The 142297-nt window shown below is 40.9% G+C and overlaps 7 protein-coding genes across 13 annotated transcripts in view; 4 read left to right on the forward strand and 3 right to left on the reverse strand.

Moving 5' to 3' along the window:
- Window positions 1-3948: 3948 nt before the first annotated feature.
- On the forward strand, window positions 3949-4953 carry XCR1 (X-C motif chemokine receptor 1). The gene has a single exon (XM_036379112.1). It carries the CDS (start codon window positions 3949-3951, stop codon window positions 4951-4953), a length of 1005 nt encoding a protein of 334 aa, XP_036235005.1.
- Window positions 4954-11402: 6449 nt separating this feature from the next.
- FYCO1 (FYVE and coiled-coil domain autophagy adaptor 1) lies at window positions 11403-57359 on the forward strand. Of its 3 annotated transcripts, none has more exons than XM_054515755.1 (19): window positions 11403-11442; window positions 20608-20784; window positions 22721-22827; window positions 23940-24065; window positions 27263-27369; window positions 28221-28364; window positions 29093-29186; window positions 29606-32236; window positions 33045-33137; window positions 34165-34283; window positions 35172-35339; window positions 35773-35922; window positions 37347-37552; window positions 37896-38040; window positions 46803-46886; window positions 49732-49827; window positions 51476-51686; window positions 53003-53112; window positions 53541-57359. In XM_054515755.1, the coding sequence occupies exons 2-19, from the start codon at window positions 20730-20732 to the stop codon at window positions 53614-53616; spliced, it is 4722 nt and encodes a 1573-aa protein (XP_054371730.1). In that variant the 5' UTR covers window positions 11403-11442; window positions 20608-20729; the 3' UTR covers window positions 53617-57359. The 3 variants fall into 3 exon arrangements, with proteins under 3 accessions (XP_054371730.1, XP_036262153.1, XP_054371736.1); XM_036406260.2 differs by lacking the exon at window positions 11403-11442 and adding an exon at window positions 20373-20496; XM_054515761.1 differs by lacking the exons at window positions 11403-11442; window positions 46803-46886 and having other exon boundaries at window positions 20512-20784.
- Window positions 57360-60934: 3575 nt separating this feature from the next.
- On the reverse strand, window positions 60935-68610 carry LOC118695166 (C-C chemokine receptor type 9-like). Its single transcript, XM_036396589.1, has 2 exons — window positions 68140-68610; window positions 60935-62098 (listed from the first exon to the last, which is right to left on the reverse strand). The coding sequence occupies exons 1-2, from the start codon at window positions 68608-68610 to the stop codon at window positions 60935-60937; spliced, it is 1635 nt and encodes a 544-aa protein (XP_036252482.1).
- Window positions 68539-110200, forward strand: GLB1 (galactosidase beta 1). Its single transcript, XM_036406253.2, has 16 exons — window positions 68539-68662; window positions 78402-78583; window positions 84238-84388; window positions 84679-84739; window positions 85545-85639; window positions 86857-87037; window positions 88601-88659; window positions 89542-89663; window positions 89745-89785; window positions 90248-90360; window positions 93550-93624; window positions 99116-99205; window positions 100316-100429; window positions 101429-101560; window positions 104850-105089; window positions 108553-110200. Exons 1-16 carry the CDS (start codon window positions 68609-68611, stop codon window positions 108811-108813), a joined length of 1971 nt encoding a protein of 656 aa, XP_036262146.1. The 5' UTR covers window positions 68539-68608; the 3' UTR covers window positions 108814-110200.
- On the forward strand, window positions 68574-75795 carry TMPPE (transmembrane protein with metallophosphoesterase domain). 3 transcript variants are annotated; one of them, XM_054515253.1, is made up of 3 exons: window positions 68605-68662; window positions 70740-70878; window positions 71347-75795. In XM_054515253.1, the coding sequence occupies exon 3, from the start codon at window positions 71436-71438 to the stop codon at window positions 72750-72752; it is 1317 nt and encodes a 438-aa protein (XP_054371228.1). In that variant the 5' UTR covers window positions 68605-68662; window positions 70740-70878; window positions 71347-71435; the 3' UTR covers window positions 72753-75795. The 3 variants fall into 3 exon arrangements, with proteins under 3 accessions (XP_036262147.1, XP_054371228.1, XP_054371227.1); XM_054515252.1 differs by having other exon boundaries at window positions 68611-68662; window positions 70740-70855; XM_036406254.2 differs by lacking the exon at window positions 70740-70878 and having other exon boundaries at window positions 68574-68662.
- Window positions 110201-123681: 13481 nt separating the features above from the next.
- Window positions 123682-130531, reverse strand: LOC118684375 (C-C chemokine receptor type 4). 2 transcript variants are annotated; one of them, XM_036379198.2, is made up of 3 exons: window positions 130052-130531; window positions 126813-127034; window positions 123682-125524 (listed from the first exon to the last, which is right to left on the reverse strand). In XM_036379198.2, the coding sequence occupies exon 3, from the start codon at window positions 125506-125508 to the stop codon at window positions 124432-124434; it is 1077 nt and encodes a 358-aa protein (XP_036235091.1). In that variant the 5' UTR covers window positions 125509-125524; window positions 126813-127034; window positions 130052-130531; the 3' UTR covers window positions 123682-124431. The 2 variants fall into 2 exon arrangements, with proteins under 2 accessions (XP_036235091.1, XP_036235090.1); XM_036379197.2 differs by lacking the exon at window positions 130052-130531 and having other exon boundaries at window positions 126813-127186.
- An 8281-nt stretch (window positions 130532-138812) lies between these two features.
- LOC118701847 (CX3C chemokine receptor 1-like) overlaps window positions 138813-142297 on the reverse strand; it is an 11735-nt gene continuing 8250 nt past the window's right edge. For both annotated transcript variants that reach the window (XM_054516009.1, XM_036406777.2), the window contains one exon: window positions 138813-140431. In XM_054516009.1, the coding sequence (XP_054371984.1) occupies window positions 139356-140417 (1062 nt within the window). In that variant the 5' untranslated portion in view covers window positions 140418-140431 and the 3' untranslated portion in view covers window positions 138813-139355. The remainder of the gene's footprint in view (window positions 140432-142297) is intronic.

Consider the following 142297-nt stretch of genomic DNA (forward strand, 5'->3'; position numbering starts at 1 on the left):
ATCCACCAGCACAGACCATACTGTCCAGAGTACACTTGTGCTTTGGACCAAGTCTACCTGCCAGTTATGACTTCCTGTCCATCTCCCACATGTGACTCTGAGGCTGTGCTCCAAGACAGATACCAGTCATAGTTAGTGAAGGAGAAATGTTATTTATTGTATTTTAATTTCCTTAAATTAAATGGCTGCTCCACAAACATGCTTGAAAAACTAAAGCCTTTTCTTGCCAGAAAAGGTCACATCTGGAACAAGAGATTGGCTAAGGAAGCAGCTACCAGATAAATTTAGTTTAGGGGAACAGAAATTTATTTTATGTGTCAATGCTTGTTGCCTGTGTAAACCAGTCTGCAAAAACATCTAATTTTTTTTTTTCCTAAGAAACATGGAGAACAAGTTGTGAAGTCCAGAGGCTTCTTAAATAAAGTGAATAAAAAAATGCCGTCAGTGCATGCCTTATGGCAGGGGGCTTCTCTCTACTGTACTCCCTTTGTCTTTTCCAATTAAGATGAGATTAACCTCAGCTTGTCTGTGTAAATGCCAGGAGTCTTCTTAAAGGGGGCTGTCTCAGCTGCCTCTGCCTGGCAAGGAGACTGGTAGAGCACAGAGTGGGGATGATGTGGCTTCTGCCAGTGCCTCTCTCTCCCTCCACTGACTGCAAAGTGAGCAGACAACTCCTCCCAGCCACTCTTTCAAATGTTCAGTTTGAAAATGAAATAAACTGATGAATAATATGTACCTTCAGCTGACAGAAGTCAAACTGAATTTTCAGAGAAAAAGAAAATTGAACTGGAGGTCACTCATAGTATCGTTTCCCAATTTCTGTATTAGAATCTTTTTTTAATATGATGCTCCAAGACAAAGCACAGCCCTGCTAGAAAATGAAGGCTTCTGGAGAAGCAGTTTTTCTGGATAAAAGTGAAATGAATGTTGAATGCCTTGCTGAGTGCTCTTCAGAAGGGCAGGAATGACTTTAAACTGTATGATGTGTTTCCCTAGTACTATTTGTCCTGACGACTGAAATTAAGGTAATTTCCTCCTTTCAACCAACTTCTGCTCTCACTTGTACTGTTATATATACATTGAAAACAGTTGCATGATTTGTATTTCTTGTGTGACACTGACATATTTTTCACCTGTTGATCCAATCACTTAATTTTTTATCTCCTTTGATATTTCTTAATTGAAAATCCATACACAGCTTTTCTTACTTGTAGAGTTGAAATGGAGAAGATAAAATACAGTAGAACAAAAACACAGGTTTTGATTTAAGGGGTTTTGAGGTAAAAAGAAAAATATCTAAGTGCCTTAGGTTCCTGCAAGGTTCTCCTTACCATCACTGACCTGATGGAGGGCTCCTCAGCTGATATAAACATAATATCAGAGCATATAATCCTGATCAACCATCCACAAGGTCTGATACTTTGTAGGCTGGAGCCTCCATCTGTAATTCCATAGTCTGTACCAGGTAAGATGTCATAAGATGAAGGAACTTCTTTTGTGAAATGTGGCATTATCCAAGGGCTAACTTTGCAGCATTAAAAATCAACCAGGAACAAGCTACCTCACAGAACTATTTTCCTACATTCTCTGGAAATGCTGGACACAAAATTAAAGAGAGGACGCCTGTCCCCCTGTAACCAAGCATTCCTCTGGCTCCTCCCAAAGTGCAAGACAGAACCTTTTGGGTCAGGTGGGTAAGATTCCGTGGCATGTGGAAATTTGGAGATAGAAACAGCAAGAGTAACAAACAGGGTTTCCAATCACAGCTGTCTGCCAGCATGAATCAAGTGCTGCACAATCAGCATGTGTCCTTGGGGAAGATGGAGAAAAATAGAGACTTTTTGGACTGCTGAAACTATTTACCATCTCCTGTCATCTGAACTGTGAAGAAAATAGATGTGTTGGTACACTTCTTTATTTTGGCAGTTAACTGTTATCCGACATAATCTCAAAACACCTTTGTAAAATGGTGCTTTCTGCCTTGCAAGCATTGCTTAGCTCCTGACAGCAAGCAGAAGGGTGAGCAAAGCTCCCCAGCAGATACCTGCTCTCTAACCACTGCCTACCCTGCAGCAAGGATGTGAAGAGCTGAGTGGCGTGATGTGATGAGGGACAGGACATGTGCAGGTCAGAATACTTCCCAGGCAGAGGCAGTGATCAGGGCTGAGGTCTTTGTGAGAAGGTTCGTGTGTCAGGGGCCAGCAGCAATTGTGGCAGAGATCAGGAGCAGCCCAGGAGCAGCCCTGCTGTCTGTGAAGCCCCTGGCCTGTGGGCAGACCTGCTCTGGGGCTTGCTGTCACTGAGTGGTCAGCATGAAAGGAGAGAGTTAGTGGTGAAGACACAGATTAGTACTGTCCTCTCATCCCTGGAGATCCTTGGTTATTCACAAAGAGGCTTCTCTGCTCCCTTAGGACAGCTGCTAAGGAGCAGCATACCCCAGCCTGAGCTAAAATAGGACACAGTGATGGCCAGGACCTCAATCTAAACTATTCATTACTTAAATGTTGTCTGTGCTATCATGTAAAACCAGAGAGGATGACTGCCTTTGCAAGGACTTACCCTGCATGCCTGAAAACTGCAGCATTGTACAAACTGAGGCCCACAAATATCTTTCCAGATAGAACTGAGACTCTGGTGGTAAATGTTCCAGGGCCACTTGCTGTCACAGTACTGAATCCTACACATCTCTTGCCTCCAAAACTAGCTGATCACAACCCACAGGATAGATGGTCCCTGTCCTGTGCTGCCTGTGTCATGTTCTGGCTGACCTGAACCACCTACCCCCACAGATAGCATTAAATTCTGGCAGCCAGGAGTGCTCCCTGATATGCTTTCCTGGTGTAGACATAGCTCTCCTGTCCTCCAAAGGAGGACAGCATGTCTTTGTCTGGCTGTAGAAGGCAGATTCTTCCTTCACTAATTAAAAAAGGAAAATGTCACCAGCAAAATTTGGCCTGAGCTGTGGGGTTTCTTTGTACTTTGAAGGAACTCAGTGGCAGGTCTCTCACTGGCTTCAGTCAAAACAGGATCCAAACATGGTGATGCAGATAAGCCTTTTTCTAGGATAAAGTGTATTTAGACTTTAAACCACTGGTCAGAGGCATGACTGATTGTTCTGTGTCTACTTTTAAGCTTAATTTAATAAAGAAATTAGGCTACTGTAGCCTGATTGTATGCCATCTTCCTAATCCCACTAACTTTTGATTCTGTTGGCCAGTTTCAATTCACCATCGACCTGGGATTAAATTCCTGCCTGCATATAGACAAAGAGGCACCACTCCCAGAAAAGGACTGTGATGTGATCTCTGCTTCTGTTGCATCCCTGAGAATCACCAGGCCAAAGAGGAGCACCCAGCATGATGACACTTCTGCCACAGCTTCAAGATGTTTAGATATCAACAAACCTCAAGATCAAAATCTGTAAGAAACCTGACTTTTCCTGCTCATAGTGCTTACAGTGGCTGCTACCGGTTCTGCTCAACTTTTTAGGTTTACGCAGTGCAGAACTGCCGTGACCAAGGATCATCTATACAGTGAAGTGCTTAGGAGCTGGATACCACTCCAGAAAACTGAAAAAAACACTAGCGTATTTGAAAGTCTTGGCACCTGAGACATTTCTATCAAAAAAAAAAAATGCACATTCATACAGTAGAAACTTGGTAATTGAAAGTTGTCACCAAACATTTTGGTTCAGAAACGGAATTTCTGACTTATGTATTTGAGGGCTTTGCAATAAGTCTTTGGTATCTACCTGTTCATATTCTAGTCATAAGAAGAAATGAGTCCTTTGTCTCTGCAAATGAAGAGTTTCACTGCTGCTTTTTCTGCCTTAAAACAGAAACCTCCACAGCGGGATTTTAGTTATTGAGTTGATTTTCACCAAAGATTTGATTTGCTGCAGTCCTTTGAAGCAGCTGCTGGAGAACAGCACAAGATTTGCATGGGAAAATGGATGAAGGATTTTATTTAGATGATAATTCCTCATATGAATACCTTTATGAAACCAACGTCTGTGAAATGGGTGACTATTTCACATTTAACATCTATCTCACTGCTGTCCTCTACATTCTGGTATTTTTCCTCAGTCTGCTAGGAAACTCTTTGGTGTTATGGATCCTACTGAAATATGAAAAACTTACATCTTTAACAAACATCTTCATCATGAATCTCTGTATCTCTGATTTAGTCTTCTCCTGCATGCTGCCTTTTTGGGTAGTGGACCAGACCTTTGGATGGATTTTTGGTGAGTTCCTTTGCAAAGCATCAAATGCTATTTTCTCCATTGGCTACTACAGTGGTGTTTTCTTTTTGACTCTCATGACTATCCTGAGATACTTGTTTGTGGTGAACCCACTTTCAACTCTGAGATCCCAGACGCAGTGCTGTGGTGTTCTTGTGTCCTTGGCTGTTTGGACTGTTAGCATCTTAATTGTGGTTCCTGAGGTGATTCACACCACAGTGCAAGCAGACTTGGAAGAGCACAGGTTCTGTGATTATGCGAATGGGAATTGGAAAAAGGTGGACATTTATGTGAGAAATGTACTCTTCCTGTTTTCCTTTGGAGTCATCGTGTTCTGCTACTTCAAGATACTCATAATCCTGCTTAGAGCAAGATCTCGCAGAAAGCACAGAACTGTGAGACTCATCCTCATTATTGTGGTGGCTTTTTTCCTGTGCTGGGCACCCTACAACATCCTCAGCTTCCTGACTACTTTTCCACCACCTACCTGTCAGTATGTGAAAGACTCCAACCTTGCCTTTCACATCAGCCGTCAAATTGCGTTCTCCCACTGCTGCCTCAACCCTGTGCTCTATGTATTTGTTGGAGTCAAATTCAAGAGGCATTTGGCACAGTTATGCAGTCTGTGTTTACACTGCAGCAACGATCAAGCCTCCAGCCCCGGGACCTGCTATGAAGGCAAATACCAGCGTGAAGGGACATCCCTCTATTGAAGCAAGACCTAACTATTAGGACTAATCCTGAATGAACTTTCAGATTTTGCATGCTATGGATAGCGACTAATTCTTAGAGGCACTTCCCTGAAAAGACACACAAATTTATTCTTTGCAAACATGCTGTGTATGAAAAATAACAAAATGTATTTGCAGTGGGATGAAGAGATGAGAATGCCAAGAAATTACTTTACTGGCCTGAAAGTTTTAAGTTCACAATTTTTTGAACAGTGAGATGGATTTTCTCTCACTTATACTCTCTTTTGAAAAGAAAAAAATTGCTTTTTCCTTTGGGCATTAAAATATAGGTTTTAACATAAAAGTTGTTTCATATCTTTTTCTTACCTGACTTAAAATACTTGGATTGTATATAGCAATAGACACATAGGTATTTTTTGTAAATTTTAATGCCTTTCAATGTTCACCATTTCACTCACTGGTCTTTTTTTTGTGGGGAGTGATGTCTCTGGATTAACTGTTCTGACAAAAGCTGCAAGACCTTAGAGTTTCTGAAGTTCTCAGGGCAAATGTTATTTTATCTTTTGATAGATACATAAATATAAAACTAGCTTTGTGTAAAAGTAATCTTTTGGATCTGAAATTGATAACTTTAGGAGAGCCCTAGATGGAACACATATGCTAAACAGATACTTCACTAGGATATCAGTTTTCCTTCTGTTACTGCTCTTTGCCAAAGGATTCTTCCAGTCTTTGAATATGGTTTCAGATGAAAATCAACAGCTCATCTCCTGAGCAGAGAGGGAGCATATTTGCCTCTAATTGCTCTTTCCCTCCTTTTCTCTCTTTCCCATGGTGCTGAGAACACTTAAACTTATAAATAGGTTATAGTGCAAGAACAAATGGCTTTTTAAATAGCAGGATAGAAATGGTTTGCTTTATTTGTAAAATTGATTTTTGGGGTTTTCTTTAAGATAAACTGATACCCTTCTATCTAGCTCAATAGACATTTTTAACCCCAGGCAGTGTAACAAATAGTGCATACTCCAGTGTAGCTGAATGACAAAGTCCCTGCAAAGAAGAATATTTAATTTCCCAGCATTTATATAGAAAGCCAAAGTAGTTTTGCAGTGGCACCAAGCAATGGTTTAGCAGCGGTTCTAAGCCAAAATTTGGCTTTTCAGGCATCTGTCTTAAAATGTCTATGCTGTTTCTACCCAAATTCATTTGACCTCTAAAGATTATCTGGAGCAGACAACAGATTCTTCACAGCTGCTGTGCAGTTTACAAAAGGAAGAAATTCAGATAGGCCCATAATACAATATCCTATTTCTGATTATACCCAGAAGCAAGAATACCTAAGGAAAACCATAAGAATGAGGCGAAACATATATGACATAGACCTATACAGTCTTCCTAGGGCTTGTCCATAGTTTCTAGTTTGTTTAGTTGCCAGAACGAAGTGTTAGTATCATGTCCCTTATCATCAGATGCACCTTTCTGAACAGATCAGTCCTGGTATCTCACTTACTACAGTAACTGCCTATAACGTAAAAAATTGAAAAGGGGACTTATTAATTCTACAGAGTTCCAATTCACTTGTGTTCAGACAAACCATGGAAAGATAGAAGTTGTCATTTTTTCTGGCTGTGGTGGAGACCAGCGTTTGGCTATTGCTTCCTGACAAGAAATGAGTTTGAATTTCATTTGAAATTAATGTGGCTTCAAGAGACTTTGGGCTGGAGACTGAATACATCAATTATTGAAGAGATAAATTATTGAAGGACAAATTAGTCCAATTTCTTATATTCTTATATTCTATTATATTCTATATATTATAGTCCAAATTCTTATATTCTGATAAGCCAGGACTACTTCATAGCAGCACATCTCCACAAGAGGAAAATACTGTGACCATGAGTACAAGAAGGTCTCATGCATCTACATAATTTCACCAAGCTGTCATTCAACTCATTGTCCTGGAGCCACATGACTGTGAAATTTTTACTGTTCATATATTTTAGATCTATCTAAAACAAAGTTGAGAATTATAATAGAAGTACAAAGTCTGAAATAATCCTGCTCTGCCCAGTTTTTAGCAAATTATTTAAATCTGCTTGTAACTTCAGCATATTTTGTTATTTTGTTACAGTGTATCTGAGTATGTAAAAAGAATTCTTGATATTACCCAAATGTATTGCTGCCATAACCAAAGTAACTCCAGAACATAGATATGCTGCCTCCAGATATAATGAAGTAGTACTAATAAACATTCAGAAATCCAATGGAATTCTACCCTGTGACTATTGTTCTCAGCCTCTGATAACCACCTATTAAGGTATTTTCAATTGAAGAAATAATTGTAAATTGTCATAGGTTAACTTAGCATGGAAGAGACTTCTGGAGGTGATCCACTGCTCCGTGCTGCTCACAGAAGTTTTATCTGCCTGATCAGACAAGGTCACTCAGGGCTTTATCTGGTCAAACTGATAATCTGCAAGAACAGGGACTCCAAGTCCTCTGAGTCCTTGTTGCAATGCTTAATGACTCTTATGGTGGATGTTTTTGCTTCCACACAAACAAAATTTCTTTGCTGCAACCTGGTGATGTTGCTTTTTCCTTGCCATCTCTGTGTCTTCACATTAGGGAATGGAAAAGAGCTATCAGATCTCCCCTAAACCTTGTTTTTTTCCTGGGGCTAAACATATCCCAGCCAATTTAGTGTCCTCATACATCATGTGCTCCAACTCCCTGTCCATCTTGGTGATCCTTCATTGGGCTGGCTTCAATCAGTCAATGTCTCTTCCTTACATTGGTGGCCCCAAAACTAGATACTCCACTGCAGATCACGAGACCTGCAGTACTGAGACATTGTCAGTGACCACGAGAATGTCAGACAGAGCGGAATAAAGGTTTCCCTCAGCCTGATGGCAGCACAGGCCCATAAACAGTTAGTCCTCACTGCTACAGGGCCACACGCCTGTGCTGTGTTCAACTTTTTGTCCACTCGAAATCCAAGATCTTTCCTGGCAAAGCTGACCCCTAACCCCATGTTTAAGGAAACATCCTGTTTCCACTAAAATCAATGAAAATTTTGCTTCTGATCATAATCAGAGCAAGAATTAGATGCATAAATGTGTGCAATTTTGGCAAAGCACAGCCTTGTACTTCTTTACTGCCACAAGTGTTTTCACTGAGAGTCAGGAAACCTTCATATTCTCAATACCAAAACATATTTGAGTTTGTTTCATTCCTCCAAACAGCACTGCTTTCATCCAACAAAGAGAAGCAAAAAAAAAAAAAAGAAAAAAAAAAAGTTCTTTATCCCTGTGCCACCCATATAGATGTATATAAAAGACTCTGTTTCATTTAAACTGCACAGTCGAGTCTATGTCTTGGTTCTCCCACATTGTTGTTGGTGCAGTTGAACCAGCACCAAATCAGATAAAATACTTGGTACCTACTTTGTCCACCCAGAGTGAAATGCAGCCAGTTCTGATTACTTTAGGAACCTGATGTGCTCTGGTGGATGTCAGTCTCTGACCTGATATTTAGCGGAATATTCTTCCAAGCTCCTCAGCCGCTTTGTCTAAAATGCCATATTTGCTTCTAGATGTTTTCTAGAGCTTTGCTGGTTCTTTTTATGTTGCATGCTCCCAGCTTTATACCTAATGACAATTATTTGTCCACCTATTCAAAACAGCATGCAAACAAATGCAAAAAGTGCTTCCAAAGCTTTCTCCCCACAGTCACAGAAAGTTTCTGATGATGAACAGCAGCCTGTTGTTCAGTCTAGCTACAATGGTATGTTAATCCATTGAGGGTGACCAGGGGAACTGGAGTTAACTACTCTCATAAAATACCTCAAGTGCTAGTGGAAGCAAAGCCCTTCTGTCATTATAGAACATCAATTAACTCTTGCAAAAAAACTTAAAGAAAACATGTAGCACATATAACAATAATGTCAGACAGATGGAAGGAACACCTTCTATGGACACATACTCAGAGACCATCATAAAACACTCATCTGTAGTGCACAGAAGACCACTAAGCAGCAATTTAGTTGTTTTAGTTGATTGAGTTGGCTCTCTCTATCACCCAGTGAAAAAACTTTTCCCAGCAAAGGCTTTCCTTTTGGGGGCATGACTGACATTGCCTTTCCTAGGTAGTAAAACTGAAAATAATTCCCATCTAGGCCATCATGGTTTATGAAGAAGTTAATCAATAAATTTTATCAGAGTAAACATACAGGAAAGCAACACATGTTGAGCAGACAATGTGGGCTTTTTCTAGTGCAGCTTCCAAAAAAGAAAGATCTCTCACATCTTCTATTGCTATGAAATATGGAAAATTCTAAGGAAGTGTTGGTCAGCTATGGATCTAGTTGGAAACAGCATGGTTTTGTCTGAAGAACTTGATGAATACATAAACAGGCAATACTTCAATAATTAAACATTTCTGAAAGTAGCTTGTTACTACATAATTAAAAAGAGGAACAATCCATTCTAATTGATTATTTTCAAATGAAAAGTAGAATTCCACACAGACTTTTTGAAAATTTGTAAAATAAAATCCATTGCAGTGAAATTCTATGGGATTTGATTTACCATTATTTGTGTCTGATGACCCTGAGATTACTTTTGGAAGACACCCAGTTCCTAGAGATCAATGGAAAACACTCATTTTCAGCAGATGCTCCTGGGACTGCGGCATGATTCAGCAAAGTGTGTCAAGAAAAGTAAGTCTGAGGGTTGCTTCCAAACGGTGTAAGACATCCCACTGCATCCCATGCATCCCAAAGGTATATAACCTGCATTTCTGAGGGCACTAAAATGCTTTTGAGCTATTCAAAAAACATACATTAGATGAAGATTAATCATCAAAACCTAAGGTCACTTAGTCATTCTTATGTGTGAAGGATGATGATGACATGTCAGTGACCACATACTACACATATTTCCTCAAGACTCTTGAAAATTCGATGCTTTGATCTTCAGCTTAAGCTGATGTTTATGACGCTAAGAAAGTCACAAGCATGGCAGCAAGAACTGATGACAAACTGCTTGCTCACAAGTTTAATTTAAAATCTTTTGTTTACCAAAGCAATGTGGGAAAAAAAGCAAAGGAAGTTTTTCAAGTTCACACTTCAAGTGCAAAACAAGAGTAGCCTATTTCAGGCACTGGAAAGAAATGTCCTTTCAGAGAATCCTTTGCATTGTGGGAGGGATAAAATCTGAAAAGAGGAAACAGCCTGCTTGTAGGAGCCTGGAGCTGGGAGTGTTAGGAACCCTGTGCCCCTGTACTCCCCACACCCTGTCTCAGGAAGCAACCTCTTGTTCCAGTTTCACACCTGCTTTCAGCCAGTCTCTGATTTTATGTGGACATAGTAATCTCTCCCTACATCTTTCACAGAGTCACAGAATCAATTAGGTTGGGTAAGACCTCTGAGATCAAGTCCAACCCATGACAAACAAACACCACCCTGTCAACCAGACCATGGCACTGAGTGCCATGTTCAGTCTTTCCTTTAATACCTCCAGGGATGGTGACTCATCGACCTCCTTGAGCAGTCCACTCCAATGTCTAATCACCCTTTCTGTGAAGAAATTCCTCCTAATGTCCAACCTAAACCTCCCCTGGCACAGCTTGAGACTATGTCCTCTCATCCCTTCAGGGATGAGGATTTTTCTTTCATCAACTAGCAAGAGCAGAGAGGGGAAATGTGCTGTATACCAGATTTATCATGCCTGACTTTCGCATTTACCTCAAGTATTCCGTGCAAAGAGCTTGATGAACTGATGTGCAAATGAGGAAAAAAAAAACCATTAAAAAAACCCCAGATACTATTCTGTATCTGTATGTACCCCATACAGATACAGAATAGTTGTAAAAGCAAGTCAGTACTATACTAAAATGTATTAAAACAAACAACAAAAATTTATTAAGGTTTTTTTTTTTTCCTCCGTGGTGCCCAGCAACAGGCCAAGGAGCAATGGCCAATAAGTCTAAACACGGGGAAGTTTCACCTCAGCGTGAGGGAGAACTTCACATTGAGAGTGGCAGAGCACTGAATAGGCTGCCCAGGGAGGCCATGGAGTCTCCCTCTCTGGAGACATTCCAAACCCACCTGGACGCGTTCCCGTGTCACCTGCTGGAGGTGACTCTGCCTTGGCAGGGGGTTGGACCAGGAGTCTCCAGAGTCCAACCCAACCCTAAGGACTCTGTGATTCTTTAAAGAGCGACCTTGCGTGAGGCCACCAGAAACACCAGTCTCCCCGAAAGGAAACCACCCCAAAAGCTGCAGCTGTAGCCGAAAGCGACGATTTCTCCCCCAAAGCCGCTCCAAACCCCTCAGCTCGCCCCGCGGCGCTCTGTCTCCGCCACCTCCGGGCACCCCCGGCTCCGCAGCCAGACACCGCCCCGGCTGTGGGGCGGCCCCTCCGCGGCCTCACGGGAGTTGTAGTCGGGCGGGGAGCGCCGGAGTCTCACCCCGGGCCGCCTCTGCGCGACATGGCGGCGGCGGCCGCGCAGGTACCGAGCGACTCCTCCCGCACACCCCCGAGGGAGCGCGGCGGGGCCGGGGGCGGGGAGGCGGTGGCGGGCGGAGGGAGCTGGCGGGCTGAGGGGGAAGTGACTTCGGCGGCTTCCACTTGTTGCTTCGCCGAGCTCGGCTTCGAGGGGAGGAGCCCCGGCGGGGCGAGAGTTGCCGGACGCTTTAGGGGGGGCCCGGGTCGGCTCAGCGGCGGCGTGAGCGCGGGCATGGCGGGGGCACATCAGCCCGGGGTGGGCTGGATGCTGGCTGGCATCGCCTGGGAGCCCCCGGGAACGGGGGGTCCCCGTCCCTCAGGGCCACCACCTAGACCCAGTCCCCTGAAGTGTCATCATGTCCCGCGGTGAGCGCTGACTTTAGGCCGACATCAGCACTGCCCTCTGTTTTCTGCCCTCCTGCAGCTGCAGGGGGAGCGGAGTCACCCTGCTGGAAACCAAACACCCGCCCGCGTCCGTGCCCTCACCCCAGTGTAAAGTGCTGACAGGCAAATATTTGCTGCGGCCCTAATCCCACTTTGCCCTTGTGTCGGCAAATCTGCGGCGGATGGATAGGGAGAGGGTTTTGCTGGCACACGGGGCAGCTGGGGCTGTCTCCAGAGCAGATGCCGGGTTTGCAGCCGGCCCTCCTCCTCCGGCTTATGTTGATCCTGGTAATCCAGAGTGAGCAAGGAGAAGGAAAAAAACCCAAGGTTTTAGTGAAATGGTTGTCTGCTGCCTTTGGACACGGGATTCCACTCGGGCAGAGGTGCTGCGGTGGTGAGTCGGGCTGTGGAGGGGCTGTGCCGTGTTCTGGAAGCTGGTGAATTCCCTGATGCTGCAGCTGCCCCAGCACAGGGCCCCGTTTTCTGTCCGGGTCACTGCATCCAGCCTGCTGCTGACTTTTGCAAGGTTGGTTTGGCACACAAAGTTGGTCAGCTGTAGACTTCACTCTCCTGGTTTTGCCTGTCACTTGAAACCAAGCTTGAAGTTTTAAATTTGAACTTGAACAGAGAAGAAGTACCAGGCCTTTGTTTCTTTAATGATGAAGAGTGAAAGTGGATGATTTTATCCAGCTCTGACTTTGTATGCTCATGAAGGCAAGCCAGGGTGAAACTTACAGGGTAAAACATGTTCTCTATCTGGTCAGTAGCATAGCAACATGTCTCTCTTACGGCCATGCAGTAGTGTGTTTTATGTTTTCCAGATTTTATGGTGTGCAAGACAGTTTCTTGGAGTCTTCCAATGATCCTCGTGGGAGTGCTTGAATTTAAAAAATGTTCTAGACATTCCAAATATTGTTTCCCAACATTCACATTTAGGAGGCTGTGCTGCAGTTAAAAAGTTGTGTCTTAAGATACTCTGGTGCAAAACAACTGATAGTCAATTTCTCTCTGCTTGTTGTAGTGTACATATGTAATATCTGTAGTATATATATCTGACAGCATTTGTTATAAACCTGGTTTCACTACTACTTCACAAGAACCTGTTAGTTATGGAGCCTGATTTTCATGTATGAAGGAGTCTCTTATGTACACCATTTGATAACAGTGAAAGAGTGTATTATGTTTGCAGTCCCTCTCTCCACTGCTAGAGGGTTACGTAAAAGAATAGGAATTTGTCCTAATATCCTGGAGGCTAGGTTCCTCTTGTTTGGTGCATGATGGAGACCTAAAGAAACAACTAGGGAGACAAAACTAGTCAGGATGTAGTCTGTGAAATTGCAGAAATTATGCAGTAGACTCAAGGAAAAGTAATACTGATTTTTTTTTAACCCAGATTGTTATTTATTTTTCTTAGTTCATCACATTTAAAAATTAACAATTGTTTATTTGTCAGATAAATGTCAAACTCTTCAACTATTCTTTACATGTTTTTGAGATTATTAAGGGAACTGTAAGAACCCTAAGTGTTTTTATTGTTACACATTATCATTTTAATGTATTTATTTGTTTCATTATCATTTTAATGTATTTATTTGTTTGTATTACCGTGTGTTTATTTGTTTGGTTTTGCCAATGCAGGGACACTTACACAGCTTGTATCTAGTCTAGTTCATATTTTGATGTAGTAATTCCATTTTGTTCGTGGAGGGGTAGCTGTTTGTGTCCAAAAATTCTCTAGTAGTTATAATTTAAAATCCTTTGCCCAAATGTATTCTGAAGAAGCTTTTACAGTTTGTAACACTGATAGAAAGAGCAGAACTTTTTATGCAAAGTGCCTGGATCTCAGTGCAGGCACGGGACCTTGACTTGTATGCCCTTCCTTTGGCTTAGTACTTTTGCCCATGTTGGTATTCTGTGTTGATTGGTGGTATAGTGACCTCAGGAGATATTTACAAACAGTTAAACTCTGAATGAGTCCTGCTGGGAAGAAGGATGAGGACAGGAAAGGTCTTGCTACTGCTACAAGCCAGTTTAGGTTTCGAAAGTGAACTGGTTGGATCAGGATATCCCAAATAACTGGGCTCATGCCAAGCCTCTGTCATCTGTGAGCCTTTATCCTCCCAGCCACCCAGCATGACAGTCTCATACAGGCATCTCCTCCAAATGCTTCTAAATCTTTGAATTTTTAACTCTCAAATTTCCCCTTTCCCCCAAAAATGGTGACCTTCACTGGAAAACACAACAAAAGAGGGAGAGAGGAAATACTCCATTCTTCCTGCTACAGAGGAAGGAAAACAAGAATTCTTTCTGTTGACTCTGGGCAGCATGACTCACTCAGTGGCCTGTCAGTTTGGGTTGTCTCAGCATGGTTTTTGCTTGCCTCACCCTCTATTTGGTCCACATGTGTGGTCAAAACCTGTAATTTTCAGTGTTGCAAGTTGGTATTTCACTGGGAACTGCATATAGGCCAGGAGTTATTCTGGGGAGCTGCTGGCTGGAGGGAGGACACAGGAGGTGCTACAAGAGGGCAAGGCTCAACACCCGTCTGCCAGACTTCCCAAAACCATTAGCTGGAGGAAGCCTTTTCAAGTACTTCTGAAACCTCAGCTTGGAGGGACAGTGTGCAACAGTAGATACAGAGGTAAAAAGTGCTGCTGAGGAAGGGTCCCATTAAAATCCAGGATTTAATTGTTGTTGGTTTTAACTATCCCGAAGTCTCAGACGTGGCTGAGATACTTTAGTCAGGCCAAGCTTGCTGAGGAAGTGAACAAGGCTCAGTGACCAATTTTGGAGACTTGAAAGAGATTTTGACATCTCCAAGCTTGTACGATGAGCAAGTTGGGTTTCATGAATCACCAAATGCTCCTCTGCAGCTGGAAGTCCTCTGGTGTTTCTGTTTCTGTAGGTGTCTACGTGGTGCTCCTCAGAGTAGCTCCTCCTGAGTGTCATGTGCCTGGCTTGAAGGATGTGTAAGGCATTTAAATGGTTGTGTGAGTTGTAGAGAGAAAGAGCAGATTTTGTGGCAGGGAGGGACACAGGGAGAATTGTTTAGGAGAATGAGAGCATGAAGGGGGAAAAAAACCTTTGCACTTTTGAATGAATTCTGTCTTTTCAGCTCACCATACAGGCATTGAGACAGCAGGGGTACCTTCTCCAGGGGGAGTGAAATAGGATGGGAGCAGTGTGGAGAAGCAAGTCTCTGGGAAAGTTATTGTTGGGTTAATTGATAGATGTTAGTAAACAAGGTGTAGCTTTCCTCACATGGGACAAGGTGTGGCGTGTCCTAAGGGAAAAGGGCAGACAAGTTTGTTAAAAGCGATACTTGTAAAATTCCTGTTATCAGAAGAGAGCTCTTCTCTTTGTAAACTGACTGCTTCCTCAAACAGGGAAGTTCTGTCATCGTGAGATAGGGCTGAGACAAGGTTGTCTTTGTGAGATATGTACTAGGTCATCCCTGTGGTGTTGTTTGCAGAAAGTGGTCATTTGAGTTCGTGTTGTTCAACAGTTATTGATGTGAAGGAATATCAGAGGCAAAAAAAATATTCTCCAAGTCAGGAATTTGTGTCCCTAGTCTGATGCATCTGTCCTGTTTGGCAGAGTACAATGTAAGGTTTTAAAAGGTTTAAAGCCAGGTATTAGAGTGGAGATCCAATTTGATAGGTGCAGCATTAAAAAAATTTGTTAGGGTGCCAGCTTTGTCCACTCAAGGTTAAAAATTAACTCAGTCTCATGGAGTTCTTATCGTGCCACTGTATACTCTTGTGTGTTGCCTAGTTTTGATCTTTTTCTGAGAAGAGGTTGCAAATACAAGGAATAGGGATGGAATGTAGGTCAGTTGTCCATAGAATAGAGAAGATTGCACAAAAAAACCTTTAAAAACTTTAAAACTTTACTGATTCTTTTGTGTCAGTCTCTTCTGTCACGTATGGGGTACAAGCCATATTTTATTAATGTTATTAGTTAGTGTTCTTATGCTGTAAAATGCAAATATTCCTAGAGCACTAGAGCCTCCCCACAAAAAGGCTTTACTGTAAGGAGTCCTTAACTATAAAAATGCTCCTTTTCTGCCAAGCATTTGTTAAATGTGAATGTTTTTATGCTTTTCATCTAGTTACTCTCTTCTGCTATGTTATGATCCTCTGAGAATTTGTTTTTCTGGACATGTGTTTTCAGCAAGATGTCTTTTATTGCTAATTGTTTATATTCCCAAACCATGTTGTTGTCACTGAAATGTGAAGTTTTGTTGGTGTAGAAAATGAAGGGGAATGATTGATTTGAAAAGAAAATTTCACTTCTCGGAATGGAAACCCTAGCTGTCTTTCAGGCTGTGCCTGCCTTTTGCTTTTAATCCTCCTATTTAATATAGTCCAGTGTGTGTTTTTATCAGTCACATATCTTTGTATGCAGTGTTAAAGCACAAAGGGTTGAGTTGCCCTATAAAAAGCACGTGTGTGCATGACAGAAGAATCACGCTGTCTCTTTTATACCTCAGATCCTTACTTTCAGCAAATAGCTCTCCAGCTTTATGAATATGTGGCTCTATGTGCCTGCATGGTACAAAATAAGAAAAGCTGCAACACAGCTACTGTGAATTTCACTAAGGCTCAGTGAAATTTTTTCAGACAATTACTGGAATGAAATTATTTAACTAAATCAATGCTGTTGCAGTTTTGAGGGTTAGGGACTTTTTTTTCCCCAGTTCTTCCTTCATCTTTGCCACGAGTTTTGCATTCAATGTCTTTTGTCAGTGTGTCCTGTAGCCAGCTGGATGACCAGGTAGGCTGTTTGGAGTTCTTTTCTACTGTGTGCCTTGCAGTTATCAGTCAGTATCTGCTTTTATAGAACATATCATGTTCACCCTACACAAAGAAATAATGCAGGTAAAGTTATGACTTACAAACATAGGATTTTTCTCAGTATATTCCCTTGCCTGTTTTGTTTCATATAGAATGTTAGAAACAGTGTAGGATTGTGGGCACCAAATAATTAAAGGTCTTGTGATACCATCTGGGGCCATGTGATGAAGTGTCCTTGTTTGGAACAACTAGATCAGAGTAATCATATTAGGAAGAAATATTTCCATAAGAAGTAGAAAGTAGTGGATCTTGGTTTCCAATGAATATTTTTTGCAAATCTGATTTACTGTTTACCTGAATTACACCAAGTCTGCAGTGTGAGCTCTGCTCTTACTGCACATGAAAACACATTTGGGTGGGGAATGGATTCACTGGTATCAGGCTGTAATGGAGATCTCACTGTAGCATTTTTAACAATGCAGAGAGACTTTGCTCATGGACATTCTCCCTGCTTCCTGTTTTCATTGCACATGGAGAAGTAATATTTTGAAGATGTAATATTTTGAAGATGGCTACCTTCTGTCAAAGTTGCCTAAAACTGACCAATTGATAAAAAAATTAAAAGCTAGCTGCAGGAGATGCAGAAATGATGTAAAAAATGAAGATAGATAAATTTTATAGAATCAGATTAAATATAGGTCATTGTAGCTACTTCATTAACCAGTTTAATTATAGTCATTATACTTTGTTGCCTGTTTTATATGTGTCTCACTCCCCTTCAGGTAAATCTTTCCTTTTCTTCTATGTGGGCTATTTCCTTTCTGCTTCTTTCTTTAATCTCCAGGATATCCTCCTCTGTAAAGAAGATTGCCACCCCCACACTAGCACTTATGCCAGCAAGGAAGGCAGGAACCACCTTCAGAGATCAGCAGGCACGGCCCAGGAGTGTGAGGAGGGAGTGGTGGCATGCCCTGTCTTGCCTCCTCTGTGCCAGGTCCTTAGTGTTGCTGTGCTGGTGTCATTGCAGCTCAGCAGCTCTGGGCAAGTTAATGCCATCAGCCTTAGTCCAGTGCTGTTATATAAGAGGTAACAATGCATCATCTAAAAAGCTCTCGACCCACAGCAGGTCACTCATGCCTGAGGAATGTATCATGCTGTTTTCACAAAGCAAGTATTTACAGGTGTGCATAGTAGGATAGGAAATGCTGGAGGAACAGAGAATTCTGGAGGAACTAAAGAATTCTGGGCAAAATGTTCTGTGATCAGGAAGGACTAGATCAGGTGTCTACAGAAGCTCTTCCTATTTTGAAACCTTGAGAAACCAGTTAAGATACATTATCAACTTTCTTTGCCATGGGAATTGAGAGCTACGCACCTTTCTGTGGGATGAGCTGTGCTTTCTAGGAATACCTCTGGAAGGACCATGGAGGGGAGAAGAGCCTTTCTCCCCATTTTGTAGAGGAGAAGACAAGTAGAAGTTTCAGCACATTTGCCCTATGCCATAGTCCAGGTCAAAAGATCCTCTTCACCTCTGGGAAGAGAAGGGGATAAATGCATGTGTCATCTGTGGGAGCTGATGCAAGGAAGGGGGAAGCTGTGAGACCTTGCTCCAGGTATTGAGAGGCGACAGGGAGTAGGAAGAGGAGTGGGCTGTGCAGCTTCATGCCTCCAGCTGAGTTGTGGTTTCTTTTCAGGGTTCTCACATTCTAACTAGAGATCCAAACAGGAATAAAGATGTGTATCTTTGGCTGTTTTGGCTCAACAAGATCAATCCACTGGGAGCACAGAGCCTACTCTTGCCCTGTGCCACTGAGCTGTTGTGCACCCAGTAGTGACTTATTTGTGGCTTCTGGGCATACACACTGTTTTAAGCACTGCTAATGGGACTGGGGAAACTGAACAGCCTTAGTCGTCTTCCAGTGAATGTCTGCCTGTGCACCCTGCTGGGAATTAGCACTTGACAAGGTCCCATGCTGTGCCTGGCTGCCATAGGATGCCCCGGGTCCCACTCCCTGCTGGTTATTGCTAAATAAAGGCTCAATTTCCAACTTCCTACTCTCTCTGTAGATGCCTGCAGTTGATCTGCTCGCTGTTTTCCTGGCATGCCTCTTTCAAAGCCTTTGTGTCTCTGGAGCCTTGAATGGTAGCTTATTCTGTCCTTTGGGAAGCACAGGCAGGACCCCTTGTTGGTCCTTGTTCTTTTCCCTCTTTGTGTGAGGAAAAGGTTTGGACGCACTTTTTGTCTTTCATTGCCCACACGGCAGAGTCTTCCCACTTCAGCTCCTTTCTGTAACAGTTGCCAAGCTGAGCAGATAGGCTGATATTACTGTGAGTGCTTAGAAAAAGAAACATTGACTCACTGAGTTTGTTACTCTTGCTTTTTTTCAGTAGTACCCAAACTGGTCCCAAGAAGTGTGGTACTTTGTGTGGTCTCCGGGTAGCATCGAAATAGGAATCTTGGATATGTCACATTGTTGATTTAAGGTAAAAAACTGTGTTTGGCACCACAGGTCAGGTAGTCTATGCTGTTCTGGTCTCCTGTCCCCGAAGCAACTGGTTGTGGTGGGGATTTTGCAGGCAAAAGCCTTTCCCCAGACAGCACGTGGTCCACGTAACACTTGTGTCATAATATAACAACTAACATCAAAACATGGAAATGGAAACTAGTATGTAACAAAGTGCAGGCATACAGAGAAACTCAGGAGTAAGCCTAGTTTCAGCCTTCTCTTTATACTTGATGTTCTTCAGTCTCTATGACTTTGTTAATATTTGCTTTGTTTCAAACAGAAAAGAATACAGGATCACATTGGGATCACTTCCTAGCAGTACCTTAATACATAGGGTAGGAAGGATGATGTGTTTGATTAATTCAGACACTTACTTCAGCCATGCCAATGTAGCTCTTTTGGGAGTGAAAGAATGGAAAGGGAAAGGAGATGTAATAATGTGACCTAATCACATTAGATTCAAAAGTTTGCAAGATTTTAATTATAACTTAATTTCATTGTAGTTCAGCTTGAATCATAACAAAAGCACTGATATGTAACAGCAATTTTTCTAAAGATTCAGTACTTTGGGTGTTGTCTTTTCTTGAAACTTTGGCTGTACCTCTGCAGACAGAATTCTGAACAACCTTTGAATAGGATGCTTAGTATAGGTTCCCTATACAGTTTCTATGTGGCTTTTTTTTTTGAATGATTGTTCCCAGATTAGCATTGGAAAGATTACATCCCCAGGCATGGTTGTTTTATTAAAGTGTTTGAGGCTTTTAATTAATTTTACCTTAAGAAAGATTTTCTGTGAGTGCCAAGTATAACTCATCCTAAGCAAAGAAGGTGGTGCAAGGTATGTTGATCCAGCCAGGGATGTTGTAACAGAGCTTAAAATAAAGTGGTGTCATCTTACATGTGTAGGGAACAGTGGGTTCTGAGAAGGGGTTGTGAGGTGCTCCTTGTGCTAAAATCACACTCCAGTTCTAAATATTTAAGTAGTTCTTGCACATTAAAAATATGCTCCAGTGTCAGAGAGTCAAGCATGTATCATTTTTGACTCCTTGGCTTGTGCCTACTCTGTGTCTTGAAAGTCCTTCTGAAATGGAAAATTTGTCTTACCTTTTTACTCTACAGCCTGTAGGGAAGATCTGGCAGAGAGTTTGGGGAGGGAAAATCACATGTCATTGGAACCTTCCTCAGGGTCACAAGATAGATTGAGTGAAATGCCAGCCAGAGCTGAGCTGTACTACCAACTGTGTTGTAACTCCAGCCAGAGAAAATTGCTCTCTGAGGTTTGCTTGGTTGTTTTGAAAGATATAACTGAAGAAATAACTGAAATGGAAAGTGAAAACTAGAAGAAAACATTAAGGAGATTCCTGGAAAAGGGTTGGCCTTGGAATTCATTACTCAACAGGATCTAAAATGTCAAAGCATCTCTTTTCTACTTGTTTGAGCTGATAAAGACTTCCATTTTATTTTTGACTTTTACAATTGCAGGTGTCACAGAGAAAAATAATCATCATCAACCCAATGGTCTTCAAGGATATGAACTCTGCAGTTTTTATCTAGATGGATGAAAAGGTTACCAGCCCAGGAGGGGAGTTCCTTTTGTTTCCAAGATGGCAGCCACGAGTGGCGAAAGCCAGCTGCAGCGGATTATCAGAGACTTGCAAGGTACACTGAGAGCCATGTTGGCAGATACCGTCTGGAGGCTGGACTGCATCCAGCCTGGGTTTAGATAACAGAGAGTAGGAGTTGTGTTTTCTATTGTGTAACTTTTTCCTGCAGCATTGTAGCAACACAATTCAAGGTGTGCAGTGTGACTGATTTTTTTTTTTGTGAGACAAGTGTTGTACCTTCTGCAGGACCCTGAGTTCTTAAATTCTGTAAATTTAAACATGTAAGAGAAAAAATAAGTTTTACAATTTAAAGAAAGGAGTGTGTGAGGTGTGCATTGTGAACTAGTACTTCATCAGCATGCATAAAGCTGCGCTGCTGCTGCTACAAGACTTCATGTGAAGTAAAGAGAAAGGGCCTAAAACTCAGCCTTCCTTAGTGGGAAGCTGGTGTGGAGTTGATGCTAATATGGGAAGGGAAAAAACCAGGATGTAGTATTCACATTCTCTGAACAGAGAGACACATAATTTTCTCTCCCAGGATTTTTCCTGGGGAAGGCAGTGAGAAACTTAGAGAAGAAGAGAAAACAATTCTCATCTCTATTACTACTCTTGTTGTTTGCAAATGTAAAATGTGTTATAGAGATTGTTTACCTAAAGTGATTTGTTAATTAGACACCAGTGAAAGCTGTTTTGATTCTTTGGCCAGTTGGGTCAAAGCTGTGTCTTGACTGTCTCCAGACAGTCACAAGTAGTATCTTCGTAATATAGTATTTCTTTAGTATGTAATTTAGTATAGTATTAGTGTTATATAATATAACTTAATAAAACATTGTTCAACCATCTAAAATCATGGAGTCAGAGCACATTATTCCCTAGTTAGTCACCCTATATCGATTACATTGATACCAGGAGGCCAAACCTAGCTGGGAAAGGAGACCCAGAGGAAGGGTGCTGGAGAATTACACCTGCTGTTCTCGCTGCAGCGGAACCTGTCTTCCACTAGAAGTAGCCAACTTCATTTAAACAGTTCTGTTGCAGGCAGAATTGTTACCAGACTCATAACAGTGTTTCTGCTCCCTTTCTGTCCTAATCAGCTGCCTCTCCCAAGATTCTGATATTTTTCCTTTTAATTTTTATTAAAGAAAAGGTATATGCACCAAAGCTGAAAATCTGCATCTTCCTGTAACATAAAAAAGGAGATCTATGTGACTACTAACAAGAAGAAATTTTAATTTGCAAAGGGTTATTGAGTGGGACTGGGACCTAAAGCTCACTCAGTCAGCCTGAAATAAATATAAGACCAAGGGGAAAGCAAGCTCAAAATCAGTAATTTCTGATGCTGAGAAGTACATCCTTTTGGGGCTAGACTGTCCAGGGGGACAATAAAGTATTTGACTTGAGATTTCCTTACCCACTATGGGTGTACATTTCAGGGAAATGGAGCTGCGGTATGCTTATTTTTTATGTAAATTATTTTTTCATTTGTGTTTGTAACCAGCACAAGCTGAACCTTCCTGAATAAAGCATGGAGAAGATAAATGTGCTGACTGAATGACTGTTCTCGTGTTACTGATCCCCTTTAGCAGATTACATGCTTTGTCCTTTCTAATCAGAATTCTGTTTGTCCTGTGGCAATACCTTAATGTGCACATGAGACAGCAAAAAGTTATTTCTCTTCCCTCTGCTGAGGTAGCAATTAACAATTGTCTGTTAGCAGGTTTTGCTAAGTGTCAGAAGTGCTAGGTGTGTGTTTTAAGAAGAAATAATCCATACAACAGATTGTCACAGTTTGAACTCCTATTTTCTTATGGGTGGTCTCAAATTACAAGCTTATCAGTCATTTCTTCATATTGTCATTAAGACATTTCAGCTAAAAGAAAATGAGTCCACATGCACGAGTGTCCGTGAAGAAAGCATTTATTTAGTTGTTTATGGATTCAGTGCTATATGTCCTCTGCATTAGTTAACTATTTTGCTGTCTTGTTTTAAAGATGCAGTGACTGAATTAAGTAAAGAATTTAAAGAAGGAGGTGAACCAATCACAGACGACAGTGTCAACTTGCAAAAATTCTCCTACAAGCTTGAGTACCTCTTACAGGTAAAAAGTGATTTGTGTCATTTGTAATCCACCAGCAAAACTTGGCCTTATTTTCTCTTGCTGGCTCTTCACCCTGTGGATTTTAACTCAAATAACCATAAATATCCAGTTGAGTCTCTCTTTCTATTGTATTTTGGTGTGTGTAATAAGAGGACTGAAATATGTGCTGCCTATTATACTTATTTCAAGTGAAAATTAATGTAATCAAAAGGCAGTGCTGGAAGTTTGACTTGAGAAATGTAAGGCATTTCTTTATTGATATGAAAGATCTGAGCTTGATTTTAAAGATATATCTTGCTAAATTATCCTGAAAAAACTGTGGCAATGATATCTTGACATTTTAATGAAAAATAAATACTGGATGTGAGTAATTTATAGAATTTTCAACAATTTTGCTTTAGAAAGCTTTTTTGATTGAATGGACTGCTTAAAGCAAAAGGCTGATTTTTAATCTGGACTGCTGCTTTTTGTCCACCCTTAAGGTTTAAGTAAAAGAGGATGCTGCTGGGCAAACTGAAATTCAGTTTGCATAGTGTGGTGTCCACATATACCGTAATCATGCCACTGATTGCAACAAACGCTAATTTGCAACAAATTCTAATCTAGCCTTAGTCTAGGCAAGGGAGTTTTAATGGGGTTGTAGAGCAGAAACTGGAAAATCCTTTGGGATTTGGATGGTCCAGGGTTCAGTCCATACACTTGTTGCATTGCTGCTCTGAGCATGATTTAACTAGAGCAGATTTTTCTGGTACATACACTCATGCTACTGCCACACTTAATTGTAGGTCTCTGAGCAGCTGGTTGTTAGTGCCTTGCTCTTGAACAGATGCTGAATCTGCTGCCAGTCTTTGTCTCAGGAGTTTTGAATGGATGTCTGTATTTTAAAGAGACCCAGAACATTATTATCTCTTACTGTCAGTTAAGTAGCTTTTGTAACTGCTGGATTGCAGTGGTACAGTGCAGTGTCTCTTTCCTTTGTGAATGCACTGGCTAAAGCTAAGAAGAGTTACGAAAGCACATGCTGCTGGGAGAGGAACAGGATTCCAAGTAGCTATATATAAGTATATTTCTATTTGAATTTTGCTCATTGTATTTTGTTTTCCTGCTTTAAGTTTGACCAGAAAGAAAAAAGCACATTGCTGGGGAACAGAAAAGACTACTGGGATTATTTCTGTGACTGTCTGGCAAAAATCAAAGGAGCTAATGATGGAATCCGCTTTGTCAAGTCTATTACAGAAGTAAGTATATCAGTTGAGCATCAGAATATGTGGTTTATGTTTTGCCATGTTTTTTCAAAGAGCAGTAGCAACAAACAAAAAAAAAAGAAAGCTTTCAACATATAGCAAAAAAACGGGATTTTTTTTCTAATTTTCACATGAAGTATCAAAATGCAAGATTACTTTTTTTACTAGGGCACTAAATTATGTAGGATTCAAAAGCATGATTCCTGTTTCAAATATCACTTACGCAAGTGAATGGACTTGTTTGTCTCTGGTTGTGCCTTGTGTTTTCGTAAATTTATGTCGTTTTCTCTAAAAAGAAATGAAAAATCAAGTCGAGGGTAGAGCATGCCATCTTCAGCAAAGCTTAGAGCAGTATCTGGCTCTAAGTGTAAGATGAAAGGTTCACCATATTTGACTTTTGTTAAGACTTTTTAAACTGGTCCGTAGAGTTGAGGAGGACTGACTGAGAGCAGCAGTTTCATCTTCTGTCTGAACTCTGTTCCTCTGTGTGAAATAGCATGATGAAATGACTAGGGGTGATTGTTATTATTCCCTTGGGTAAGCTGTCCGGAACAGCACAAAAAGCCTTGTTCCTGTTAGATTTAGATTAGTAATAAAAGCTTAATCTTGTAAAAACCATGTTATGTCTTCAGCTCAATGCATGGGTGAAATAAAAGCTGTGAGAAGCTTTCTGTGTTGATCCTGTCTGAGTCTTTAGAATTGTTTGAAGAAGATTTTCCTTGTGGATAGAAGAGGCAGTGGTCTGACGATTGCAGATTTCTCTGCAAAGGTGGCTGTGCTGTAGTCAGCAGTTTGTTGCCTGTGGTATCACCTGCATATTGCCACATGTAAAGGCTGCTCTGCTTTTTCCTTCTTCAGTATCTCTGGCTGTTAAATTGTTAGTACAATGTCAGAAATTATAGTTTGGAAGCAGGATATTTTCTACTTCAATTTATGTGCAGCCATCGAAATTAGCATATAGAAGGCTTCCTTAATCTTTATTAACTTGTGGTTTAGAAATATAAACTCTTAAAAAAAGAATCAGTGATCTGTTTTGGGTAAGTGAGCTGGCAGACTTGGGCCCAGAAATTAGATGACACATGGCATAAATATATATTTGTTATTCCCCTTCATTACAGGTAGAAATCAGCAGCAAATTTTTGAACCTGGCTGGATAGAACATAGAGGTTTTCAAATGTCCTTTATTTGCTTACCGAACAATACTAGTTGACTTTCAAACCTGGAAATGAAAAAAAAGGAAAGAGTAATAGCAGTTAACTTAAAGAACAGTCAGACATTCAACAGCTTCTGCTCTGCTTGCAGTGCTTCTAATATTAGGGTGCATGATATGCTAGAGAGGTGGAGCAAGGAAGCAAATAAGAATACCCTGGAAGCTGTTATCTGTTAATTAAGTAGAGGGCCTTATTCTTGAGAGCAGTAGGTGGCAGTGAGTTCTGGTCATTCCCCTTTCCCTTTCCAAAGGTGATTACACTTAATACACATCTTTCCAAATGTTTACAGCCATACACTGCACCTTAGGTACAGTGTTTGCTGGCAACATGGAAATATTGTCAATTCCAGACACTCTGCCTCCCTGATTTCTAACAGGGCTCCAGCAGGAGGTGGCATGGTTTTGTTTCCTAGTCAAATAGTCTTTGGCTACTTTTAGCTGCATATATGTAAATATTTTCCTCTGGTTCTCATAATGTACCTTTTTTTCTGAGGTCTCCATATTGCTTATAGAAAGTATCAGAATTTAAATTGATAAACCAATGGGAGTAAGGATAGGATTAATTCTGTGGCTTCCAGGGTTTGGAGGTTTTTTTGACAGTTCTTAAGATATTCACTAAATATGCCTAGTTAGGAAAAAACACTTGTAAGCTCCTGTGCACAGAGTAGGGATAGCATCTCCCTGAAGAAATGTTCAGATACCTGCAGGGTGAATGAGGGTGAAAACCAGGGGGTAAATTAAATTTGCTGTTTCTGGGATACTTAGTGCTTAGGGACCATGGCATTTTGCACTTTCCATCCTGTAGAATTCAAAACAAAAATCAGTAATAAGTGTTGCTGTCTTTGCTTCACATTTCATTCAGGTTCCATTTATAAGGAACATTTTTGTATGTAGTGGGTTACTGAACTAAATGAAGAGCTTGTGTTATTTCAGAGCAGAAGCCCAGTAATAGCAAAAACAGGGAAGCTCTCACTTCAGCACAGTGGAATACTGATGGCTGGGAAAGAAAGCTTGTGTGGCCTTTGAGCCTTCTTTCACACTAACCTTTCAAGCAAAGTTTACAGTAACCTACTAACTTGTGCCTCAGCCTCTCTATTATTTGTCTTGGCTTCTATTTTAAAACATAAATGTGTTTGCTTTGTTAGTTAGATGAGCAGTTGGGTGAGAAATTCTTTCATCCTTTTCCATTTCTAAATTGATTACTGACTTTGATAGAAAGAAGAAACACCACTATTCAGTGTTTCACTATCTTGCAGGACAGAAAATGCTTCAGATGTAAAAACAAAGTATTGATTTTTCAAGTCAATAGCAATAAAAAAATTCAGTACTGAGCTTTGTGATCCCCCTTATGTTGATTTAACAGCTGTTTTCATTAAACGATCCATTAATTTTGGTCATGCAGCTGTTCTTGGTCTGAAAAAATAATTAGGTTTTAATCAACTTAGAAGCTACATATTAAGAAAGGCTTTTTGCATTTATGTGGGGTTACTGTGTCCATGGGGATGTGTATTTGTATATGTGTACATCTTTGTTCTATGACTTAATCTTTCCTAAAGATCCTCCAGCTGTGGCCATACACATCTTCAGTAACTTAAGCTGTCACTTCCATCTTGGCTGGGCACATTGAGATTTGCCTTTTATTTTGAAATGTTCTTAGCATAGTCTGTGCTCAGGTACTCAATATATTAGATGATTTGTTGGTCCTGTGGTGCCTTTTATATTATTATAAAGTGAACAATAGCCAGCTGTAGAAACAAATTCATCATTCTGAAAAGATTCCACCCAATGACAGACTTAGGAAAAGATGTTTCTCAGTGGCAGTTCTTACTGGCTTCCTTTACAACTTTTTCCTTTACAACTTTTTGCTTTACAGTGGCTTATTGTGAGTATTTTTGTGCTGCTTTGTAGGCTGTTCTGGCCATGTCTCTACATGATCACAAATGATATTTAACTTTCTTTTCTTGTGGTTTCTCCCTTCAAGCTACGAACCTCTCTTGGAAAAGGAAGAGCATTTATTCGTTATTCCCTGGTTCACCAAAGGCTAGCAGACACCTTGCAGCAATGTTTTATGAACACCAAAGTGACCAGGTGAATAGCAAAGGGCTTTTTTAACTAATGGGGTGTTTGCTCAATGTGATCAAGCAACATCACCTAGTAGTTATTGAAAGAAGTTGAAACACTTCCAATTGTTTGGCTTAGAGAGCTGGTAATAGGATATGAAGGATCATAGACCTTTTGGCCTGGGTCACTGGTTCATGCCTATCTTGGGCTTGTAAAGATTGAAAGTTATTACAGCTTAATATATGTGGAGTGGGTTGTGCTGATGCTTCTGTACGTCACTTTGAAAGGTCATATATTTGTAAGTATTGAAGATCCTGGGTTTGATGGACTATTCATCATGAGAGAAGAATAATTTGAATGTGTTGCACAAAGCCCAGAAAGCATTTACATATATCTGTGGGTGGTCACACAAAGGACCAAACTTGCCCTTGGCCAGGAAATTCCAAAGATAGTTTGCATTTGGTTGGAGGGGCACTGCTAGGGCTTTAAGAAAAAGCCAGCTATTTTCACGATGTATTTATCTCTGGATGCTGCTTTCTGTTCCTCATTTTTGATGTATTAAATGTATGCTTTAGTTACTGTGTGATTATCCAGTGTATTGCAAATATTTTTTATTGTCAGTGATTTGCCCAAGCACTTGAGGAAAAAACCTTTTGTGCAGGGATTCCTTTAAAGATGTGAAATTAATTAAATTTGTTTCATTTCATTGACATTGAAGGGATAGAATATTGTTTGGTGGGTCTAATTGTTTTCATTTGTGTTTAAAATACTGTATCATAGTTTTTCTGTGGTGGAGTGAATAATGATGTAGGGAGTTTTATGTAAGAGAAACTGCTGCTTCCCTTTTGCCTATTACTTCTCTTTTGTTTGTTTTCAAGTGACTGGTACTATGCAAGAAGTCCATTTCTGAATTCCAAATTGAGTTCTGACATTGTGGGTCAACTCTATGAGCTTACTGATGTTCAGTTTGACTTGGCATCAAGAGGCTATGATTTAGATGCTGCTTGGCCAGCATTTGCCAGGTAAGATGGAGCCACATTGTGATTTTTTATTTACAAGGCCATAAAACACCTGCTTGCTAAAGAATCTGTAAAAGCTTCTGCTTTTGTGGGTAGGAACACTTGTGTTTGAGCAGGTATATGCTTTTTCCATGACCAAATTGTCCTGTTTGTCCTTCAGTATACTGAGAACCAGGGATCAGAGATGGTGCTCTGTAATATGCCACTTCAGTAGCTGCAGTTTTGGCCCAAATCCCAAGCTATTCTCATCTATACACGCACAAGAAGAAATCTTCTTAGCTTCCTCTGTTTCAAGAGCTGAGACATGTAGTGACTGCACAGCCAAGCCGTGTGCTTCACTTGCAGCCGCGGTGATCCCACCTACAAGTGGGGGATAGCAAAACCTACCAGGTCTGGTCCAGAGACATTTGTATCCATGGGGGTTTCCAAGGGCCCTTTGCTGCCATCCTCTGGTTGAGCTGCCACCACACAGCGATGTAATTCCTTAGAGCAAGGCTGCGTAGTTCTTGTGGATGAGGGAAGTGACAGCTGCCAGCCTCATCACCTTTTATAGATGTCTCCGATATCCCTATCTTATTTTTCATCAACTTCAGTGGTTGCTGGCCGAGACTGCGGGTGCAGTTATATCCTTTTTTATGTGGTAGTTACCACTAGATCAATCTTACATATACAAGTAGAAAGATACATATATATGTGCTTAGACTTACCTTAGATATTATTTCTCTAAACAGGAGGACTCTGTCCTCACTTGGATCTTCAGCATATCTATGGAAGCCCCCAAGTCGCAGTTCCAGCATGAGCAGTTTAGTGAGCAATTATTTGCAGGTAAGCAAATTGCAAATAAATGTTTATATGTCATGGTAGGTCCTTCGTTGACAGTTTCTGAGAACTTTTATGATGGTTATGAGTCTTATAATCTAAACTGCAAAAAGCATTTTAATTAAAAGTAAAGGGAAGCATTTTAATTAAAAGTAAAGGGGATTGTCAGCTACTTCAACTTAACATGCAAATCTTGTAAAAGAAAGAAATATGATCATAAGACTACCTGCAGACAGGCATGTTTTCATTTATCTTTTGAGAAAACAAGCTTCATTTCCTACAAGTTGATATCTTGTAGTGCTATAAAGGCAACACATAATGTCACTGTACATTAAGAACCTGAACTTGCTTTCATTTGAACACACCATTTGAATGAATGTTTAATGCTGCTTAAACTTTCTGATTTTCTCCTTCTGTTCATTTAGGCACAAGAGTTTCCTTCCAGCCCTGATGTGAATAACTCACTAAATGTTGAACACCTTGAGGGCTACGAAGAGATGCGTTTAGAACTTGACCAGGCTGAGCTGAGGCAGAGGGAACTTCAAGATCGTATTCACCAGCTAGAAATGGAAAACCAGGAGCTCCAGGCAGCTGTCAGCCTTCAAAAGGAACAAGTACAGGTAGAAAAGGAGAAGAGCAATAATTACAGTGAGGAGAACTCCCGGCTGACAAAGATGATCACAGAGTTACAGAAGCAGTGTGAGGTCTCACACTTCACTCAGAGCACTGTGCATGACCTGCAGAAGTGCCTACAGTCACTGGAACTGAGTGCAAAGGAGCAGCTGAAGGAACACTCAACAAAGGTGGAGCAGCTGTTGACCAGCAAGGAAGATTGTGCCTCAAAATTGCAGGTTTCAAATCAGGAGCTGGAGACCTCTAGGGCTTTGATTGCTGTGAAGGATCTTTGCATTGATGAGCTTAAAGCCAAGCTGAGTTCCACAGAACAGAAGAACCTCAACCTCCTTGCAAAAGTTGATGCTGCCTTGGACGAAAAGGGACAGCAAGCCACAGCCCAGTATGACTCTGCCCTACAAATACGGGCACTGCTAGAGAAGCTTCAGGAGATGGAAAAGGAAAAGGCAGATATGCAAAGACTCAATGCTGAACATGCTTCTCAGCTGAAAGCAGCAAGGGAGGAGCTGATACTGAAAGAACAGGCACAGAAGGAACTGGAATCCAGATACAGTAGCCTCACTGCTAACTCCAAAGAAGAGAGTGAAAAGCTGACTGGGAGCCTGGAGACCATGGCAAAGGAAAAGGATGCACTTCAGGAGGCCCTGACTCTGAAAGGAAAGGAGATGGCTGAGCTTCAGACCCAGGTAATGGGGTCGCTGGCTCAGGTGGGTTCACTGGAAAAAAATCTTGAGGAAGCCAGGAAGGAAAAAGAGAAACTTGAGGAGGAGTATGGTAGGAGAGAAGGAGCACTGAAGCAGGAAGTCCAGTCACAAGCAGAGCAACTTGAACTACAGGAGGGTCGCTTAACAAAGGTGAGTCAGACTGTGTGTAGCCTTCAGGAACAAAACCAGAAACTCATGTCTGAGAAGGAGCATCTCAGGCAGAAAGTCAAGGAGCTGGAGGAGCAGATGGAGCAGCAAAACTCTGCAGTGAGTGAATTGGATGAGGAGAGCAGGAAACTGAAAGCAGAGAATGAGAATTTGCAGCAGTCTAAGAAGAAGATGGAAGAGAAGCTGAAAAATCTGGAAGCTTCTAAAGCTTCCCTAGAAGCCGATGTAGCCAAGTTGAGAGCCTCTGAGAAACAACTTCAGAGTGAGATAGATGATGCCCTGGTGTCAGTTGATGAAAAAGAGAAGAAGCTCCGGAGTGAGAACAAACAGCTGGATGAAGACTTGCAGAATGCCAGGAGGCAAAGCCAAATTCTTGAGGAGAGGCTGGAGGCTCTGCAGTCAGAATATGAAGAACTAAAGCAAAGAGAAGAGACCTCCAAGGAGTCTTATGCCTCACTTGAAGCACAACTGAAGAGTGCCAAACAGCATAGTTTACAAATGGAAAAAAGCATGGACACCTTGAAGGAAAGCAAAGAGTGTCTCCAGTCGCAGCTCACACAGAAGGAAGTAGAACTGCAGGGCATGGAGAGCCAATGTCAGCAGCTAAGAGCAGAAGCTGAAAGACACAAGAAGAAAGCAGAGACTCTTGAGATAGAAAAGCTCAGTGTTGAAAAGACATGCCTTCATCAGACAAAACTTATAGAATCTCTCACATCAGAAAAGGAATCAGTGGAAAAACAGCAACTACAGCAGGCAGCGTCCCTGGAGAAGGAGGCAAAAGAGTTGGCCTTCAGACTGACCATGAGTGAAGAGCAGCTGGAGGTCAACAGAGGTGAAGTGTCCAGGCTGCAGGCAGAAGTCCTGGATCTGCGAGTCAAGCTTCAGCAGGCCACTGATGAGAGAGAGAGGATGAGAGGTGAGCTGGCAGTCACTGAGACTGTCTTGAGTGAGCAGAAGACGCTTGTCCAGCAGCTGAAAGAGCAGAGTGAGTCTCTCAACAGAAATCATGTGCAAGAACTGGTGGAATGTAAAGAAAGGGAAGAAAAGCTGAAAAAAGAGCAGGAGAGAGCAGCCCATCAAAAAGCTGAGCTGGAAAATAATTTGATGAACCTAAAGGAAGAGCTGTCTAAGGTTAAGCTGTATTTGGAAAATGCTAGAGTGGAAAACGAAGAAAATAAAGATCTCCTCCACAGGACCAACACTGATATGGCTGAACTTGGCATTCAGATTTGTGCCTTGACCTCTGAAAAAGTGGATGCAGAAGAGCAATTGGCCCAGGCCACAGAAAGGTTCAAAGAACTGGAAGAACAGGCAGCAGAGCAACAGGAGAAGCTGAAGCTTGACGTCTCTAATCTCAGAGAGGAGAACAAGAGCCTGCAAGAGAAATTAGAGGAGGCTCAAATGTGTGCCGCAGCTGTCCCAAGTCTGCAATTGCAGCTGGAGACAATAAAGAAACAGGCACAGAGTTTCCAAGAGACCAGCCAAGAAGAGCTGTCTGCAATAAAATTTCAAATGAGCACAGAGATTCTAAATTATCAGACAAAATTCAAGGTAAATTAATGTAATTATTATAGCTGAGGGAGCTGCTTTACCATCTGCTACAGCAATTACTGCATGAAATCCTGAGGTTTGTGTGGGTCAGGCTCTGAGACTAACTGCAACCTGCCTTAGCCTGGGAATCTGAAAATATCTCTGTGCTCATGACCTAGGCCTATCTAAAGTAAAAGAGTGATGATTTCTTACACTGGCGGTGAAGGTGGCATCTTCTGTCCCTCTGGTCACAGCTGTGGTTGTTTCCTTTTTTCGTAGGAACGTTTCAAGACCTGTTCCTCACACCTATAACACTGCTTCTTCTAAGAACTCATTTTTATGAAAGGAAACTTAGACACTGAGACCAGTTGCTTTTGCATTTAATTTCCTCATGTATTTTTGCTCTCAGCTGCTCAAGGTAGCAGCTGGGAAGATCAAGTGTTGCTTCCAAAAAAGCATGAGTCAGCCCTGTGTATATGAAACCGCTCACCTAAAGGCTGAAGATTTCATTGTGTTTCCTTTGCTATTCTGATAAATTGTCTAAGATTGGTGGTTGATCAGAGGCTTATGCCACTGCATGGGTTTTACCTTCTTTTTGTTGAGATTTGCAACAGCCAATGCAAAGTAACAGTAAAACACAGTCAATGTGCCACCATAAAGTGAGTTTGCTTGATTCTGAGTGTGTCTTTTAGCTGTCTTTTATGAGCCAGTGGTGCTGCATTTTTCCCATGCATGGCAGTAAAGCACTCATAATTCACAGCTGGGAATTTTATAGGTGAAGGGGTGGCCGCTGGAGGATTATTAACTACTGGCTCAATCTCTCTGCCAGGCTGTCAGTGAGGAGTGTGGGAAAGTAAGAGAGCAACTTGAGGAGCAGAAGCGACAACAGCATGCAGCGGAGGAAGAGATTACAGAGTTACAAGTAGGTGCTTGATCTGAATTAAAACTAGAGGTATTTGTGTCAGCAGGCATTAGTGTTACAACTGGGAAGGTGAGCAGCATTTCTGATGACTGGCTGTGAGTCTGCAGACAAAATACTGGGCAGGTGCTGCAGACAAAATACTGGGCAGCTGACAGCCACTGAAGCAGAAATTATGAAAAGCATAATATCACTTAGGATTTGTCCTGCCTTGAAAGCTGGTCAGGTTTTATGTAAGACCTGGCTGTGTGTTCTCTTCCTAAATGGGGGTGTGGGTTTAAGATGTGTTTTTCTTAGGCCCTGCATTCCCATACAGCCACATGTATAGATCCATCTATTTGCAGGCTGCAAAAAGCACTGAATTAGAGAATTAATGTGGCTGAGAAATGACCCAGCCAGAAAAAAACAGAACTTTTGCAATAAGTTTGTCAAGTGGTTGGGTTAGAAGGGTCATACTGAGTTGTAAGGAATCCAGAAAGAAGAAATTTAAGATTACTGGATGTGGCCTTGCCTGCTTGGAGAAATACATACCTTTAGATGCAATTAGCTATGTGCCCTGAGGACTCCAAATTTGGCAGACTTCTCTGGAGAGTCTAGCTGTGAAAGAAGTTGGGTTGTTTTCGATTGTCCTTCCTATTCAATATGGGCTTTAATAAACAACAATTTCCTCTTATTTAATTTTTATCTTTTGAAGCTTTCAGGTGGTGAAAAAGCTTTCAGGGTGCATTCTTTTACCATTATTTTTGAGAGATTTTTCTTGATAAGGAGGCAAAACTTCAACTGACATAGACTAACAAGAATTACAGGCTTAACACTGTGTCACTTTAGCGTGTATCCCTTATTCAGTGTGACAGAAGTAATCAGTCACTAGTACACAACTAATTACTGCCTGCTTATACAATAATATCTTAATTGGTCATTTGGCTGTAACTGATTCTTTTAAAACATTGTTGGCTGTCTTGGTAATTGTCCTGTGCATGGTAAAATCTTGTTTTTATATGTAAGGAAATACTGTAATTCATTTTACTAGGCTGCAAACACGAGTTTGTGTAGAAAGTTGGATGAAGCTAGAGAACAACTGTCAGAATCAGAATCTGCTCGGCTGCAGAAGGAAGAGGAAGTGACTTCTCTTAGAGAACTCTTGGAAAGGTGAGAGTTTGGATTCTTTAAAGAAGCTATTAATTTGTAGGCCAAGCAAGAGGACAATAATCAAAACATATTGAAAATCACCATGGTTTATGAAGTACCATATCTCACAGAACAAAGAGCTCATGGGCACTGGCAGGGAATATCAGATTGACACTTCACATAAGAAACGTGGAAATTATACAGCACACGTGAATGCATGGCTTCATTTTTACTGTATAGTTAATTTAGCTGATATAAATTAATGAGAGACATTTTTATAACCTCTTTTTATCTTACAGGTTAAGCACAAAATTAATACTGGGGTTCTTTGTAAGAAATGGAAAATTTGTACTTTTGGACAGTTTCTTTTTTCTCTCCTCTTTGTGAAGTTTCAGGGAATCAGTAAGGATTATCTGAATGGGGCCACATCCTGCATGTCTTTGTCAGGGTTTCTTATCAGCTTTAATAATTTAACTCAGGATGTGTTTTCAAAGTCGGTAACTGTGTGAGGCCTGTGTGGTGTGGATAATCTGGCAGTCAGAAATAGATCTTCATGGGTGTGTGGGCTCACACAGAGTCTAAAGGTTAGCCAAAGCCTATGTATTTTTATACATTTGTGCTGATATCAAATGTATTATCTCTAGTTGATACCATCAGAAGCTTTACTGTAAGCAGGGCATCCAAGAAATTTCTGGTTGCTGGCTGTGTTCACTAGATAATGGATCTATGTGCATTTTCAGTGATGCAGAAAACTGGGGAGATTCTGCCTAGCTCTAAAAAATATGCACACTAAGAAAAATTTCACTGAAACTACCTGCTTATTGGGGTGGAAGAGCCCTTCCTTCCACAGGGAAGACTTGAATTTACATGAGCTAAAAATGATTAATAATTGCCTTTGTATTTGATCAGGATCCAAAAAGAAGCTGATGAAGCAAAAGAGAAGATCCTGGATTACACTGAGAAGCTCAGCAAGGTGGCAGCAGATAAAGATAGCAGTGACCAGAAGTTATTTGCTGAGCTGGATGACCTGACAAGAACAAAGCAGTTCCTTGAAGAACGTTTGATAGAACTTATAAGGTTGGCATCAAAATAAACAGCAAGCAGAAATTAAAATCCTTGCTTAGGTTGTTCAGGGATTCTGCTTAGGTCATCCAGGTTTATATTCCCAAATTGAAGATACAAGTGAAGGCCAAATTCATCAGCAGATGAAATTTTGCATTTCCATTATATAGTCAAAAAATGTAACACTCAATAATATCTCCTTAATTTCCTGTCTGTTTTGAAATAATATGTAGTTCTCTGCATGGCAAGTGTTCTTTTCCCTATCTTTGCAGAGGCTTCAGTAGGTTTTTTGGTCTATCTTTATGTCTGAAAGCTTCTCAGAATTTTAGGAGCAAAGGAATTTTTACTGTGAAGCTTTCACCAGCATTCCAGTTGAGGTTGGTTAGCAATAAACCAACACTGTGACAACTTCTATGTGTTTTTCTTTCTTTTAACTGTGTCACTGCAGAGATAAGGATGCTTTGTGGCAAAAGTCTGATGCTCTGGAGTTCCAGCAGAAGCTTAGTGCAGAGCAGAGGTGGCAGGGGGACACAGAAGTTAATCACTGTCTGGACTGCCAGAGAGAGTTCTCATGGATGGTGCGCCGACACCACTGCAGGTCAGTTGTTGAACTGTATTGCACTGTTCAAAAGCAAAACTCAGTATGGTTGTCTGTGTGGAGGAAATATTTCTTGATGTTCACAGTTCAGTGATCAAAATTGTTGATACGTGACATTGTAGAGGCTGAAAGAACACGTGAGCTTATGAGGGGATAAGACATTATTGGAAAGATCCCTTGACATATATTAAGACAAAGATCAGGATGCAACTCTGACTTGGAGGGTCTGTTAATTTCTCATTTCTGGAAACAAAGATAATCAAACCCTGTATAGTGTGTTGCTTTGAAGGACTGTGCACTGCTCTGTTCTTCTCTACACAATATTCACTAGGATGGCTTTGCTACTGTGGTGGAAGTATTCCAGAACATGTTTCAACATGCTGTGCAATTATAAATTTGTTTACTTACACTAGGTATGTTCAGAGATAATCAACTATTGCAGGGTAATTTTTTTTAAGTAGATATTAAATTATTTCCCCTACAGTTAGTGTTAGTTATCCAATCTAGATTTATTAAAAAGTACTTAAATGGATACATTTCAGGGTCCTAGTGATATGTTTGGTTTGGCTCTTTACTGTTCCTTAGCCTCATGACCTGATTTGTCATGTAAGGAAAGAAGGAAGCACTAGAACTGTTTCCTTTTCACGTGAATGTAAACAACATTCTATAGGGATTAGTGAATGGTGAAGTCATTTTGGGTAACAGCTTCCAAATTACTCATTTCTGCTAAGGTCTCTGAAAGCTGCTTGTGTCTTCACCCAGTAATGATTTAAATGATTAAGAAAAGCAAAACCATTAAAATTTCCTGAGTAGCAGTCATCCCTGTTGGGTGCTTTAATTCATGAAAATCTCAACATTAAAAAGTAGTTGACAAGTTTAATACTGCAAGACTTCAGACTGGAGAGGGCAGGAGGAATGAATGTACACATATGTGTCCAATACTGGATTTTTTTCCTTTCTGAAGGGAGGAGGGGTCATTATGAAGCAGAGACATACAGATGTGTTTTTAAAGTTCTTTTCATCAAATCAAGTTTTGTTCTGCCAATCTGTGAGATTTGGCCTGTGTAGTATTAAGTTAATTTTCTTCTTACATACTTAATATAAATATAATTTGTTTGCATTGTATATTTGTGAACATTTGATTGTTTTATATTTTTATATTTATTTTTTGTATTTTTAGTTTTTTCTGTTTTACCTGTTTATTAAGGTAGCAAAGCATGAATGTGAATTTCTATCCTGTGCTTGTCAAGAAGACTTGCTTCACTTCAGAAAGGAGTGTGGTTATGAATTCTTCCAATGGGTGTAGCTTTCATGCTTTTGCAGAAAATAAGACCATTATGAGAGAGCCCCAACCTCTGTCACAGAGATATGTTCTGGCTGTGTGTGGTATTTTTCTAACACCTCTGGTTTTGAATCATTTCTAGAATGTGTGGCCGCATTTTCTGCTACTACTGCTGCAACAACTACATGGTGACAAAGCTTGGTGGAAAAAAGGAGCGTTGCTGCAGAGCTTGCTTTAATAAGCCTAGAGTGATTGTGGACAGTACAGATGACTCTGGATCCAGTGCCAACCAGGAAGGATCACCAGCTTCATTGGAATCACCTGTGTCACCATCTGAGAGGGCTTTTGGTTAGTTTATTGTTTGCATGCTGTGGGGATATAAGTACTGTTCTTTGACAGTCTCCAAGAAACCACACGGTCACCTCCTGCTCCAATGACCTGCAGGAGGTCATGGAGAGTTTTCAGAGTGGGACTGACTCTGTCTTTGAACTTAATTGATATTGAGAGAAACATTAATGTATTAAATGAGTGTCAGTCAGACCAAGATTTTCCATTAATTCTAATAGTTATCTAAAGCTTCTGTAAATGAAGAGGAATGGCCCAGGCTTGCCCCTTAAGGGCTTTGCTCGTTTGTTTTCCAGACAGCCGGCTAAGAGTGTTCATGTTTCTTCTCATGTTTTTTTCTGCACAGTTGCAAGTGAAGCCTCTAAACCACCAGATGATGCAGCTTTTGATATAATCACTGATGAGGAGCTGTGCCAAGTACAGGAATCAGACTCTCTCCACAATGAAAGTCAGATAGAAAGAGACTCTCTGGATCAAAGTGTGACAGACCTGTGAGTAAACACTGCTTCTCAAAGAGGAGACTCTTTGGGATTTGTTTAGAATGTTCTCCTTTTTCTCCCATTCAGTGAGAGTAGTCAACCACTGTGTTAAGTGAAGATCTGTGTTCCCAGGCCACGTGTTCAGTAGAGCAACACAAGATCATTTTGGTCTGTTTGCACAGCCAGCATTCAATCTAGTAAATCTAAACCACTCCATGCTCTCTCTCCACCTGCTTCACCACAACACAGGGGAGTAGTCCCAGCTCTGTGCTGTCATCAGGCCAGCTTGTCACCATTAAAGTCAGCATTCAGGCTCTCTGTGTCTGTAGACTTCCTTACTACCTTAGAGATGACAGCTTACAGAAAAGAACAATTGTGTAGCTACATCTGGCACAAGTTTGTTCTTTTTCTTTTTGAAGAATATGGGAGTGCAGATTTCAGTAATTTTTTAATATTTAATTCTACCTAAATTACCAATGAAAAGGATTTAAGGCCGTCTGAATGTCCAAATACTTGGTTTGCAAATCACATTGTATTATTATAGTTTAATTTGTATCTTTATTTATTTATTATGTTTAATTTGTACAGTTTAGACAAAATATTGTTTTACTATTGTTCAGATATTTTCAAATGTTTTACAAAAATTCTGTTCCTTAAAATATATTGTCTTTTGAGAAGAAAAAACAAAAAGAGAAATTTCACCTTAATTGTGTACTTGCTTTGCTTCCAAGCAGAAAAATAGACAGCATAAATATAAATGCTGAAGTGAAAATACTCATAGAGTAAATAGTCTGCTGCTGAGAAAGCAGACCTAGACTGTTTTACACCCAACAGACACATTTCCGGTATAAACCACAATGACTTGCAGTTTGGGTTGAAGACAAACAGTGCAGACTTGTTTATTTGGTAAAAAGACTTTTCAAGATTCTACATATTTGTTTCTTGGTAAATACCTTAAATGTGTTCTGCCTACTTTGTAGACAGTTAACACTGACAGTGTATTCCTGCTTATCATGTGCTGGAATGAGCCTGAGCTTCACACTGACCTTGTGAATTTAGTGTTTTGCAAAAAGACAGCTTTTGGTGGGGAATTTTTGTTTGTTTGTTTTGTGAAGAAAAAAAGTGAAGTGTACTACTTCTTTTAATTCATGCTATCTGTGGGAGGTATGTTACAGGTGAGGTAGCTCTGGAGAAAACAACCAGGAGAAGAGAAATAAGTGTGTGTCACCATTTGTTTTAATTTGAAGTTGGTCTAAATTCATCTTGTCTGACAAAGTATTCAGGCAGGAAGGAAGGATTGTCACTAACAAGAGGATACTATTCTTGAAGAGCACCCATGGAACAAGTTACTTGCACTATGTAAACTTTTATAGGTTGTCCAGCTTCCCTTGTTGTCAGATTATAAGCAGGAGAGCCAGGAAATAGTGCTTTATGCTCTGTTGTTTTTTGTTAGGAGTTTCATGAGCAGGTGGGTGAGTCTTACTGTGGCTGTACTTGGAACTTGAGACATTCTTTGCAGAGAACACAAATGACACCTGCCCTTTCCCATGACACCTGTAATGTTTGGAAGGCTCAGGCTCACTAGCCTGAGCAGTGGAGAGGAGAATGGCCTACTTGCATTGCAGATGACTTGTTGATTGTGGGTTTGTGTTATGGGAGAGATCTAGAAATTGATATGTGAGTCAGATGATGGTGTGGTGCATGTTAAAGAAAAACAGCAGGGCACAGTGCTGACTGTGACAGCACACAGGTCTTCTCACTTGTTTCTGTGGTGAGGAGTACATGTGTACCCAAAGCTTGAGTGTCACTTAGCACAGGAAGGAGCAGGAAGTGCAGCATGAGATACTTGGGTTGTTTGTGAGTAAATGTGCCAGAGCCACTGTATTGTCTGTTCACCCTCTGTCCTATCTTTGACAGCAGCCATTGAGGCATGTACTGAGAATTTTCTACTGTGTTTTCTCCCACAGTTCAAGGACCTGCAGTTTAGTGACTTTCTGAGCTACTGGTTTGATTGCTGCAGATTTCTTGGCTGTACTGGGCTGACCACCTTGAACTTCACGTAGACTTATCATCTTTATTCTTTCTCTTTTAAAGAGTCCAGCTAAATGTGGCCTGATTTCTAGGTGGAAACTTCACATAGTCTCCACTGGCATTCCAATAGTGTTCTTTTTGTATTAAATTGAATATTTGGAGTAGAATTTGCTTAGATGTAGTGTCTGGGGAACACACAAAGGATCCGAGATTGTAGTTGCTGGATGCAGGTCTGAGGAAGGCATACAAATAAGTCAGTTTTCAGGCTAAACTTCTTTATTGAGATCTGCTGAAAATAATCCAAGCTATTTTGGTTTTGCCAGAGATTTGAACTAGCTGGTGGAGCTTTAAAAATGAAGGAGATGAGCAGCCAGGAGAGGGAAGAGAAGGGAGGTTTTCTGTCCAAGTAGAAGATCTGGAATTGACATGCTCTGCTGACATAGTTTCTTAGGATGTCTCTCTGGCTGACAGCAGAGATTTTCACACTGACCATACCTAGAATACTAGGTGTGAGTCCTTGCTGGACTAAAAATGCAAGTTGGTCCTCAAAGCAGTGAATTATCTTAAAGGACATTCCTGTTCCTATTTGTCCCGCTTTTGGTGCCTACTGTACATTTACTCTATTTTTCACTTGGTGTCCTAGCCCTGCCACTGTTGTTCTTTCCTTGAAGTGACATGAAACAATTACAACAAAATTATTTCATAACAGCAAATCTTGAGAGTCTGCCTTTATTGGTATAGATCAGTTGAGAATCAATTAAAACTCACCTTAGTCACCAGCTGCAGAGGTGTGTGGCAGAATAAGAGAGATGACTATACCAACATAACTTGACTGACCTTGAAGTAGCTATTTCCTAAAGGTTAGGATTAAGCAGCAGTTATTTCAACCTTTCAGGTTTGTTATTTGTGTTTGGACCAACCCGATCAAAATCTTGAATGTGAGGAGATGAGATTAATTGTGCAATTGTGATACATCCTGCTACTTCAAGGAACATGGGTTTTCTTTTGAAGTGTTGTATTTCTGAACTCTTATTTCTAAAGCATTCACATATGCAAATTGTGTTCTAAAACAAAGGGCCCCAGGATAAACCAGTGCACTGTGTTTCCATTTTTATGTGTTGTAGGCATAACATGCTTGTAATAAATGTTGCAGCAGCAAAATCAAGATCACAGACAGCAGAAGACTGAAAAAACCCCAAAGTTGCCACTAGCCTGGTACAGGAACAAAGAGTTTATTCACACCTTGGTAGTGGTAGAAAGAACATCTCTGCCTGTCTGCACAGTGGTTGCTTTGGTTTGGATTGGATTTTTCTTGATGACTCATAACACTCTTGGCTGGCCTAATTACAACTCGCGTGGCTGGCAGGGTGCAGTGTTGCCGAAAGTGGGAAGTGAATGTGGTCTGAAGAGTGCCCTGCCCCACGCAGAACTAGCCAGGAAGGAGAGGGGACAGCAGCACCACTTGCCACCCTATGCTGGTAAAGCCTGCATTGCAGGTGTGTGTTGAGACGGCACCTTTACACATGCAGTCACACCACATTGCTTCATAACTTTGTTTTTAAGGACATTTCACTGTGGGAGAAACAAGAAATTGTGTAGTAAGGAAAGGATTGCCTAAGGAGCTGTTTCCTAAAGGGAAAAGTGGTGAGATGGGCACACTGCTGCCAAAAAGGGTCAGGTTCCTCTGAGCTGCAAGGCTCTGATAGGAAGGCCCGGGTATTAATGGGGAGTAAAGGAACATCCAGGCAGTGTGGTTTTTGCAAGAATGGTTTGAAGCAGTTAAAATTGGTGTTTCAAAGCTGTAATGCAAAGGACTTTGACCCTTTGGGCCGGACCCAACGCTGCCTTTATTGCAAGCAGCCCACAGCTGTATAAAGTCCTCCCTTTGCTCCTCTGCAGCATCCCTTCTTTCTTTTCCCTGTTCCAGTCTCCACACCTGCTCTACTACTTTGTGCAAGAGCTTTTGCACACTTTTCTTCCCCCTGCACATCTTTTTCCCTCCAGCTTGGAAGTGAAAAGACCAGAGGTGGAAAGGGAGAACTGGTGGAACAAGGTTGGAAAACAACCAAGAAATGTGCAGTTTCATGACAAGGGAACCAAGGTGCCAGGAAAAACAGACTGGAAAGATGTCATGATGCAAAGAATATGTGGGGAAACAAAAATATGTGAGAGTTTGCATCTACAGAAACACTGCTCAGTGTTGGAGCCCCTGTGTGTGTGATATGATATTCCTGCTGTTCACAAGGGCCCTGGTAATCTGGCAACATGAGCTCTGTTATCAGATATAAGATTCAAATATGTGTATGGGACATTCAGACTGTGAACCTGATAGCGGGTGAAAGGCAGATGAAAATGCTGCTTTATTACAGAAATTTTAGATGAATGCTGAAGGATTTTGTGTACAGACCTTGTCCTAGATGGAAAAAAAAACCCAAAACATCCAAAAAAACCCAACCACACATGAAACCCTGCATGAAGATTCAAATATATATGCTTAAAATTCAGCAATTCTCATTAAATGAATGGGCTGAAGGTATTATATAAAATAAGTAATATATTTGAAACAACTCATAAAAGCTTTCAATAAAATAAACACCATTCATAGAAAACCAGCAGGCCAGAGGTTTGGGAGTCAGGAAATTTAAATTACCTTTATGAAAAGTGGAATTTTATCTCATTGGTTTTTATACTTTCTGAAGATCTTCTGCACTGTTAACTCAGTTACCAGCTTGGACTGAAAAAGCAGGAAGCAATGAAGTATCATGATGAAAATAGGTTGGTTCTAAGCTGATCACAGTGTTTTTACTAATGGTATTTCCTCTTTCACTCAGACTCCCTACATCAGTATTTGCAAACAAAACAAACAGAAAAAAAAGAAGCTGAAAAAGAGTTCCCAGATTTTCCAGGCAGTTTTATAGTGGGTACATGTTTGTGGCATCTGCACTATATAAAGCAGTAAAAGATTTAGAGTCTTCCTCTTCGGTGGTTTGCCACTGTTGAGCTGTAACTTGCCATTTGGCACATCTTGATTTTTTAATAACTTTGTGTTAGTACTCCCTGACTTTCATTCCCGTGAAGAAATAACAGGTTAAGACAGGCATAAAAATAAGCAAGAGCTTTTGTTATGGTAATTGCATATTCAAAGCTGCTGTTCAATTTAAATCTCCAGTCTGTGATTTTTATCAATCTGAAGATAGTATAGGGTATCTGGGTAAAAATAAAGAGGACAAGTACAGAAAATATTTTTTATACATTTGTTCTTTTGAAGACTTCTAGCACAGAGTAAGGTTTTAATAATTAGTGACTAGCAGATGATCATGGCTAGCATGGGAATAAAATAAGCAAGAGTCACTTGGATTACTTCAAGAACCAGTTCCGTGCGACAGTTTGGGTATTCTTCCTGACATATTGCCTTATCAAAATTAACACCGCCCAAAAACCAAATTGTGGTGCAGCAAATGCTTGTGAGATCAAGACAGAGATTCATTTGCCCCATATCATTTGTTTGGTTTGACACATGTGCTTGGGTGGCAAAAGTAACAGCAATAAGCTGGTCAAAGGTGATAGACATTAGAGTTAACATTGAAGTGTATACAAGCCCCATGACATGCCACAGTGCCTGAAATCCACTCTTGAGCAGCAGAGTATTCCCAGAGTGGCTGCATCCAAAGAAAAATGCACTTTGCTGTAGCCAGGTTCAGCAAAAGTACTATCAGTTTCTGTCAGTGTGTTCAGTTTCATGTAGAAACTTAGTATGACAAAGACCGGTGCATTTCCTGCTAGGCCAAGGATGAAAACAACAAAATACGTATTTGGCAGGAAGACTCTTATTAATATGAAAATTCTCATTTCTGTTTTTATAGGGGTCAGTGATGGAGAAGTTATAATAAAAGTCAGCAGTATCTGTCGTTGCCATGTTGCCATCTTTTTAAAGGCAGCCTGGAAGGAGACATATTGGGATTTTTTACTCAGCAAATAATTAAATCCTAATGCAGCCAGGAGACAGACAAAATCCTAAGTGCTAACAGATAAGAGTTGTAGTAAAGCATCCATGACAGACAAAAGCAAATCAATTTATTTGCTGAAGAGGATTGTCTTGACAGTCAAGACCCAAGCACAACAGCTGGGGGATTTGAACACATCATCTGTTACCAGATTTATACTGATGGGGACTCAAAAGCATACTCAAAAGACAATTACAAAGAGGCTTCTGAAAACAGTATAAGGATTAAGCTTTCTAATACATCCCTGATTTAGTGCTTGGATTGAGGTTTCTGGGGAAACCCATGAGGGAAATAAAATTTGTTTTGCCAAATTTACCATTTAGGCTCAGGTTGCATACTCTGAACATCAGCGTTGTTTGGCTTGGGTTGGACCTGTCCCAAAAGGCAGGGTTTGAGTCTCAATGAGTACTTTGGAACCTGTGTTTCAGTTGAGCCTCATCTTGTTCTTCAGATATCAGTCACATCATCAGATGGCAGCACTTTTTCCTTTCCCCATTTCAAGTGACTTACCGAAAGATGGAGGATTTTCGTTAATGCACTACATTTGTATTACTCTCAGAGGAAGGAGTGACCAGTCCTCTGTCAGCCCCTTCCATCACACTCCCTCTCAAGGGCTGATGGTGTTAACGCCTTAAGCCTCTCCTTAACTCAATTTAACTGCAGTCAGGGCTGATGCCAGCACATAAAAGTAACAGCCCTAAGACTACTGATCTTTGCAAGCTGTTTACCTGGTAAATTAAGTCTTTTGTAAGATAGGTTTATTGGCTTTTTAAAGATTTAGCCCAAAAGCTAAATGCCCTCTCTTTTGAGCTACAAAAACCATGTTTCTGTGAGATTAATCCTACTACAAGATATTACCCACCATAACATTAGCAGAACTCACCTCTGATTCAAGATTGCCTTAAAGGCCTCACCCAGTGAGTTCTAATGTACAGCAGTTTGAGTGTCCCTTGGTTCTGCAAGAGAGGGAAGCTCTATTAAGAGAAAAAAGCCCATGCAGGCGGATCTTTGCAGCAGCCTGTGCTACCATAGCTGTAGTGCTTCTGGGACTCTGATTTGTAGAGCAGTGAGCTTGTATCTCTGGCTGCTTGAGTTTGGTACCTGGAAATGCATATGAAGAAAAACAGCACCGAATTTGTCTTACTTCTGCAGCATCATTTATTGAAAGAACACTACTGACACAAGAAATGTAAGGCTGTGTAATGCTTTTTAAAACAGTTCTCCCTTGTGCTTCATTGCATGTGATAGAAATTTCTCTGCCTCTAAGAAACAAACTGGGAGCAAGGTGTTAAATATTCACAAACTGTTCCTGTCAAACAGGGGAGCTATACGTTGTGATAACCACCTGCTTTTATCAGTCATTTTGAGATGCAGAATAAGGTATGAGGATGACACAGCAGTGGCTAAACTGTGTGGTAACATCTGGATTGTATGAATTTATCCCGTAGAGGGAGTAGGCTGAGAGACTAGCTGTTACTCCTGGATGAGTCAGTCTGAAGAACATTTGATTGTAGAGCTGTGAAGGACCTTGGTTGCAGAAACCACCCTGGCTGCATGGAACCTGCAGGCTCTGGGATGGAGCAGCCTCTGTGGAGCTACAGGCTGGGCAGGGAGGGTTGGGCAGGAGCTCTGCTGAAAGGACATGGGGCTCCTGATGGATACTGGTGTAAACTCAGGCCAGAAACTGCTTTTGCTGTATCTCTCCTATAATTCTGCCTCAGTTTGCCTTAACAGCCTCTAAAGAACTGTGTGAAAAGAAAATTCAAAGGTATCTTAACTAGTGTTACCCACAGAGGTGGTTGTAGCCTTGGTGATCTACAGGCTGCAGTATTTGGGCTATACTGGCAGCAGCTTGTCAATATTTTTAATGTTGATTTCCAGTCGTCTGCTGCCTCCTGCTGGGAAGGGGACTTGAAAGCACCTTGGTAATCCCTAACTGCTTGTTCTGAACATTTTGCAAATGCAGTGTTTGAAAGCTATCTTCATCTCATAGCCTTTGCCAAACATCTTCCCTATCACAATAAAAAAAACCAAAACAAAACAAATTAAAAAATAAAACATACTTTGCATGTTGTCACTCGGAGCACAGAAAGATTCCTTTGTCATGATTGTTTCCCTAGCTTGCTTTCTCTGTATTGTTTCTTGTCTTGAAGATAGAGTGTGTCCAGTTTTAAGGCTGGGGAGTCCTTTTGTATTGTTTGTTGGTTGTTTTTCTTTGTTTCATACAGAATGTGGCATAGCTAAGTCATAGATACTTTTTTGAGAAATAGCTGAGATTTCATTTATAGCAGTAAGCATCTCACCCATTGTACACAGTGATGGATCTTCATGTCCATCCATCTTTTTCTGTGTAGTTTTGCAATTGTCTGTGTGATGCTTTCCCATCTCAACATATGCCAGGGTTTGCCCTTAACACTTCCATCCCTTTCCCACCCATACAACTTCACGCAAGACACTGTCTTGCACCCTGTTAAAAACTCAGTGAGCTCTGTATCCCCCTTACTCCCTCCCAAATCATTCCTCTTTTCTTGCCCATGTCAAGGGCTGTCTGTGGTATCCTTTCTTCTGATCCTTTGCTGTCCTCTGTCCATTTTTACTGCTCTCTGTTGGGTTGGAGAGGAAGGCTAATAACTAAGTTAGGGTGCCTGGGGTGGGTCTGACCTGCTAGATAACAGCAGGCCCAGGGAATCATTGGTGCACTTCAGCATAATGCCTTTGATTGTTTCTTTGCATTTTCAGATGTGTTTGCTGGGCTAAGCAGCTGTTAGGGGCTCTGTACAGCCTCCAGTCTCCGTTTCAGGTTTCTGCCTTTCACACAATTCGGTAAGACTCTCACCTGGATGACAGAAGTTCTCTCCAGAAATCACTGGACTGCTGACAGGCAGATGGCTTCTGGGATTTCACTGCTCAGCCACATGAAGCCAACACCTCTGACATGTAGCTACAGCTGTCAGAGCTCAGGTGTTTATGAAAACAGAAAATTGCTGAGTCTAGATTTGAACCATCTTTTTTCCAAGTTTTAATTCTAAAAGTGACTTCTAACTTTTAACTCCCCAAGCCATTTATGATGTTTGCCACAGTATTTTCAGTATAATTTGTAAGAAATGCTATCCATGTATAAGAACAGGCACAGTGGGCAAGGCTTAGGGACCTTAGGGACTGTGACCAACAGCAGGTGCCTGAGGAATTGCATAAGAGCAAGACCAGCATGAAGCAATAATTCTTCAAAATGCTCTATCAGCTTCCAACAATCTATATCTTGAGGCTTTGCTGAATCAGAGCTGTTCTCTTCTTGCTGTAGTGTCTTTTCCATGTTTCACTTCTTTCTGCTTTTAGTCCCACTTCATTTCACTTTTAAAAAGAAGAAGAAGTGAAAGAATACAGACTGTTTAAATAGATACACCAGAGGCTGCATATTCATAATCTGGGGACCTGGCAAACTGTAGGAACATCCTTAGTGCTAACACAAAAGGTGAATGGGTCATGCAAGAATAAATTCTCTTGTCAGGGGAAAAATGCTCCACTTGAATCATGATACTGTTTCTTATATTATAGCCTACCAGACCTTAGTTTAGACTGTTAGACTCAGTGAGATATCATAAAGAGAAGGAGGATTTTCTTTGTGATTATAAGGCATTTTGGTTTAATACACAAATCAGGAGACTTAGCACTCCCTTAACCTTAGATGTGTGGTGAATGTATTGGTTGGTAGAGCCAAGTGGCAAGGTAACCACCTAACCATGTACTGGGTTACAGCAGGAATAAGGAAAATCTTGTGTTAGAGGAGAACACAAACATATATTGGTCCTGGGATTTAATTTACGTTTCAGGTTTCCAAATGAAAGATGAAATTAATGGACTAAATCAAGAACTCTAATGGCATTGTGTAGTAAATCACGGAGTTTGACACTTCTGAATTGTGTAGTTGCCTGTAATTGTGTAGCTCTCTTGCTCTGCATGAATTCAAGGCTGTGAAATTAGCTAACCTGGTGGGATGGGAGATTTACATGGATCACAGCATGAAGCTGGTTGCTCTTCCCACTCTGCAAGCAAAATGTATGTGTAGGTTTACAAGCTATAGTTCAGTTTTCTAGTTTGTTGGTTTGAGGTTTTTTTTCAGAATCAGTTTTCTTATCTGGTTATATAAAGATAGTTAACAAGAAGTTATTTGTATCAGTAAGTATTTGCACAGATATTATACTAACCTTTATGGACCAACACGTGGTAAGTACTTCATGCCTACATTCCTTGTGTCTGGGTACAGCTCAGGTTTTGGCACTTATTACAGCTTTGAGTCTCCCATGCACATCCCAGCTGTCACTTCAGGGTATTAACAGTAGTGGTGTGACTGAAGAAGTCAAGAGTTAGTCAAGAGACTGCAAAAATAAAAGAACGGGAATATCAAGATAACAGTTCAGGAAATGTATAGACAGTGGGTGCAGTTTAATTTGCAGTAAATTTGTCCTGTTTCCAAACCATAATGTCATTGCACTGGCATGTGATTGCATGTTGTTGACACAGTATATTCAGATGCTGCTTATGACCACCTGAAGGAGATATTTTCTCATGCTCTTCTGCTCAGCAATGCTGCTTGTAGAGCAATATCACATTGGATTTAAAAGAAAATGCTAAACTGTGCATTAGTTTTGAGAATTGGTCAACAGCAAATATGGCAATTACGCTCTCTTGGGGCATTACTGCACTTGATGGTTCAGAAGCAGATATGGTATTAACATTTTATTAGATTCCACTGATTTTTAGAAGGAACCAACCAGCTGGTTCCCTGTAAATAAGAATCCTTGGCATTTTTTTCTGGGAACAACAGCTTAATTTTCTCAAACTGCTGGAATGCAGAGAAACAAAAGAAGAATCAGTCAGAGAAGCTCTAACTTGGAAACTATCAGCGTTTGTTTCCTGACTCTCAGACTCATCCTTCTCTCTGTGTCCAGCCCCATAATTCATACCTACTGCTAGTCCAGTGTTCACCTTGAGCATACACCTTTTTTGAGGTAAGGAGTGAATAGCAGGTTCTTCCCTCTGCTTCACTGCTCACTGGGACACATCATGGTGTGGAGGAAACATACTGCTTTGTCATCTTGTAACAGTATCTTTGGTGTATTTGTGTTTGAATCATGCAGTAGTTTTTGTAGGAAAAGAAGACGCATGGTAGCAATTCTACAGCCATAGACTATGTTTTGTGTACAGTTGTCAGAGTAAGGAACTGGATAATATGACTGTAAGACACCTCCCAGATTAAATCCAGGGAGACATCTTATCCTTTGCAAGCTTTGTTTAAGGTACAAGTGCAGACTGTTTTGCTTGTGTCTGCCCCTGAAGTTCCCACCTGCCAGAGAATCTTCAAAACCTGTCATCATCTCAATAAGAAATTTATGTTATGATTGCAGAAAAGATTTTCTGGATGTATATATGTATTCCCCTTAGCTCATGAAACCAGGATAAAAAAAATTTTATGTTTGTGCACAGTGATGAGCAGAAGGGGGCTGTGGTTTTGCCCAGTTTTCTCACTAGAATGGGCCAATTAAGAATCCTAGAATTTGGTATCAGGACTATCAAAACATTTCTATTTTAGGAAGGCATCAGCATGCAGATTCTATTTGATCACATACTGCTCAGAGAATCATGATTTTCCTTCTTTTCCTTGTTCTAGAAACAGCACGTGTAATTCTTCAACTTTCGATGAATCTGAAGACTGGCAAGTTGCTCAAGATGCTGAGATATGCTTGTTGAAGTCAGGAGAAATTATGTAAGCAGAACGATTTCATTGCTATAGGGGAAAGCATAAAGGCTGAGCTCAGATAGCAGCTATGTGAGCACAAGCCTTGCAGGCTCCTGGAAGAGCTGCTCACTTGTGTTCCATGGTAGAATTTGGTCTGAGTGGGATAAGAGGGTGTAACTCAACCACACAGAGCAGCAATGAGCCAGGTCCTCTCTCTTCAGTCCCAGTGCAACGGGGAAATAAGAAGGAAAGATGCAGGAAAAATCATGAGAAAAATTTCCTATTTTTATTACAGGAATTGCTGTCAACACGAAGGGGGTTTAGAGAAAAGGCAGTGCAGTTCTAACAGTCTCTGAAAGAAACTGCAAGGGCAAGTCAGTGAATGCAGCTCTAGTTGGACCTTTGCCAAAGGGAAGGAATTCATGGCCTTTTGGAGCATGTATCTGTTATTTATTGGTGGCTTCCCAGAATCTGTTTTGCCTGCTCTGGTTGATACATGCCATGGCATGAATGTTCATCTAAGCCTCAGCTCAAGCTCTGTGTGTGCACAATTCTCTGCAGGTGTCCTGCTCTGAAATTCCTAATTACATGCAGTAGTGATACAGCATGTCTTGCACAGCCAAGAATAGAATCCAATGTGGGGAAATGCACATGACTTAGAGAAATTCACTTTTGCTCACTGTCCCCTTAACCTAGCTTTGAAATTTTGCCTTAGTTATGGGAAAGGTTTTAAACTTTTGACTGCAAGGAGATAAATCAGTCCATGTTTCAACCTTGTTGCTGCTGTTCAGAGATCCAGGTAAATGAAGCAGTAACTAGAATCATAGCTGGGCTGTAAGGCAAAACCAAGAATGATATTTAGTTTATTAAAATCAAAGATCACCTGAGACAGGACAGGACTGTGGTTTACACTGATCTCATTGATTTGCAAACAGTTTTTTTGGCCTGAAAAGTGACAGATGAGATTAGTTTTAGTTAGGGTAATGTAGGTGAGATCCCACAGATCTTAGAAATTGCAGGTTTCCCCTGAAGAAAGCAACCAGTGTTCTCCTGCTTCAGGGCCTCACTGATCACAGTCTTAAACAGATACCAGAATGAAGTCAGCTCATCTAATGCTGTAGGACTCAGCATCATCTAGATGATAAGAATTTCCTTTTTAACTGGAAGTATTTTGCGTCAGTTTTTTTGCAGCTTAGTTGGGTAAAACAGACTCAGATGTGTTAAGCATTTCAGAACAGAACTGCTGTTCATATTTCATCCACCTGTAATCCTGATCCCTCCTGTTTTCCTCTGCAAATTTTTATATTCAACTAGGAAGGTGAATAAACCAGGTCACTTACTTTTTGTTTAAAAAGAACAGTAGAGGGCGACACTCCTTTCTTATCAGTAGTAATTCTAAAAACTTTATTCCAGCACTGTTTTTCTTCAGTTGAAATGAGATAAATAAGTGAACAAAATCCACTTGTGCCAGAGCAGTGAAGGTTCTCAATATCAGTCAGCTTTTTTGTAGCTTTTACCTTCATCTGAGGCTGATTTTTCATGCATTTTCTGGATGTGTCCCAAATACACTGTGGAGTCTACCTGAAATAGATGGAAATAAAAATCAATGATTAGTGGTTTTGTCTGAGTAAGTGGATTGGATCTCTTCAAGTAATCATATATTTCTCCCTCACAGGGTGAAATTACCCCTTACAGTAGAAGAGATCATGAATTTTGGAGAAAGCAACAGAGAGCTGTTCATCAAATCCAGCACCTACAGTATAATTCCCATCACTGTTACAGAGATGGGACTAACCATCAGCTGGATCTTCTCATCAGACCCCAAAAGCATATCCTTCAGTGTTGTCTACCAAGAGGCTGAAGACACGCCGCTGGATCAGTGCAGAGTAAGGCCTTTGTCTCCTTACTACCTCAGAGGTTCTACTGCTCTACACTCATCCAGCCTACAGGAATTGACAAGTATTGCTAGGAGGTCTTCACCAGAATGCCACTTGCTAATGCATTTAGGATTTATTTCTCCACTTAAGCTGCAGTTCTGCTAAAGGCAAAGCTACATCTTTAATGTTGCCAGCAAAAGTTGAGTTGAAAGGCCCTGTAGCTTCTTTTGGTTGCATCTGAAATTCACCCTGTATTATCAAGCAGAATTGAACATCCAAGTATGCAAAATTCTCTTTTTTTCTCAATTTCACTTGGTTTGTAAACTCTTTAAGGCTGGTTTTGCCAGGCTCTTGAGAAGAAGCCACAGGGAAACAGTTTCATTTCTTGGTTTACCTACATTTCTTACAATGAAGCATATACTTAAGTGTCTGGATGGTGTGCAAAATCTACTTAAGTGTCTGGATGGTGTGCAAAATCTCTTTGCCAGTGCCCAAGGTACTCAGTTTTATATGTGCTGTCCGTATTTCATGAGTATTACAGATTAGGTGAATCTATTTTACTCAACTAATTGCAAGGTTTTGCTGAAGACAAGGCAGCTGTTAGTTTAATTCACCGTGGTAGGGTGAACTCTATAGCTGTGATTAACTGGGGGAATAAGACATTTATATAGCTTGTGTTAATTCACTGCACAGTTATTAACTCCATGTAACATATCTCTTTTTCTTAATCTGAAAGCTGAATGAAGTGTGAATGCTGCTTTTGTCTTGTTATATTTCTTTGGTAAAACTTTGTGTTGTATAGGGTCATCCTTGATCTATGTCAGCTGCTCTTCTGGCAGCTGTGCTAGGGTTTTACAGCCAGACTCACATAGAACCACAGATACACACATTTTTTGCTGTAAGCTCAGATAAAAAATACAGATTTGCTGAGAAAGCTTATTTTATAACACAGGGAGTATAAAAACGTATATCAAAAGATATATTTAGCTAAATCCTGCTCTTGGATATATGGATTTAACATACCACTTGATTAAGTTATTAAAGTTTCTTAGATTAACATTTAAAAGTTCAGGAATTTATTTTATCTCTAAAGCAGAGATTAATAGCTATAGGTTAGTGCTGTAAAGATATAATCCAAGGAAAACAGATGTCTCACTGTGAGATTTTAGTTTCGGGGAGTTCTTAATGCTAATCAGAGTAATTAGTTTTATAGGCATAGATGCACTTTGGGACTTTCAAGGTGGCTGAAATCAAGGCTTTATGAAAGAAAATGCCAATTTATAGGGCAAATAGCAAACTTCATTTTGATTTGTATTGAATTCCAGGTTCTTATCCCTATGACTCGCTGCAACTCTCATAAGGAAACTATCAGAGGACAGGTGAAAGTCAGAAACACTGGAATCTACACCCTGATATTTGACAACACATTCTCTAGGTAGGTCCTAGAAAGGCATAAAAGGTGAAATAAGCTTGGTTTTACAGGCTGTGGAACTGATCATAATGTGTACCATTATTCTGCCATTCAGAACTAAGTATAAGAAAATTTTCCTCGCTTGCCAAGAGGTCTTCAAGACTGAGTTTTGGTTCTTGTTCTTGTTTGGGTTTTTTTTCCTACCCCCAGAGCAGAATTCTGCTCTTCTTTCTGAACCTCTGGGAGGGTTAACAGAAGTAAGCAGGTCATTGGTGACTCATTCCAAGACAGTTCAGTCAGGATTGTCATCTTTTTAACAACAAGCCTGATGGCCCTTGCACAGGCATATTTTTGACAGCAGTGAATTAAAAGACTGAATACATTTTTAAGGCTTCCCCTCTTTGTTGGCTTCAGCTAATGTGATCTTTTTGCTCTGTTTCTTTCCTTAATAGGTTTATCTCAAAAAGAGTGTTTTATCACTTGGCTGTTGAGCGACCTGTCATCTATGATGGAAGTGATTTTCCATAGCCTTTACTATACTGTGTATTTTTAATTAAATTTTTAAGATATGCTATTATTTATGTACATGTGTAAGCATTCTGATTACCACTGTGTTTGAAGACTTTGAAACTATGCAATAGTTCTAATGCACTTAAGAGGAGATGTGTACACTAAAAACAGAAGCCTTTTCAGGAACACTAATGGTTCTGTACTGTGTACAGATTGCTGAAAAGCCATGTTGTTTGGTTTAACAGGTCAGTAATAACCAATTTTTTTTTCCGTGAGGAGAAAAATAAGTGTGTGGGTATCTAAATGCAAACTGAAATTCTCTGCTGAAAATTGAGTGATTTTCTCTTCCAAAAATATCCTTCAAAAGGAAATGTAAAGAAAAATGCCTATTTTGACCTCTTCACTGAGGTGTAAACATAACCATCTCTGTTCTGCTGTACTGCTCTTACAGTCAGAGCAGCAATTATGCAATACTTCAGTCTTCACAATTATTGTAATCCATCTAGAATTTTTTATCTTTTCCAAGTTTTATAAGCACCAAACCATAGGAGTTTTATATATTTTGGGCTAAGATTTGGTAAGTCTTAACTGGCTCTTTCCAATGCTTTGGCACTGAATACCAGTTACACAAGAATAAGCACGAAGCAGCAACTCCTTTCACTTTGGCTCACCGTGCTCTGTACGTTGGCCCACAGAACCCAGTTCCTATCATGAGCACCAGTGGCAGAACACAGAACATCCCCTGTGGAATAAAGTTCTGCTCACTGGGTGATACTGGGAAGAGGAGCATTCCTTTTTCCTGCCTTAGCACCTTAGTCATCAGCCTTCACAGGAAAGCACAGTTTCTGAGGAGATCAGCAACGGCTCTCTCTCTCTAGACCAAGTGGAAGGCAGCAATAATGTTTGAACAGGTCTCAAAACGTCCATCCAAAATGGAATTCATATCCAGGCCCGGTGAGCTCTCCACCCAGTGGTGTTAGTGCATTCTGTCCGTTTCCTAAGCCTTGCACTTGCCCTAACCAATTGCTAGCTTTCCATCTCAGACTTGTGGGCTGTTACACTGCCGTTTAAGGGAAGACTGCGTTCTTGCTTATACAAAATTTCTACGCAAACCATCTGCTTTCCATATAGAATTTCAGCTTCTTGTCAAAATACCCAAAAGTGGATTTTTCTGTACAAAAAAAAACTGTCTTCCAATAGAATGGCAAAACATTTGGCAGGAGAAAGAAGAAAAGCTCTTTCTCCCAACCAGCCCTCCTCGTAATTAAAGTGTGTCTGATTTCTCATATTACTGTTCTCCCAAGAAACCTCAGACCTGAAAGGTTTTAGTGCAGCAGTTGGTAGAAGACCAGCAAAACCTGTGAGGAGCCCTGTAGAGACTTGATGCCAGCTGTAGCTGACATACAGCGTCCTGGTGGGAGACAGGAAATAAAGCATGAAGGGAAAAAATAAAAAGGGCAAGCATAAACTGCAGCAAATGGCTTGGGGAGAGGAAAGGGGCAAACTTGTAAAAGCAAGGAGAGGGAATAGGAGGGATGAGCTCAGGTAGGGAAGGTGGTCAGGAGAGGCCGGCTGGTGTTTATGTTTTGCTGGTCCAATCCAATACCCATAAGGGATCTCCCACCCCAAAGGACTGGTTGTTTAAAAGGTGGAGATCACCATCCAAGTGTTGGACATTTACACAGGAGCAGCTGAGGCAGAGGGAAATTTCTGATCATAGAAAAGAAAATAATTGCAGTTAAAGCTAAAGGTTGCTCATCCTTTATTCCACTTGTTAACAATCTATAATACAGTGATCCTGAAAAAGATTGTGAAAAATGACTACTTTTCACGGAGCACCTAGGATTTAGGTCTCTGGCTCATCAATAGCGTTCCCTTGCCTTCAGCTGCCTTTTTCCCCATGGTGGTGGTGTGCTCCCGACCCTCTGCCAGGCAGAGTGGTCAGTGGAAGGTGCAAGCCCCTGAAGGCTGCAGTGTAGTTAAGCTCTGACCTGGTTGTGTGCATGAAAATGAGATGGACAAGAGGCTGACGTGGGCAATAAACAGCAATAAATGGTGTGGATCAGTTCACGAATTACAGGTTATTTCAATCTTGAAGCTATGTTTATATTTAATTAGGCAAGAAGAGATTATTTATTGCTTAAAAATGGAGTACTGTGTACCATATGCTATGCAATTTCACTGAGCTGTTACTGAAGTCTGCTGCAGTTTTCTTTTAAGCTTTTAGGTGTGGTTTTTAAAAACATTTTGCTGTTGTTTACTTAGAATACTAATTTTACTTAGAATCCCTAACACCAGGGATATCTTTCTAACATGCCAAATGTAAGGTAAAGGGACACTGTCAAGTATCTTCAGCCAAAATATGACATCTCTGTTAAAAAGTATTTGAAGTCTCTCTACTAAAAATAATTTGACAGCCTTGCTTCTTGATTTCTCTCCGCATCCAGTTCTTGACATTTTTTTATCCTGTAGCAAATATTTTTAAGCCCCTGTTCATGTAGGTTTCTAAATAATTGTCTCCATGTAGTAATCCAGATGTTTTTCTGGAGGTCTCTTATGTAGGCAGTCCTGAGACTGGGTGAAGTCAATGTTTGAGAGAAGGGGAGTAAATCCACTGCATTGTTCTCGTTTAGCATTTGAGTCTTTGTGGTCTCTTTTCTTCAGATTTTCCTGCCCTTTGAGAATAATTTTGTTGCTTTTTTTTCTCTCTCTGAAAGAGGACTAAGAGTGGGAGTCAGAACCTGTAGTTTAAAGATGAAAAGAAAATGTTTGTTTCTGACCAAAGACAATCCTTAAGGAGAAAAAGTTTCAAATGATGAGATATCAGGCTGATAAGTTGCAAGTGGACAGGAGTGCAGCTGTTCAAAGAAGCTTCCCAGGAGCAGTAATCCCATCATAACTGCTGGAAGAGACTGTGCAGCGACAGTAATGGACCTGACATTAGTAGAGACCTTTTGTTTAAATGTCCCAGATAGTTCATTTCTGGAATCATGGAAACCCAGTAAAGGACTTTGCACAAGGGCAGGCTTGTACAAGAGATTATTTCATTCAAGCACTTAATTCTTCCATTCATAAAATTCTTGTTCATTTTTCAGCAATGCTGAAAAATCTGCTTATTTATAGGTGCTCAGGTGATTTGTTGAATTGGGCTTTTTATTATCTGCAGGAATGCAATAAAGAGAAAAATATTTTTAATTGATCATGAAATTAATTTAAGGAGATGTCACATTCATAGGACATTGAGATTATGCATTGTGGCTAGCATAAGTAATTAGATGCTTTTCTGGGTGCTGGAAAGGGTAAGGAGATATGGAGGGTAAGATTTTTTATTACAAAGAGGTTTATGCAAAGGAAAGAATGTAGTTTCTTCAAGAAAATGACAGTGTTCCTTTACTCAACATTACTCAATGTTTCTTTATGAAAAATGAAAGAGGTATTGCACAAGAGTGTACCACATTAAAAAATAGCAAAGCTACAAAAGCCTGACTTCTTTCCTAAAACTGAAATTGCACTATAGTTTTAATTATGCTCAATCACTGAGGTTGTAACTTGTTCAGAAGCATCTTTTGGTCTTAACTGCCAAAGAATTGCAAGCCCTGTTCACATCAAACTTCCTGCTCCAGATATGGGAAAAATCATGTATACCAGTGTCTGTACAGTTACAGAAATGTTAATGGTTGTGTTGGAATGTTTTTCTTGATGCTTTTTTTCTCCTTTTTTAACCTCAGGAATTTAAGAATAAAATTCTTTATCACTGCGAATGTTTGTCCCTTTTTTGCCTTGTAGAGATAGCATTGTATGGAAGATAAATCTGATAATTATATAATCTACTTGGGGGTTTTATGAAATTTATGTTGTTCCATCCCCTCATTTCAAAGCTAAAATTACCAATAGAACGGTTCAGAGCATCTCCAGAGGCATCTGGAGTCCTGGCTCCACATTCAGAAGCTTCCCTCTAGGAGAGGCTCCAGCAAAGCCTAATCTGGAGTATGAGGGACCTGCAAAGAGTGAGTTTTACATATGGCCAGTACATGTGTAAGCGACCATACCTTGCTGTACCTCCTCAGCTCTGCAGGGAACTGCTGCAGCTATTTAAAGTCTTTGTGTTCATCTCCAGTAGTGCATTTTTATCCATCCTGGGTAATATCCCCTCCCTTGGTGCAAGGGAAAGGCTCTCCCAACCCTACTTCTGCCTTATTTTTCTCGGTCTGTGCCCCAAGAACAGACCTTGGCACACACAGGATAGCATTTTTCTGTGGGGACAACATGAAGCTGCTGCAAGGCTGTCATATTCTCTGCATTAGTCCTTGAAGTGTCACAGGGATGCTTTGAACTCCAAATATAGTAATAATGCCTGTACTTTCACACCCTTCCATTACTTCCCTGCTCTCTGGAAGAGGTGCTTCTATAAAGACATTTCTGTTTTGGGAGAGCAGGCACCAGGTAGGCAGGTTTGCCTGCAGAGAGTGGAAGTTGCCCATGGCTCTTCCAGCTTCCTCCCTCTGTACCACAAGCAGGCTGGTGCTGCGCTGTGTGACTGCCTGCTCCACGGTGACAACGCAGCGCTAGGGGCAGGGACGAGCCCAGCTGCCTCTTCGAGGAACAGCAACAGCATAGGAAACTACAGCCCAAAACTGGGAACATCTAGGAAAAACTGGCCTCAAAGAGAAGGGAGGGGACCCAAGCTATGAAGATCTCAGGCCTCTCCCAAGACTTCAAGCAACTGCTGGGTGCCCATCCTGCTAGAGCTGTGCATAAAACATGAGCAGAGTCCCCTGGTACTGCTCATGGAGCAAGGGAGGCTCCTTTGCCTGTGAGGAAACCTCCCATCCTGGAAGAGAGGGTCTGGTGAAGATTGGGGACACTCTAACCAGCCACAGGAGGGATTGTGGTGGGATAAATCAAGTAAAATATCAGGGTAGAGGGAGAGAGGAGCCCAAGAAGGGTTTGACTACAAGGAGCTGTGCTGCTGGCAGACGGAGGCCCCCAGCAGATGCAGGAGGGAGTAATGGCTGAAAACAACTCTGTGACTGAGTCCCTGCTGTGTGCTGACCAACAAGAAGGGTTGCTGATGAGGCTGCAGACAGAGGGGTGCAGGGAGGCAGCTTCCCCCCAAGTTTGTGGTGTGAGAGCAGCTTGGGGAGCCACCAGCAGCTGCTGGACTGCAGGCAGCCTTGGTGGAACCAACCCCAGGAGGGAAAACCACCTCCAGGGAGGTTGGTTGCCAGCTTCCCCTGGCACAGTGATGGGAGCAGCCTGACTCAGAGCAGGATGTGCATGACCCCGGGACAACCCTGTCACCCCAAACTGCTGCAAATTGCTGTTTTACTACCCTCAGCAGTTTCACCTGCTGATTGAGCATGAATGTTCCCCACTGCGTTTTGGGGACTGAAGAAGCTTTATTTCTGTGAGATGGCCACAAAGTTCAGTTTCCTGGGGTTGGTGAGATGTAGTGCACAAAAGAGGAGCTTGCAGCAGCTAAGGTTTGCACACTAATTTGTTTGCATAACTCAAGGGATCTTTGGGAGCCAGGAGAACCCTCTGAGAAGAGCCCTATCACCCCCAGCCTCAGGAAGGGGTAGTGGGGCTGAGCTGCTGTGGGGAAGCATCTGCCCCCAATGTGCTCCCCCATCCCCTACTGCAGAAACCTGCCCTGCTTCCCCAGACTGCACCCCAGCCCTCGCCTCAGGAGCCTAAACCTGCTCTGGTGCCTGCAGGGTTATCAACTGCAGCTTCCACACCACAAGGGTTAGATATTTGAAATAGACCCTCTTAGCAAAGTTTTCCTTTGGCCTCTTTTGAGAGGGATAAATGCTGTGATTGCAAACAGGTTATGTGTATGGATCCAAACTGGGAAGGATGTGTGGGCAAGAAACAATCAGTTCATCCCTTTGGTGTATGTGGCAGGTGCCTTTATTTAATTTTGACTTCTGTTTGCTGAGCACAAATTACAAAAACCCCCCACACCCTTCTTATGCATACAGTGAAAACTATATACATCTTTGACTATTTTTCTTTCTAAGGAAAAGGTAAAAAAAAAATCCTAATAAATGTATATGAAACTTGAACCCCATCTGCCTAGGTATACCCGATTAGCTAGAAAAGCAGCACCAAACTGTGCAGAAAGCTCTTGTTTACCAACATGCTTTAATGATAAATGCACAATGAAAACCCTTTTTCCCTGGAAGAGCTAAGTACCAGAAGGCAAACCAGATTAGATGAGATTATTTAAAACAAAGCCTCCTGAGCACTACAACCTGCAATTGAAGAGTGGGAGGTGCAGGCTGTGGTCAGGCAGGACAGGTGAGACCATGTCCCTGGGAGGGATGAGCAAGGGGGAACAGATAAATGATGCCCTGTGGGCTCAGTTTTTGGGATGCATTACAGCACACCACTTCTGGGAAGGGCAGCCTCCACAACCTGATGTCTCATTCCAAATTTCATTAGGTTTGACGCTTAATTACTCCCTGTCTTGCTGGTCCTAGGTTAAATATGCTTTCCAAAGATATCGGTGCATTACTGGTGGTCAGCTGAACCATGGGTTTGGTTTTTCTGTTCTGGTTTATGACAGCTTTGCACCATACAGCAAATATCCCAGGACAGAAAACTCAATGTCTCCAAAGCCCTTATTTATTATTGTGAAGTGTGATTTCTTTCCAGTATCAAAACACCAGCCATCATACCTGACATCACACAGCTAAAATACAGGAGAAAGACAGACCACATTCTGCAATGCCCATTTTATGTACATGAACAACTGGCTTTTCTTTGCAAGAAAAAACACCTATGCAGCCAAACAGTGTTGCATTTGCCCAGGCACAGAGAGTAGCATTTGGTCACTGCTACAAACCAGTGTCAGAGCTAAAGGCCATTCTCCTTTACACAGGACAGGATCTGGTGTAGGAATCTGGCAGGGCTCCCAAGTCAGGCTACATTCATAGGGGAACCTGGTGTGAAAGCAAATTAAGGCTGGGCCCCCTCTTGCTGCTTCCTATGGACAGAAAGCTTCATCTGCCTGTGTTGCAGCCGTAGCTGGGTTTATCACCTGCTGCGAGACTTGTTATTTCAGGTTGTGGTCTGAGCTGCAGATGGGCCAGCTGTCACAAAGATATTTTTTGTGACAGTTCTGTTTATAGCATATAAATGTTTATATGGTTCCATTTTGCTCTCATCTGCCAAAGGTTTCCTGTTCTCCCAGCCAGCAACCCTCAGTTGGTTCTCACACATCAAAGGCAGGTCCCCAACCCTTTCTGCACCTCTGGGATAATCTTTGGGGTATACAGAGGGTTTCCAAAGAGCTTGGTACTTCTCTGGAGAGGAGAAGGTGAGGACTAACTTACAGGATGACTTTGCAAGGAGGGGACATGACAGAGGAGGTCCAGTGAGTGTTGAGGATCAGGGAGTTCCTGACTCGCCGCCCCCCCAGCATGGCAAAGGACCAGTTTGAGCTGTGCTCCTGGCTGTCACAGGCAGAGGTGTGCTCCTGGGCCCTGCTCCAGCAGCAGCCACAGCTTTGCATCATCCTGCCCAGTGCCATCCTGAACCGCTCACCAGCAAAGACATAGAGGAAAGGGTTGAGGCAGCTGTGGAGGAAGGCAATGATCTGGGTGACCTGCAGCCCTATGTCCAGCTGGTTGGCAACCTGACAACTGTGCACCACCCCCGTGTAGGTGTTGATGGCTTTGACCAGCAAAACAATATTGTATGGGAACTGAGAGAGGAGGAAAGCAGTGAGGATCATGGTGATGATCTTCAGCGACTTCTGCTTTTGAAATCTTTTGGCCTGTAGGAGGGTGTTGATGATAAGGGCATAACAAATCACCATGACAAGGAGCGGGAGGAAGAATCCTATGATGACTTTCAAGGCCAGGACCGTAACTCTGAAGATCACACTGACATTTGGTGGGTACATAATTTTGCAAACTGTTACGTCACCCACCTGTGTGCTCTGGCTGTAAATGAGTTCTGGGATGCACAGGCTCACAGATGTCAGCCAGACAGCCAGGCACATGAGCCTGCTGTGCAGGAGCCACCTTCGCTTACAAGTTTTAGCTTTCATCGCTTGCACTACAGTGATGTACCTGTCAAAGCTGATGCAGGTTAGAAGCAAGCTGCAGCCATAGAAATTGATCTTATACATGCTGTTGACCACTTTGCACATGAAGTCCTTAAAGATCCATCCGTCGGAAGCAGCCTTGGCCCAGAAGGGGAAGGTGAATAGGAGCAGGAGGTCAGCGATGGCCAGGTGCAACAGGTACAGATCCATCATGCTCCTCCTGAAGTGGTATTTGCAATAGACAAGCACGACCAAGGTGTTCCCCACTGTGCCCACAGCGAAGATGAGCCAGAAAAACACTGGCAGGAAGGCTTGAGCAAACTGCCTGACCTGCCTCTTGTCACACATGAAGTCTGTGCTGTTGTTCACTGGGTTCTCACACAGGGACAGCACCATGCTGTCATTCCTGTAGTAATCCAAGCTACTCTTGCCAGGATGTGTGACCTGCAATACGACATCTAGTAAATTTGTGTTGAGAGGCTCAGTAAAACGTTCATTTGCCCCTCTCCACCAGATGCAATTAAAATGCTTAATTTATTCCATTTAAATGAAAAATTGCAAGGGATGCCAGTGAAACAGATAATTTCAGATTGCTCTGGGTGTGCAGCACAGCAGAGATTTATAAAAATGACCCACTGAGTGAAAAACTCACAAAAGAGCAGTTCACGACATCCAGCCAACTTCAATTATGAAAATGGCTGGTGGTGAAAGCATTATGTCTGTCAGAATTCAAACCATGGCTTGCTTGGCTTCAAATACATAACAAAAGGCAAAATGCCCTGCTTGGAAAGAGGTGGAGAAGAAGTCCTTGTGTTACTGCTACATTGGGATAGTACCAGTGGCTTGAAAGAGGCAGAAAACTGATGGAGACAAAGAGGGGGGGAAGGAAAAGGAGATGAACAGTGACATAGCTGTTTACTCACAACATTTGCAGCTGCCATCTTCAGCCAGATTGCTCCTCAGTCCTGAAGGAAGCTCCGTAGCCTGGAGAGGAAAGATGGGGAAAAATAACTGATTTGAAACAACTCTGAAGCAGGACTGTGACCCTCTTCCTTGTGCTTCTTCTTCTTCTACTTTTAATAAAAACCTCAACTCCTTGAAACAGCTCTGGCCGGAAGATGAACAAACCACATCGAAATTGATGCTGCTGATTTGAATTATTTACTTATTTCCATTTTACAAATTTACATTTAGCCTATATTAGGTCTTGAGCTTCTCTGTGGCACTGTGCTGATTAAGTCCTTGGATGCACTACAGTTACCGCTATCTCATTTTTATCAAGCTATAGGCTCCCCAGTGTGCACATGTAAAAAGTAATCTAAAAGTACTGTATCTTGCAAAAGATACATGAGAAAAATTGAAATTTTCCTCTAAAATTATTTAGCAACTAAGAAGGAAAAGTACCTGGCTTTAGTAGTACTTAGCAGTCTTAAATACTTGCATCCTCTGCAGCAAGTGATTAATCTCTACCTGCAACTTCTCTTTCTTATCTGTGAGTTTAGGCACGGTGCTCATTGCTGTTGGCCTGCAAAGCTGATAATTGAGCCCCAGTAAACAAAAAAATATTGGGCTTTTTCTGCTGTAGATTGCTTTTCTAGTCAGTCCATCATCACAAAAGGTAGCTGAGCCTGGTGAGCTCGAGGCAACACAGATGCACCTAAGTATTCCACATGTTCTGCACCAGCTTGTACAGAATAATGCCTTGTGACAACACAAGGTGAGTCAGTGCTACTGGGGACCTTCAACTAGCACAGACCTTTCCTCCAGACCCGTTCAGAAGCAGCTCATGTAACCAAGAGGCTGCCTTGCAGAAACCACAGCAGAAGCGGATGGAGCCAAACCTCCTCCATGGGGAAATGGCCCATGTTCATGCTCTGACTTCCCTCTGACTGCTCATTGTGGGCTGACAAAAAGCACCTATGGCTGTGGCTGGCAGCAGTCAGTAAGCTCCTGATTTCTCCCCAGAACTTACTTCTAACGTGTCATTGAAGCATCTGGTGAAGGGTGCAGAGCTGTGTATCCCCAGGGAGCCTTTTTATGTTATTTTCTTCTAGCTGTCAAACCTACCTTAAATTGCAAACAAAAAGATCATTGTAACTGGGCCAGTTCGGTGGGGAAAAAAAAATAGGTGATTTGTAATTTAGTTCCTTTTCCATGGAGGCTGCTCATGGGAAAGAGAGACATGAATAGCGGAGGAGTGAGGGGACTCATCGGGACAGTTGCTGCAAGGGGACCAGCCTGGATGTGGCACCCAGGAGTCACACTCTGCATGTAATGTTTGCTCTTTACACCTACAATTAACCTCTTAGTAGGCTGAGCTGAGTGTGTGCTCCTGGGGCCTCAGCCTGATTAGACCTGTCACAGACTGCTTACTCTGTGGTTTTCATGTTTTAGGTGGCTCAAACACATGTGGTAATCTTCTCTTTCTTTTATTTTTATTTTGGGTTTTTTTCCTGGTAAGCTCTTTTGATACCAAAAGGACAATGTCTCATACCATCAATTTTCTGCTCATGTGCATCATCTAGCACAGTGCAAATCAGATATTGCTCCTAGGCTGTGTCCTGCTGCAGAACACTTTCACTGGGCAGAAAAAGCACCCTTGAACAAGAAGTGGGCTCCTCTGGGCAGCTTCCAGTGTCTTTTTGGGAGGCTGGGACAGGAATGAGCAGCCGGGTCTAGTGCTGCCCTCTCCAGGTTGACCCAAGGTCACAGCTTCCCACTGCTGCCTGCCAAGGCTGCCAGCAGGCAGGAGTCAAGATTGCAGGGTCTGTCTCATGCCCTGCAACACCACGTGCTTTGCAAACAACAGCAAAAGGGAGCAAACCAAAAGTATAGCCGGGCCTTCAAGAGGAAAGGCCAGGCTATTCCTGCTGTAGAAAGTGGGGAGACCCAGGGCAAGATGGCAAACAGTCCCACAAAGTCCCCACTGGTGGCACATCTTTATGTGACAACCATCCAGAAGAGTGTGGCAGGGAAGACTTTGAAAAGGCAGTGAGAAGTGGTTAATAAAAGCATGAACTTGCACCTCTTATGTCTTCTTTCTGGTAAGCTGGCATGCAAATGATGCTGACTTAAGTTCCCCTCTCTGCAGGAAGTCTGAGCACCATGGGGCTTTGCTTTAATGATGGTGTTCAGCTGTGACCAATGCTCGTTTGACTGAGACTTCAAGGAAATTTCCAAATCACAGTCAGGCTCAGTTCAAATTATGGAGAAAACAGTGATTCTGGCTAGGTTTTGGGTTGGGCTCTACTGTTACTTGGCACCATGCTCATGTCAGCAGCAAAGCATCTCCTTCCAAGGGGAAGGAGCCCAGGATGCTCAGTGCTCCACTACAAAATCTCCCCTAAGGTGTCTGTGTATCTCTAATAATTGGTTGTCATCTTGAAACCCCTCATGAAACTCATGAGCTCCTCCTACAGGCATAGGTCTTTATGATGCTACCACTGTACAGGACTTGGCCTCTTCTACCTCCTGGGCCATCCTGCAGAAAAAACAGAAGAGGGGGAGTAGATCTCAGCCAAACCCCAGGGCACCTGCTAAGGAAAGCACATGTGAAAACACAGGCATAGACTCTGGGATTAGGGACAAGTTACCCTGAGCTTCCAAATGGCTGCCTGATGGTGGATCCACAGTAATTATCTGTAATTCAAGCTCGCTTGGCCCTTGGTATAATGCAAGCTGATTCAGCATTGGGAGAGCTACATTAACTGCAGTAGGGTAAAGGCATGCCCATGAGCAAAGCCTCTGATGCAAAGGATCTTCACATCCTTTGGTCTCTCCTTCGTGAATCTGAGCCCTCACATTCAGGATTTAAGTGACTTTAATCAGACTTAGTTTAATTCTCCCTGGAAGCAAAGTAATAAGTATAATTTAACCCACCACTTTACAGAGCCAGTCCCACTGTACTAAAAGCCCTCAGGGTAGATAAACCTCCAGACCAGAACACAGGCAGCTGCTAATCTGTTCATCACTTTTCTGCCACATGACATTTATTAAGTGAGTGTTGCTGACAACAGCAGCTTTTTTGCCCCCAAGAATGCGAACAGAAGCAGAACAGTGTGAATGTTTGTCCTCTTACCAAATTTCTGCCAAACTGGTTCCTGATTTGTATGCTTACTCAATGCCATCCATAGTTAGATCCTTTCAAGCAAAATCAGAGACAAGGCAGTCAGCTCTTGCAATATCAGCATGCACTGTGAGATAACTTGTGATTTCCCTTCAGCTCATATTGGTGCAAAACTAAGCACCTCTGTTTTCCTTACAAATATATTGCTTTCATGTTCATCAAGAGAACTTGCAAGTGAAACACTGTTTTTTGTTTTGTTTAAAGTGAGAAAACTAAAGCCACCGGCACTTCTTCTGTCTTCTTTTTAACTTTGAGGTGCTTAAGCATTATTTGGGGATGATTTTTAAAGCTCTTCATTTATTACAGGTACTATAGGCAGAGAAGTACTTAGCTTGACATTAGCTTTTACTTAACTGGAAAGATTTTGCAGAAATAAAACAAAACTTAAGGTTATATCCTCTTCTGAGCATGACCAAGAAGTTTCCTTTTTTCACAGTGAAAATTGCACCATGTTTGCAGTAAATCTGTATCTTTTAACATGCCAATTTTCCTTTCCTTGGGTAAAAAGAGGACATCAATCTGCTTCATTCCAAGCAGGCTGCTTGAGAGGTTCAAGAACTCCTCAGACGATCCGTTTAGGGGAGAAGCTGTGGCTGCAATTCACTGTCCTCTATGAGATAAGTGAGTCAGTGAAATCAGTGCCTCTGATTGCTATTTCAGACAGGTTACTTGTTTATGTAGATTACACGCAGGGGTCCCTGGGGATTTCCATAAAGAGGAAAAAAAAGGGTCTTGTTCCAGCATGGGTTTACAGTCATTAAACTTTTCCTTCTCTTCAGAAGGGTGGGGAGTTAAGAGTAGAAAACCAGCTTGAAAACTCTCTGACTGCCTCTGGCAATTAGAACACCCATCACAAAAATGCATCAGCCCAGCCAGGTAAACTTCTAAAAATAGCTGAAATAGTAGTTTTGGCTGTAAGGATGGGTTGCAAACACAGAGCATGAAGGAAAAAAAGTATTATTTACATTACCCTAAGTGTAGCAACACTTTTCCTCCACAAAAATAGAACAGGTTTAAAGTCTAGGTACTGAAGACACGCAGTTACCCAGTTTTTACCACTATATATATATATATATATATATATACATATTTCTGTGAACCCAATTCCTGTTTGCTGGCATGGAATGTTTTAGCAATTCCTGTAAAGAGCTATGTCACCAGCAGCTCCTTTTACAGAGCACTTGGTAAGCAGGGACAGACAAACCAGACCCCAAAGGCTGGTGTTAAACATTCTCATTTCTGTTAGGTCTTCATATACCTGTGCTGTGTATTCTTAATTAAATTGGGAGCTGCCTGTGCCTGCCTGCCTAGTTTGGAGTACCCATTTTAGAGTAAACATTCTTTTCACTGCATCTGTTCCCAAGGGATAGAAAAACTTTATAGGTCTCAGGTCCAACTACTATTTTAGGAGAACCAATGGCTTTGTTACTCACGCTGCAGGCTGGCTCATACTGTGACTTTTAACTCTTGAGTTAACTCCCTGCAGAAGTGTGCAGGGCAAAGGGATAAAATGAGACTCACCATGAATGAGCAAAGGAATGGCACACCAAAGATTGAGAGGCTGTGTGCCAGTGAGATTCTTAGTTGGCTACATGCAGCACTGGGTACCAAGAACTGTATTTGAAGTGCTTCTACACACAGCATGAGGAAAAAGCAAGAGGAGCTTAAAAGCCTTGGCTCAGCCCCAGAGATGCACAGTCACTGGCATAAGAGAGCCTCCAGGTAAGGATTAAAGGACAAACAAATAAAGTGGGTGTTATTGTGGGAGGCTACTATAGGCCACCCAGCCAGGATGACAACACCAACAAATTAGTCTTTAAGCAACTAAGAAGTACCTGTAAATCAACATAGCTGATAACAGGTCCATAAGATTCCTGAAGCACCTATACCTCTTGGTGCAGGTACTATGAGAACTGACTGGGAAAGGTGCCCTCCTTGATTTGTTGCTTATTAACAGAGAGGGACTTGTGGGCAAAGTGATGATTCGTGACTTTCTTGAGTGATGATTTATGGCTTTCTTGGCCAAAGCAATCATGAGGCAATCAAGTTTAAAATCTCTGCTGACAGAGGAAAACTGCCAGCAAAACTTCAACTCTGGATATGAAGTGAGCAAAATTCAGGCCGTTCTGGGAACTAGTTAGTGAGGTCCCCTGGGAAAATGCCTCTTTCTGCCCAGCCAAGACGGCAAAGGCTGCGGCTGTTCTGTCATTCCTCTGGGGAGCTGGGGCAAGCCCTCGGCCTTGGACCAGCCGGAGTGTGTGTGCTGCTGCAGATGATGGTCTGAGCACTGAGCACAAAAGGCCAGAATCAGCTTTCTGTCCCGGCACTTATTGTGTGGGAGCAATCTTTGGAGATGTACTCCGCATTGGCGGCTGTCTCTTAGTTTAACTGCAGGGCTCTCGAGAAAGGATGACAGTGCTTTAACAGGGGAAGGAGAGCACCCAGGCCCCGTGCTTCCCGTCAGGGTGATGGGCTGCCCAGGGGAGACAAAGGTCAGCAAGACCTTTCCATCTAGGAAACTTCTGTGCGGGAGAAAACCTTGGATGTATTCAGCATCGGAGGTTGGATCCCGAAGTCTCCTGCGAGCTGCTGACACAGCACAGCAGTGCCGGAACACGGCAAGCAGCGCGCCCAGCCGCGGGGCATCAGGCGGGGCTGCCGGGGGGGGCGTCCCGGCAGGAGAGGGCAGGAGGAGGCCGGGCTCGGAGGGGTGGAGCGCCGCTGCCGCGGTGCCGGTGCGGAGGGAGGAGGAGGGATGCCCGTCCTGCGCCGGCCGTTTCCCGGCGGAGCCGTCAGCTGACGCCGCCGTTTCCTGGCTGCCGCCCGCCATGCTGCGGCTCCTGCTCCCGCTGGCCGCCCTGGCCGCGCTCCTCCGGGCGGCGGTGAGTGCCCGCCTCGCCTCCCCCTCCGCCAGGGACACCCGGGGGCAGCGGGGGCCGGCTCTGAGGGGCGCGGGGGCCGCCGTGGCCGAGGGAGGGCTGGCAGGGGCCTCCTGCCGCCGCTGGAGGAAGGCGCTTCGCCTCGGTCCATTTTTAAACCACGAGCGATTCAGGGCTCATGGGCGGCGCACAGGACGCGGGTGCCGGGCTTGTGGCTGCGCCGAGGGGGGGAGAGCCCGGAGCCGAGGCAGGGAGGGGTCCGTGCCCTTCTCCCGAGCAGGGCGGCCGCTCCCGGCCCGCCGGAGGTGTGGAAGGGCTGGCGGTGCCGCCCGGCCGGAGCGGTGCTGCCGGCGCCGGGACTCCCTGCGCGCCCGGGAATCGCGGAGGCCTCGCTGAGCAACCCGGGGCCGTGGGGAAACCGGTACCGACACTGCTGGTAGATCCCGTGGGAAAACGTGCTCGTCCTGTGCTGTGTGAGGGGAGGGAAAGAGGTTTTTCCTGTTCTGCATAGATTCTGTTGTAGCCGCCTTGTCCCGGGGGACACAATACCACAGCCTAAGGACGAATCCTCATGCTCCACAGGTCTCGTGGTTTATGCCTCGAGTTGAAGGCAGAGTGATCCTATTACCGTGGTAGATGTTGTAGTTGGATGAGGCACGGGTGGTTAAAGATGTTTGAAAAATAGAGCAACATCATGCGAGACCTTATGGAAGGGAAGATTGGGCCACAGTTAGTTGTGCTTTCTTAAGGATGAGGTTGCTGAGTCTTCCAAAATTTTGAAGGTGGCAGGCAAGAACAAATACTCTTCAAGCTTGGTAGTATTAGCACTTATGGGGGATTTAATAGGTTCGTTTTAAACAGATAAAATACTGTAAAAATGCATCGTTGCGAGAATTTGCTGCCATGGCAGGTTGTAAAACCAGATAGTACTCAACAGATTTAAAAAAAATGGATTTGCCAAATTCAAATACCTCATGCTCATAAGCAACATCCTAGACTTTCCAACATCCATTTTCACAACAAATGACTGTGCAAGGATTTGCCCTCTAATATCCCTAGTGTAGCAGCTGTTTCAGCTGAACGACTACGAGGGAGCAGACCACAGACTGTGGCCAGGGTCCTGTAATTTATTTAAACAGTGTTTCTTACTGCTGTTGTCCAGACAGAGTATTGCATGGTGCCTAGAGGACCTATGGACTTGAATCAGTAGGGCATTTATTGTGCTCTTATCTTCCTAGCTCTGTGTGTTTTCTGTAGAGACATACGTGCAAAATAGCACTATTTCTTAAGAGTAGTTTAGTAACAACTGAGAGGGTTTGAGGAGCTGAGGCTGACAGGCACAATTTCCTTTATCAGCCCACAGTTCCCTGACACAAGCAGTAAGGGAAGGGGTTTTTTAAAAACTTGGTCTAGTCCTCAAAATAGATCAGGGTCCTGTCATCACAGATGTGCTAATATTCTTTTAAATTAGCTTGAGAGGACATATGCAGCAGATAAGCAACCGCAAACTGGGGTTTGCAGACTTCTGGGCTTAGGCTCACTGCTGAGCCCTACAATGCTGGTTTTGTGCCCTAGTTCTGAGATATTTTTGGCTGTAATGATTGCTTGCTTTCTCTAAGTGTGGCAGGAAGTGTTTTGAAAATAATTGTGCTATTATGGGGCTGTTATGTCAGACATGGTCTCTGTTGTATGTTATGAAAGACTACCCAAACTTTTTTCATCTATGATTAAAATAAAACAATAGGTTTCTTCTAAATAGAAATGTGCGACCCTGAGCATTGATAGAAACACGTGACTGAGCAAAATACAGAGCAAACCAGGGAATACTGCTACCATTCAAACATAACTGATCCTTGCTTGCTTGTTTCCAGGCTGTGAGCAGTCATGCATTAGATTCTGTGCTCCCATCTAAAGGAGCAGGGTGTGGTATTTTAATCCCTTTTCAACCTGGTTGCATCCTGTTAGACCAGGATATACTAGAACAGGTGTTGAGTCTTGGAAAACTCTACATGTAGTGGAAGTGAGCTGGAAGTGAGTAGCAAAACACAGTGTGAGTTTCACTGATCCTACTGATTTCCAGGGCTTTGGAGAAATCTGATTCACAACGGCAGGCGAGGATATCTGCTGATCATCTGCAGTTTCTGGGACCACAGTTACATCTGTTCCAGTGGGGATTTCACTGCTGCTGTAGCATGTGTTAGTAGAGCCTCTTGCATTTGGTAAGAATGATGTAGGGTGATGCCTGCTTTTCAGATGGAGCCAACTGCTTGGCAAGAAGAACAGAAATCATGTATTAAGTTAATATCAGAAGCAGTCCCAGAACATGTATGGGATTTACAAATGCTATAATGTTTTTTCCCAGGACTCATTGCACCCCTGTTGCGATGCATTGCCATCTACTATTAGGAAGTCTTGATGAGAAAAGAGTGTTTAAAAGAAAAGGGGGTATGGGGGAGAAATGATTGAGGGAGGCAGACAGGGAGCTTGGAAGGAGACTTCCAGCATCCAGTCTTTTCTGTTGTCTCATTTACTCCACTTCAGGACATCTCCTCTATGTCGTTACAGCAGTGATTCTGCATGACCCAGCATCTTGTGTAGTATGTAGAGTAACAGTCCTTTATTGCAGTCTGGGAAAAAGGGAATGTGTGTAATATTTTAAAGCGGCTCATACTGGTTCCTGGTTGCAGGCTTTGTTGACCCAAGGCATCCCTTCATAACCACATTATTGACTTCTGGAGACTTCTGCAGAACAGAAGAGAACAGACAGGAAGCAAGGATGATCTCCTTCAAGCAACTGCCCATTGAAGCCAAGGCTGCAGTGGCTGCAGGAGTGGTTTTCTTCTCCATGATGCTATCACGGAGTTACCTGGCAGAAAAACTCGATTTCAGGACACGGCGCTGGCTTCTAAGGCTGCAAATGGCACTATTTGCTAATACACTCATGTTGATGGGATCTCTTCATGTTTGGAGAAGCACAGTCACCACGTTCACCAGATCTTCAGCTGCCAGCTCCTTCTGTTTCATGCTGTGGAAAATAGCTGTGTTCATGTTTCTAGCTTTGGCTCACTCAAGCTTCTTTACATTGCTATTTCTTGTTGCAGAAGAGCCCTATTTCTTTTCTTTAGCTGCCTACACTTGCTTGGGGGCCTATATTATTCTCATCTTCTTCCTCTTCACTCTAGGCTCTGTAGAGCAGGCTTACAAGTTCTTGGCTGGGAGAGGCGCTAAGGCAGGCACTGGCAACAAGAACAGAACAGCACTGAAACCAGTTCTGGCAGTCTTGCTGACTGTTGTGCTGACTGTTATTGGGCTGTTAAATGCTTCCCAGCCCCCTACTGTGAATTCAGTGGAGATTCCAGTTCATAAGCTGCCCTCAGCAATGAATAACCTGAAAGTGGTGTTGCTTTCAGATATCCATCTGGGGCCTACAGTTGGGAAGACCAAGCTTGCCATGATAGTGAGAATGGTTAAGGCTTTAAAACCAGACATCACCGTGATTGTTGGGGACCTGTCTGATGCTGAGGCAAAGATCATACGACCTGCTGTTGAGCCTCTTGGAGAACTTGATTCTCCTTTGGGGACTTACTTTGTCACAGGAAACCATGAGTACTACACCTCAGATGTTAGCAACTGGTTCGAGCTGTTAAAATCATTTAACATTCAGCCATTGCATAATGAGAATGTGAAGATTGTTTCACCAAAGAGCACTTCTGACTGGTTCTGCCTGGCTGGCGTGGATGATATTGAAGCAGATGTGTTGCGCTATTCGGGACATGGCATGGATTTGAAAAAAGCTCTCAGAGGTTGTAGCAGTGAGCATGCAATAGTGCTCCTAGCTCATCAGCCAATTGCTGCAAAGTGGGCCCTTCAGGAGAGACCAGACATAAATTTAATTCTCTCTGGCCATACTCATGGAGGGCAGATTTTCCCTCTAAATGCTGGAGCTTATCTGCTGAATCCATTCTTTGTTGGCTTGTACCAAGTTGGGCAGAATACCTTCGTCTATGTCAGCCCGGGGACGATGTACTATGGAATACCCATGAGGCTGGGCAGCAGAGCTGAAATAACAGAGATTATTCTACGTTCTCCTTGAGGAGTTTTTTTTGGTTTTTTGGCCAGTATATTGGCTCTTCTACTATGAAAGCAAATCCTTTTTTGGGGAAGCCGGAGAAGATGCGTTGGGCTGAACTTTAGAAGGTTCTGTTAAGTTTGAGCAGAAAACACTAATAGTGTCTTGGGCCTATGAAAGAAATTTGGGACATGTTAAATTACTGAAGTAATTATGTCTTTGACTTCATTATTTTTGAGGTTCTGCACTTAAAGATAACACTGATGTCATGGAAATAATGTGTGTCCTGTGCATGTTTAGTAATACCTGTGTCCTGCAGCTACTTCATGTTCCACTGTTGGGTGTCCATCAGGCAGCTGCCTTACCAAATCTCAGGCAGATGAAGTTCTGAGCTTGTGCAATGAAGTCACTGATGTGTCCTTTGCAGAAAGGCCTGCAAGAATGTGCACTGAGTATGTAAACTCTGGGAGGCTTATGCTAGAGTTGTTGTGGGAAAGGAAGAGTTTAGGGTTGCTTTTTTTTTTTTTAGTTGAGACTGGATATTTTTATCCTCCTAGCTCTCTGCAGCATGCAAAAAGTTTGGTGAGACTGACACCAAAAGGTGAAAGTAGCTGTCTTTCTCAGGCATTTTCCCCAGAATAGTTGGGCATCCAGTAATTGTTTACTGAAAATAGCTCTAATAAAAGCAAATTAGGAGAATTCCAAAATTAACTTCTTTTGCTGTCTGACCATACAGTACCTCCTTATATAAAGCACTAATTCCAAAGCTGAAATACTCAGAGTCTTTTGTCTTCGTTCTGTATTTTTTTTTCTTTCTGCCTAATTTCTCCTCCATCATTTTTCTCTTGCAAGAGTAAGTAGATGCTATTTCAATACAATGCAAATAAGTTAATGCTTGAAATTTGTTAAAGGCTTTAATATTTAAGTAAATTATGCCCTCTTTTAATGAGACTAAACTCTGCAGCAGATGACTTTCCCTAAGAGCATTTGCATGTCAGTGTCCTGGTTGTCTGATGGGCACATAGGAGAGACACTGCTATGCGATAATGAATAGAGGATTTCTTTCCCTCCTTCATAGGAGGGCTTATCATAAATTAACATAATTGTGGGAATTTTGAGGTATTAGAGAATAATTGATACAAACATTCTTGTTTCTATATCTTTGCATTCATGTAAGAAAGCCAGAATGTAAAATAATGTGTGACTTTTGTCCAGGCTGATGAAACACTTTACTTTTGTGCATCTTCACTCTCCTCCTCTCCCACCTCATTTCTGCTGCATGAAATATCACAAACCATTAGAGCCTGGGAATCCTGCCTCTGTAGTCTGCAGCTGTAGCCACAGGGTTTTCCTTGCTCTGCCTTTGTGGCCAGCAGTGCCCGTATTCCCCTCAGGCAGACCCACAGCATGGGGCAAAAGAGAGTGGTTCTTATTCAGGAGACTGAGGATAGGAGACCAGAGCTGTGGTATTCAGTCTTTTCTTGCCTTCCTGTGTGATTCTGAACGAGACAACCACAAACACTTGGTTTCATTCTTCAGCTTCTGTTCTCATATTGAAGGAGATAGGTAGGGGTGTGTTTGAAAAGTACTGTAGTCTTTGTAAACTTGAGGGTTTTTGTAAGTTAAATTTTGAGGTTTGACTTCATCCACTCTGAACATCTCCAGGCAGAGCATATAATTCCTAGGCTGGTTTTGAATCCTGCTCCTCTGTACAAACATCTTACATTTTTACCCAGGAATAATGAGAAATACTCTAAATGTGTCACAAAGGTTAGTGGAATTGCTGGAGAAGTCAGTCCTCTTCTGAAAGACTGAATATCTTACCAGCCATGCTCTCTGCTTGCCAGATTAGATAATTTCTGTTTCTCACCACCTATAATTTTGTAAACTTTTTTTTATGATTGTGTGATTATTTCTACTTAAGTATCCTAAAGTTTCCATGTGTATTCAACACTGCTTTTTGCAGGTGGTGGCATAGAAGGGAATGAGGAAGGAATTTTGATTGCTTGTAACCCTCTGGTTACTTGTCACCTCGCCTTCAGTTAAGAGCTGTGTTCGGGGTGTAGAGGTGCAGAGTATTCTCACCTGGCCAGTAGTCCAGGAGGCTTTTTACACTTTTTGCACTGAATGTTCTTACCATGTTAAGAAGGCCAATTGTTAAGCCAGTTTCTCAACAGGAGGCATTTGTGGGACTGATTTTAGATCGTGTCAGTTTCTCAGCGAGATGCTAGTATTATTTACTTTTTTCTCCCTGCCCTTTTTATTTCTCTCTTCATTCTGATCAAGTGTGTGCAAAAACATAGCTAAAGGGGTCCTTCTATCTCAGAATTTTATCATTACTTTGTATGTGCCTCTCTTAGAAGATAATTATGTATCCTTTCAGAAGCAGATATGTATCATTTTAGGAATGGTCATTGTCATTTCATACGTTCGTTGAGTTCTCCTGATGTAATTTAGTTCTTGCCCCCTTTTTTTGTATCTCTCCCTCTGAAAGGTTGTTTACTGGTGTTTACTTCTTACTTAAAATGCTTTCTTTCTGTGCCAAAAGGCTTTAAAGCCTTTTCTTACTTTCCTTTTTAATGATGAATGGAAAGTATCCTATATCAACTTTCTGTTTGATAAAAGGAATGAACCGTTTCTATAATCTCTCTAATCAGCAATCTCTAACTGTCCTTCAAAGTTCTTTCTATACTTTTTCCAGTTTGATTTGAGTGTACGCAATGCAGACCTGTGTTCAGTATTTCAGATGAAGAAAAATTGCTGTGCTGCTTATTTTTTAATTTTTAATTTTTTTTTTTGTAAATTTTATGTGTGTGTGTGTAAAGTATTTAATCTAGAGAACTTAACTAAATGAATATATATTTCATCCTTTAAAAGGCCAGTTCATTGGGGGCTGAGGAGGAGTTAATTAATGTCAGAATTAATAGCAGAATATAATAGTATTGTCACTTTGTGAAAATTATATTTATTATATAATTACTGTAGAATGGATTGGAAAATATGTAAATTGTGGTATAACAAATGCTTTAAATGTTGGGATTTAATAAAACTTTATTCTTATAATCAACTATGAGGCCTCTAGTGACCTTTTATTTTGTACCAGTATGCATTGTAGCAGTTTGTGCTGAGTAGTTTTAACACACTCATTCTATTTACCAACAAAAAGCTACCAACAATAAACCTGACTAGTTTTGTTAACTCTTACACCCTTACTGCTCAATCAGTCATGGTGGAAAGTGGGAAAGGCCACTATTGTATTTGCCTAAAGCCTACTAGGAGAAAAAGGTGCAGACAGGCAGGGGTGAGGATGTGATGCTGAGAAAAGGACCACTGAGAGGGCACAGAAAGGTTACTAAGAGAATATTTTGGAAGGAACTGAAGAAAATGAGTGATTTGTGGTTCTCAATTTTGATACTTAAGCTTTGAGGTGGAGAAAGAGGTGTTCTGTGACTGGTCTAAGAGAGGCTAAAAATCTTCAGAGATGGAGGATTTGTACCTGCATTTGTTTGCTTTCTAAATAAGAAAAAAAAAACCCTGGTTTTGTAAATTTGGAGAATGAGAGATTTTTGCCACTGATAAACAGTTCTGTGTGTTGAAGATGGGAAAAAAAATTGTGTCAAGAGACATGCACATTATTAAATGTTGAAATAGCATTAGGGTTGCAAAAATAAACTCTTACTTGATTTAAGCAAGGACAAATTCTTTAGTTCTCTCATTTCCATATGAGTATGCTCTGAGGGTGTAAGGTGCAACATGATATCATTGCCTGGCACTGTTGGCACTGATATGATTTGGTATGAAGGAAGTGGCACCTCAAACAGTGCTGTTTGTGTTGCTTACCAAACAAGCAGAGCCACTACCCCATCTTCAAGGGCGACAAAGTGGGAGTGAATTCCCTGCATATTCACAAGGGTGAGTATACAGTACTGGCAGAGCCAGACATAAATTCATGAGGACAGCTCTCTTGTTTTTGTTGCAAACTCTGGATCATCCACTGGCGATGAAGTAATGCTGAGGAATTGATCATGAAGGAAGTCTGTTTACAGTGAATGATGAATGAGGTGAATTCGAGGTATTCTGGTAGCTTCCTCCCTCTCCTCACCCACATAGTATCACTGTGTCACGAAGTGTATGTGTTGGGAAGGTGATTTACACCTATGGTCACAGCTTCAAAAACCTGACTTCCAAATGGTAACTGGTTCAGTGGTTACCACTTTCATAATTAATACCTCCCTTTAATTGTTTTAACATAGCCATGGCTCTCTGCCATAAGTGTCTGTCTCTGAGGGCGTGTAAACAGTTTTTTCAACATTCATCATCTCAACAGCTCTCTGCCATGAATGGAACTAAGTGTCTTTTCCAGACTTCTTGATGTGGTTAGTCTGAATGAGGAAGCTAAAATCCTCTTACAGAAGGACACCACAGCAATTTATTTCACGTCTCCTTATTTCCAGGGATAATGGCCTTTTAATGTGTAAGGTACTTCTATCCATAGTGGTGCTTTTTTTTTGGTTTCTTTTCTGTGTTGTTGTGTTGGGTTTCAGAGTTCCACTTAGTCATGTTCATTTTGAAGCACTCAGCTCTGCATTAGTGCTGTGACTTGTCACAGTGCCCTAGAGTAAAAACACTTGAAGAATATGAAACAGCTGCTTGGTGTCTGTAAGGGTGTAATAGTTTCCTTCACAGGTACACATGGGACAATTCCATCCTAGTGCAGCATGTCCAGCTGTCAGGATGCAGGTTATAAATGAAAGATCAGGAAAAAGTCACATACATTTAAATTGAACAGGAAGTAAGCAGCTATACCTACCTGTACATCCTTTTCAGCGATAGTTTGCTTGAGGTCTAACAGCCTGGAGTTACTATAGCATCATAATTTCCTATGGAGAATCCTAACCCTTGAGTTACATTTATTCCAAAGCAGTTGGTTTGTATTTCTGAATTCTGTGTGGTTGTGATTTTGGAAAGGCCTGACATGCCCATACCTTTGTTGAATCAAGATTTATTTATCTTAATAAAGTTAGGTAATCTTAAGAGTGGGTCCATGTTTGTGGAAACAGAGCATAAAAAGCTTGTGCTGTGCAGCACTTAGCAGCCCCTTGCTTTTCATGTTTCCCTGGCAGCTCCTTGCTGTATCCTCTCATACTTATTGCTACACATCCACCACACAATTTCACTTGTTCCCTGTTGGCAGAATGCTTTGAATTGCTATGTGTATCTAGGACTATTTTCCACTACATTTTTTTGGTTTTCTGTAAAATAATGCCTTTGTTGCTGATGGAACATACTGTTGTCTCCTCCTTGGAGTTTGTAGTCTTGAAATGATTGTAAAATGTTATCTCAGTTGCTGTTTAATGACAGTGTAGGGATAGGCATATTGGCTTAGCAATTTTGTCCTCATTTTTCAGGAGGGAGTGTGTTTTCTTTGAACTATATCTGCTGGTTTCCTTGTTCTTTTATCCTGTGACACATTGCACTGGCTCCCTTTTGCTGATTTGTTGTGCTAAGACTCAGGTAGGATATAGATAGCTAGAGGAAAGTCATTCACCATCTCTTATTTTAGGACCATTATATCTTCTATTGTAGACAACCCACAGATGTTGTATAGCCTATTCTCTGTGTCTTCCAAGGCAGAAAAAAATTATACCGTGTCTTTTTTTTGTTTTGGTTTAGTTTTGTGTACAGAATGTACCTGAGAGGAGTTTTGGGATTGATTATGAATCCAACAGCTTTGTCAAGGATGGGAAACCTTTCCGTTACATCTCCGGTAGCATTCACTACTCGCGGGTGCCCTCGTACTACTGGAAAGACCGCCTGCTGAAGATGAAGATGGCAGGGCTTGATGCCATTCAGACGTGAGTAGCTGTTGATTTCCGAGGGATTTGTGGTCCTGGGAGCTATATGAGAAGTCATTAAGAGCCTGCCATTGTTATTTGTTTATTATTTTTCCAGTAATAGGTGAGGAAGCTCTGGAGAAGTGAAGGGTGGTACAGGATGACTTTTAACCACATAAATGGGAGCAGCTGGGCAGGTTGTAAGCAGCAGTCTGTTTCCCTGATGATAGGCAACTCCTCTGGCTTCACAACCCAGGGTGCAAATGTGACCTGAAATAAATTGTTGGACTATGAACTTTGGCAACTATGGAACAATTGTACATGCTCTGCCTCTGCCAGGGGCACTGGTCACTGGTCAAAAGGCAGACTAGGTGTGAGGAAACAATAACCTGTTAGTACAGCCTGGGTTGGTATCACTCAGAAGCCTTGAAAATGTTGGTGAATACTGCAGTAACATTTAAAAGCTATTTCAAGCTATTTCACCAGAAGCATTTAAATTTAGATAAATGGATGGGGAGCTAGGTGTACTTCTTAAAAAAAAAAAGCTTAAACAGCTTTCATTTGTGTGTGTGTGTGTGTGTGCAAAACCCTTAGTCCTTGTCTTTTCTACCTGGTCATGTACTTAATTCAACAGATGAGGCACAAATTTAAAAAAAAAATCAGCTTTCTCTTATTTTTGCCATGGCTTCATTGACAAGGGAAGTAGTACTGTGTAAGGCACAGTCTTTTCAGGCAATTATTTTAATTCCCAAACAGGTTTGTTTTCTTTTCTTAAGTCATTGCAAGGCTTAGAGCTTCTCTTTGAAACCACCTGCTTTTGTGCTGTAAAAAGTTCACCTTCTGACAGTGCAGAGCTTGTAGGCTCAGTAGGAGTGGTTTCTCACCCTTGAAATCTGTATTGTTGTTGGACCTGCAAGTTGCATGGTTCCTTTGTACTCTTGGGGATGAGACTAGTCAGAGTTAGTAGCTGAAGAACAGACAGCAGGGAGAGAAAAAAAAGTTGAATTTTTCCAAATTTAGGGTTCTCTATTTTTTTGCATATCTTAAGACTCTTGCCTGTGTTGGGATGATGCAGTCACTCTGGTGAGTGGTTTTGTAGTTGTTTTTGTTTTTTCTATTAAGACATCAAGTTCTGTCTTTGCTCACATTAATAAGAGCAATGGGATTAAGTAACACAACAACACAACAACTTGCTCAGGACCAGGTTGCTGGATTTGCCCAAGTAATTACTTTTTGCTGAAATAAAAGTAATTTAAAGTGGACCTGGAAATTATGCCTTTTGGTGTCTGGCTTGAAGGTCAGCCTGGGACTGACCCTATGATCAGTGACTCCTATGATCCATAGTGTCTCATACTTCCCTTATGTCTCATTAATTTTCCTCCTCCTCCCATCACCCATGTGTTTTCAATGCCCTTTGTTCATTTCCAGCTTTCTCAAATATTCAATTTTTTTTTCTTTTTGTTTTTTTAAATTGCCTTTTCATGTCTCTGATGCATCACTGGAATTGAGATAGATATATTTTTTTTCCATTCCCTTTGTCACTGTTGTTCAATGGCAAAATTGCTGCAGGGCCAGTTTGGGTTTTTTCTTGTTGCTTTCTCCCTCTTCATTTGTGATCTCCCACTAACAAGGTGGGTTTTTTCCTTCTTTCTTTTCAACTTTTTTCCCTTGTTGAGACCTCTTACTCTTCTTTGCTGTTTTGCATTAGTATCTCTCTGCTGTGCAGGAAGGAGTGAAGATTTGTTGTTTTGCTGGTGCCAGCTGATCTCTGTTGGTCTTGGGAGAGCTGAGCTGTGTCTGTTTTGGCACAAAAGGTGCTGTGCAGCTGGCAAGTGGTTATGGCAACTGTGGCTTTAGATGTTGTTGCTGGATCACATCATAACAGCTTTATTAGTCTCCTCTTGTTTTTCTAAGAGCTGACTGAGATTCTTTGACTTTCTCTCCGATTATTGCTCACATCTGGATTTTTTCTGCTATGGTGAAAGACAGATCTGAAAGTGTACTTTAGAAGCAGAAAGATAAATCTGAAAGTGTACTTTAGAAGCATAAAGTGCTCCTGTGCCTTGCATTTTCTACAAGAGTCAAATCCATGTGTCTTTCCATTTGACAGTAATCACTCTCTCTCCTGATGCTAAAAAAGCACCTCACCTACAAAGAAACCCTTTTGTTTTTCTTTGAGGTTTGTCAATAATCAAGTCTTTCTGCTCTTGATTATTTCTGATAAAGCTATGAGTATTCATATTACCCCAAAGAAATCTTCTGTGATTCTGTATGATTTTGGTAAAAAAACTGGAAATTGGTCTATTTGATTGGGTTTTTGTTTTCTCTTCTTCTGCATACTCTCTCCTGGATCAGTAATACTGCTAGCAAGGGACAGAGATACACATTTTGTGAAGTCATTTTGGAATGAATGGGCAGCAGCACTGCCAAACTCTCTGGCCGAATGTGGTGGTTGGACTCCCAATCTTGAGGCCTCATCTGAAGACTGTGATTTTGTTGCTTGGGATTTTTTTCCATAAGACAGGGAATGGTCCTGCTATAATTTGAAATATGGGAACCTTCCTTGTTCTTATCAAGGCATTCCCAGTGAGGTTTACCACTTCAAGGAAAACAGATCCTTATATTATGGGATTGTGCTTGTAAATACCTTGTGGATAAAGCCAACCAGACATGTTCTCCTTCCTGTTCTCTGCAGCCTTTTTTCCAAAAGGCTGTCTGTGCCTTGATGCATCATTCAGCTCATGACTGAGGCAGCAGTTCCTCCTGGTCTCTGGAATAGGTGAAGTCTGTACATGAATATAATTGTCTGCGCCTGGTAACACCTTAAGCAATAACAGAACATGAGAAAACAGATGACAGTAAGCTTGATCTTATATTAAAGCCTAAGAGATCAAGGCTTACCCCTTCTAAAGAGCAGGTTTAAATTTAATGTTGTGGTTGGTGTGATGTCCCAGAAGGTGGTGGAGGAGGATGCTGAGGAGCTCACTCCTCACCTCAGCAGAGGTGTCTGGTCACACAGGCAACTGTCCTTGTTTTCAGTTTCTGACCTGTGTCTGCCAGCTGGAAATGAGTGCTGTCTGAAGAAGGCATCTGGAAAGCACGGGAGATTTGGGGTTTGTTTTGTTTGTGCAGAGCAGATAAACAATTGCCACTAGATGGGGCAGAAGATGTATACAGGATTTACTGAGCAGTGGAGATGCTTCCTGGAAGAATCTACAGTTACGTTTACAGGCTCATAGAAAGTTAAAGAATGTTGAGCATTTTCTTTGTTTTACTCTATTTGTTGACTAATGAACAGAAGAGTGTAAACCTGTACAAAGTCCTTCTATGAAGGAGCTGCTGTTTAGAATATGGAATATTTAAAATTTAAACACAAATTACTGTTTTTCAAGACTCATATATGCGTAATTTAACTAGCATGCTCATTGATGAAAGTAGTACAATTTATTCAATTTTACACTATTAAAATAATCCCACTCTGATATTACAGAGAGAATTATCTGTACATTAAAGAAGTTAAAGTGTGATTTTTTGCCTGTTGATAATATCTGAAATAGGAGAGGAAAGCTGTAACTTCTAAAGAAAGGAAGGTTATAGCATGGAGCTTAGAAAGTGTGTGTAAATGGAAAGTAAACTCATACAGAATAAATACTATATTTCAAGTTTGAAAAAGGATGAGATTTTCCTTTATAAGTTCATTATTCTGTAGCTAAAGCAGTACAGGATTAACAACTGACTGTAAATTTTGATAATGGTACGTAACAAATATAATCATTAAAGATAAAAATTTCAATTATTTCATTTGAGACCATCACTAGCTGTAGAAAATATATTGCTGGATTAAAGTGTCATAGTAACCATTTTTAGACCAGTGTTTAAAATAAATTTTTATCGTGATTCATTATATAAAACAATGGTTTCAGATCGGTCTTTTTCTTGTGCTTCTTCCCTTTTTCTCTGTTAGAATCTGCTTTTTTTCCAGTCTTGTGGTCGAGCATGTGACATAAATGACAACTGTTTCTGGAAGGATTTTTCTATTTTCTTCCATCTTGAGCATAAGGGAGCTGGAGAAACCCTTTCATTCTCACCTCAGACAGTATTAAATGCATTTAAACCTTAAGACTTCTTTCTGAACAAGTTCATAATTCAATGAGTGTATTTTCACATGGTTCATTATTATTATTCATATATTAATATGAATAATAATATTATTCAGTTATTCATATATTCATTAAATGCACATGTGGGTTTTTTTACAAGTGAGTTAATTGTGCTTCAGAAACAATTAGAGCAGCTTGACACAGAAATAAAATATACCACAAAGAAGAAAAATCTGCATTTTGATGCCTGAGTGCATTGCTTTGACTCCATCCTGGCACTCAAATTTGAAGCTCTATCTTTTCAAACAGAGGCTTAAAATTTTGGCATTTGAGATGCTATAATATTCACGAAGGTTAAAAGATTATAATTTTTGTATTTGATGTTCATATACTTGTCTGTCCATGTATGGCCATTTTAGCAGTGTACTCACGAGAGGGTTCCTGTTTTTCTTCCTTATTGAAAGCATTGTTTTAGGGACTTTCTTTCCCTCTTGGGTGTTTTTTGCAAAATTAAATTTGGAACATACTAACAAACCCAGGCAGTAAGGAAAGTGTTGCCTTAGAGGATCTTTGCTTGACTAGACACAGTTGTGGTAATTTTAGAAACTTTAGAGGAATGAGTTTTCACATTCCCTTGAATCCTTACTCAAGTGTACTCATCCCTAATTTTAGTCTGTCTGTGCTAGACTGCCATTTAGTACCATGGCAAACACAACACGGTTGTCAAGCAGAGTTTATCAGCTACAACACTGCTCATGATATTTGGTAGATTACTGTCTCTTTGTTGTCTTGCAACCTGGTGGTTTTTTTTTTTATTTGTGTGAGATGTTCTGTGCTGAGGCTGTGGTCTCCTGAGTCCTAGAGGTAGGAGAGACGTGTTCTTTCAAATGGTGATGTGCTTGTTTGACATCTTTATTACTTAGTTGAAATTAAGCTTTACTTTGTCCAAGTTCTTGGGCACCTTAACATTTCTTAACTGAGGTGTTCTTCCAGTGGTGGTTTTCCAGGACTTGCATTGTTCTTGGTCAATGAAAACTTTTGGGACCTTGATGCAATATGATTTGAGGCTTAGGTGTTTTTCAAATTCTTTGCAGTGGTAGCAGCATAGACCCGACAGCCTGGTTGGTGTTTCCTGTGCAAGCTGGGTGATCCATTCATGAAGGGTCATGTGCTCTTTTGTGCTTGTTCTTGGCCTCCTCCTTCATGAGTGGTTTACCACATTCATCTCCTCATCAACCTCCCACTACTATACAGCTGCCAGCTGCCTTGCTAGCTTCAAAACTGTTTATTTAATTTTGGAACAGATATCATGGTTTCACAACGGCACTACCAGAACCTGTTCTTGCTCTGATAGGGACTCCTGCAGACATAACCCTAATTTCAGTGTCAATTTTAAAGCCTTCTGCTGTATGAAATACCTGGCAGAAGAAAGGCCAGAGAGTTACTCCTGTCTTCTACTGATCCAAAGGATCAGCAGCATTACTGATCTCTGGGGCATGTAGTGCAAATAGCTGTTTTCCAGAATTCTGGTTTAGTCTCAGTTTCCTAAGGGAAGGTGATTTTCTCTCTTCATAGGTATGTCCCATGGAACTACCACGAACCCCGGATGGGCACGTATGACTTTTTTGGTGGCAAAGATCTAGAGTATTTCCTGCAGCTTGCCAATGACACTGGATTGCTTGTTATCCTGAGAGCTGGACCTTACATCTGTGCAGAATGGGACATGGTATACAACCTTTTGTAACAGCTCACTTCTAGGGTAAATCTAGTGCAAGTATTTCTTAAAGTAAACAGACTTACTCATTGATGTATCCTTTAACAAGAGTCTTGGTGTAATGTGTTAAAATGCACCCTAAGTGACTTCTTACCATACAGACTTACTCTGTATTTTTTTTCATTAGAAATTACTACTTTCTTGTAGAAAATCAGTTTTCCTGTCTCAGTATATGGATTAATAAGCAGCTACATTCTTCTTAGGGTTCCTAAATATGTCACTGTTTCCCTTTCTTTTCCCAGGGAGGTCTTCCTGCATGGCTGTTGGAAAAGAAATCTATTGTTCTCAGGTCTTCTGATTCAGGTAGAGGCATCAGAAAAGGCCATTAAAAATACACTGTAGCAGCAAGGCAACTTTCTGTTTGAGGCCATTACTAGATAATTCATATTTCAGCTCAAGTTTTCTTGTGAGTAAAATCTTCAATACTTTTAATTAGAAGTGTGCATTCAAAAAGTGTGTAGAACAATCAAAGTAGGGGAGAAAGTTTCCAAGGTATTGTCAAGTTGGTGCCAAGAGGGGAAACATTGTCACCATTGAAGAAAAGAATGCTTCAGCTTTGAGGTTTTTGGATTTGCCACAGCTACTCATAACGGGGATCCTTCTTGGCTGGTCAGCGTGCAATCCAGAACAAGTTACAGCATTCTCATGTGCTCCTGTTTAAGAACCAGACATGGGAGAATAAGATGAGACAGGAGGTTAATGTGTTTATTGGAGTGAGTGTAGGGGATGAATATATAGAAATCATATCCAACTTCGGTTCTGCTAACTGTGGTTAAATTATCTATTTAAAAAATAGTACATAGATCAACAGCTGAGTTTGTCTTCCTGTTGAAATGCATTAGGACAACCTGTGAGACATAATGAAGTTCTTTTGATAATTTTCCAAGTTCATGAGTATTTAAATGTTTTATTTTTTAGTAAACAGTGTTGGAAGCATTTACGAACAAGTAGAAGAGCACATTTGTTCATATATAAGAGCAAACTGTTCATTAAATGCTGTTCATAATTTACATAATTAGAACACTATGTAAAGATGACCCATATGTAATTTAAAACAAAATTAGAAAAAGGCAGAAAAGTTGTGAAACATATACTTTGTGTATCACAGATTACCTGGAAGCGGTAGAGAGATGGATGGGTGTCCTTTTGCCAAAGATGAGACCTTATCTCTATCAAAATGGAGGTCCAATCATCATGGTGCAGGTAACTTTCTGAAAATCAGATGAGCCCAAGCAGCATGAATGCTTATACTGCTCTTGCAGACACACATGGGTCTTGGGTGGTGGTGTCACAGGTATTTCTTAAGTTTCAGGTAGCTGCAAGATTCTGATGAAATACCTTATCCTAAAGAACTGAATCCACTGTTTCTAGGACTCAGAGGGCCCTCATCTGCTCTATCAAGGTTGTTTCCCACAGCTGTTTAAAGCAATAGAGGGAACTTGTGTAACTTTTTAGATCTGAGGTTTGTGGCAATTCTCACATAAAGCCAAAATGCATACAGTTGCCTGAAACAGTCTGATAAGAAAAAGGGGAATAAGAATACCCTTAGATAGAAGCAAAAGCAGTATGGAGTAAGCCTAATTTAGCATCTAACTTAAGTTGTAAATGTTTCAGAGCACAATTTTGTATGTTCATAGTGAGTAGCTTCTGTCCTAAACTCCCTCTAGATAGATGTGTGGGAGTGATTGTCCTATATTTGTAGTATTTGATCATAACAAAGCTTTATTTCAATTTCTTTTCAATTTCTGGCACAGGATGGGTTAAAAGACCCTTCTTGTAATATGCCCAGGATAATTTTGTTGACCTGTTGAGCAGAAGCACTGGGCAAAATTATTCTTTAGCAGAAATAAGATGCTTATAACATGATTTTCAGAAATAACCTTCAGGATTGGAACCTAATGTATCTGGAGCTGAAAAGTTCATCTCCTTGGAAAAGGGGCAAGATGTGTGCCTCGCAGTAGTAGCACAGTTGTTCTCCCTTAAATCCTTTTGAGTCCATTTCAGAGCTTCGTGGTTCATGTGAGCCCTTTGTAGATGTCTCTGTTCTGAATGTCCAGTTTTGTTGTAGCTTTGATCATTTCACAACCTGTTCTATGGTTTTATTGGTCTGCTTGAAAGGTGGGTTATAGATCTCAAATTTTAATAGAGACTCTATTATGATCACTGTAGCTAAACAGATACTTTGGGGGGGGGGATGGAATTTTGCAAGAAAATGGCTTAGCTCTGCACAGTGATGGGTGCACTGTAAAGTGCAGTTGAGAGGAATGAGTCTTGTCTTCTCATACTCCTCACACCTGGAGTTAGTGACATTTTCAATATTGCTATCAAAAGAAGAAGAGGGTTGAATTTGTGCTTTCTGTTTTGTTATCAGATGCAGACTGAATTGGCTATGGCTTTACTGACTTGCTTTTGCTCTGCAGGTAGAGAACGAATACGGAAGCTACTTCGCTTGTGACTACAACTACCTGCGCTTCCTCCTGAAGCTCTTTCGCCTGCATCTTGGGGATGAGGTGGTGCTCTTCACAACTGATGGTGCCAGCCAGTTTCACTTGAAATGTGGTGCTCTCCAGGGTCTTTATGCAACGGTGGACTTTGCTCCAGGTTGGATACTGCTGTTTGATTCCAAAAATTCTGAGCTCTGTGTGTTTGTTGCAGGACAAACTTACTTGACTGCTTGCCAAACTTGCCTGCTTTGTTTAAATGGGGTAACAGGCATTTATGTGTATTTGACATACTCTTAAACATTCAAGAATCACCCAGGACCACTCAGTTAGAAAGTCATAATCACTTCCTTCCATCTTGGAATCATGAATAGCCAATTTACGCTGCTCATAGCACATATCTCCTAAAAATTAGCAATAATAGTTGGCATTGATTCCTTGATTCTTTTAATATTCCTTTTTTGTTAATGTCCTCTGTCTGTCCTGGAATCCAGCCATCCAAATACATTTCTTTTTATGCCAGAGGTTATTAGGAAAAAAATACTGTTGAAGATCATCATTAGAAATGTGCACACTGCTACAATTTGCTGTTATAGGTCTTAAGAATGGCTAAGCATTAGTAGTGTGATCAGAGAGTACCTTTTTGATAGACGAGTTAAGGATTTAAATGTTTCTATTCTGCATGGACTTGACAAAATAGGCTTAAGGCACAAGAAACAAACTCCAAGACAGATATTTTTGATTCTTTTATTACACATATTTTTTTTTAATTTTTATTTTTTTATTGGCCTCTTCTCTACCTTATTCTCTCTACAGCCAAGCACATGTGCTTAGCAGGGATCTGTTTTCTTGCAAGTTGAATGAAATTGTGGACATCTTCATGTATATCCTTTTGTGGGATTCACATTCTCTGAACCTGAGACAAGCAGTGAGAGAAGCAGAGAAGAGAATTATCAAAACAATTCTTATCTCATTTGCTGCTCCTGTGTTGTGCCAAAGTAGAATGCAATGTGGAGATTGTTTACCCAAAGTGATGCTGTTTTGTTTCCTTGGCCTATCAGGGCCAAGCGCGTGTCCAGACTGCCAGTCAGCAGACAGTCACGAGATTTTGTTCAGTTGAGTTGAGTGCTTGTGCAGTTTCAGTTTAGATGTAGTGTAATATAGTATAGAATAATAGTATAATAAAGTAATTAATTAGCCTTCTGATATCATGGAGTCCTCCTCATCATTCCTCCCACCAATCAGGCAAAATTACACCGATATCCTTTATACAAGAGAAGTTGTTTCCAGCCACTGTGGCTTGAGCCACTAGGAGTGATCAAGAGTGAAACACCTCTTTAGAGATTGCCTCGTTTCTACTCTTGCCCGTAGCCTTGGTAATGTAACCCCAGACTTAGACTTTCCAATGATCAATAGCAATTCTGACACATCTCAGACTTCTTTGTGCCAGGATGTCATTTCTGAGAAAAGCTGGGTTTTCAAAAAATGTGTCTCAAAAGCAAAGACACTTACACAGGCATACGTATGTGCATGTATATATTTAAAATAAGTTTTGCAAGTTAAACATCAGAATCAAAAGTATTGATTCCTGTGTTTGCTGGAGCAGCTCTCTTGTTGTAATTTTTGCTAGGCTGGAAGGGATATAAGACACCAATTTCAATAAAATGATGGACCCAGAAAATCATGGATATAGCAACTCAATTTTATTTCTTTCTGTTTATAGGTGGCAATGTCACAGCAGCATTCTTAGCTCAAAGGAGCAGTGAACCCAAGGGCCCTTTGGTATGTGTTTTCACTTAAACTTTTTGTATCATGTCTAATCTTGAAGTTGTTAATCAGAGAGGGATTGACAGCAGTGCTTTAACAATTTTAGGGACCTGTTGACGAAGCTATAATTTCCAAGTCAGAAAAGTGAATAGAGGAACTTCTCTGTGTGTTTGTCAAATCCACATTAACTGCTGCTCTGCAAATGCTATTTTAGTCTCAAAAAGTAATGATTTTGCTTCAGTAGTTTTCCTTGCTAAGACAAATGTTTACAAAGCAGCGGAAACGCTAAGGATGGTTAGACAAGTTAGTGAGATATGTGTGTAGGTAGAAGTTAAAAGCAGAATTAAAAGGGCAGATTAGAAGTTGTTTCCTGTTTTCAGCTACCCTAGAGGTTTTATACAAGCTATAGTGGGATGTGAGAACACTGGAAGCCATTTTGAGAAAGGGAGAAGGCCTATTGAAGGTACAAAATTATCTCTGTGCTAAGGAGTTGTTTAGAGAGCAATTTGAAATATTTTTCATTACATCCAGTTTGTATATGCTATTCTGCAGAGAATATGTTGATTCCATCATTTATTTGAATGCCAAGCATCTGAAACACATCCTTGTTGCCAGGTTCCAAGGAAATCCAAACTCTTTGATGCTTACGCAATTGTTTTCAAAATGTCCCTATAAAATTATTGAAACAATCCTTTAATTCCTTTGACCTGTAATCTGCTGAAAAGGACTGATCTAGTATGTACTTTGCTGTATTTATAGTAGTTTAAAAATGGCTCAAATTAGTCAAGATGCCTTTTTTTCTTTCCCTCTTACAGTTAGGAACCTTAATTCACATTGCATTCTGTTCTTGTTCCCTCTTCATGTTTTCCCTTCCTCTTTTGCCCTTCCTCCTTTCAGGTTAATTCTGAGTTTTATACTGGATGGTTGGATCACTGGGGGCACCGTCATTCTGTTGTGCCTGCAGAAACTATAGCTAAAACACTTAATGAAATCCTGGCATGTGGTGCTAACGTTAACCTGTAAGTGTGTGTTCAGTAGAGCTTAATTTTGGGGGGATTTCTTTTCCCAGTTCAGCAAAACCTGATTTTTTTTCTTTTTAGGTACATGTTTATAGGTGGGACTAACTTTGCCTATTGGAATGGTAAGAAATTATTTAAATTATACTAATGGTGGAGGGGAGCTGTTTTTGAATTAGGTAGTAATGTATTTTGTGAAAGAATGAGCTGTGCCTACTTGTCCATGGCAAAAGACATGACTGCACTAGCTGTTCTTGGTTTATTGCCAACATGTTGTACCAAACCTACATGGTATTTGTCATTTCCAAGGCTACTTCTGCTTCACTCGGTGCTGTGAAACAGTTGGAACACAAATAAATGTGTTTCTCTTCAGAATAGTTCACAGAATGGTGTAAGCTCACAAGGACATTGTCCTCCTTCAGGAACAGTTTTTTATGCCAAATCCCAAATGTCACGGCCTACACTGAATCTAAAAGAGCAGCAGAATCTGTCTGTAATCAGAAAGAATTCTGACAGTTGATACCTTTGGAAAAAAATCCATCTCTTCCACTGTTTTTATTGCTTTTTCTTTTTCCCTTCTCCCCTAGGTGCTAATATGCCTTATATGCCTCAGCCCACTAGTTATGACTATGATGCTCCCCTAAGCGAGGCAGGAGATCTGACAGAAAAGTATTTTGCCTTGAGAAAAGTCATTGGTATGGTGAGTATCCCCAGGACATTTTTAGAATGGTTCTTTGAAACATCCTCCAAACTCTCTTGTTCTTGTGTTGGTGTAAGTTACTCCTCAATGTACTATTTTGTGCAGTTGGGGGAAGTGAAATGGAACCTGACAATTAGGCCAACTTAACTGCTTCTTGTTACAAAAAACAAAAGATCTTGCACCTCTCTAGCTGTTCTTTCTGCCCCAATGGCTTCCTCTTTCCTTTTAGAGGAGAGGGTACTGGTTTAGGTCTGACTCTGACATGGTTCAGATCTTCTTTTTTGCTGTGTTTGTTTTCTCTCAAGGTCAGTAAGGTGAATCAGCTCACTCAGTAGGATGAGAGCCAGTGCTGCCATGGGGGGAGCAGAGGGAGGTGGGAAGGGTTTGGCTGGGAGTAGAGATGGAGGAGGAGTGTACAGAGCTTTTTCCTTGCAGCATCAGTCAGCCATTAAATCAGCTTAGGCTGATGTCCTGATGTCAGCCCAATCTGTGCTGCAGTTTAGTGCTTTGGCTGTCTGTCCCAAACTTCATGTTGAGGTTTTGGGCCTCTGAGAAAGACCAGGCTCACTCAAAAGAGCACATCTTCGTTTTGTGTTTTCACAAACTGCAACTAGTGGGTGGGACCAGCTTTGCCTTGCTGTAAAAATTCACAGTGTCTCCACAAACTGGAGACTGAAGTAGAACATGGAACCTCTGTCTGTGTTTTGAATAGCCTTGCATTGGAGGCTGTTCAGATGAGGCTTAAAAACGGGTTCCATGTGAATCCCAAGGCTCAGGCTTATAGTCACTATCCTGTTGCATACCAGCAACATTCCTATGCACTAGAAGACATTTTTATTCTAAGAGCAGGTCTCCCAAAAGTGTACTACACTTTCTCTAGGGTTGAGAATGCCTTTATCTCTTGAACTGTGGAAGGCCTGCTGTGGATTTTTTTTCTTCAATTTCACCATTATCCCTAAGCCTGATGGGATAAATTGATGGGATAATTTTGATGGCCTTTCCAAGGGGAGTTTCCTGTCTTGATACAGCTTTTCTTACCAGAGAAATCCACAAACTTCCTGATTTTGAGTTGTTTTCTTCAAGGTGCAAGACCCCTCTCTGAGATGTAAGTAGTAATCTAGTGCAGTGAGAGAGCCTTGATAAGATGTGAAATGTTCACGATAACCTCAGGTGTATTGGGTCATTTTTTGCTGTGGTTGGTTTGTTTCTTAATTTGCATGTCCATAGATTTTCAGTGATGTTTTCCTGTCACTACTGTGTATTCTAAACCTGTAACAAATTATCTACTCAGTTGCAGTTTGAGGTGAAGCTGATGAACGAAAATAAAGTTACTTGTAACAAATTACTATGTTCAACATGTTAGCTGTGCTACAAGGATAACATTAAAGTCTTTCTTTACAGCTTCCATTAGTTAAAAAATGTAATGAAGAATTTCAGTCTACAGTTTCTTTCAATTGCTGATAGCATTCTTTTAATTTTTACTATTGGGTCTGAAATTTCCTGCTTTTGATTTCTCCTCTTGGGTGAATACAACTTTTGTTTTCTTTAAATCTGGGAATCTTGATTGTGTTCCAATACAAAGAAGAAATTAGCTTCTTACTGGAAATGTAAATCAGGCTTTCATCCATCCATGACTGACACGTGACAGGGCAGCAATGGGAATTTAGTGCTGTAGTCTGTTAAAAACAAAACACAAAGCCTCCAGCTAAATCAAATCCCTTTCAGCCCCTAATCAAATTTATTTGAACAAAACCCTGACAAGGTAAGCACTCCAAAATTACCAATTTGCAGATGGAGACACTCTTCACAAGGTTGGTCTTTTGTACATGTTTATTAGAATATAGGCTTTGATTGCATGTTCACATGGGTATCTCATCTGCAGAAGTTTTTTCTCTGATGTGCAGACAGGCCATGTCTTGTTAATGAAAGAACAGATGGGAAGAGTGGCTATTAAATAGCAGCAGGAGGGGAGAAGGCGATGATGGCAAGGAGAAAAGAAGGTTGTAGGCACAGAAAGGAGAAGGCCAAAGTACTGGGCAAAAAGGCACTGTCTGGTCTGCCACATCTCAAAGGTGTCCAGGAAAGTAGTGAGTCTTAAGAGAACAGGACAAGAAGCAACCAGAAGTAGGTGGGTGGTCAGCATTTCTTTGTCACGTTTCCCTGTGACTGACTGGACAGTTGTCTAGAACAGGAACAGAGGGAAGCTAAAGATGGGACCTCAGGGATTTCATGGAGCTGTGGTCTCCAGGCCTGTTTCTCAAAGACCCCAGCCCAGGCAGTAATGGAGTAGCAGGTGGTGGTGGTGGAATATCATAACACTGAAAGGAAAGGCACAAGAGACTAGTAATTTGTAACAGACATCTTTTATGAAAAATCCTTTCTTTAGGATTTTTCCTCCTGGGAAACTGAGAGGCCTCAGGAGCAAAATGTAAAGAATGGTTATCTGCTGCTGTGGAATGCAACAGGTAGATCTTTGATTGGCCCATGTTGGTTGTTTTTAATTAATGGTCAATCACAGTGAGCTGGCTTGGACAGAGAGTCCGAGCCACAGACTTTTGTTATCATTCCTTCTTTTTCTATTCCTAGCTACCTTTCTGATGAAATCTTTTCTTCTATTCTTTTAGTATAGTTTTAATATAATATGTATAATAAAATAATAAATCAAGCTTTCTGAAACATAGAGTCAGATCCTCGTCTCTTCCCTCATCCTAAGACCCCTGTGAACACTGTCACAGTAATTCCTATAAGGAAGTGTTGCTCACAAAGGGTCAGAAGGAAATATTGTCTTACAGACTTTTAAAGGTTCACTCAAGCTCCCATGGACTGGGAGAGGACTGCAGAAAAGCTGTGGAAGAGACTAACTGAGGCCATAGCCACAGGAGGGCTCCAAGGGCATTGGGAATTTTGGTAGTTCACTTTGTTCATTATGCTTTTTACCTTTACCTAATGTTGAATGGTTATTAAAAATTGCTCACCATATGTGATCAAGTCAATTTTTTTCTTTTGAAAAAGAAAACCAAACAACTTCATCTGAAGACTAGATGCAGCTGTAACTTTTAGGGAGGTTATTTACTTTTAGCCAAAGTTAAAATTCTGTACGTTGTGAAGTGTAGAGTGAGAATTCAGTTAAAGTGTGTTTGTATTTAACTTGTGTGTGTTTGTGTGTGTTTTTTCTCCTTCTCTTTCTAGTATAAGGAGTTACCAGAAGGTCTTATCCCTCCAACAACACCCAAATTTGCGTATGGGAAGGTTCGCCTGCAGAAGGTAAATTAACATCTGTAATACACTGTGTATCTTTTCATAATGCTCCCTGTTTGCTTTTTATTAAAAATATTTATGAGAGTGTCACGACAGGCTCTAGATATTCTACAAAATAAAGAGGAAAACCTTGAAAGCAAACTTTCAGGAAGGAGGGAGAGTTTGGGAATTAGGAATCATGCCCATATTAGAAAATGATCAAATGCATCTTACCTGGCTGTAAAAAGATAGTGTTTACAATATGCAGTATGTGCCTGAAGCTTTGCTGAACTGAAATTAATATATTATTCATAGTTGTTTAAGATTATTCATGTATCAGTAGCTGGGGGATTACTCATGTAGCTGGGGGAACGTCACCATGAGACTTACAACAAAGTGTTTCTGAAGCTGGTGATGTCTCTAAAGTGGAAGGAAAAGTAGGATATATGTATTTTAAATACTTCCAGGCCTTTAAATTTTGAATGTGGAATATTTTTGATAAATTTGAAAGTTTTATTGATAAAGTTTCTGACAAGAGCTGTAGCTAATGAGAGAAATTAAATTGGTTTCCTGCTGAGGGAAAAGCACACACAACTAAGCACTCAGAACCCAGCCTGTGTGACAATAGTGGTATAGCTGGTCAGCTCACAAGTATCTGGGGTTTGACCATAGCACCATCATTTTAGGACCAAGGACAATTTTTTGTGAGATACATTTGAGAACTAGGTTCCTGCAGTGAGTGAAGTGGATGGTTTAATGGGCAACAGAGGAGACTGCAGGTATGAACTTGGCTATATTCTTTCTGCTGGGCACAGACAAGTTTTGAGAGGGAAGATTACTGCAGTTGATGTGCTGGATACTGTAACTCCTAATGCTCTGATTTCACACTCTGTAATTTCAATTTGGCAGTTATTTTTCCAGTTAGTCAGGTATCTCATCTCTGCAGCTGAAGCACTGCAAATTTTAGTAGCGATAAGGCTTTGCAGGCATTTTCAAGTCATTCCGCTCAAGTGGTGGGCAGAAGAACTTTTTGCATAAAAGTAGTTCATCTGTGAAGTTGAAAGAGATCTGTATCACTTTCAAGAACCTTTGAGTGTCTTCTTCCCATATGAGGTTTCACTGAACTGGCAGCAGTGACTAATTATAGGCTCTTATCGCTACACCCACTGTGGCTGCTGTCTTTGGTTGCGAGCACTTGGCAGCCCAGTTATCAGACATTGACTCTCCCATCTTGTCATGGGTCGTGGCTCTCAGATAAGACTGTCCAGTTTCAGTAGAATGATAAACTTTCTCTTTCATGCCTTCAAGAAATGCTGCTGGACTCTTACAAGAGTCAGATGACCAAACTTGCTCAAATATTGCATCTTTGACCTGATCTGCCCATTCTACACCTTGTGATTCTTTGAGAGGAAGCATTTCACTCTCCAGACATCAGTTTTAGGAATGCAAATGGCATGTCTAAACTGCCAGATGTAAGGTTCCTGTCATGCTTGTACATATACTGCCATCTGCACTGAGAGCCTCTGGAACTGTTTTCTGTGAAGAAGTGGCCTATTGCTCTGTGACCCACTGCTTAGCTTTTGCTCTGCTGAGTTACTCTACAACACAAGTCGAGCCTCCAATCACAGAGAGTTTGTACTGTGCCAGCCCAAAGGTGCCTTCCCAACTCCTTTCTAGCTCCAGCTGGAACCAGCTCCAATACACCTTATTGTGTGAAGAAGCCTTAATGTATTTTGGTGACTATCAGAGAGGGAATATTCTAAATAATAGCACTTAGCTTTGGTAACAGTAAACTTCCTAGCTATGTCATTTGCAGTCACAGTCAGTGCTCACACATGTACTGTGTGGATCTTCACTCTGCAGCTGAGGTCCAGCAGTCAGTCTGCCACAGAGAGCATGGTGTCTACTCCAGTGAACCAACTCCTCTGACACTTTTGCAGAAAGGATGAGAGAAAGGAGACCTGGAGTATTTTTAAGGGTCATACGATGTACTTTACAGACATACATGTAACCAGAACAAGATGCTCTCTATCTTTGTTTTCCTCAAGATATTCTGTGGTAGTTCAGTACTTAAGTATCAACTCCCCTGACAAGACAGTTATTCATTCTGAGCTATTGATTTATTTTAAAGAATCCTCCTGGGTGGAAAAATACAGTTTATTAAAAGATGCTGGACACTGACATTGCTATGTAAAAGCAAAGGCAGGAAAGCAGGTGATATGGAAAAAATCTTGTTGCACAGATGCAGAAGAGAAGTGTTGAAGATAAGGAATGAGGGCAAGCAAAGGCAGAACCACAGTAGAAGTGTGAACAAGATGATAGGTTTTAACGACTTAAGCCCCAGAACTTGGGAAGCATTGTTTCCAGAGGGGGGGGTAAATTAATCTTAGTTCCTGCAGTGTATCCACATGGCTATGTAGGCTTGTGAGCAGGTGATAGTTTCTGGTTAGCACCTGAGGGGCCCTGAGAAATGCTTGGTCACAAGGAAGTGCTTGCCATAGCACAGCAGCCTGCAGACTTGTAAATTCTGGAGAAGTATTCAGCTCTTAAAATGTGGAGAGCTCAAGCAATAGCAAGTGGCAGGCAGTGCTGGTGTGTGTTGGGTCTAGAAAGGGGTTAAGCAAACAGGATGCTGCTTGTAGTTGATATTCCTGTTGGAGCTATTTCATTCCTTTTTTCTGTCATGCTTGACTTTACACTGGGGTTTTGAAGACTTTGCTTTGGAGGACTAAATAAGTATTGCTTTTATTTTTAGCAGTCATCTATTGTTTTACAGGTTGTTTTTAAAAATTCCTGACAATATTTGTAATTTTTAAGTTTACTGGTAAATTTCTCTTGTGGTACTGATTGTCCACTAAGTAGCAGTTAACAGGAGTTTGCAGCAAAACCAGATCTTGTCTGGAAGGTTTTTTTTGTATGTACCACCGAAGACTGAAAAGCTGAACAAAAATAAACTACTGAAGTTTCAAAGAAACAGCCTTCTACCAATCCCTGAGTGAATCATACCTGGTTGACCCATATTCAGAAGAGAAGCCCCTTTGGTAGCAAGGACTTAAAAAAAAAGTCCAACAGGTACATGTACAAGCTGCTAATATTTAGGTCAGCAAGGCACAAAGCAGCATTCATTGTTGCTTAGCAGTTCATTCAAGTCACAGCCACGTCTTAATGCTGCTTGTATTCATTTCTGGTTTTGCTGTCCACCAGGGCTAAGACTATTAATGCCCATAGAACTGTTCAATTCTATAAATTACCCTTGTCAGTGTTTGCTCATCTCTTGCTTCACAGCTCTTGTTGAGGACCTGATTTAGCTAAATCTCTCCTGTGGCCTGGCAAGTCCTGCATATTGCTGTAAGATTACTGGCTCCCTTGGAGGAGCACAAGATAAGGAGTGGACCATGTATGCAGTCTGGAATGTTTGGGAAGTTGTACTGTATGAAAAATTATTATGATTTTAGGTACGACTTTTAAACTGAAAACATAAGAGCAAGCAACTTTCATCAGAATTTTGCAAGCCATGTTTGACCAGCAGTATTTTTGCACAAGTGAACATGCTTAGCTGTGGGCTAGTAAGGGTGACCCAACCTCCAGACAGTGTTGGTGTTACTTTTTATTTACTTATGACTTGCTTGTTCCTAGCTAGAGTTAAGACAAGCTCATTTCAGAAGTCTGTTTAGATCTGTGTCTACATGGTCGTTGTGGTTTAATCCTGGTAGGCAGCTGAGCACCATGCAGCCACTCATTCTCTCCCAGTAGGGTGGGGGAGAGAATCAGAAAGGTAGAGGTGTGAAAACTTGTGGGTTGAGATAAAGACAGTTCAGGAGGTAAGCAAAAACTGCACACATAAGTAAAGCAAAATAAGGAGCTCGTTTGCTACTACCTTTGCAGAGGGAGGCACTTAGCCTTCCCAGGGAAGCAGGGCTCCATCATAGAATCATTAATGTTGGAAAAAACCTCTAAGATTACTGAGTCCAAGCATTAGCCCAGCCACTACTGTATTCTTCACTAACCATGTTCCAGACTGCCACATTACACACCTTTCAAACAATTTGTGTGTGTTGGTTACTTGGCAAGATAAACACTGTCATGCCAAACATCTCTCCTTCCTCCTTTTTCCTCCTTTTATTACTGAGCATGACACCAATGGTACAGAATATGCCTTTGGTCAGTGGGGGTCAGCTATCCTGGCTGTGTTCCCTCCCAGCTTGTTGAGCATCCCCAGCCTGCTCTTTGGTGAGAAGAGCAGAAAAGTTCTTGAATCTGTGTAAGCTCTGTTCAGCAATGACCAAAATAGCCCTGTGTTATCAGCAGTCTTAGCAAGAATCCAAAACACAGCCCCATGCTAACTACTGTGAAGAAAATTAACTGTATCCCAGCCAAAACTGCAGACTTAATTATGTGTACATGGACAATTCGTGCTGGCTTCTGTTGCACCACTGCAAAATAATGTATGTACATTTTAATATTTCAGTATAACTTTCATGGAAATTCTGCAAAAGTTCAGTTTTCTGTTATTGAATATTTCTGTTGTTTAAGTACCTTCAGAAGTTTGTACTGCTGTGAGTACTCTTACAGTATAGTTTTACATGCTGTACATGTAAACCTTTTTTTCTTCTTTTTTATTAAGCATTTGAATGTAAATCTGGTATATGAGAGGTGTCTGAATGTTTAATATGTAGCTACCACTGAACAGTGACAATAATTCTGGGGAAACAGACTGACATCTTTCATGAAAAATCATATGCAATTGATTTTTTGAGCTTGTGAGACATTAGACATATTGTGTGCATTTTAAGTAACCTAAAACTGATGATGGTGTTTGAGAGAGAATCATAGATGGGTAGAATATTCCATATTGGCAATTAAAGGCAATTTAATTGTACATATCTACATCCTTATTCAGCAAGGTATTTATGTGTGTGACTAGCCTAAACCTTGCCCCCAGTCTCATTAAAACCAGTCCAGCTACTTACATATGACAACTTAATTACAGCCTTAGAGTTTCTAAAATAATTTAAGACTAAATAGAGTAAATTCATCTTGGATGGCTCTTGATGGAATTAAACTGTATCCCTACTTAGTTGAGAACGATTCTGGAGTAACTCAGTGGGAATCACTGGCATTTTCCCTAGTTGATACTAAGTATAACTGAGCAAAATTTAGATAATGTATTGCTTTGTATTAATCATCCTGAGCAGTTGTGTTTGTTTATACAACTTTTGTGAGAAACTCCTGGGGTAGTTCTAGTTAAATAATAAAGGGTCACTTTTATTTTTATGAATGCATAGCAAAATTAGAGCATCTGTTTTTATTAAAACACTGCTCTACATGTGGCACGTTTCTTTCAGAGTTCATCAGTTGTGTCTGCTATATTGTATTTTAAATGTCTGCAAGGATGGTGTAAATATTTGTTAACCTTCTGGACACATGGAGCTAGCTGACTTGATGGCTGGATGTGCAAGCTGTTCGATTTCAACTGAAACTTACTGACTTTCATGTATCTGCCTTTTCTGTGCTGCAGGCAGGCACTGTGTTGGAGGTTCTTGATGGACTGTCACGTTCTGGACCAGTGAGAAGTACTTACCCATTGACTTTTGTTGAGCTGAAGCAGGTGAGGATTCCTCCAGTAGTCACTTTGCAGTAATTTTGTGGAGTTTATTTGAACAACCCTCTGTGGTATTACTCTTCTTATGTCATGTCTTACACTTTATCTAGGACACAAGTAATAGTATTATAAAGGTATCCTGGATTTTTGCATTGGAGGCCTTTTCATATTCTACAGTGCTCCTGTTTTGCACCTGAGGCTTTCTTCTTCCTGTGGATGTAGGTGTCTGTGCTGTCTAGGCTTTCACCTTGATTTCTCTCCTCTCTGAAATATTAATTTTCAGGTCTTAAATGGCTTTTTTTTTAATCATCTTCATAGCCCTCTCCTGGATCTGCTTCAGTAGTTCTGTGTCCTCTTTTCCTGAGGAGCCCAGAACTGAACACAACATTCCAGATGTGGCCTCAACAGGGCTGAGGAGAGGGTGGGATCATCTCCCTTGACCTGCTGTCCATGTTTTTCCTAATGTCCTTAGGATACCATCAGCCTCCTGGTCCCCAGGGCACTGCTGCCTCAGGAACAGCTTGTTGTCCACCAGGACCCCCAGGTCCTTCTTCTCAGAGCTGCTTCCCAGCAGATCAGCCCCCAGCCTGTGCTGGTACATGGGGTTATTATTCCCCAAGTGCAGGGCCTGCACTTGCCTTTTTCTGAAGTTTGTTACTTACCTCTCCACCCAACTCTCCAGTCTGCTAAGGTCTCAGGAATGGCTATGACTTTTATATTCTTTCCATTCCTGATGGGGAACTTAGTGAAAATTATTCCAAAATGTTCCTCATGTAAACCATGTAGTATTTAATGGATAACTATATAATGTTGACTTGATGGATGTATCAATTTCTGGGCACTGGGTGAGAAGTGAACTTACAAGTTTTTTATATAAGCTCAGTTATAAAGGGATTTTCACCAGTTTATCTAAAGGTCACCCATTACCTAAAGGTCAAAATAAGCTCTAACCTGAAATGATGTCTGTGATAGTCACTGTCTGAAGTGAATGAAAGTTAGCATTTCAGTGCAGGCATGTAGGCAGAAATGTGCGATATTTTTAATTCATGACCTGAATTGAAACAACAGAATTACTTGGTTCATTAATCTGTTGGGTCTTTTCTTTTCTTTTCCTAGTATTTTGGATATGTATTGTATAGAACTACACTTCCAAAGAACTGTGTGGAGCCAACACCACTGTCTTCAACTTTAAATGGAGTCCATGATCGTGCCTATGTCTCTGTCAATGGGGTAAAATCACTATTTGCTGGTATTAATTTTTGCCACCAGTGGCCTTCATGAAAGTTGAGGATGAAGACTGGGTTCTTTTTTTTTTCCTCCTTTCTTCAGATCACCAAAGCAACCCTGATCATATTTAATCACATGAGGAAAATAAGGAAGTATATACTTGATGCATACCCGATGTTCAAATTAGTATTGCAGAAAACATGACTATCTATTATCTTGCCATTTTTGACATATTTGAATGTTGATGCATATTCATGACTGAGGTGAATAAAAGACCTAGAGAATGGATTTACTTGCAGGTTTATGGAATATGTTACTGATATATATACTTGGTGGCTTTCTGCAATATTTGCAAAGATTTTTTTATTAGTTTTCTCTTATTTCTTCCTTTGAGGGTAGAAGAAGGAGAAAGTCTGAGCCTTTGTCTTACCTTATAAAACTGGCTTCTAACCACAGTTTCAAAAAAAAAAAGTTTATTGTACAGAATGTAAACTTAGTCTTTCTTTCCATAAGCAGGGTTTTGGCCTTGCTTAATGAGATATAAATTCATGTATTTTACAGTTAATTAATATTTGATATATATTGACTCTTATCACCTTTGTGTCCAGATCAAGCTCATCTTTTCTTGTGTTGTAGGAATAGGAATAAATAAAACTAAATACTGTTGCACACATAATTGGAAGATGAAGCCAAAGATTAAATCACTGATATTGCCAAAATCTTTTCAGTCACTGGACCAAATTTGGGAACTTGCTTTTGTGAATCAGATGCATCAAAACTCACTATCACATCCAGTTGATGTAGTGAAATGTGAAGGTTGATGTAGATGCCCTTTGTGTATGCATGTACTCACATGCAGGAGATGGAGAGGAAAGGGATTTTCTTTCCTCTTTGTTTTCCTTTGCACTTTTAATCTTTTCATGCAAGTTGAAAAAATAAGTAACAGGGCATTCTTGGTTTTCAGAGTTTATTGTTTTCTTCTTCTTGTTGCAATTCATATAGGTACCTCAGGGTGTCCTTGAAAGGGAGAAATCACTTAAGATAAATATAACTGGGCAGGCTGGAGCAAATCTGGACATCTTGGTAGAGAATATGGGCCGAGTCAACTTTGGTAGATACAACAATGACTTTAAGGTAAGTGAAATATATTGAGTTATTGGATTGTGATGACTTTTCATCTTTTCCACAGGTTAAAAAGAAAATAGTGAATTAGTAAGAGCAAAAAGCTCAGGATTAGACAGCTGTAACTTTACCTAAAATATAACTAGTCAGTAGTTTCCATCTGAGTTTTCCAGACACCAAAATCAATGTGAAATTAAAAGCTGCTAGACATCTTTTCAACTTTTTTTGTTTGCTCGCTTACTTGGTCAGCCAAAATGCTACCCACAAGATTTTCCAGTTCAGATGAGTTTATAAATAATAATATTAAAATTGTTTCTATAAACTCCAAAAATGAGTTGGAAATTGGTCCAAAACTTGATTGCACTTTGAGGCCTGTGAATCCTGGGGTTGCTTTTGGAGGCTGGAGGGATGTATGTATGTGTACATAAATACCCTGTTGTATCTTTCTTCTTGTCCCATTTCATTTGTCAGCAGTGTACCCTTGCAGTACTCTGAGTGTGGCTGGGAAAGGCTGTCCATGAGCACTTCAGCATGCAAAAGTGCCAGTTCACCCAAACTGACCTGGTGTTAGTATTATCACAGAGCTTGCCTGTGCTTCTGGGTGTGTGCTACACTTCAGGACTGTCACCTCCATGCATGAGAGGCTGTGGTGGGTTGGCCTTGGCTGTGCTCGTTCTGTCACTCGTCCTCCACCAACAGGAGAGGGGGAGAAAACACAATGAAGAGTTTGTGGTTCAAGATAAGGACAAGGGGATCACTCAGAAATTACTGTCATGGTCAAAACAAACTCAACTTGCGGAACTCAATTTATTCTTAAATATGTCATCAAAGAGTTGCTCTCAGAATCACTGATGGGCTCAGCAGTGGGTCTGTTCCAGAGTCAGCTGGAACTGTCTTTGTCTAACATGGGGCAGCCATTGGCATCTTCTCAGAAGAGTCCCCACTGCAAATCCCCTTGCTAACAAACTCTTGCCATGTAAACCCCATACCATGGAGGTACCACTAATGTAGCCCTAGGAAGGGCAGGGGCAAAAAGTAAACTTTTCTGGTTTTAGACTTAATGGGATCCCCAGTGCTGCGTAACAGTCAATAAAAGACAGGAGTGCTTTAGAGGTGAGTCTTGTATTATGTTCGTGTACAGTTCACAGCATTCCTTTTTCTTGATTTTTGATATTATTAGGATGCAGTAGGTAGCAGTAGTGCTAACTGTGTTCATACTGTCTCTTCAAGGTACTTTTCCTTTATCTGAGTGGCAGGGGAAGGAAGCTGGTACCCCAGTGTTTCGTCTTCATTTTGAGGCAGCAGAGACACTGCTTTTATTAATTAATTAATTAATTTATTTATTTATTTATTTATTAACAGGCCAGATGATAAGGAAACCTATATGCTTAGTTTTAAATTAAGGAAAGAGAGTAGGGGTTTAGAGGTTCGATTAAGGAGGTGCTCAGTTGCTGTGGTTGAGCCGAAATTCACACTTATACCTTTTAACCATATAAGAGTGAAAGCAGGTTTAAGAGACATGTCCATAGGGAAAATAATCCTCTAAAAGCAGGATCTTTCTGAGTAGAAAAGGCAGCCTTCCTTCAGTAGCTTTGGACTATGTGCATTGCTTCTTTCTGTAGACTCCATCCCTCATGCTCTCCTTCACATTGATTTTGAAAACTGGGTGTAATTATACCTTGGGTTTTAAAAACCTGTGTGGTTTTGAAAATCAGTTAGGGGAGGAGATTCCTGTGTTGTGAAGCCTTGCATTTTTTAACAAAGAGGATAGGTTTTCAGGGTTTTGTTTGGCTGGAGTTTCATCACTTTTTTGAGCTTGAGATGGAACTAGGCATCTAGCTTTTGGGATGAAAATCTTGAAAAGGATTTTGGTTTTCAAACATCCTGTTGATCTAAGTCACGTCGTTAAAGGACAAAAAGGAAGGAAGAGTGTGGTTTTTGTTATTTTATGTGTCTTTTCACATGCACTGGCACCTATATCTCAGTTTTACTCAGAAAATTTATATCCACATCTTGGTACACTGAGTCACTAGCCCAAGACATTAACTTGTACAATAGCAGAGAAAGTTGTATTTACTTTCTATAAATTTTCTCCAGATAAGGATCATTGAATGTGTATTCTTATGCAGACCTAAGTAAGAATGTTTAGTAGGTACTTAATGTAATTTGAAAAATCACTCTCTTGATAGTGCCTACGGATGAGCTTAGGGAGGCAGGTTAGAAAGTTCAGGCTAAAGTTATGTTGCATTACTTCAATTGATTGCTAGAGAGAATAGAGTCTAGGTTGTATAGAGAAGTTTTGTCACTTAACTTTTGACACTTGCAGATATTTTATTTTGACATAAGCAAAATAAGCTCCTGTTCTGTAGTGGACCTTAGGTAAAGGAAGAGAAAACCACTTAGTGCTCATACAGGTGGTGAACTTTTCGGAGACAGTGCAATGCTTAGGAGATATCACAGCAGACACACGACATAGTATCAGCTCTCCAAAGCCATGGAAACTGTGGTTTGCTTGTTCCTGTTTGACATGTGATGTTTGCAACATAACTTGTATTGCACCAGCATTGCACTGAAACACTGCTTTAGGAACCATTACTGTAACAGAGTTAGGGTGTGTGCAGGAGTAACTTCATGTTCTTTTCATCCTTCTTAAATGATGACCTTACGTTGCTTTGACATTCGGTGTGCAAGCACCCCAGTGTGCTGTGAACCACTGTGTACATGGTCCCATAGAAATGAGATGGGATTCCATGGGCTTGAAGCTGGCTGTAAGCTGAAAGCATTTCACTGAATTGGGCATGTGCATTGATTTTATTGTACTGTATCTTGTCTGGAGAAGATTTGTGGGAAGTAAATACCACTTTCTCTGCTATTACGCAAGTTTAATGTCTTGGGTTAGTGACTCAGTGTTACCAAGTGATGGTATCTCAGGCTTAATGACATTTAATGTTGCTTCTCCTTTTTATTAAGCCTCAGGTTTTGGAATCATGTCCATGTAAAAGCAAAGCAGAAATTTTTCCAGTTACAGGAAAATAATTTGAAAAAACTCTTGTGTATCAATGAAAGCCTGTAACTCTGAAGAGGAACAAATCTTTCACAGAGAATAAATGAAGCCCTTTATTTTTAAGCAAAGCTTATAACTTGGTGAAGACCAGATGCTTGTGTTTTTTGTACACAGATTGGGAGCCAGCTGTTACTTTGATTCAGTTTTTATTTGTGACTGATTTATAATTACACGCAAATAACTTCAATAACATCAGCTAATTGTATTTTTGTGTTATTTCTTTTTTCTTCCTCCTAGGGTCTAGTTTCAAATTTAACTCTTGCTCAAGATATACTTGTTGGATGGGAAATCTATCCTCTAGACATAGATGGAGCAGTGAACTATGACATTATTTATCCCCTTCATAACCAGAAGACATCTGCTGTCAAAGCACTGAGTTACGAAGTACCTACATTTTACACCGGTACTCTTTCAATTCCTGGAGGGATTCCAGACTTGCCACAAGACACCTATGTCAGTTTTCCTGGTTGGACAAAGGTACACATTTTTTGCTGTAAAAACCTCAAAGTCCACTTAGAAAGCTACTGAAACTTCTATGGACAATCAAAGTCCACCTCTCCTAGATGGGTAGAAGTTGGTCATAGAGGTGGATGTGTCAAATTTATTTAAATTACTAAGAAATTGATTCTTTGCTTTCAGTAAATCTGGGGATGAAACATTAAGAAAAGGGAAACATATTCAAAAGATACATAGTGTTGATGTAGAAAGTGGAGCATCACAAAAAAAACCCCAAACCAAAACAACTGAACCAATCCACCCAAGTTTTTCAACAGTGAGAAAGATTAACTGTCAAGCTGTTTAGAAGTGTTGCATTTGGTTGTGCAGGGTTTTTTTTTCTTTGGATCATATTTGAGGTGCTGTGTTGGGAACTATGGATCCTGGTGCAAAGCATAAAGAGTGTTGGACTCTGTGGCTGGTGGTGTGCCACAGATATAGATCTAATGCATGGGGAAGGTTACCTGTAGCTGGACTGAATGGATGAGGGAGCACTGCTGTGAGAAGCTTGTGGGCAGATCTTTGCCAATGGGAATTTCTCACAGTGTTGGAGTGTAACTAGAGCAGGAAGGAGTGTGTTTTCATAGTGCCATGTCTGAAGCCACCAGCATGCAGCATGGGTGAGGAGCAGCTCAGCTGTTCCCGGTGGGAGGCACAGGGAGCAGTGTGTGTGCACTGAAGTGCTACTCTCTTGGAAGCCTAAGTGTTTAAGTCCAGGCTTTAGGGAAATGCCTGTGGCAGTGTTAGGTAGCAAAATTGTTCTTTTCTGAAACAATTAATTTACTGCTATTAAAATAAAGTAGGAGAAAGAGCTGCTTCTGGTCTGTCTCCACTGCCAGTATTGTAGTGGTTAAAGCACTTCACAATAGGCAGAAGGCTGTGATTCATTGCATGTTCTTGGTGTTGCTGACACTGAGCTTAGATGAGGAAGTCTGTCTTAGTCCCTGTTCCTGCATAGTGCATGTCACACAATCACTGAATAAAATTGAAAAAAAATAGCTTTTTTTCATGGCAACTGGAATCTTAGACCTTTTTTAGTAAATTCTGTGACCCTATCAGTCATAAATCTTCTTCAGGAAGTGAGGTGGCCACACATGCCAGTTGGAAACTGGCATATTTAAAATGGCAAGGTTGTCCAAGAATTCTTAGGTACTGGTGGAAATCTTTTACTCTGATCTATGGAAATCTCTGTTTTATGTAGTTTGCATACCCTGTAAAGCAGTCCTGGGGAGAGATTCCAGATGAACTTAAGTTTGGCTGTTGAATTTATCCTTCAAGCTTTATATGTATTGGATGAGAGTTTTAAGTAAGATACCTGGAATCTGAGACTTTCAGATAACTTTACAAATGAGCAAATGCCTTTAAGGTAGATGCATATAAATTCCAGTCACTGTATGTGGGCCTTAGTTCCTTGCATGGCACTGTGTAAATTACTTAAGTGTGGAGTGGGATTCTTAACAGGAGTTAAAATTCACCTGTCTGAGTAGTTGAAAAACCACAGAAGCAGCACTTACCAAGAAAACTTAAAGTCCTAATGATGGGTTCTGCCTTTGCAAAGGCAAGGAATATAGCATGAGGGACAGCCTGGAAGGAAAGGTACAGTATTAACAGTGTTAATCTGTGTTGTAGCTTGCTTGCCTTCAGTGCTTTTTAAACCCTTTAGTATTAATAAAACTTACTCCACCCTCACATGAGGAATCACCATGCCCTTAAGTATACATGCCACTGAGTGAATATTTAGATTTACTGGACCTTTTTTTTCCTCAAAAGAAAAGAGGATTTGGAGTCAGAACTGTTCTTGTTTTCTGTGGAATCATGGACTATAATTGCTGTCCCTGCTAATGGAAATCTTGCTGGTGAAGATGAAGTTCTTCCCTCTTTTATTTTGTCTAGGGCATATTTATTAGTAGGTATAATGTCATAATTTGCTTGTTTGGGGCATACAAATTCCTGAGTATGGAGTCTTTAGAAACTGCAGTGTTAATAAAGACAGTTTGAAGTTGAGAAATTTGATTTCTTAGCTTTACTGGAAAAAGGAGTTACAGCCAGTGACTGATTCAGATCAGAAACAGAGACCTGTCTGATCATATCTCCTGCATCAGAACTCTAGTGCATTTGATTCCCACACTAAACACCTACTTCCCACAGATTACTGTCATTCTCTGTGAGAGGAGGGCCACAGTCTAGTGGGTACATTCACTCATCCATCTTGTGTGTGGGGACCTTGCATTCATGCCATGTTTTCTTCTAAACCTACTACAGAAAGTAGTGTGTTTGAGTAAAGATAAACTTGATTTTAAAAGGAAGTGTTTGAGGTCAAGGTTTATTAACACCTTGGCAGAACAGAGCAAGATAGAATCTTATACCACGGAAGTGGATACAGATGTGAAATAATTCAGCTGTATTTGCATGTTACTAACTCCTTAAAAAGTTTCTCTTGTGAGTTCATAAAATTTATTTTCATAAATACCTGAAAAAAGAAACACTAGAAAAATACCACTAAAGCAGCTTGAACCAGCAATACTTGTTATGTTACATTTGTGCTTCTGTAAATTGTGTTAAAATATTCTGATTTCAGCTATCCCAGGCAACTTTAGAAATCACTGAATGCAGTAAAAGTCCTACTTTCCACTGATTCAGACAATTTTATTATGTTTATCAGTGTACATCCATGCCATGAGTCTGGTTTTCCTCTATGTTTTGATTACCAAAGGCCAATGCAAGAGGGAGAAACAGGGATGCAGTTATCTGTTTCCGTCCCTTTTCTTGACACTAAACTCTTATTTGATATACAGTGAAAGGACACTTTGGAGGAGTAAAACCAAATTATTTATGCAAATCAGCAGTATATCCTCCCTCTGTCTTGCTTGAGAACCAAGACTCAGCTCAACTCAGTAGGAGTCAGGTTACAGTTTTACTAAACATTCTGCAGCCTGCCAATTTTTGGACTTTTGGAAAAATCTGCATTTATGTCACTTCAGTGTGTCTATAGATAAATTAGTGTTTTGACTTTTTACTTTTTTCCTTGCCCATTTATTTTAATCTTTTGAATTGAAGGTATTTATGATGTTAGTACAATATTTTGAGCTAGTGGTTCTGACCACCTCAAGTATAAAAAGCAGTTTTAAAAATTTGTATGCCACAATTTCATTGTACTTAAAATAATACTAGGAGATCCCAAGGCTTTTAATGGTTGTGTGTAACTACATCAGTACTTTATTGCAGTGTGGTTTCACAAGTACTTTTGTCGGCCAAGCTATTACAAGTCAAAGAGAGATCTGAATTTCATGTGTCTAGACAAGATTTTCTATCCTTGTGTTCAATCAAACTGAAACGTGGAGGGAGTTCAGTTACTATATCAAGAATGTTATGCTTAAGCCAATTTTGTCATTTCACCTCTGACAGATTATTAAAATGTTGTTATTTTTTCTTTCTCTCTTAACAGGGGCAAATTTGGATCAATGGCTTTAATCTTGGTCGCTACTGGCCAGCCCGTGGTCCTCAGCTGACCCTTTATGTTCCAAGGAATGTTCTTGTTGCCTCGGCGCCGAACAACATAACAGTGTTGGAGCTGGAGTGCTCTCCTTGCAGCGCCCAGGCGTGCGACATAGAATTTGTAGATGAACCTAATATCAATGCAACCCTACTGCATGAAACTGATAAACCCCCACTCTTTGTTAGAGAGATGTGGACGAGGCATCTATAATGATTCAAGTATTTGCTTCTCGGTCCTTTGCTTCTCTTTCCCTAAAACCATACTGTGTAACACAGGGTCTTAGAAAAAGGGAAGTTGTTTAGGTGAGGCAACTTCTTAAATCCTTCAAAGACATACATTTTTTTAAATCTCTCAGTTAAATATTGAATTTCTTTTTAAAAATAAAAGCTGGAGCTTTGAAATTTGCCTTGGACTGTGAAATTGAACTCAACTGGAAGGTAATGTTTTAATCAGCCTAGTAAAAATGTAGTTCTTGTACTCTGCTTATACTGCAGTAACCTTCCTATGCTTTTATTTTTCACCATGTTTTGCAACTGGAGAGAGGAGCCACAAAAGTTGTGCAGCCCCCACTACCTTGCTGGTTTCACTTAAGTGGACTGGTAAGTCAGAGCTGCCAATAGACAAGACCCTTTAGCTTCTCTAATCACTTTATTAGAGTATCAACATCATTTTAGTTTCATTTGGCTTACTGCCAGCATTGAGTGGACCTCATTTTTTAATGCAAGTGACTTTCAGAAAATTTCAGTTGATTTCTTATAGGACCAGTGAGAAAGACTGTGGAAGAGAGAGCATTCAAATGCCAGCTGGTCCGAACAGCAGTAACATGGAGTCTCATCTGTCCCCTCTTGGAAAGCCAATTTACTGCTTCCCTGTTGCTATCTCTGAAGACTTAAAGTAAATTGATAAGTACAAAGACAAGTGAAATTTAGGCTGCTTTGATGGAACCACAACCTCTGACTAACCTGCCTGAAGAATGTGGTTTTAAAATGACGAATATTTTTCTTTATTTTTTTTTTGTTTGAGTTGGGTTTTTTCTGGTTTGTTTGTTTGTTTTATTTCTTTTTTTCCCCTATTGGTCATGGTGTACCTGCTTTTCCTAGGCCAGCACCTTGGAAGTGGAATGCTTTAAGTTAAAGAATTTTATTTCTCTTTTAGTCATTAATTCAAGTAAATTGTTTTGTTTCAGTAAACTGGTGGTCTTTGTAAGTGACTGATATTTGCAAAGATGCACAAACTCCATCAGTACATTTGACTTTCTGCAGACAGAATCTTCTTTTTGATTCTTGTGATTTTGGTGTCAGTCATGCAATTTAAACAATCGAAGATTATCAAATCAAGCATTTTCATAATCTGTGATTTCTTCCTTTGATTTTTGTCTAAAATTATTAAAATGGTTCTTTAAAGATTAAGTTCTTCCTCTGTGTGTTTAAGAAGGAAAAAAAGGATGAGAGAATTATGAGCATTTATATTAAGAGAGAAATGAGATTGTAAAGTCTCTGTGGATAAGGAGTTATTCTTGTTAATGTCTTGTTTGTTTTCTCTGTTATGAAGATCTGTTCAAAGAAAAATGAAGCAGCTATGATGAGCTGACCATATACTGGAGGTGTCACCCTTTTCTGAGATGGCCAGTGCAAGATGCTGGCTATTTCTTCTGATGAGGACCAATACTATCACTGGAGAAGAGGGTGTAAAAGAGCACCACCCACTTCATGTCTGCTGCATGTTTGGCATGTTTGATGGGCTTTCAAAGGAGACAAATGTGGCTTATCCAGGATAGAGCGGTTCTGCTCTTAAATTCGGACCTCAAATGTCAGTTCCAGGGTCTGAGGGCTGTGTGTTCTGTACCCAGACAAGATTGATTCTTGGAATGGTCTGCTCTGACCACAGATTTTTTTCTTTCTTGGCACCATCCCTATGGTGCACCTGGAATATGCTCTGCATGCAATTAATTATCAAGTATTAATTACCTCAGAACTAGGCCTTGAAAGTAAAGGATGAAACAGAATCAGTTTTTAACTGATGGGTTTTGTGGCTTGGAGTGTGCAAAATGGCAGTACTATTCATGTATTTTTTAAGCTCAGTGCTGTTACAGCTGGAAATATTTTTATTTGTATGGCAGTTAGTGCTGTGAGGGCAGTGGAACCGTCTAAGTTAGGTTCTCACTCTAACATCTTTATGTCATACTTGTGAAAACGTAGTGTGATCTGTGAGACTTCGCTTTTCACCATGAAAATTATGTAATAGTACCAGCAGAAGGGCTTTGCATCAAGAATTATAAACATGCATCTGATTAGTTCTAAGAATAACAATAACAACGTGGAAAGAATGGGTTTAAAGTTTTTCAAGTAGGGCTCTAGATAGCTTCTTTAGCATACTTGCCTATTTACTGCTTTTAGTGAAGTGGTCTCCTGTCCACAGAAAAGAGCTGAAAGTTGTGGCCCTGATTCCTAATCCTCTTCTACCTACATGGAAACACTGCTGGAGATATTATTTGAGTATTCAGAAAGGAGGTCCCTGTGAAAAAGGACCTTCAGAATAGAGCTCTAGCAGGAGAAACCTGTTGCCAGTTGCTGCTGCTTTACCAAGGATGTGTCTGCAGGTGCTGCAGCTGAGTGTTCTGCCCTGCCTGTGCCCACACTGGGGCACTGTGCCCACACCACATGCCTGGGACTTACCTTCGGTTTCCTAGCCTGGGCATGGAGTCCTGCTGGGATTGAGTGTGATACAAAACAGGACAGTGTGGCATTTCCTCTTTTGCAGCCTCAGGCAGGTCAGTTATTTTAACCTGTCCTCAAATGTAGTTCAGCCATGTCCAAAGTGGAGATGTAATCAGAATTAAACCTTCTGACTGAGGGAAAATGAGTACCAGAAGAGGGATCATAGGGAGTTACCTGGCTGACTTTGACCCAGTGGGCAAGGCACTGGTGGGCCTAGTTTCAATTTGTTTTTGAAAGGCAAGGTGTGAAAGCATTGTCAGACTCCTGGCTGGTATGTGTGGTGTAGTTGTATGAACTATTCCAAGTGCTGGAGTTCAGCAGGATGGTCCCTCTGGTGGAGGCAGCTGCCTCCTGAAGGCCTGGCAAGAAGGAATATTCCTAATGCTAAAACTGTGGGTCCTCTAATCTTTCCTGGTGCATCTCCTTGGAATTTGCAAGTGCGTTGCTTGCACAGGAGCTGAGTAATGAGCACAATATTCTCTCATTTTGGCAGACAGTGCAAGTACGGTATTTGGTTGGAATTAGTTCATAAAAACCAGAAGTTTTACACTAATCCCCTCTGGAAGGTAGGCAGATTCTTGCAATTCTGTAGGGGGATGCCCTTTGAAATCTACCCATAGAGTAGCTGTAGTGGCTCAGCTTACCACAGATTTATTTTATTTTCAGCTCTGGAGTGGAGTTTGTAAACTTAGTCTATAATCCTGTTTATGCATGAATGAAAGCCTTTAAATGTGGCTATTTGGGATGAATGAGCAAATAGAAGAACAAGAACTGACTGTGTGCTATATAGTTGAATTCTATTTCTTAACTTATGTATGAGACTCTTTCATAATTTAACTATCTTACTAAGTGTTAGTCAACATTTTCTAGTCCCTGAATGACAGCACTGAGACTTGACCTTGTCCTCCTTTAGACTCACTGTGCCTTTTGTAATTCTCTGGTGCAGACAGCTCTCCAATCTGCTGCTCTTTGGGAGTTCCACAGTGCCTGTTGTTTTCTTTTGCAGTTTTTTGGATGAAATACTAATTTTTGTTTGCACAGTTTGAATACCTGGAGGAGTGACTAGAAATAATCCTCTGCCTGGACAGGAAGCACTATCCACCTGACAGATGTGTGTCAGGTGTTCAGAAATGAGAACTACAGAAGAAGGATAATCCTGTGGTTTGCAGTGTGCTCTGAAGGAGGTGATGCTGTTACTGTACAAGCTGAGAAGGTGACAACATTTTAATGGATAACACATGATGAAAGGTTTGTAAGAGATGATCTAGCCCTATGTCTCTCTACCCTAAGGCAACATCATTTGTATCTTAAATATTCTCAGTGTGTTTCTTTAACCTAGCCTTCAAGATTCCTTGTGATGAAAACTCCAGTCTTTCCTGACCAAGTTATTCCAGTGTTTACTATTAGGAAACTTGTTAGTAGTAACTAAGCCATCATTGCTGTGTGTAAGCCAGTTATAACTTCCACTGTCCACAGCCAACACAAAGTATTGTGCTCTGAGGCTGTTTTGTGCCCTCTCACTTACTTTCTTATCTCTTTTAACTTATTTAGAGAAATTTTAAGAGGTGCAGGGTAACACAGAGAAGATTTAGCAAGGATGTGAAAGGGCAGCCAGCTCCTGAATGACTTGGTCCAGGTGTTACAGCATCTCTTTTTGATAGAAATTACTGAGTTGCAAGAAAGTTGTCTTGCGGGCTGGGACTTAAGGCATAGCAGTTAACCTCAAAGTCCTGGCTGGGAGCTTGTGTGACAGAAGAGACTGGAAACTGCAGGAGAATGGGGTCTGCTTTAGTGGTTCTCCTTCAATGAGAAGGCAAAACTAGGCAGAAATAGATTATCCTAGAACTTGGTGCCATGGGCTGACTGGAAAAATGTTTGAAAAGTACATCACAAGGATCTTTCTTATGTTTTTGCTGAATAAAGTGTGTATGTTTAAAAATCCCTTTTCAGAAGATATTTGTACTGCTTGTTATGTTATCAAATATGGGAGTAGTGACCTTCCCCTGCTTTGGGGGAAATGTTGAAGGTCTGTGTTACCTCAAGACATTTCACAAAACCAGAGCTTATTTCAGGTAATGCAATCCCTTTTTACGAGGTTATATGGTGTGGCCAAGGAATTTGGGATATATTTAAGAACTCCTGTTTTGGGCTTTAGCACATGCACCTGTCCCTCAGGAGGTAAGCATATACAGAGCTCCAAAGCATGGGTCTTAGGAAAGTCCCGCATTTAACTCCACAGAGTTGGACTGGGAAGCACAGACTTGTTCCTGAGGCTCCCCAGCACACTTTGATAGCAGACCCTGTGCCAGCATCATGGTTACCTCGCTGTCTTGCACTCTGGTGTTGTGCTTACAGTTGCATGATCGTAATTCAGCCTTTTAAAATCTTTTGGTATACAAGAGAGGGGAAAAAACTTATGAGGCACCCTTATGAAATTAAGAATTGAGTTTGAAACTCCAAATGGAGGTGTCTTTGTTAAGTAAAGTGGATTTGTTTAATATCAGTGCAAATTCAGTAGGAAATTGCAGGCAATATCTGTCATCTGAAAGGTTTTTCCCATTTTCTTTTTCAGTGTAAGTATATGCACTATTTTTATTAAACTTAGTGCTTCTGTAGGGCTCATGCTTCTATACTAATATTAACTGATCATTTTCAGTGTTTGTAAATGTGCGCGAGAGCACAGATCTGGGGCAGAGTGGGCAGATGCCTAGCAAGTCATCCCTCTGATACTGTAGCTAAGAAATTCTTACCTATTTCCTGTTTCATTCTTCCTGAACTCTTGTTCGTTCTTCCTCTCACAGTAGGGAAGTCTTACATGTAGAGGAACTGAAAAAATTTCCTTCAATATGTCTTTATTTGTCTAAAATGGAGTTGATCTCAAATCGTTCCACCTACCCATTGGCAGTTTGCAAGCTGGATGAAGATGCCTGTGCATCCAGCTTGTTTATGCCTGTCTCCTTTCTTTCATATTTCATTCAGAGGTTCCTTTTCTCGAGTTCCTCTTGGTCAGATGTACAGAGTGAACACTCTTAATGGATCTCTAGTCTAAATTTTGACAGAAGTCTGCCCTGGCTGTGGGCTTGTCCAATAACACTGTCCAAAGCACTTGCCCTGGGAGAGGGTGAACTGCTGTTGTGTCTTGTGGCTGGGATCTGGTTTTGTTCCTGTGCTATGGGTGAAGGGGCTGTCCAAAGCACAGGATGAACAGTTGAGGAGAAGGAAGAAAAATAAACTCCTAACCTTCCTCATGCCTTGCCTGTTGCTGAGATTTAGAACTTTTTTCTGTTTGCTAAAAGTGTTGGTTACTCTTTTCACAGCAAAGAGAAATGGAATAACATAAAAACTGTGCAGAAGAAAAATTTGCACTCTTTTCTTGTGTCTTCCATGTTAAATTCCATTTCTGGATGTTGAAACATCAAGGCTTCCTGGAAGATTTAAAACTCTGAGAGATGGGTCTGGATCCGCATACACTTTACATATTTTCTTTCAAGCTGTTTTGCTTTTTCCCCCTCAATTTTAGAATGTGGTCTGTACTAATAATAAATAGGTAAATTCAGTGTGCTGAAGAAACCAAGAGCCTTATACTGAACTCACAAAGTGTTAGCATGATTTCCTGCAAAATACTGTCTGTTGTCTTCTGCATTCCGGTCTGTGTTGCTTTGCTGGTCCTTTGATCCTGAGCAGTATCTACTTCAAAAGCTGAAGTCAAGACAATGTGAGTCTTTTGACTGTGACCAGAGATACTTTCAGATGTGACTTTGTTTGAAGCACTGAGTCCATCTAGCTTGTGCTGAAGTAGAGGAAAGTTTAACAGAAACAGCTAGCAGCAAGCTGCCTATTTTTATCTTTTTCTAGTCTAACCCCTCAGGTCTGTTTGCTTTGATTCAAAGGCTTCAGAGGTGCTGGAAAAAAAAAAAAGAAAAAAAAATAGATCCTCTCTGGATTAGCCAAATTTTATACTCTTCTTAATGTCTTTTATTGTGATAAGAGGGACCACATACCGTTACCACCCCAAAATTAAACTTTTTCACCCATCCTAGGAAATAAGGAGAACTTGGACAGATGCCAGTAATTTAGATGCAAGAGCAGACACTACCTATGCTGAAATGAGCCAGGAGGCTTTTTGTTGTGGTTTTGTTTTTTTCTTTTAAATTCTGAAAAACTCAGTCCATGCAAAGATACTGAAAAGAGATCACAGTAGTAGTATACTTGACTTGCATGAAAGTTGTTTCTCCTGTTCCTGTAGATACAGTACAAAGTGCTGTAACTGGGGATGTTTAAACACTATGAAGCTACAAGCTAAAAAGAATATTCAGTGTTACAAAGCATGATCTGGATGTGAAGCCTAGTGAGGATTGGGGAAGGAATAATAATATGTTGGGTAGAGGGTAGGTTCTTTTTTGGTTTTGATTTTGGTTTTGCTTTCCTTCATTTTTTGTTTTTTGGGGATTTTTTTCTTTTTAAACTAAGCAGGTTGGCATTGGAGAGGGGAAGGAAAATAATTTCCCCTTCTAGTACATCCAGCTACAGGCTGTGGCCTTGCATCTCACTAAACTGGCAAAGATGAATGATGCTGAGCTCTGTAGTTTTCAGATTTCTTAGCTACAAGTGGAGAATTTTTACATGAAAAAAAGGAGGTGAACTGTAGTAAAGGTTCAGCTCCCCTGGCTGGATGTGCAAAGTCGGGAAGATTAATCCAAATCCTAATAAAATCTGCCTAACTAAGAATGGGCAATGTCCATCAGTACCAGCACTGCTGGTACTTTTTCCTTACCTGCTCGTCACCATCTTGTCTTTCATTTTATCCCAGCAAGGTAGAAACTGTGCTGGTTCTATCAGTCATTAATAGGCATCGTCTATTTTCGCTTCACAAAACAGTAAGTTGGATGATCTCTGGTTTGCTTTCACTGTGGTTGCTGGTGAGCAAGCACCTTCTCTGGACACACAACCATGCTGTTGCACTTCTCCTGCAAGGTGAGTGAAAGAATCTTCAGAGATCCCCAAGGTTTCTTCTCTCTCTGAGTTTGTTAAGGATTTGGCACAGCTCACAAGAACCCTTTTGTCTCAGAGGCTGAGGGCTTTAAAAATACACAAAGATCAGCTCATATTTTTTGTGGCATTTGATCTCTTTATCTCATTTAGTAGAACTTTGTTTTTTCATATAAGAATAATGGCATTGAGTTTGCCTAAGGTCCATCTAGCCCAGTGTCATGTTTTGAAGTAGAGCATATCAGATCATCTTCTTTTGAGTTTCAGGACTGGGAAATTGAAGGTGAAGTCTTTTTTTGTACAAAGTTAAGCTAGAATTTCAGTGTTTTTATGTTCTTTTCAGTACAACAGACTCATGCTTTGACTGCTGATTCAGCTGCTCACTTGCCATGACTCAGTTTGCAAAAATAACACCCCAAAACTCTGAAGTTCGTGCTCTGCAAGGCAAACTGGAGTACAGCAATTGAAATAATTTAAAAGTATAAGTTCTGTTCAACAGCCTTGGTTGGTGCTCCATAGTGTATTCTGGTTTGGGAGGTTGCTCATTTGTTGTCAGGCTGTAGACCTTTTTACGCAAAATTGTGATGCTGGTTTGGCTTTGAAAGAATGTTCCTATCCTTTCTTGTGAAGTTCTGTTTTTTCCTGTTACCTGTTTTAGTGTGTTCATGCAAATTGCTGAAACCCCCTGCTGATTACAAATGTCAAAACTTCAGTTAAATTCGGCAAGCAAGTTAAAAAGAGATAGGGGTTTAGTCTTCAAACCTTCATGATTCAGGACAATCACCCATTGGCTGAGAAATGTTTGGAAGAAATTGTTTAAAACTGAAGACTTGTGTTTAGAATAATGCATTATGAAATTGTTTTCATCTTCTGTGGAAGGAGATTAAACTTTCTGGGCTGTGAGTAAATGAGAGTGCATGGTTCTTGATGTCTTGAGACAAAGCAAGGAATCTAGCAAGTAATACACAGCTTTTTGTTTCTGTAATACTATCTAATTGTAGTACTTTTCATCTGCAAAATGCCTTGTTTTACATAGGAGGGCAGAGTTTTGATTTCTATGTGACAAATGCAAGACTCAGATTGACCAACATCCCTTGCAAAGCTAAAGGTTGAAGCTCAACAGATTTTGTTCCTTTGTTTTCAGGGAGAAGTACAGGACTAGGGTCCTACAGTCTGGTTTGCATATATTAACTCAGATTGAGAGGTACTGATATGGCTGGGTTACTTCTGCCTGGTTGACATCTGCACCACCATCATAAGGAAGCCAGTGCAGACAGTGGAGGGCATTTAGTAAGGATGTTAATAAAACATGGGTTTTTTTCTGAACATGACCATTATCTGCACAAATACAGCTGGTGCCAATTGCATTCTGCCCCCGTCCACCACAGTCTGTCTGTGTGGGACTCTCTCCATTTGCAGTCACAAAGGAGAAACAGAATTTCATCCAATGTCACATCGGACTGCTGAGTCTGTATGAGGTCTCACCTTCCGGGTCCTCAGCTACTGCTCTCGTGCCATTCCCTGACCAGGCAGCTGGGGCTTTTGTTGTGAAGGATCCCACTGATTTTTTTTTTTTTATTTCTTTTTTTTACTGTGTTTCATTGTGCTTTTGCAAAAGCAGTAACTTTTAGAATCTTGTGGCCTCAGGTCTAGAAAACATGGAAGACTTTTTTAAGTTTAAAATTAACATTGATACTAGCTACCTACTTGTTCCTTTGTTGGGCGGTGTCAGCCCTTCCACAGCTATCTCTGTACAATTAGTTGACAATTATAAAGACTTTTTTTACATTTCTCTAGGGACCTGGAAGCCTATATGTACCCACTGAATTATGCTGGTATGACAATTAAAGGATTTGGCATGTGCTCTGCTGAAAATTCAGGTCTCATTCAATTGTATCATATTATGACTGAGGTCTTCATTGTGAATTAACTTAGAGAAAAGGTGGGCTGTTTTTGTTCCCCCCTATTTCTGACACTATTAATAGTTGCTCTGCCTCTGTGCAAACCCGTTCCTGGAATTAAAAAAAAAAAATGCAAATTGAAATTCAGCAGAACCTTGTGTATCTAGTACTAACCTTGCTTTCTCAGTCTCTGACGCAAATTGTAAATAGTTATCACTTAAGAATTGACCTTTCATAAATGCTAATATGATGTTTGATTCTTTAAATTTTATTCAGTTTCGTGTTGATGGAGTCTATGAAATACTGTAGTCTTTTACACTATAGGCAGTAGATTAAAAAAAAAACACAGAAAAAAAATTCCAATTTTTATCCAGTAGTCTTCAGCACTCATCACTTCACTGAAATTATGCTTCTAATGCTGGCTTTTTTCCTAAGTTCTGGTACCCTCATATGGATATGTGTAATAAGATACTTATTGAGCAATGTGGTGGACTTGTTCTATTTAAGCTGTTTAAGTGTGTTAAATAAGACAAATCCTTGATTTTTTTCTACAATTTTTGGTTACATGAGGACTTCTGAAATTATTTCCCCCATCGGAATAAAACTATAATAAGAATTCAGAGCAGAATTTATGAAATACTTTGTTGCAGTAATGTTGACAAATAGGCTTGACTTACTCTAAAATAGTTTTAATGTGAAGATTGTGAAAATGTGGAGGGAATTTTAGGCTAAAAGATGTTTATCATTATCCACTGCATCTGCCATCAAAAATTTGCCCTTTCCATATTTTCTTCAAATCATAGAAGTGTTTGGGTTGGAAGGGACCTTTAAAGGTCATCCAGTCAAACTTGCCTGCAATGAGAAGGGACATCTTCATGAAACTGCCTTGTCAAAAGGCAAACACTCTGTGGTGTTGTGACAAGACAGGTATCCCACTGTGTGACCTCTGTGTGCAGAGAATGTGAGCTTAAGCCAGTGAGGAAGTGAATGGATTGACATGTGAATGGATTCCATGTGACTGTGGAGATGAGGTGATGGCATGTGAGGTTCATGGAAAAAGCCAGAGCAGCAGCAGACAGGGCCAACCTTCCCGTGGGAGATTTTGGAGGTTCCCTAATATTTCTGAGGAAAGGAAGCAAGTAGTGACCTGTATTATGCAAGGATGGGCTGGTAAAGCAGAACTGAGGAGAAAACAGCCAGAATCTTTCTTTTCGTAAACTCTTCAGCCCCTTCTCTGTAGGACTGAGGAGTTTTGTGTGACACCTCATACTGTGGGTTTCACTGTTCTAGAAAGCATAAACAAGATTCTTGATAGCAAGGGCAGAGCTGTTCTCTGCAGCTTCTCAGTGCTATTTGTCTGCAGGGCCTGCAGAATATACCATTACTCCCTGCAATCAATCAGACATATTTCCTTTCTGTTCCAGTGCTTGTAAAAGAGCAAAAAGGGCATAAGCAACAGCAAAATCCATCCTTATATTCTTCTATGCACTTTTTGCAGCTTTCCCAATACTTTGATACCAGAAAAGGCAAGTCACTCACTCAGCCTGCAGTCATGGTCTTGCTTGGGGTCCAATTTCAGTTTACCAGTTATAAGCAAGTACAGAGATGTGTTGTGGTCTTCCCTCACTTGGATTAAGATGCTTTTGTGTGACTATGAGCCAGTACTGCTCTCTCTGTGAGTAATGGTGACAGGTTAAATGCTAGGGAGGGCCCCTTTCTTCCATTGTGCTGCCCAAACCACAGTACTCCCTTGGAGGTTCTTTAAGGGGTGCGAAGTTCCTGTGCAAAAGAGACAAATATGCTTTTCATGCAGGGATGTCCACCCGTTGTTCCAATCACTGTCCCAGATACAAAAGTCTCTCCCTGAACTTGGCTGCTTAGACCTTGGAAAATGCTGATTGTATGCCACAGTCTCTTTTGAGAAGAAGAGTGCATTTAGTAATGTCAATCTTCATTCATTCTCTGTCTTACATGTTACTAACATCACCAAGAATACTTTTTATGAGTGTTTTGTATATCTGGAAAAAGACCTGATTCTTGCAAATCAGATTCTTGATTACTTGCCATTGTTGTTAAATGCAAGCAAGCAAAAATCTCGGAATTTAAAAAAATTCTTAGTGCCTTAGTAGTTTTACTTTGCAACACTTGAATTGACAAAGAGCTTGCATTATACAGTTACAGAGCTATTTATACTGGATGTGTTCTGTTACTTGTTTTGAAACAAGAAATTAAAACCCAGAGAAACGTCAACCCTTCAAACATGACTTGAAAAAAAAATTTAAAAAGTACAAAAACTAAAGGAGTGTGATCCATTGATCAATCATGTATTTGGCCTGCATTACCTGGAGGACTTGATTTTGTTGGCCTGAAACAGATAAAGAACTTCTTTGTTTTTGAGCTTTATTTCTGTGAGAAGTGTCTTTGACTCAATCAATGGCTGTCCCATAAGATGGGATTTTGTTACTTTTGTGATGGATGTTGCTGCTGGATAACTGTGAGGAAGAAAATCATTCTGGGAGCTTCTAACTTGATGATTGCCATTGAGACTTGCTGTGTCACAGTAAGATAATGGCAGATACAACCACCACTCCTTCTCCTTTGAATGGTCCTATCAGTTATACAAATGCTACAAATTTCACCACTATTGTATCATTTCCAGTCTCCTCCTTTCATGACTGGAGTAGCAAAGTTAAACTTTCAGTAGGCATTGCCTTAAGTATTATTTTAATGATTATTTTGATTGATATTATTAAATGGCCCTTGAATTCTAACTGTAAATCAAGTCAGATGGAAATGTTGGCATAAGAGACAGGATGTGATGAAACTTGTCTCTGGTTGTGTTAAGAGAGAGATGTTGGATAAAACTGCAAAGAAATAAGAGCTCTTGCAGGAAAATGTGTGATGTAGATCCCTGCTGGCAGTTTAGATGCATCCTGGTTACAGAGGAAGACTCTGGTGCCTGTGGAATTGTGCTCCCCTTCAGAGCAGGTGTGCAGAGCTGGGACAGTGACAAGCAGTCACTGCTGGGACAGTGCTGGGACAGTGACAAGCAGCTGCAGTCTAGGAAGGAGAAATGCAATTTCTGGCTGCAATTCACTGGCTGTCAGACTGAGAGGAGCAGATTGACTGGGAGCAGGCTGCTGGCCACGATGCTGCTTCTGCATGATTAGAAGAGGTAAAGCTGTCCTCCAGAGTAAATGTGTAATTCGGCTTTTTGTTTAGGGAGTGACTGTGGTAGCCTAAGAGCGCTATGAAAACCAATTAACTTGTTCTTATCTTTTCATCATTATTTGTATTTAATCTAATTAGCTGATTTCCCCCTTTGTCTACCTTTCTGTGGCTGCTTAGCATAACTGAAGAGCGGATGCAGGGTGGCCTTCTGAGGAACCTTGATGTAAAAATGTGGCTTTAAGAATGAGTCAGCTTTGTTTCACTCAAATGTCTATCCATCGTATTTCATGGTTCAGTGGGTTTGTACAAATATTCTTCATTGCTGGAAACTCTTGTTCAGCTAAAATAACACCTTTGTCAAATGACATTTTGAAAATCCTTACTTTATTTTTGTCTGTATTAGTACTATCATCTCGTCCTTTCTCATCAGCAGATTTCAAAACGCTCTGTCAAAAGAGGAGTGGCATTGTCCACTGCAGCTTGGTTCATGTGGGAGGGGGGGTTTGTTCAGGTGACAGAGGAGGAAGCCACCCATATTCAATGAGCTCCAGCCTCAGGACCTGATTTCCTGAACCCATCAATTTAACATGAGCTCCTCTTTGCACCCAATGCAGCAAAGCTGCTCAGAGCTCAACTTTCAGCTCAGCTCGGCTCAGCTCAGTTGCTCGTGCAGCACACACATTGAGCAGCTGTGAATATTACTGGGAGAGCTGGAAGAGGCTATTTGGCACAGAGCAGCAAGACAACATTCACCTGGGAGGATGGGAGGAGTTCTGGCTGCACCAGGCCCCCTCTGCAGCAAGGGAAACGTGCACAGGCCATGGGGTACAAAGCTGAGCGGTGACATGAGGCACATTTGAGTTTCGTGTGGGAGAAGGGCCCTGCACTGGCTCTGTTTGTGGCATTGCTGCATGGCTGCTGGGTGCACCCCATTAATTCCACAGCATCCTCCCTCACCACAGAGTTTGCCCAGACTGGACCAGCCTGCAAGCCATTCCCTGATACCACTCTTTGCCCTGGATGTCTCTTACATCACAGCTGTCAAGAGCTTACAGCTTGCTTGTTACTTGCTGACCCGCTGACCCTCATTTTTGCCATCCCAGCACAGGCAGCCTTTCCCTTAGTCTGGAAAGCAAGGGCCATTCTTGGTGACCAGAGGGATCACAGAGCAGTACAAAGGGAAAAGAAGCTGCAGTGGAAGCTGTCTGGCTTCCAGGGCAGTCTGTGCCCCAGACAAGTGCACAGCTCAGCGCCTCTGCTGTCAGCATCACCAGCTGTGAGGATGATGCTGTGCTACCTTGGGATGTTATGATGGCTTCAGTGTCATCTGTGAGAATTTGAAGCATCTCACACTTTAAATTTGCCTTCCTTTTCAAAAAAGGTGATGGGTGGCATAACCTACTCTTTCTATCAGTTTTCCTAAGTGATTTACATAGTGGATTCTAAGGTTTTGAGTATTAAGAATTTATAGTCTTTTTCTTGAATATAAAGACTCTCTCTTACTTCAAGTAATGTCATCCACAGCTATTGTTATCTGCATTAATGCAGATCCTTGCTTGTCATTCTCAGCAAACTGCAAATGGTAGTGCATTCTCAAAGTTATGATGGATACATGTGTGTATCCATTGCATGGAGAGGTTACATGGAGGTGAGCTTTCACTTACGTCTCTCATTTAGAGTGATGAGCACAATGATTCTACAATATTTTTACATTTCTTCTTCAGCCCTTTCCTGATGCATTTTAATGCCTTGTTTGCTCTTTGCAGCCTTGGCTGAATGCTGAGCAGGCACTTTATTACTGACAGTGTAAGAAAAGAATTAATCTCTTACTATAAAATTCATCTTTTATAGTAAGAAATATGAATTGTTGTTGCCAGCAAAAAGACACACCAAAAACATCTTCTAATACATATTTCTCAACTCTTAATTAGTCTGCCACCACATTACTGATTTTTTTGCCTCTTTTTAAATCATTTTTGTACCAAAATCTAAACACTGCTATGTGAGTTTCCTTCCTGTTACAGATTTCTGATGAATTAATATCCTGTGAGCAGCTACTGGGTTATCACACTGCTTGCATTTTGCTGTTATCAAGTGCAAGGATTCTATGTGTGGTTTCGAAGTTATGACATACCCTTTGTACACAATCTCTGTTTTTACTTTCTTTTGTTTTGCCAGATACATCTCCAGTGAATGAAAATCGAATTTTGAGGTTAAATACTTTTGGAAGAAAGGACATTTGTTTTAAAATATATACTTTTAACCAAGATGGTTCGAATTTATTCATCCATGCTGTACAATAAGTTTTTCTAAACATTTTTATTCAAAATTATTCAAAATATTTTCCATTTTCATTAAAATACAGAAGTGCTATCCTGAATTACAGTGATAAAGTAATTCAAAATGCCTATATATACACCGACATATAGGTATATATGTCAACCTGAAAGAAAATGCACCTACAGTGAAAAGTAATGGCTTTGCTTTGAGTCTTTGTGCGCATAGAGAATATATTTTGTGCTTTTTCTTAATGACAAGGGATATATCATCCCCCCTGAAATGAAACATTTAAAAGTAGCAGGTACTGCTAACAGCTGCCTAAGAGTCACAAGTGAACAAGTCCTACACAGATCAACTGCAGAATAAAAAAGTATGGTTACAATCATCCTTCTTGAGTACATGAATATATTTTCTAAGTGCATGTGCTGATAACAAGGTGCTGTCTCACCTCTGCCCCTCCATGTAGGCCAATCTCTCGATGCTGGTGACAAAGGCACACAGTGCAGTGCTTTGCACAGAGCTGAGCAGAAATTTGTGCTGTAATCACAGCAGAGAAACCTTGCATGTCCATCCTCCACATTCCACATTCTGTCATAATACTGAGAAAATCTAGAGGCACAAATAAAGCTGAAGTAAGTAATTATCTGGCAGTAGCTTATTGTTAAATCTGTTTGCTTTTGCTTAGCTTTTCAAAATTCCTGCTTTTCAAAGTTCCTGCTGTTTGTTGTCAGTTTGCTTGCTGCTGAGTTCAGTGGCTGGTCTGAAATGTGTTACAGAGCATCTTGGTCCCCTGTAGACTGTGTGTGGAACGAACTGGTAGATTCAGTGTGGTAAGTGATGTGAACTCCACACCACTTGCAGAAATACCCTGGTAACTGCCAGTTCTTAAAGAGCATCTTCAGGTACTTCTTAAATTTCTCCCCCATGAAGAAGTAGATGACTGGATTGAGGCAGCAGTGAAAAAGGCCGAGGATTTCCGTTACCTGGAAAGCATAGTCTAGATTCCTGCTCACTTGACAGTCCTTAATGACTCCCATAAATTCCAGCAGTTGTAAGAAAATAACAATGTTGTAGGGGGTCCAAAAGAAGAAAAACACAATCATGACAACAAAAATCATCTTCACAGCCTTATTCTTTTTGTCATTTCTACAATGAACTAAAGTTTTAATGATCATGGAGTAGCAAAATGTCATAATTATAAAAGGGATTATGAGCCCTAAAATGTTGACTTCCAAAGTGGAAAAAAGCTTCCATGTTGTGAAATTGCCAGTAAATCTCGGCTTGCAGGTAGTAAAATTATGTTCATTAAAAGACTCTCTAAATACAAGCTCGGGGACTGAGGCTGAAAGAGCTACTAGCCACACAACAAGGCTAGTAATCAAGCCATGAAAGGTGGTCCTTGCTTTCAAGGAAAGCACTGCACGAACAATTGCCAGGTATCTGTCTATGCTCATAAGCATAATAAAAAATATCCCACTGTAAAACCCAACCAGGTAGATCCATGAAATGATTTTACACCAGGGAGTTCCAAAAACCCATTGGTCTACTGTGAAATAAGACCAGAATGGCAAGGATAAAACGAAGAGCAAATCTGAGATGGCGAGGTTTAGCAGGTACACATCAGTCATGCTCCTAAGCCTCTTGTATTTGAAGAGGACCACGATGACCAGAATGTTTCCAGCGAGCCCAACCAGGAATACCAGGGAATACAGAACAGGTAGGAAGGAGGCTGCAAACCTCCTGACGCCTTCTTTACTGCATAGTTTTGGAGCATCGTAATAACTATCGTAATAGTCATAAAAGGTTGAGGGTTCAACTTCAAGGGACTCTGTACTTGAAGAACTCATGGTTTTTCCCCCGGTTCTGAGAAGGGAAGAATATAAAAATGTCAGAATATAAAAATGTCAGTGACTTTCAGTGCCTCAAGACTACATGGTTACTCCACAAACCTGAATCAGAAGTGACAGCTTGGGACACGACTCACTGCAGGTTCTCAGACATTATGTAAGCATTATGGGATGGATGCATGTGCACAATTGAGCAAGGTATTGTCCTTAGCATGCATGTGCTTAGTCCTTGTAGCACTATGTGACTTGCATGTCAAGCACGAAGGGATGTTCAAATGGATGACAGGGAAGCAAATAGGAGTGGAAGATGTGGGCCACATCAGTGTCAAATCAGAGAGGGTTAAGTTCCATGTAGAGCAAAGTAAAAAGCAAACTCACTGTTCATAGCAGTTCAGAATTTCACTCACCCACCTTTCCCATCAGGTATATGTCACCCACCATAGGAAGACAGTGATAAACATTCATCAGACTTTTCTTATGAAATTACCTTTACTGAAAGCTGTCATGAGCTTTCAATAAAGGCTTATTTTCAGTGGCTAAATGAATAACAGGAATTTTTCATCTTCATATATGTGTTCTTTTCTAATAGGCAGATACAGAGTTTTAAGTGATGTAAGTTGGACACAGGGAAAATATCTTGCTAACATACAAGTCTGTATGTTATTCTTATCACAGCATCATTTTTTTAGCTTAACATACCAGAAATTTTAAGTCTGAGTTCTGTTCTTACTTGTGTGTGTTATTCACATTACAAGTGGCATTTTTTTAGCCTATCATATCAGAACTCTAAGCCCGTGCTATTTTCTTCCCCTTTGTCTTCATTTTATGAATGTAAATCAGAAGAGAAGTGAGTTTCTTAGATTTAATTGTCTTAGTCCTGTGTGTTGCTGCTATGTACCAGCAAATGTTGATAATCATTAATCTGAGACCTACTGTGTATGTTCCCAAGCATGACACCTTTCCAGCCTACAGTTCCATTCCATTCTACACAGAGAGGAACTTAATCTGATTTACAAGTCACAAGGACAGAACTGTTTGACACCAGTGATGTAGAAATGACAGCTTTACAGCAACTGCACCCAGACATACCTGAATTTAATCTAGGTTCAACATAATACATTTGAATACTTAAAAACATATGCTCACAGAATATACCCACTTCTGATGATTTAAGAATTCTTAAAACTGCTTTAAAAAATTACCTGAGCAACTATAAAAGGTAAATGAAAAAGCATTACATTCACACATATCATGAGTGTACATGATACAAAAATGTTTGAGCAATTGCATTTTATGAATTTTACCTTTTCTCCTCCTTTCCTCTCAGATGAGATGAAGAATCTTCTTTGCTCTCCGGGTGCAGAATCTCTTGCTTTTCTTCAGGTAGCTCTGCCAGTGAGGTGCTATCCACAGATGTAAAAAGCAGATAACACTAAGTAGCTGTGTCTCTTAGCGGAAGCTTCGACTTCCTTAGACTCACTTGTATCACAAGTACTTCTCTCCTCAGTGCTCATCAGAGATAGTCCCTTTAAGTAAGAAATAAAATTAAACACATAATGTTTAAAAAACCCCACAGTTTCCAATGGGAGACTGATTACTGAGTTAAAGTATTTTCATTTCATCGAACAATCATTAAAACTGATGTCACTAAGCACAGATGTCAGTCAGCTCTCATTCAACTGAAACCTTGTTTTATTCTTAATCTCCAAAAAAAAAAAATCAAAGAATCCTCTGTAGAGTGCAGAGAGGAGGCAGGCACTTGGTGGGTGTGTGGGAAGTGTGTTTCTGGTCCTCTGACAGATAACTAATTTTGCAAGTTGCATTATGTAATTGTAGAAGAGAAAAGCTGTATAGATAGTATAGGGAGGGCTCCTTCTAATCACTATTGCTTATCACTAACTCCTACTTATCATACTAAAAATAGAAATGAAGATATGTTAATTCACACTACCTTTTTTCTTGATGGTTTCTGTTGCAGATTTTATGTAGAGCAAATCTACCTTCTACCACTGCCCAGGACAAAATGTAACACCAGTCAGAATACTGTATAAGTAGGATGTTCGCACGTGTGTGTGGTCTAAGGGCAGAGCGTGCAAAGTGCTGAGGTTTACCGAGGCTTTCTGTCACAGCTTCTGCTCAGCAGCTTCTATGAATTTCTCTTGAGAGTAAGATGGGCCTTATTTGTCTTTTGGAGGATCCTGAGAAGGGAGAAGAGAGCATAGAGGACATATGGTAGCCAAGCAGGATGGTTGTGAGTCCTGCCAACAGAACAGCTGTACTGGCAGCTGGCAGGTGCTGGTCTCCTCTGTTTCCCAGAAAAGGCCAGCCAAGAAAAAGCACAAGCCATTTCTCAACAGGGGAACTTGCTTTCTTGTGATCATCAGAAACTGAAAATACACAATGAGAAGCAGAAACAAGAAATCTATAGAAGTTGGTAGTGAGAGTAGTAAGAATCAGACATCTCTGTCCACAAGAGATTGTTTTCTTGTTTGCTCTCTGGTGTTATTCGAGACACAGGTATAGCTTTTGTTCAGTTATGCCATTTGCTGCTATCTCATATACCTCTGACACTGTTACACTGCCCAATAACTTATGTTTGGCTGAAGAGCTTGATGTGAATGTAATGCAAAAAGCCTGAAGCATGAGATGCAGGATTTACTGGTCTCAGGTTTTGCCAGAATAATACAACTGTGTGGGAAGGACCTTGTCGGTCATCTTTCACAAGTTGGATCTGTAGATTTTAAAAGTGGTCTCTGGGAGATGTTCCTCCTGTACTGGTTATTGCTCTGCAGATCACTTATATTTTCTCTTCAGTTTACTAGCAGTCCTTAAAGGATGTGGACATCAGATAAGCAGACAACACTGCTGTACCCATTTCATCAGCTCTGCTCACAGAAACCAGAAGCTGTTCCTCTTGCTGTTCTTTTGTCTCTCTAAGGGCCTCCTTAATCTCTTCTTTGACATGTTATTTGTTGCACTAGAGCCACGAGTTCAGCTCTTCAGCCACAATAACTATGACAGAAAATCTTTCTTTGAATACATGCTTTCCAGGAAAAAAACACCTCTTGCTCTTTACAATGCTCTCTTAGGCATTGATGTTTCTTAGTTCTGGCTGTACATTTTTTCTCCTCAATAAGCCACCAAGCATCTGCATGCTTATCTTGTCCCACTCATTATTTTCAGCTCTATCAAACTAGGTATCTTCTTTGAATTTCATCAGTGATGATTTTTCTTGATTTCCAGATGAAGACATGAATAGAACTGAATCCAGATATTAAATCTCTTTGACTCTGTAGGAACCCTGCTTGGTTAAGGAATGATTTCCCATCAGCAGCAACATTTTGTGAGAGGTGTTCACGATCATCCATCACCAGTCTTTCGAGACCTATCCTTAGCACACAGGCTGCACTTCAGACATGCTTCTGATCTGTCAGGCATACTGTCAGCAGGGAAAAAGTCTGCAGCCATGTGAATTCCAGTTTAGAATGATCCATATGGCACTAGTTTGAAGAAAGCACCTGCCTGGCACAGTGCCTTTTGCCCAGTCCTTCTTTGGAAGGCTTTTGAGTAGCAAATGCACCTGCCATAATATCAACTCACTTCATGCTACATTGCCAGATGGGAAGGGCTGTCTTTGTAAGGAAACTGAGCAAGAATGTTTCTGCAGAAAGAGGAATGCTCAGCCGCAAAAAAGAGAAAAACAGTTGCAGTTACAGATGCTGAAAACCTATGATGTGTAAACTCCAGAAAATTATGATTAAAAAATTTATCTGCCAGCTCATGAAAATCAAGAGGATGTGAATGAATTCTGGAATACCTTCTGACGGCTTACTAATGAACAGAGTCCCTGGGAGAGCCTGCATGGAAAACTGAAGAGAAAACAGGAAAAAAAAACCCAAAAGAAATCTCTGAGCAAATGAGACAATGCAGAAAATAGAGGAAAGGTGTTGTGAGTGCTGGTCCTGCAATTGATTAGAGAGAAAAGAATGGAAGGGGCTGAGCATAACTAGTCTCCAGTGGGGGAGCTCTGAGGTCCCTTGTAAGACATGGCAGCCCGTCTTTTTCAGATGCTTTTTGGAAAACCTGGCAGAGACTAAGAAAAGGAGAATGGCAGGAGATGGCAAGATTACAGGGGAAGGCATTCTCAGTGATGCTGCTGCAAAACTAAAGGTTTTGCAGGGGAAGAGAAGAAGAGGTCATTTTACCTCTTTACTAAATGGTATCAGGATGTGTGACAGCAGCCAGATAAATCACGGGGTGGACCGAACCTGATTGGCCTGACTGGAAGGAGATTAACCTTTTATATGGGATGGTGTGTGTGGGGGGGGTGCATTAGGTGCAACAGGAAGGAACTTAATAAAAGCAAAATGTGGAACAACCCATACCATAAAAAACTTTGCTTTCCACCAAAAGATTATTTCATCCCCTCCCATTTTTATGGGAAGTCTTATCATTAATTTGCCATTTTACAGGAGGCATAGGAGTTTTGCCTAAGGAAGAAATGGAGATAGACATGTGCCTAACCCCCCAAGTAGATACTTACCACTGATATGCCAGTGCACCATCCATTCTGTCTGATCTCAGTGCTGGCCAGGGACAGATTATTCAGACAAGTCCTTGTTTGGAAGAGGCTGGCCCACAAGAGAAGCAGATGACAGTAAATAAAAAGGGCCGACTATTGCAAGAATTAGTATTATGATTGATTATGTGGTTTGGTGCAGGATCCAGGCTGCCAAAGTCACAGATGGACAAACATTTACCTTTCTCATCAAACCATTCTCTTCATCAGGTAGCCAGCCCCTCTGTGTGTAGTCTCGCCTTGTGGGGTTCTTCTTTTGCAATTCAGGTGAATTTGAATCACTTTTTGCACATCTGTAGCTCCCATTCTTCCTTGTTAGCAAAGTGCTTGCACTACCAGTTCATTGTATGGTTCCTTTCTTTGTAATTTCTTAATGTATTCCAAATTTCCTGTAGCAAAAAAGAGCAATCTGACAGAGAAGGTTCCTTGAAAAAGGAAGTGAATAATTTCCTAGTTTTAGAGACAACCACTATTGTTGTTTCTCAGGTGATTCACTCACAATCTACTTCAATCTTTCTAAATGCATGCATTCCCTTTGGCTAAGATAGCTGTTTGTGCTGACGAGGAAATTATTAAGCCAAAAACATCCTTTCCTCGTTCAATGCTAAGCTGCAATTCCCCTCTTTTTTTTCTTTCACTGGACCAGTCCTGTGCATTCTACTGTTTCTATCCTCTGGTGATTCTGTGAATGGTGTCAGTCATCCTTTTCCTCAGCCTCATTTGCTTTCTTTCTACATGCTGTGTTTGCAAAGCTGCTATAGACAGGACTCCTCATTTAAAAAAAAGAACTGAAACTTCTTACCTCAAACATGACAGAAATAGTCATTTTGTATGCTGTATTTTGCTTAAAATAAAAATCACTGATGCAAAAACATTAAGGGACACTTTTAGGGGTGATGAGTTTATTCTTCTTAAATGTGAAATGGCACAGCAGGAAGCTTTCTTTGTCATGTTCAGTGATCTCTTAAATGTCACCAAGCAGTTTCTACAGGTAGGTAAGAGCTCTGCGCTGTTTCCGCTCTGAGGAGTAGCTGATACCTGAGATTGAATTTTTTTTCTAAATGTCTCAGCCATTACCTAATCATCACTATGAGGTCCTCTTAAAGGCTGGTCTTTCTGAAAAAAAAAGAAAAAAAGAAAAAAAAGGCAGTGGTGAAAGCAGAAGTGTTCTCAGGCCACTTTTGTGATGAGTTTAGATACAGAGGAAGGATGACAATGTGGTATAAAGGCTTTGTGTTCTGTGTGCTTTGTCTTGGTGCCCCCAAGTCTCAAACACTTCAGTTGCTGGTAGCCTTTAAAAGCTTATTAAATGACTGGCCTTTTCCTGAACATCTTCAAAGTCTTTCCGGGCTTGTTCCTTCCATGGCAGATGTAATATAAAGGAGGCTAGTTAAAAAAATTAGGGCATTTGCAGAGGATCAAAAGAGAGAAAGAACTAAAACTTATCTTAATGATTACTAATCTTTCCATGTTTGCCAAGGCCCAGGCACTCTGTTATCCCATGGAAAAACTGATTCGTTGCAAGATCTGTTCAAGACAATCTGTAGAGCCAACTTATACAATATTCAGTTCACTTTTAGTAGCAGGAGAAACCACTCAGGACACCAAAATAAAACTGTGACAGGTACAACAAAAGGTTTTCATTGGAGCATCTCTGTCATCTTTGTGACTCACAGGATATTCTGTTGTGCTTTGTGAATTGTTGGTGAAACTGCCTATAGTTAATTTTATATCCACAGACTTTCATTTGCTTGCAAGCAAATAAATAAAACCTCGGAGAAATTGATGTTTCTTCCATCAGCATAATGTAATGACTAATTTTTTCTTACTTTTCATAAACATATATTTTACACTCTGTACTTGCTCATCAGTGACTCCACTTGCTTGACTGGGGTGCCCTGCTTTAACCATGAATGACTTTCAGGTCCAATGGAGTTTAATAATGCCACCTTCTGGTGGAAATGCAAAGAAAGCACTAAAGATGGGCAGAAGGAATGATGGAGCGAGCTCAGGGCTGTGTGAGCTAGGGTGATTACAGGGATAGTGAAAGGTGTGGTGACTCTGGAAATATTTGGCTCCAGGTGCTGTTAGCCTTGTGCAAAAAGACATATGCCACTGTCTACAGTTGCACCTTCTGAATCTGACTTGAACTGTAAACCCTGGCCTGGGCATTCTGTGTTGCTTTTGTTGTAACTTGAATATTGTCCATCCCTTCACTGTTGCCTCCTGAAACCTGAACTACCAGGAGGATCTGGAGAGCAGAGCTCAGCAATGGGACCAAGAAAAAGGAGCTGAACAAGAGATGAAGTGAGGGCGAGCCTTAATGATTCAAATGAGGGCTCCCTTGAGGGAAAAAAAAATCAAAATCAAAACAAAACAAACCACAAAAAAAACCCCCAAAAACCAAAAGCAAAAAACAAACCAAAACACAAAGCAAAACAAAAAACACAAGAAAAAAGCCAAACAATAAAAAAAGGAAATAGAAAAAGCATATCACAGTATGAAGATACCTATTTTCTAACACAGGAGTCCAAGGGGAAGGGGGACTACAATAAAACAGAGACTCACTAAAGAGGTGCACTGAAGCCACTTAGGGGTTATGACCTGGTAAATTTTAGTCAGCTCTAATACTGCCATTTCCAAAACAGGCAAACCTGGCTTTGAGCCTCCTCAGACACAATCCTTCCAGGGCAAAGAAGATGTGAAGTGAAGCTCCTTCATCTGTACCAGGAGACCTAGGTTGATTCTTTCAGGAAAGGAAATGGTATGTTGCAAAACAGAAAAGAAAGGCTTAAAAAACACTCTGGAAAGCAGATGGGATCAAATGAAATGCAATTTAAATAACCCAACAAAAAGCAGAAAATCGGGAGATGTACTGCCTTCGAAAAATGGTCTCTGAGGAAATGAGCTACAGTGCAAAGGACCAAACCATGCCAAAACAAACCTCACAGATGTTGCAAAAGCAGAGGAAAAAAATCAAGGAGGAAGAAAAAACTTGGAAGGGAAGATATAAGCGACATGGCATGGATACTTAAAAAAAAAAAAAAGAAAAAAAGAAAAATTCTTCACTAATAGCAAAGCCATCAAAAGGCATGGCATGCCATCAAGTGCAGGGACATGCACCAAAGCTTGCCCAGTTGATCACCATTGAAATTGCAAGATTTCATTTCCCTTCCCGAAAGGAAATTTCATTTCCTTTCGGGAAGGGAAACAGGATCTCATGAAATAGAAAAGAAAGACTCTGGAAAGGAGATATGATCAAATGAAATTCAATTGAAAAAAAACCAAAAAAATCAGAAAATCTGGGGATTTAGTGACTACAAGAAAATGATCTGGGAGGAAATGAGGTGCAGTGCAAAAGACCAAAAGAGACCAAAACTAACCTCACAGATGTTGCAAAAGCAGGGTAAAAAATCACGGAGGAAGACACAACTTGGAGGGGAGATATAAGGGACATGGCATGGATACTTAAAAAAAAAAAGAAAAAAATCTTCCCCAAATTCAAAGCCACCAAAAGGCACAGCATGCCATCAAGTGCAGGGACATGCACCAAAGTTTGCCCAATTGATCCCCATTGAAATCGCAAGATTTTGTTTCCCTTCCCAAAAGGAAATTTCATTTCCTTCATCCTTCATTTCATTCATCCCTAGGAAGTGCTGAAGAAGCAATTCCTGGGCACACTTAGCCAGCTTCCCATACCTGGCTTCTTACAGGCCATTAGCACTGCTGATTCCCTTTTTCCTGTGGGAAGAGCTCCCATTGCTTTGTGCTCCAGCTGTGGCCAAACTGGGATCTATGAACTTGATCTATGCTGCTCAGCAATTGCCTGGGCTGAAGTGGGGGGTAAAGGGCTGTGGACAAAGGTGGTTCAACAACCTGCTCCAGGTACATTTCAGATTTACCATTTCCTTCTGGTTTGCTCCTACTTGGTTGGAGGCTGGAAAAATCATTGAAGCAGCAGCTCAGGGTTTCAAGCAGCTCTTACCTGTACGGAACCGTCCTGCTCTGGGGCACAGGAGATTTCTCATGGGGACAGCAGCCCGTGTCTGACACCAGGGGGAACTATCATGTCACAGGAGCCATCGCCGCTCTGCTTCTTCAGCTTTGTCCGTGTCCTCAGAGGTACCCTGCAAGTTTGGGCCACTGCAGTCTCTGCTGACATTTCTATGCCTCTCGGTGGCGCTGGCTTTAATTTTAGTGTAGCAAATTGATCGGCTAAACGTGAACTCCTCATGGGAGAAATGCAGCTTCTCATTTGCCTGCGTTATCCTGGCATATTGGACCTATGTGTTGTGGGACAGCTGTGCTGCAGCTGGATATGGGGCAGTGACAAATGCATGCAATTTATCAGAGACTTAAAATCTGAGTGGGGCAGGAAACAGACTATTCCAGTGACAGCAGCAGTTGGAAAATGGATTATTCCCTGTATAGTGAAACAACAGTGCCAGAGGTCTTGCTGGCATTCTCTATCTTATACACCAACCTCTGCCTGCAGTAATGCAAAGTTCATGTGCTCCTTCCTGCTGATTGAAATATCATGGTTAGAAATGTGGTAAATGCAAATTGTTCTTCAAAAGCAAACCATTTTCCTCATGTCCAAAGGGAGTTATTTCACAGTATTTCTTTAGGGAGAGAAATGAAAAACACAATGTATTAACATTTTTGTGTTGCATATTATTGTAACAAGCAAAATCAGACAGGAAAAATGGGTGGATTTTTTTTTTCCATTTTGAAAACAATGTGTTAACCCTGGCCCTGTAAAACACAGATCTTGAGGTTTGGGTGTGTATATGGTGAAAGCCAAGTTCTTACAGTGGCTACCAAATAAATTAGGAAGTTCTGCTCACAAGTGACAGCAGAATTATTGCTAACTTCAACAGAAACCGTATGTACATGGTTAAGTGTCAGAAAAAAAATTAATAGTTAGAAATTGTTCTCAATTTTTGCTTTCATTACCCAACTTCAATTTCAAAATAATAACTCTGGATGACACAGAATTTCGTTAGAGTTTCAGGTGTCCTACAGAGTTAAGAAACTGAAGTGCAAACAGTAAAACTTTGAGCAGGACTAGGTATGTTCTTAATACAGAAAATATTTCATTCAGTGGCTATTTTAGAAGTGGTGTGTTAATGGCCTTTGGCAAATATGCATCATGCTTGGGCTATAACTACAGAGGAAAGACATTACCAGATGGGACCTGAAAAAGCAACAGTGGGTAGAGATAGTGCAACTTCAGATTTTCTTTGAAAAATTCTCTTTTTTTTTTTTTTAGTGATAGCAGGACTTGGGACTTGCATAGATCACACTTGTTCCCTCGTTGTCCTGCTAAGACAAGAGCATTATATCAGTCACAAGATCACAGTGAGGGACCTCACAAAGGTTATAGAGACAAAACAGAAATGACAGAGCCTAACCCATAACCCATTAATTTATTAACAGTTTCTCTGTGAAGAACATCATTAAAATTTCAGACTACCCTGGGCCAGGACTTCAAATCCACTTCCACCAAATTCTGAACCCAAAGGAAATATGTGGGTAGTGACTGATCCTTCTGGTGCCAGTGTTGGAAATGTCAGCTTTCACTGCTGAGCAATTTCCTAGGCCAATCTGATGCTTTGACCAGCTCCACTTCTAAGCTTTTTGCATAAGTTTTTTTTGTTAAAAAAATCCCCAAGAATCACAAAAAAAAAAAAAAAAGGAAGAAGAAATGTAAATCCTATTGTTTTGGAACTGTGTTGTAATATTTGAATGAGGTGCATTCACAGTGGCACCTAAAAAAATACTGATGTCCATGTATCTCACTGCAAGCAGTTCAGCTAAATATTGGTCTTATTTATTCTGGGTTTTTTTTTAAGTAGAACGTGAAATATAGTCATGAACCTGCCAAGGACATTTGGATTCAGGTTTTACTAGTTCCTCAAACTTAACCCAGCTGGGAAAAGATTTATAGTAAGTGTCAGTGTGATTCTCAAAAAGGAAAGAAGTTGATAATAATGAGAAATTAGGATGCAAAGATAGCTCATCAACCTCAAAACCCCAAAGCCCAACACCCACCCCCCAAACCCAGAGATTTCCTCACCTAGTTTTTGCACATCTAAATTCTATTCTGTGGATAGATACAAGTGTGTGTCCATTTCCATGTGTAAATTGTGACTTGCTAAGTAAGCAAGAGTCTGTCCTTAATTTATAGCAGATTAAAAGGTTTTATCCCATACTGAGAGAGTGATTTACTTTCTCATGGGTAATGGAGAGGAACTGGATGTTGCTGCTCCTCAGGGATGTGTTGATCCAGTGTAAGGATAAATGTATCATTAGTGCTGTACATAGAAAAGCTTTGCAGGTCATAAACTAACCAGGCAGTTAGAAAACACCAGTTTCCTACTGCAGAGGTTTTGAAAGAGAAGTTCTGTCTTTAAAAAAAGGCTACAATGACTGAAAGTCCAGTTCTTAAAGAGGCATCAGTGGACTATCTGTCAGGCTTGAATGGTGCAGCGCAGCAAAGGGCAGCAACGCCTGACTCAGCTTGCAGCTGAACCCAGAACTGGTAAAGTTTGCTACTTGCTGCTCTCAGAGCACAGGTATGTACCATGGATGCTGAAGTTTTTAAGGAACAAAAACTTTTACAAGAATACTCTTCCTGTTAATACGAACAAAATGAAAATGGTGATTTTGGTTTTCACTTGGATTTTCAAAGATTTACTGCTGCTCCTGTGAGGAGGAACCTGTAAAAACTAGCAGTCTGTGGTGGAGCCAAATGCCTACAAACCCCCTAAAGTTTTTAATCTCACACAAATGCTCACATATTGAGCAACAAAACCATGAAAATAAAGGGCAACCATAATAACTTGCAAATGCATGGCATAAAACTTGATAATGTTATGCTGGCAATCCTTGGAAGTATTCCATTTCACAGTGTGACAGAGAAGACAGGAGTGCAGGATTTCAGGAGGGGTGCTTTGGAAGTGAAGTGAACTTGGAAGTGAAGGTTTTTGGCAGCTTGCAGAGGACCCAGGGCTGTCAAGGTACTTCTGACTCACAGTAGCAAGTCTGCCCCGCCAGAGGGAGATGCATCTGGAAGGAGAGGGCTGCATTGTGCTGCTGATGGGTAGCATTGCTGGGGAACCACTGGGTCAAAGCAGCAAAAACATCTCCTTTCCTAGAGAGCTGGCATCAAGCTCTGGGTTTCCACCTTCCATTCTGCAGACAGCACATGGATCATATTTAAAGGTGCCTTTTCCTTTTCCCACTCAGTAACTCACCATTGTGTGTGAAAAATCAAAGGGAAGTTAAATAAACCAAGCATGATTGCATTGCTCAGTTTGGCAATCCACTGTCTTCAGGCTGACTTCAGGCTGATAACTTCTTGTTTAGTCTCAGAGTCTTCCTCTTTCTTTCTGCACATCTTGGCATTTCTTTAAAAAACATTGTAAAAATACCATTTCCTAAAATATCACCTTCTCGGAGGGAGTGACAAACAAAATTGCCTTATATCACTTGATTAGGCAGACTGAATTTTGAAAAATAATTTAATTTCAAGTGGCACTCATGCTACATTTGATCTTAGACAACAAGTCTGGAGTCTGGAAGACTACTTATAACTGAAAATTACAAAATTGAGCATAGAGAATATATGTCCACCAAATACAAATAGCTTTAGGAAAACATTGGGTTCAGTTGGGTTTTTAACTGTAGTTTGTGATGAATGTTCAGTAGCAAAAAATGGAATATTTGTGTAATTATGGGAAAATTGCTCAATGGACACACTCTCCTCCACATTTTCTAGGAAACAAGGTGATACTAAGGTTCACAAAGAAAGGCCCTACTCCTCCCCCTGACAGTCTGAATCAACTTTTTTGTTTTAGTTCAAAAGTGAGAGTGTTTCTTCAGATTTGACATATTGCCAGTTCCATCAGTGTACAGAAATAGGGTTCCACTGTCATGGACTTGTTTTGTAAGACTGGTCCTTGATTTTTCCTTGTAAGGTGATGTCAGCTTCATTACTGGCAACAGTTCCTTTTTCCACTCACCTAACTCTAGTCCACAGTGCCAACAAATTCTCCTTCACTTTTGCAGCAGATGATGACAGGGATGCCCAGGTCAAGGACTCCATTTTCTGATGGACATTTTGCATCCCCGGTGCATTGTTACTGCAGGAGTAACAAGAATATTTGGAGTCTGTGCAGTGCACATGGGAAATGTGTCCTCTGGGATGCATTAAGTCTGAGTACAACTGCAGTTTTCCCTGGGGGAATCAGCTGTGGTGGGAGAGGCCCCAAAACCTGAGGAAGGTTATGGAAAGGAGAATGGACAAGTGATTATTTTGTCCCCAGAGCCATTGTCTGTGATAGTGTAGTCATGGCTGGTGTTTACAACATGTGGCAAGCAGGGCATGGGTGAGAGTCAGGGACTTTCTGTGCTCAGCTTGATTGTGCTGTATTTGGACCAAGCACAGGGATATCCAAACCCATACTTCTAGTTCCCATTGTTCCAGAGGCTGCTGATGTCCACTGGTCAGAGCCCCTGGGGATGTGCACTGTGAAGGGCTCCCCTGAGCTCTGGCATTTGGCTGAGGCCAAGCCAAAATGGAAATCAGGAGATACACCCACTGGCACATGTCTAATCCTAAAGGATGGATTAGAGATCCTTGCTCTGACTATTGCATGCTATAAACACAGAGTGAACAGGTGACACTGAACACATGTTCAGAAATAACGCCTTCTTCTTTTTAAACAGTGCGATTTTATTACAAATGAAAACACAGTTAAAATATTTGTTGCAATCAATAACTACAAAATCACTTACTTATGGATATATAGCATCAAAAATACACCCCTTTACTATCAAAAATATTCCCCTCTCCTAAAACTTAGTCACCATTCATTAAAGAGATTTCTCTTCCCTTATAAAAAATGAGTTTAGGTCTATTACATGAGTATCACATGCAGATACACTGACACACGCACACGTTCCAGTGGTGGAACTGTTCAAAAGGTTCCCTACCCTCTTCCTTTTCTAGGCACAGAGCACTCCTTTTGTTTCTACTTTCCCTCTTCCTTGCTCTTGATTCCATTCCATGTCCAACACTGACATATTGTATTGCTTTTGTTTTAAAAATCTTTGCTGTTTTAGAATATTTAATGGTTAACTAGAGGCATGTCAGTAATTCAGGGCAGCCTTTAAGGCTCTTCATATGGGTAAATGGAACCCTTCAGTGGCTGCTATACCTGCAGAAGACGCGTATTGATACATTTCTCCTTCTGAGACCCTTTTAGACGAAGACAGAGCCATCCTGGTCACTGGTGTTCTGGGTTACGTTGCTGTTCACCACACTTTCTGCATAACTAACTGAATGAGAGACCTGGTAGTGACTGCAGGGCCCACAGAAACACAGGAATGGACAGTACTTCAAGCAGACATGATAAAGGTATTTCCTGAATTTTTCCCCAGCAAATGCATAGATAAAAGGATTGAGACAACAGTGACTGAATGCAATGGTTTCAGCCAGGTGCATTGCGTAGTCCAATGACTTAATTTGGCTGCAATCTGTGAATAACTCATAGTGCTTTAAAGTATCTAGAAAAATCAGTACATTGTAGGGGGACCAAAACAGAAAAAAAACCACCACCACAACCAATATCAGTTTTATGGCTCGGGCTTTTTTCTGATTTTTGCAGGACAGAAGAGTTTTGATGATCCCACAGTAGCAATAGAATATGATACAGACTGGGATGAGAAAGCCAATGGTGTTCAGCTCCGTATTGCAGAACACTGGCCAGATGTTCTCCAGCTTCTCTGGGAAGACAGCAATGCAGTAATTTTCTATGAGCTGGGTGAACACAAATTGTGGCACCGACACTAGAACTGCTATTGCCCACACTCCACAGCTTACAAGAAAGCCATGTCTTACTGTTCTGGATCTCAGAGAATAAGTTGCCCGGACAATGGCTAAGTACCTGTCAATGCTGATAACAGTGATAAAGAACATTCCCCCAAAGAAACCAATGTAATACAGTGAGGAAACAGCTGTACATGCAACAGTCCCAATGGTCCATCCACGGACCGTGCTGGACGCCCAGAACGGGAGGGAGATCACAAAGAGAAGGTCAGAGATAGCCAAGTTCAGGAGATAGATGTCAGTGATGCTTTTTTTATTGCCTTTCACAATGGCAAAAACCACCATTAGATTCCCTGTGAGGCCAAGAGCAAACACGATTATGTAAAATAGTGGCAGAAATATTTTCCCAAACTCTTGGATGTCGGTTTTATTGCAGGAGAAAGCATCTTCATCGTAAACGTATTCAGTTGTTGCTTGTGAGTATGCTTCTGTCATGCTGAATTTGCTAGCTAGAGGCAAAATGGAAAAAGTAAAGAAAATAACATTAGAGCAATCTTATATGTGCTGTGGTAAATACTGAAAGACTGCATCAAGCATACTTTGAGATTTTGTCACTATTTATTTTAGTGAGGGTTGTATTACTGTGGAGCTGATGGTAGTTATGTTATGACAAAAGTCCAGACTCTGCTGTTACATGTACTTCACTGAAAATTAACTCTTTAGAATAAGAAAAAAATTAATGACATTTTCAAGGGCTGTCACATAAGCCCCTACTTATTGAAGTGCAGCAGGAGCAGCAGCAAGGTGAGAGCTGGCTGAGCTGTGCATGTGGTGCATGGCAGCACCACGAGCAAGGCAGGTGCTCTGCTGGTCTGTGGGCAGTGCTTGGCAGGAAACAATAGTTCACAAGTAGATGTTGAGCAGACTCGGTGCCTGTCAACACCCCAACAGCCCCATCTTCCCCTCTCACCAGCCCTGGACTGGAAGGGTACAAGGGACCCAGTTTGGCCAGGCCTGAGCTGATGCTTGCTGGTAAGGGAGGAGCAAGTCTGCCCTGGGACATTGCTGGCAGCAAGCCTATCTTTGATGAGGCTTTTCTAAAAATCATCCTATGATCAAAAAAAGAGAAAATATATTGACCCTTTTCCTCAAGTAACAAAGCATCTCATGACTGCTCCTGCTCTGGCTGTGAGGCTGGAGCCAGGAATTCACCTCGGCTGAGTCCAAAGAGACTATGGGGTGCAGGTGTGTGACCTCTAGGCTCAGTGGTCTGCACACCCAAAAACTCAGAGCACCTGTCATTTCATCTGCTGTCCTTTAGGATGTGGTGTTCAAGTCCCTGCAAAGATTTCTGTTTGCAAGGAATCAAAAATCCTATAGGAGTGCAGATGTTGCTGTATTTGGTCTGCTCCCTGGTTGGGAAAAGAGCTTGAAAGTATCCATTACTTGGTCTCACTGTAGGAGATGAAAGACAGTGAGTGTGATGCATGGTCCAGAAGCCAGCCTGTTAAAGCTGAGACCGAAAGAAAAGGCCAGTGATAACCAAACTGCAACTAACAACTACCCCTTGGCCACATCCTCTTACAGGAACCCCCTGCTGCCTGTACCGAAGGGACTCAGTACAGTGACCACAGACTGCCTATGTTTACAATCTCCTGTTAGTGGGAGATATAATCATACAGTCAACAAACAGCAGGGCATCCAATGCAGGTCAGGCCAAATCTGCTTTAAGACAAGACAGATTGCTTTCCAGACTGCTGACCACACTGATGAAACCTCTTTTCCTGAATATAAGGTGAGCATGGACACACTGCTCAGTAGTAGGTGCTGATGGTGTATAGCTACTCTGACTCCTGACACTTATAGCTAAGCGATTGGAATCCACATTTCACCAACAGCTTTATAACTTCTGTTTCAAATAAGCCATTCAAAATTAAACATGAAATAAAGATGTCCTCAGGTGTGAGATACTTTTCTATGACATGGTGGTAACTACAACAATCTTCCCCATGAGTAGCTACTATGACCATACTGACATTTTCCCCTAATGCCTCATTGCCAGAGCATCGTTTATGGTATTGGCTGTGAAGTTCTGGCCTCTTATTTTGTAGCAATATCTTAAAGAGTGTATTTTTTGTCTAATGCAGGCTCTCAATTTAAAAACATTTTTAACCTGAATGTTCAAATTCTAATGATTACTGCCTACAGACTCGAAACACATCTTTGTGGTTGCACACAGGAAAAGTGGGCTAGAAAAGGCTGTCTCAGCACTGGTAGCGCTGGGGCATGGGCACAGTATGGGGAAAGCTGTTTGCAGCAGGCAGGCACACCCCTGGGCAGAGTGGCTCTCGCAGTATCTATCCACTTGAACTGGT

The sequence above is a fragment of the Molothrus ater genome, chromosome 1, assembly GCF_012460135.2.
Source record: "Molothrus ater isolate BHLD 08-10-18 breed brown headed cowbird chromosome 1, BPBGC_Mater_1.1, whole genome shotgun sequence".
Taxonomy (NCBI): domain Eukaryota; kingdom Metazoa; phylum Chordata; class Aves; order Passeriformes; family Icteridae; genus Molothrus; species Molothrus ater.

What these genes read in the sequence shown, in the direction of transcription:
- LOC118684375 (XM_036379198.2), bottom strand. Translation starts at nt 125,508, where the DNA reads ATGAGTTCTTCAAGTACAGAGTCCCTTGAAGTTGAACCCTCAACCTTT.
- XCR1 (XM_036379112.1), top strand. Translation starts at nt 3,949, where the DNA reads ATGGATGAAGGATTTTATTTAGATGATAATTCCTCATATGAATACCTT.
- FYCO1 (XM_054515755.1), top strand. Translation starts at nt 20,730, where the DNA reads ATGGCAGCCACGAGTGGCGAAAGCCAGCTGCAGCGGATTATCAGAGAC. An exon ending in AGCTTGAGTACCTCTTACAG is followed by an intron (nt 22,828 to 23,939) that starts GTAAAAAGTGAT and finishes TCCTGCTTTAAG; the next exon opens with TTTGACCAGAAAGAAAAAAG. An exon ending in GTGCGCCGACACCACTGCAG is followed by an intron (nt 35,923 to 37,346) that starts GTCAGTTGTTGA and finishes AATCATTTCTAG; the next exon opens with AATGTGTGGCCGCATTTTCT.
- GLB1 (XM_036406253.2), top strand. Translation starts at nt 68,609, where the DNA reads ATGCTGCGGCTCCTGCTCCCGCTGGCCGCCCTGGCCGCGCTCCTCCGG. An exon ending in GGGCTTGATGCCATTCAGAC is followed by an intron (nt 78,584 to 84,237) that starts GTGAGTAGCTGT and finishes CTCTCTTCATAG; the next exon opens with GTATGTCCCATGGAACTACC. An exon ending in TAACTTTGCCTATTGGAATG is followed by an intron (nt 89,786 to 90,247) that starts GTAAGAAATTAT and finishes CTTCTCCCCTAG; the next exon opens with GTGCTAATATGCCTTATATG.
- LOC118695166 (XM_036396589.1), bottom strand. Translation starts at nt 68,610, where the DNA reads ATGGCGGGCGGCAGCCAGGAAACGGCGGCGTCAGCTGACGGCTCCGCC. An exon ending in GAGACAGCCGCCAATGCGGA is followed by an intron (nt 62,099 to 68,139) that starts GTACATCTCCAA and finishes GTCGTATTGCAG; the next exon opens with GTCACACATCCTGGCAAGAG.